General features: G+C 38.0%; 2 protein-coding genes and 3 pseudogenes across 2 annotated transcripts; 2 read left to right on the top strand and 3 right to left on the bottom strand.

Annotated features, from left to right (window-relative positions):
- Positions 1 to 49,349: 49,349 nt before the first annotated feature.
- LOC122278493 (pentatricopeptide repeat-containing protein At4g14050, mitochondrial-like) lies at positions 49,350 to 51,108 on the bottom strand. The gene is made up of 5 exons (XM_043088674.1): positions 50,674 to 51,108; positions 50,451 to 50,523; positions 50,302 to 50,355; positions 49,896 to 50,054; positions 49,350 to 49,657 (listed from the first exon to the last, which is right to left on the bottom strand). The coding sequence occupies exons 1-5, from the start codon at positions 51,106 to 51,108 to the stop codon at positions 49,350 to 49,352; spliced, it is 1,029 nt and encodes a 342-aa protein (XP_042944608.1).
- A 3,183-nt stretch (positions 51,109 to 54,291) lies between these two features.
- Positions 54,292 to 59,161, bottom strand: LOC122278492 (annotated as a pseudogene).
- Positions 59,162 to 65,240: 6,079 nt separating this feature from the next.
- LOC122278968 lies at positions 65,241 to 73,975 on the top strand. The gene is made up of 5 exons (XM_043089195.1): positions 65,241 to 65,573; positions 65,683 to 65,814; positions 65,948 to 66,149; positions 73,111 to 73,161; positions 73,653 to 73,975. Exons 1-5 carry the CDS (start codon positions 65,370 to 65,372, stop codon positions 73,670 to 73,672), a joined length of 609 nt encoding a protein of 202 aa, XP_042945129.1. The 5' UTR covers positions 65,241 to 65,369; the 3' UTR covers positions 73,673 to 73,975.
- Positions 73,976 to 83,405: 9,430 nt separating this feature from the next.
- LOC122278490 lies at positions 83,406 to 103,025 on the bottom strand (annotated as a pseudogene).
- A 115-nt stretch (positions 103,026 to 103,140) lies between these two features.
- On the top strand, positions 103,141 to 138,928 carry LOC122278489 (annotated as a pseudogene).
- The last annotated feature ends 5,251 nt before the right edge of the window (positions 138,929 to 144,179 follow it).

The raw sequence follows: 144,179 nt of genomic DNA, 5'->3' as shown, positions 1-144,179 counted from the left end.
AGAGCTTTGATGTAGCCTAGCACTGAACATAAAATTTATATTCCAAGTTATTCTGTTTTCAATATTTTCATGATTGAGTGTTTATTCCTTGCTCTTAATGCTTACAATTTTTTAGCTAACTATTGTTCAATCTTTCAGATTGCAATGAGACCGAGAGGTGATTTGTGATTAAAATTCTAGGATTAAACATCATTAGTTGAGCAAAAGCATAGATGCTTTACTGCGACTAGTGTAATTTTCAAGAACAATTCAAAAAACTTAACGAGTCTCCAATTAGTTAAATTCACATAGAGATATGGAGTTATTAGTTTGAGATATTTTTGGTATTGTTCAGGATAAAATATTGAATAGTTAAGGAATTTTTATAATCAACTTGGGATAATTGGGATTCTATAACAAGAAAGAATAAATTGTGTGGGATTTGCTACATGAAGTCAAATGCTCCAGATCTATTGTCATTATTTTTAAAATCTTAATTTTAATGTTCTTTTCTTCAGTTTAATTTAAATAAACCATTCTTCAAATTTCGGTTTTCCAACTAGTAATTAATTTAGTCAATTTCAATACTCAATAGAATAATTATTCCCTGTGGGTTCGATAACCGTTTTCTTTAAAACACTTTACTACTTGTTACGATTCTGTACACTTGCAGATTATATTTTTATAATTTGATAAAAATTTGATACTTCTCTCCTACCCTGTAGATTTCTAATTACCGCTTCTTGATGATCCATCATATCCCTCACTTCATCCAACACCAAGTTCAACTGCTCAAATTGTTGTTGCATGACTGGCAACACAAAGGATGAGTTATCTGCCATCCCCTTTGGTGATGAGTCAGTCCTATGAGACATAGTAATGTGCTACACAAAAAGAATGTTAGTGGAAAACCTCAAACACTCCCTTACGTGTTTACACTCAAATAATGGCACTCCACCCGTGTTTCACTCTTAATTGGCTTTTTTTTCCCAATAATAGTCTCACACTCTCTTACCTTTTACCTCAATAGTTTTCCCGCTCAAGTTCTTTAAGAATAGTTGAATTAAATCAAGACAATATAACCTTGTATTATTCCATCCAACAGTAGGTTCAAGAAACAAGAACAAGAAACAAGGAAGGAATAAAATGACCCGAGACTCAAGGAATTTATACGAGGGAAAGAGTAATTATAAAAACAAGATACCAACTAGAAAGATGTATTCAGCCCCCTTTGATGATAAAACTTAGTCAACAAATGTCTTCCTTTCTCTTTGTTGTAACTATGTAGCAACCTTTGAATATGCTACTTTTTCTTTTCTTTTCTTCTCTTTTCTTTTATTTTCCTTTCTTTTCTTTTCTTTTCTTTTCTCTAATTCAATCACAAACAGCAATATTCAACTGTGAAAATCAAGCAATTAAATTCAAACACACAAGAATTGACAATGAAGTAGAAGAGAATCAATGGAACGACACTCTAAGCAATTGAGAAACTTAGAGACGCGAGAAACCCTAGAATTTTGAAACCCTAGGTGATGCGAATTTCAACCAAATCAAAACCTTAAGAATTTCGGTAGCCTCATTTTCGTTTCCCTTTTTTTTTTTTTTTTTTTTGCAACCCTAGAACAATGAAGCCCTAGAATTAAATTTAAAGATGCAAGAATTAAAAGATAGAATACCTGATTCGAAACCTATCTTTGATACCAAATGATATGAACCCGTGGGAATGGAATCCCTTGAACCTACAATCAATTTGAAAACTCACCCAAGAATGCCTAAATCAAGCCAATGGAAAATTTAGACTCATTGAGGAATTTTTTTCAAGAACCTAGATTATATGAAAATCTAGAACAGCTAAAAACCTATCTCAAGAACCTAAATAATAAGGAAGAATGTCACAAATGTTGTGATTTGCTTTTGATTCAATAATAGGAGAAGATAAATTCAACTCGCAATGAATAAATTCATCAAATTTCATAAAACTGATGAACAACGACGTGATTACAGTAACTTATATATCCCTAAACTCATAGGTCACATAACTTATATAGCTAATGTGATTTTTATGTGAAAGCAAAGATGCTTTCAATATTGAACAAGTTTTATGCAAAAGCAGAGATGCTTTTTAACTTATATTTTATTTTCAATATTTGATAAGTGTTATTTTTATGTGATTTTTATCACTCTTTTATTTATGAAAAGTATAATTTTCCCTTCAATACTATTGATTTTATTTTATTTCTACATATTTTTATTTATTTTCTTGGATTTGAAGGAATGAGAAGATTTAGTGCTAAAGGAGAGCATTTTGGTACAAAAGAAGAGACTACGGATCCAGACCGATGGGAGGCAGCGAGGTCTGAAGAGTGCTAATGAGATTTGGCGACAAGGCTCTAGGCGGTTAGATTGGGTAACTAGTCTAAACAACCAACATAAAAGACCAACCTAAACGACATCGAGGGCAACAACTAGAAAAGGCAAGAGGAGTCTTTTATCCCGATCAGGAGTCTTTCCACTTGGTAGGCGAGAAGAGAGCCGTGTGGTCTTTGTGACCTCCACACCCGTTCATTTGTGACCTCCATGCCCTCCAATTATATTCAGCGCACATGGCATCTACCCGGTGGGATCCTTCTGATTTCCGCAATCAATCTATTGACAAAAAAATCCTCTCGAACTCCACAATTCAAGCCGCATATCATTGAATCTTCCATTAAAAATAATTTTGATATGCTTTTTATGTTAACATCTATCTTTAGAAACTATTTTCCAGACTTGTAGGCTAGATTGAAGCCGCATTTAATTTGTGGGATGAATAGGGGGTCTTTCTTTGGTTTTTGAGTTTTTAGTTTTAGTTTTAGTCTGAATTTGAGTTTAGAATTCTAGAATTTATTCTTGAACTGTTCTTAGGAGGAATTGAAGGGCAGAGGCGAGAGTCGCATGCTTCATCAACCGACTTCAATGAAGAACACCAGTTTTATTCTTTTTCTTTCCAATTCCATTATGAACTAATTCTACTTTCTAAAGCTTTGATGTAGCCTAGCATTGAACACACAGTGTTTATTTTCAATATTTCCATGATTGAGTGTTTATTCCTTGTTCTTAATGCTTACAATTTTCTAGCTAATTATGGTTTGATCTTTTGGATTGCAATGAGACCAAGAGGTGATTTGTGATTAAAGCTCTAGGATTAAACACCATTAGTTGAGCAAAAGCAAAGGTGCTGTACTGCGACTAGTGTGATTTTCAAGAAAAATCCAAAAAACTTAATGAGTCTCTAATTAGTTAAATTCACATAGAGATATGGAGTTACTAGTTGGAGATATTTTTGATATTGTTAAAGAGAAAATATTGAATCGTTAAGGGATTTTTATGATCAACTTGGGATAATTGGGATTCTATAACAATGAATAATAAATTGTGTGGGAATTGCTAGGTGAAGTCAAATACTCTAGATCTATTTTTATTATTTTTAAAATCTTAATTTTAATGTTTTTCTCTTCAGTTTAATTTAGATAAACCATTCTTCAAATTTTAGTTTTCCAACTAGTAATTAGTTTACTCAATTTCAATACTCAATAGCATAATTATTCCATGTGGGTTCGATAACCGTTTTCTTTAAAACACTTTACTACTTGTTACAATTCTGTGCACTTGCAGATTATATTTTTATGCGAACACTTCCACTCTAAAATATACTCTATATCCGTCCCTAATCCTCCCCTACCACAGTACTAATCCATAGCTACCTTCTCATTCTACTAGATATTTTATCCACCAACTCCTCATTTGAGCTTCTTGTCCTGTAATCCTCTTGTTCTCACTCCCCAAACTATCGATCTTTTCTATCGAATATCTCTAGCCTATTTTCTGGAAGTTATTTAGAAATTTTTGGTTATGGAAATGAGATGGAGCCTGTCCTGGAAGTCAATAGAGGAACATTTCAAATCTTAACCAGAGATTTTGTTGGGCATTAACCTTTGATTTCTATTACAAAGTGTTGGGCGTTAACCTTTTGAATTAATATATATTAGAAAGCGTCTGGTGTGTATAAAAAAGGAGATTGGTGAAGGCCTTGGTCTTGGGATATCACTCCTTTCAAGGTCGAAGGTTCAACACCTCATGGGTGCAAACAATCTTTTGGAGCTACACCCCCTGGTGAAAAGCCAACGATTTAACTAGTTTAATATAGGAAAACTTCTGAGGGTACGATGTATGAGACCGAGGTTTACTCTATAGGGGTGGGTCTAAAGGGCCCTGCCTTGAAGAGATTCCCCAACATTAAAAATAATAATCATAAAAATAAAATAAAATAGGAGATTGGTTACTGGTACTTTAATTTTTTTTGTTTAGCATTGTTTTGTTGTTGTGTCAACTCCGAGACTTTTTTTTTAGAAGTAAACAAATTTTTTTGATCAATGAATGGGCATAGCCCAATACAATACTAAAGAAGAAAATAAATGTTTGCCCTAACAAAGAAGGTGCAATAAAGACAAGAAAATAATGTAGGTCCATGCTATTGAAGTCAACAACAAAGGCCCAAGTACATAGAGTTCTATTAAATAAAGCTTTAAGCTCCCCTAACTTTGTAATTTAAGAGAAGCTATACATATTTTTGGTGTTGAGTTTGATTTTGATGAGTAATATTTAGTGTTGATTTTTATTTCTTTTATTTTTGATAAATTAGTGTTGATTTTATTTTATTCTTTATCTTTCTATTATTTCATGTACATTCTGGCAGTCATGGGAGACAATGGTTTTGGGAACGTCACAGTTGTAATGGTTAGTTAGTATTTTTATATTATATCACAGAAGCACGATTTGTTTGCTCAAATGCTAGTAATGATTTTCAATAATTGACTATTGCTTCTTATGTTGTTGCTGCAATTATATGCAATACTGAAAGCCTTTGTTGATAATTTATTTTGGATAGGAAGCTTTCCAAACTCTTTCTCTCCATACATGTGCACTTTTCTTCAGTTCTTACGTTCATGGAAGAATAGCATCAGGTTGATTTTACATCGTTGTAGGACATTATAGTTGTTAAGGATGGGGTATAGAAAGGCAATCCTCATAGAAATGAAGCTGTTTGAGATTGAGTTTGTAGGAAGCAACGCTCTACGCATCATTGAGAGGGGAAGAAAGGTAACAAAGAATTTGTTTATTAGTTTCACTGCTGCGAAATGGGTTGCACTGTCCCTTGAAGGAGGTGTTCGAGCGGATGTCAAGAAGGTCTTCATCAAAACTTTTAGTCATGGCAGTAGTGCCTATATTGCTCAGAGGTTCTCTAATGATTTTGGTAGACATTTGGCCTTTGTGGAATACAGAGGTGGTGGCAAGAGAAGCATCATCATTGTTCTAGAAGATGTTGCAGGACGAGGCTGGAAAAGGTTGGCTTTGGAGCTCCGTGAGATGTGTGGTGGTAGGGTGAATGCTGCAGGGGAGAAGTATGGGAGGGGTAAGGTCCCCAACCATCGACCTGTGCATACTACAACCACTGCTAAGTCATACACTGAGGCTATAGTTGGAGTTGCTCCAGCCATGGGAGAAGCTGTTGGTGGATCAGGTTTTGAATTGAAGGGTAGGGATGGTATTTTGAATGAGAAGGACATAGAAGAACGGTCAGTCAGAGGAGCTTACTCAAGAATGGATGGAGGCTCCCTAATCTAAGGGAGAGAAGCTAAGAAGATTTTATTACTTAGCATAAAGGAGGAACTTATAGCTAAGAGGGAAAGGCTTATGTGTTTGATAAATAGAACTGATTCGGATATGGGCCTGGATCAGGGAATAGAAGTGGATTGGGGTGCTCCTGAGGTAACGGGCCTGGGGCCGAAAAAGTTTGGGCCTAAGCCCTTGGGCCCAAAGAAGGCCATGGGGCAAGAATCAGAAAGTCTCAAGGGGTTTGCTAGGAAGGCTTGGGCAGGTCAAGCAGGTCCGATCCATTCTGGTCAGCAACACCCAGAAAGGCCTACTTGCAAGTAGGTTTGGCACTAGAGGGCCAAACTCTCAGGCCCATCCACGTTCGAGGTCAGATCCTCATCGAGAGTTGATTCACCCCACCGAGACCCACTGGATGTGGTCACCACAGATTTGGTCGATAGGGAAGGTAAGCTAGTGGCTAGTCTCTCGGATGAGGGGGGCCGGCAGAGCCGCCATCAGACTCAAGAGAAGTTGGGGTGGTTTTTTAGGCAGAAAAAGATGACTTTCCAGCTCAAAAAGTCATGGACTCACCCCAGATTGTGCCATCAGTGGAAATGGTGGTCCTCTCGAGTTGGGAGAAGGATCCTACAGAGGTGAGGAAAGTGTTTCTTAGCAAGCGATACTCCCTTTAGATTTCTTTGGGACTGAAGAAGAGTTAGACATTGTGAGGATGGCACATACAGCTCCTTTGGAGTGTGAAGGTGCCTGCTGCGAAGACCCATTTCAACTGCTATCCCTACACTCGTACAAGAACAGTAATGTCCAAGCCTCAAATTGAGTTCTGAATAAGGTAAAGGAGATGCAAGATAGTGTGGGAATTTAATGTGATGGTTTTAAGGACCAAGTTATTGCCCTTTTTGCAGCCATAGAAGGTGTCAAGTACAGTTCAGGATCACCCAGGGAGCTCACTTCAGCTAAGAGAACTCCAAAGGCTTGATTGCACAATGAATGATGGAGCAAGTGGAAAGAGGTCTAACTAGGGAAGAGTGAGGGAAAGGGCAATGGATGTGGTTTTATGAAACCAAAGATTGCTTCTTGGAATGTAAGGGGGTTGAATGAGAAGGATAAACGTCTTATAGTTAGAAATCAGCTCTGTAAATGGAAGGCTGAAATTGAATGTTTGCAAGGAACGAAACTGGCAGTTATTTCCCTTCATATCATTAGGAGTTTGTGTGGTTGTAGTCAAGTGGGAGGGCATTATTTATCATCCAATGGAGCATCTGGGGTCATACTAGTAATGTGGGACAAAAGAGTGGTGGAAAAAATGGAAGATTTTTTGGGGGATTACGTGGCGGCATGCTCATTTAAGAATGTCATGGATGGCTATCAATGGGCTTTTACATGTGTTTATGGGCCTAATCTTGATCGGTCTCGAAGCTTACTTTGGGATGAGTTGGCCGGTATTAGCAGCGTATGGGACCTACCTTTGTATATTTGAGTTGACTTCAACGTCACTCATTTTCTAAGTGAGAGATCGAGTGGTTCGAGCTTCAACCCACCCATGATAGATTTTTCTAACTTCATCTTTGAATAGAATTTACAGGATATTCCTCTTGCAAGTGGCTCCTTCACTTGGTTTAGCAACTGAGATCTTCCATCTTGGTCAAGGATAGACCAATTTCTAATCTCATCGATGGTAGGCACACTATCTGGACCTCATTCAGAAGAGACTACCCAGGTTGTGTTCAGATCACTTTCCCATTCTATTGAATTGTGGGGGCATTATTCGAAGAGGTCCAAGGTACTTCAAATTTGAGAACATGTGGTTGAAGTCTTTGAAAAAAGATGTACCATTTACATGGTAATTCTAGTTATATTCTGGACTGTAAATTAAAGTCTTTGAAAAAATACTTGAAGGAGTGGAATGAGCAAGAGTTTGGTAATATGGAAAGCTAGAAAAATGTTCTATTGGAGGTGCTTAAGCGCTTGGAGGGTGTGGAATAGGAGAGGGTACTTTCTAAAACCGAGTGGGCCCACAAAACCCAAGTGACTACAGACATTGAATGGATTTCTCTTTTGGAAGAAATATCTTGGCGACAAAAATCACGAGCATTATGGTTGGAGGAAGGGGATAGATGCACAAAGTGTTTCCACCAAGTGGCCAACTCACATAGGCGGAACAATGCTATAGATACTCTGATGATAGATGGGGCACCCTCATCCAACCAAACCAAGATCTCAGACCACATTGTCAATTAATATGATAAGTTGTTTTTGGAGCAGTTTGCGTGGAGGCCGAGACTCGATGGGCTGGTTTTTTATGTTCTTTACCCGCAGGCTTTGGAACCACTTGAAAGTCATTTTGAGGAGGTAGAGTTAGGCTAGTGGTTAAGAGTATGGCAGGCAATAAAGCTCTAGGCCTTGATGGCTTTTCCATGGCCTTTTTTTTAAGACTTGCTGGGATGTGCTAAAGATGGTATCATGGGGGGCATGAATTTCATGAAGCGGGCGGTTCGAGAAAAGTCTCAATGCAACCTTTTTAGCACTCATTCCAAAAAAGCCTGGTGTAGTAGAGGTGAGAGATTTTCATCCCATTAGCCTGGTTGGTGGGCTATACAAAATTTTATCCAAAGTATTGGCGAGCAGCTTGAGCAAGGTGATGGAAAGCTTGATTTTCAAAGCCTCAAAATGCATTTGTTCAAGGTAGGCAAATCCTTGACTTGGTACTTATAGCCAATGAATTTCTGGAGAGTCATATTAAATCGGGAGAGCCGAGACTCCTATGTAAGTTAGACATGGAGAAAGCTTATGATCACGTCAATTGGAGTTTCTTAATTTATATGCTTGAGAGATGCAGCTTTGGCACTAAATGGTGTTCTTGGATCCTACTTCCCCTTATTGGTGAATGGTACATCAAAAGGTTTTTCAAAAGCTCCCAAGGCTTGCGACAAGGGGACCCTCTTTCTCCACTTCTCTTTGTTTTTGTGATGGAAGCTTTTTTTAGCAAGATGATTTTAGGGGCCGTGGCGGGCGGGTTCCTATCAAGATTCTCAGTGGGAGAAGCAACTTCAGGTGCACTTTACATTTCTCATTTATTGTTTGTTGATGATACTCAAATCTTTTGTGAGGCCAGACATGAGCAAATTCAAGCATTGAGGGCTCTCTTATTATGCTTTGAAGCCATGTCAGGGTTGAAGGTCAATTTGGCTAAATCAAAGGTAGTGCCAGTGGGTTTGGCGTCCATCTTGGACTGTAAGATATCTCAGTTGCCCATGAAATATCTCGGCCCTCAGTTGGGCGCAACGTTCAAATTGAAATCCATGTGGGATGATGTGGCAGAAAAAATGGAGAGGAAATTAGCTGGTAAGAAGCGGATGTACTTATCCAAAGGGGGTTGGGTAACTCTCATCAAAAGCACTCTTTCTAACATACCAACATATTTCATCTCATTATTTCCACTCCTCACCAAGGTGGCTCATCACATGGACAAACTTCAACGTGATTTCTTTTGGGGAGGGATAAAGGATGAGTTTAAATTTCACTAGGTGAAATGGGCCACAATTTGCTTCCCCATCAAAGAAGGAGATTGGGTATTTGAAAATTTGAAATCTTTCAACAAAGCATTGCTTGGCAAATGCTTATGGAGATATCACCAAGAATGGGAGGCCTTGTGGCAAACCATCATTGCTTTGAAGCATGGGGAATCATGGGGAGGGTGGTGTTCCAATGAGGTGAGTGGGCCTCATGGAGTTGGGCTTTGGAAACATATTAGAAGAGGGTGGGACACTTATGCAACACATACTTGCTTCAAAGTAAGCAATGAGGTGAAGGTAAAATTTTGGCATGACTTATGGTGCGGTGATCGGGCACTCAAGGAAGTTTTTCCACAAGTCTATAGCTTAGCAAGAAGGTAAGAAGCATCAATAGTAGATTTAGTTATCATCTCCAATGGCCTTCCCCAATGGAACTTCACTTTCCTTAGAGATGCACAAGATTGGGAGATGGATGACTTTGTAGCGTTCTTTGACCTTCGATCAATTATCTATGTAGGTGGCAACTGGTTTCACGTGGGCTAGGCAGTGGAGCTATCACACAATGGTTTTAAGTGGAAGGAGAGCCCACAGAGTGAAGGTTGGTTTCGCAGCAGCTGGGTATGCTGCGACTTGCCATTGTGGTTGAGGCGTGAAGGATCACGGGTAGCTTAGGGTGGTGATGAGGTTGGCGTGGTTCATGCATTTCGGGCTGGGCTCATTCGTGGTTGTGGCAAGTGGTGCTGTTCCATGGTGGTCCTGTGGTTGACGCTAGGATGAGAGACAACAAGGAATGCGATGCCTGAGACGTGGTGGTATCTGTGATAGCTGTTAGTCTTGGTTATCCACAGTGCAACAACGTGGGAAAGGAGGCTTTAGTGGAGGTTTGTGGCAACCATTGCTTGGTAAACTATCACATGCAGGTATGTCTGTATATATATAGGCGATGGGAAACCCTAGAGAAGGAAAGGAAAGAGACGTGCATCATGCATGCCTTGGAAAACGGACGTTATGAAGCCATGTATGAAGAGGAGTCTGTGGGGGCTGCGTGAACTTATGTAACATGTGAATATACAATGTTGCAGTTTACCCTAGCAGAATGAAACATGCATGCAAAAGATATAGACATGCATGCCGTGGGGGGCGATACCAGATCTCATGGGCTTGGGCTTTTGGCCCATGTTTCGTAGTAAACAAAAAAATTAATAAATGGACTTCTCTGAGATTTGGGCATCGACTCATCCTAAAAGAAATTATACATGTTCCGTAAATTATTTCGGCTCATAAAAAGATTTTTCATCCGACCCAAAAATATTTAAGGAAAACACTAAAATAGCAAGCCCATTAATAAAAAATTCGATATTCGCAAAAAAAAAAGGACCCATAATCAATATAAAAAAAAAAATAATACTCAAAAATTAACTGGGCTCTTCATACGTATAAATTTAAAAAACAAAAACAATTAGAAAGCGGCTTGGCGCTGGACTCGGATATTACATGTTTAGAATCTTTAAAAGTTTTAATTATATACTTCCATTTTTCAGCATCCTGGTAATGGTTGTGAACCATTTGCTGAAGACATGTGGACAGAGATCTGGATAAATAATTTCACATTTCAAGGTGTGAAGCTATGCACCCGTTGTAACGTAAAGAGATATCTCTTTTCATGTTATATTTAATTTCTACAATAGTATCTACGTATTTCATGTTTTGTGCGAAAAACCTTTTTTCTTTTTCCAAAGAAACAAACGTGACTTAAAAATACCTAAGCTGAGCTATAGAGATAACATTTAATGGAATAGATGCTAGTACCACTTGTAGTTTAATTTGAAGATGAAGCATGAGTGCATTTTCAAGCTCAGAGGTAAACAAGTTTTATATATAATAATAATATAATAAACACTTCAACTTTTTCAAATTTTTAAAATAATAATAATAATAAATAATATTCTAATAATATTTTATTCAACTCATCTAAAACCATCTCAACTCATCTCAAATTCAAACGAGTGCTGATGATATTGATTGTAGATCCTAATGCAGATGCTTGAAAACTTGAATCTTATAATTAAGGTCGAAAATATAGAAATCCTAATTGACAGGGATATATACTTTTCCTACATCAATGTACCATTCTCATCATATGTTATTTAAGTTAAATCTACAAAATTCGATGATTAGAAAATACATAAATAAATCTACAAAATTCTAACACTTAGTGGTCCTCTTAAATGTACCTTGTATGCAAGAAATACATGTACATGTCAATGGGACTTAATTTTATTTCTGCGATATGATATCCTGTTTGCATCCATGAGTCTGCTATGTACATATGGGCTTCTCATAAGGTTGCTGTCGGCTGAACCTTTAAAAAAATTAAAAATCGTTGCTTTCCGATTGATTCTGTTATCTCCCTATTGTTTGCAAAGACACACTGTGTTTTTCTAGATTCTACGATCAATCAAGAGACTGGGATTGCAGGCCCGAGGTAGGTGAAAGTCTCAAGGCATTCCGGTCAGACACAGTCTTGTGTCCAACTCAAAAACGAAAGGGAAAGGTAACTCTAATTCCCAGACTTCCAACTATATTATTCCATCCTAGATGACTCACAAATAGCATCTTAAATGATTCTGCAGGTCTACTTGAGGCGAGGGAGGGTGCGAGTGCGAGTGCGAGTACGGCAATGACTAGGTTTGTCTTCGTGTTTCTCCAATTTTTGGGTTATCGCTTGAAGAGCAATAGAGACGGACGAAATGGGTCTTGTGGAATTGTTTGGTTACGACAAGCTGGAAAGAGAATTAATCCTCACCCAAAGAAATATTATTCACCTTCGCCACTACTTAACCAGCTAAATGATTACCGTGATGAGATGAAACCAGAGGAAGCCTATTCCTACAGGAAACAAGTTTTGAAGAGTGACGTGAGTCTTCCTATATTTGATCCGATCTTCTATTATCATTGTCTACGCTTACTCCAGCTTGACTACGACTATGATAGGTATAAACGGTATTCGCAGCTCGCAATTGACGAATACAATCGTCGGTTCAAGGTTTCCTTATTCTGTTATTATTATTATTATTCTAATCATCGTCATCATCATTATAAAAGTTTTTATCAGCATCATCTTTTTAAATTGAGAGTTGTGAAAATTCGTGATGGCTTTGGTTGGCGTGTAAATGCCAATAGTTTGTTAAGGTCTTGATCATGAAGGTACGTAATGGGTTAGGCTGCCAACGGAATCAGGTATCATATCACCTCCATGGCCAAGGATCTTGGCGATGGAGGTGAGATTTGGTTTGGTTTGGCAAGTAAGAATTTTCATCTCAATTTTAAAATTTTCATTTCATTATTATAATTTTTTCAAATTCCTATATAAAATATAATAAATAATTCAACTTTTTCTTAACCTTTTCAAATCCCAAAATAATAATAATATTAAAATATAATATTTTAATACTTCATCCTAAAACTCAAAATTCTCATCTCAAAATTCTCTACTACCAAACCGAACTCTTACGTATCAAGTTGTAGTATTAGATGGTGAAAAAGCAGTGGTTCTACATAGCACTACACCTAGAGGGGGGGTGAATAGGTGTAATCTAATTTTTATGGCCTTTTTAAAATTAATCAAACAAGCAGTTAATAAATAAATCAAATAACACAAATAATCAACACATGATTTTGTTCACGGAGTGGAAACTCATTTGAAGAACATCTTCAAAATCTAAAACCACTCCGGGTGTAAGACACCACCTCAAATCCACTATAGAAACTTTAGTTTGTTACAACCAATTTAGAGACACTCACAAAACCTTTGTAGTAGCTAAACTTGGCTTGCAACACCACGAGTGACCCACTCGATCTCTACACGCATGTAGTGTCGGAACTCCGACCTTCCTATAGCTTCCCACGAGAACCTCTCGATCTCTGCATCAACGGCAGCTCCAGACTCTTCCGGCCAACAAAAATGTCCACTTCAATGGACTCAAGTAAGAGTTGATTTTGTATGTGTTGTGATGGAGAAATATTTATCCAAGAAAGAATCAACCAAATGGGGGAGAGGTTGCTCTAAGAAGTTCTTGGAGGCCCTTAGGGTTTTTGCTCTGATTCTCCACACATAGAACAGAAGCTAACATGTTCTATTTATAGTTCCCATCAAATGAGGCGTTCAAAACCCTACATTGTAAGTGATCTGGAACATTGGCTCGAGCGAAGTGTCGAGCGAAGGTCGAGCGCCGAAATCTGCCTGAGTTCGCTCGAGCGCCATGTCGAGCGAGTATCGAGCGGTTGACTCTGCCTGAGTTCGCTCGAGCTCAGTGTCGAGCGAGGGTCAAGCGACACACTCTGCCTGGGTTCGCTCGAGCTCAGTGTCGAGCGAGGGTCGAGCGGTTGAATCTGCCTGAGTTCGCTCGAGCCGTATGTCGAGCAATGGTCGAGCGGTTGAATCTGCCTGAGTTCGCTCGAGCGCTCTGTCGAGCGAGGATCGAGCGAAGTCGCTTCTTTTGACCAATAATGAGCACACTTCAAGCCCACTTCAAGCCTTCCGCAACAACACTTGTTACAACACTATTTTACACAGGTTTTCACAAGAATATGCCAACACGCTCATTTTTCCCTCAACAATCTCCCCCTTTGGCATTTCTGTGACAAAACCTCTAACCTATACATATGACCTAATCCTAGCACACCCAATTAGATCCATATTCTTGAACATGTTGAAAAATTTCTGCACACGCTTAGCAAACGGTTAAACATACCCATTCACATATGCACAAAAACGTATTTGCAATTCTCAAATCATAATTCATGTCAAGTACAGGTTTTAGAAGAGAAATATTTCATTAAACAACAAATCATAGATTGAGTTCAAGAAACATTAGTCAAACAATCAGCAGCTAACAAGAGATATAAATCAACAGACATAACCAAAAGCTGCTGTTCCCCCAAAACAAAAAAGTTAGTACAAGTAACACTCCCCCTGAGTTAATACTGTACTACTCCCCCTCAACAATATCTCCCCCTCAACAATCAATCTCCCCCTTTTTGTCACAAGAGGCCAAGGGTCTCAATCATCACCATCGGCATCCTCATCATCCTCATTGAGCTGCCTCTCGATGTCATTGAAGCGTTGAGTCACAAGTTGTTGCAGGTTATCAACTTTCACCTCAAGGCTGTCGAACCGGGCGTCAAGACGAGCTAGATACTCAAGTACCTGCTGAAGACTGGGCTCCGACGAACCGGGGGCTGAGGAAGATGGCTGAGAGCTGGATGGGGCTGAGGTAGACGGCTGAGAGTTAGATGGTCGAGAGCTTGAAGGCTGAGAGGAGGGAGCGGGAGAGTGCTCAACACGGATAGGCTGTGGAGTTGTGTGAGCACGACTCAGCTGGACCGTCCTACGACCAATAGGAGCCTTAAGTGCAATTCTAGGCTCCTGAGGATGGAAAGCAACAGATTGGGAGAGAGCTAGTCGGGTGATTAAACATGGTAAGGGCAAACCAGTCCGTGTTTTGGAGGACCGATACGCCTCAACAATAACCCGACACAAAAGACTTCCTAGATCAATGGAGACACCATTGATCAAGGCATACAGCAGACGGGCACAGTCAAGACCCACATCACTATTATGACCAGTAGGATCTAAGTTCGTAAGAACAATCCTACTAAGAATGAGGTGATCGGGGGTAAAACGAACAGTTGAAATAGGGGTTGTCCCTTCCCAACTACTAGGTCGGCCACAAAGACAAGTAGCAATGACTTGTGGACTTGGAGGAGATGTCCGTGAGTAGGGAAACTCAGGATAGAGCTCATGAGGGGCATTTAGCAGAGTCGCTATCATGCCCGGAGTGACTCGGAAAACAACATTCCTGAGACTGACTTCAAATGAGTCATCAACAGATATGTCATGAATATTGGAGTAAAACTCCCTAACCAACTCCACAGAAGGAGTGGGATGACCAGTGGTCAATGCCTGCCACTGACGAGACTCAAAAATACGGGGAATTATAGTCTCGGTAAGCTCATCTAATGTCACTTCACGCTCGACTATGGGAGTACGATGCGAGAAGTTCTGAGAGTATAACTCTTGGGCTCGGGCACTAAGGAATTGGGCTTGAGCGGGTGCAGGGGGTTTTGGCGAGGACGAACACGTCGAGACATGGTTTCAGCTGTAGACAGAGTCAACGACGTTAGACAAGGCTAAGGCAATGCAAAGATGTGATGAATGCATGCATGCTGACACAACAATGCCAACCAACAATGTAGGACTTGGTGCATGCCCGATGTCACTCTTCATTTTTCAAAACAATAATACATGCCAACCATTTGCAAGCCAATTCATGTGCATGACTCATGTGCATGACACATATGCAATGACAACCCACATGTAAGCCAATGCCAACCCATGTGCATGACTCTTATGCAATGACAATGCCAAGCCATTTACAAGCCAATTCCAACCCATTGGCAAGCGAAAGCCAAACCTCATGCATGACCCATGTGCAAACCAATGCCAATTCTAAACCAAAACACCTTCAAAACATAATGCAATCCTAGTTAAACGATGTCTCAAACCTAGGATAGACATGAAATAGGTATGGGAATAATGCTATCCCAATGCATGACGAAAAAGAGAAAACCCAATTCATTTAGGCATTTTATCAAACACTTGGAGTGCATCCAAGTGTGAAACTCGGGCATAAGCCCATGGAATTTTCAAAAACTGCCTAAATACACTCAATCCCAACAATGGCTACACAAAAGCCTCAATAAACCAAAATAAATGGAAAACAATCGAAGAAAACTCTCAAACACCCAATCTGAAACCCATATGCATAACATTCAGACAAACACCCAAAAGAAATACACCAAATCATAAAGAAACTAAAGAGAAAGGGATTTACCTTGGTTTGGAGATGATTTCGGAAGGAAAGATCTCGATTAACCGAGGAAATTTGAGAAAAGAAGGAGGAAAATTGCACGAAGGGGAGAAAACGCACGAAACAGAGCAGTCTGCTCGAGCGGCTCGAGCGGCGCTCGAGTTTTATAACAGTCATTCGCTCGAGCGAACTTAAAACCCTCGAGCGGCTGTCGAGCGGGTTTCGCTCGAGCGGGGTCGAGCGAGGGTCGAGCGAGACCTCCAGAAAAACACATTTTGCCCAGTTTTGAAGCATACAACACTCACATGACTTGGACAAATACTGGGAATGTCAATTTTCACACCAAGAGTACATATCAAATGTAGAGAAGCATCATATTCCCATAAAATACGCAGTTTAAAACCAAGTATCACAAGTAATATAGACGTGCGTGTTTAAAGCGGTCCTTGCTCAATCAAGAAATTTCAACCGTAAGGCGTGAGTGGGGTTGGGCTGAACATGAAACCATAAGTGCTTGGGAAGCTCATTCAAGACACAGAAAGTCAAACCTAATGCTGCTAGGACCTGAATCTTTCTGTTTAAATATTTGTCTCAGTATGTTCAAGAAAACAGAAAACTTATTCTGTTTTTCACCCTCCTTTTTTTTTTTTTTTTTATATATATAATAACTTTACTTTTTCTTTTCTGTTTGAGATACCATATTTTTGCACAAGCGAACCATGATGAGATCATCTAGCCCGTGGTCAATTCTGTATGAAGATAGAGCTTCCTACCACTTTTGATTGCCTCCCCAATAAACTCACAAGTGGTGAAATGTCAATCGACCGAGTTTGGAGTGAAGTGTGTGATGCCAGTCACAGATTACACGAGATACTCATGTTCCAAACCTTTGTAAAATATAGATATATGATACAAATCTCAAAACACACATGCACTTAGATTTTAGAATTAACAACCCCACTATTATATAGCGCAATCATGAAGTGCATGTACGAGCAGCAAACAACGACAAAGAAACTAGACAACAACAAAAAAACAAACAACAACAAAATAAAACAAAAATGCATGTAATGTATGTAATGCATGTAATGCATACCTGTCAGTCTACAGCACCAAAATCATGTGTGGCTCGCGTCTTTCCCTTTTGGATGATCCACCTTGGTATCCATTTTCTTGATAAGGGCTTTTCAATTCTCTTGGTGTGCCTCTTAAGCTCAAAACAGTTTGGTCGGATGTGACCAATCTTACCACAATGATGACACACGGGGCTTGCTTTGTGAGCTCTTTGTCTCAAGAAGGTTGAGACATTCTTAGAGTCATTCATGTAATTCTTACCCCTTCCAGAAGGATAAGCAGTTCTACTATTAACAAATGCAGGAGCATGCACAAAATGACTCATTAATTTAAAACAGTTTGGTCTAATATGGCCTAGCTTCCCACAATGATGACATATGGGGCTCATGTTGCGAGCTCCTTGTCTTTTGGGAGGAGGAACAGACTTTTGCACTTGCACAGGCTTCTTGCCCTTTTCAGATGGATGAGCCTTCTTTTTCTCAGTCATTTCAGGAACAAACACTGTGGTTCTCATATTTTTACCGAAGGCTTTAGAGCTTGAAGGAGCATCAGGATTCTCTTCAAAATAGCCTAAACCACTTTTATCACTGGAAGACTTTCCTAAACTTAAGAGTTTGTCAAGCTGGTTTGTCCCAATGGAGAATTTCTGCAAATTAGTATTTAACAAAGTTAGCTCATTTTCATGAGTTGTCACTTTATCTTCCAAAATCACATTCCTCTTTTGCAACTCATCTGTTAGACCAATGGCTTCTCTTAGTTTACCCTGAAGTCCTTCATTTTCTCTTTTGCATAAATCTATTTCCTCAATATGTGCTTTATTGAGTTTCCTCAATTTCACACATTCCTTATATAACTTCTCATAGATTTCCTGCAAGTCATCTTCATCCCCGGATTCATTTTCAAAAACACTCTCAATTTCAACCACAGATTCACTGTTATGACTTTTTCCTGCAACAGAAGAAGTGAAAGCCATGTAGTTGAAATTTTTCTTCCTGGGAGAACTCTCTTGTGAGTCACTTGACTCAGACTCACTATCAGTCAAGGAAGCAGCATTAGCTTTCTCTTTGGCCTTTTTGTAATTCGCACACTCAAGTCGAATGTGACCAAAACCATGACATTCATGGCACTGAATATTGTCATTGACAGCTCTAGTTTCTCGCTTATACCTCCCTTCTCGGTTTTCTGAACTAGAACCTCCATTGATACCCTTAAACCTTCTCTTCTCTTGTCTTGGGTTTTTCTGGGCAAACATCTTCCTGAATTTTTTTGCATAAAATGCTATCTCCTTGTCACTCATGGCAAGTTCGTCAGAAGATTCACCAGACTCTTCTCTAATAGCTTTGAGGGCTATGGACTTGTTTTTCTTATCCATAGGAAGAGTATGTTCATAGGTTTGTAAGGAACCCACCAACTCTTCAATTCTCATGTTGTCCAAGTCTTTGCTTTCTTCTATAGCAGTGACTTTGGGACGAAACCTCTCAGGAAGAGATCTAAGGACTTTTCTCACAATTCTGTCCTCAGGAATTCTATCCCCTAAATTAAAACGAGAATTGACAATATCATTAAGTTTGCTATAGAAGACATCAAAAGTTTCATCATCCTTCATCCTAAGTTCTTCAAAGTTGGTGGTCAGCATTTGAAGTTTAGAATTTTTTACAGCCTTGGTACCTTCATGGGTAACCTCAAGAATGTCCCATGCCTCTTTGCAATTTTCACACATGGAGATTCTTTTGAACTCCTCCTGGGACACGGCCATGAATATCGCATTCAGGCCTCTGCTATTCCAACTACACTCGTTGACTTCATCCCTAGAGTAATTTTCCACACCCTTGGGGGTTTCGACTCCCTCAATGAATACAACCGGTTGTTTCCATCCCTTTGTTACAGAGGTCCACACTCGTTCATCCACAGACTTAAGGAAAGCTCTCATTCGAACCTTCCAATACATAGTTCCTTCCATCAAAAAATGGTGGAGATGTGAGTGATTGAGACCTATCCATATAAACCACTACAGCAGGATCACACTCAGGAACTAAATCCTAGCGGAGTGAACCCGCTCTGATACCAATTGAAAAAGCAGTGGTTCTACACAGCACTACACCTAGAGGGGGGTGAATAGGTGTAATCTAATTTTTATGGCCTTTTTAAAATTAATCAAACAAGCAGTTAATAAATAAATCAAATAACACAAATAATCAACACATGATTTTGTTCACGGAGTGGAAACTCATTTGAAGAACATCTTCAAAATCTAAAACCACTCCGGGTGTAAGACACCACCTCAAATCCACTATAGAAACTTTAGTTTGTTACAACCAATTTAGAGACACTCACAAAACCTTTGTAGTAGCAAAACTTGGCTTGCAACACCACGAGTGACCCACTCGATCTCTACACGCATGTAGTGTCGGAACTCCGACCTTCCTATAGCTTCCCACGAGAACCTCTCGATCTCTGCATCAACGGCAGCTCCAGACTCTTCCGGCCAACAAAAATGTCCACTTCAATGGACTCAAGTAAGAGTTGATTTTGTATGTGTTGTGATGGAGACATATTTATCCAAGAAAGAATCAACCAAATGGGGGAGAGGTTGCTCTAAGAAGTTCTTGGAGGCCCGTAGGGTTTTTGCTCTGATTCTCCACACATAGAACAGAAGCTAACATGTTCTATTTATAGTTCCCATCAAATGAGGCGTTCAAAACCCTACATTGTAAGTGATCTGGAACATTGGCTCGAGCGAAGTGTCGAGCAAAGGTCGAGCGCCGAAATCTGCCTGAGTTCGCTCGAGCGCCATGTCGAGCGAGTATCGAGCGGTTGACTCTGCCTGAGTTCGCTCGAGCTCAGTGTCGAGCGAGGGTCGAGCGACACACTCTGCCTGGGTTCGCTCGAGCTCAATGTCGAGCGAGGGTCGAGCGGTTGAATCTGCCTGAGTTCGCTCGAGCCGTATGTCGAGCAATGGTCGAGCGGTTGAATCTGCCTGAGTTCGCTCGAGCGCTCTGTCGAGTGAGGGTCGAGCGAAGTCACTTCTTTTGACCAATAATGAGCACACTTCAAGCCCACTTCAAGCCTTCCGCAACAACACTTGTTACAACACTATTTTACACAGGTTTTCACAAGAATATGCCAACACGCTCATTTTTCCCTCAACAGATGGGATAGACTCTACGACAGAAAAATCCTTTAGGCTAAAACCCGCCGAAGATGAGCAAGGTAAAGATAATTGATTCCATTGAATCTTGAAAGCTGAGCCACTGTTGTGGCGTTGTCGTTTTCGTATTTCTAATTAGTTCATTATTAGACAGATGACCTTCGGTGTGACTGTTGGACTAAAGCTTTACTGTCATTTGAAAAAATTAGTAAATCATCTGCATAGAGCAAATGACTTATTCTGGAGCCCCCACAGGAATTAAAAGGCTTAATCTATCCCAAGTTAAACTCCCTATTTAACATGCGCGAGAGAACTTCCTATGACAAAATAAACAAATACAGAGAGAAAGGGTCACCTTGGCGAAGCCCTTGTGAATTCTTGAAAAAAAAAACCCGAGAACATCCATTCAACATAACTGAAAAATAAGGAGAAGAGATACAATTGAAAATCATATTCCTCCATTCATCCGAGAAACTCAACCTCTTCAAAACCTCCAATAAAAACCGCCAATTCAACTTATCATACGCTTTTACCATATCAATTTTTAAAATAACATTTCCTCCTCTTATTTTCCGATTCATCCCTTGGACCAACTCTTGAGCAATCACAATATTATCAAAAATACTTCTTCCCTTAATAAACGCCGACAGCTCCTGAGAAATAATATTTTCAACAATGGCGCCAAACGTAAAACCATCACCTTTGACAAGATTTTATAAATCACCAAACACAGGCTAATAGGACAAAATTGTCCGCAACCCACATGATCATCCACCTTTGAAATGAGCACCAGATTTGTTGCACCAAAAAACGTTAATAACGGCTGCCCCTCAAAGAAGTCCACGGCCGCCTTCAGAATATCTAGCTTCACAATATCCCAAGCAAGAACAAAGAAACTTGCCAGAAACCCATCAAGTCCCAGGCTACCATCCAAAGGAATAGACCAAAGAGCAGATTTTACCTCTTCCATAAAAGGCTTTGCGATTAAGGCTTCATTTTCCATATCTGAAATCCCTGGCTCCAGCAGAGAAAGAAATTCTTCATGAAAGTTAATGTCCTCTGTAGCAAGTAATTCCTGGAAAAAAAAAAAAAAAAAAAGACAGCACCGTTATGAACCTCTTCCATAGAGTCAAGAACCTGTCCACTCTCCTGCTGCATCTTCTCCACCTTTTTATTCTTCTCTTAGTATGCATCATAGCATGGAAGAAAGTTGTATTGGAATCTCCCTCCACTAACCATTTAGCTGGTGATTTTTGACAACCCAAGATCTCTTCTCTATGCAACCATTGTAAATGTTGTTGTTTACAATTTAATAATTTGGCTTTAGTCTAAGAAGAGAAATAGCCACTACCACTTGTTCTAACTCCACTATACGATTTTCCAGCGGCCTTTAATTCCATCTCAACTCTTCCAAACACCTCAATATTCAATTTCCTCAATGCACATTTCACTGCTTTTAATTTCTTACTAATCCACACCATTGGACAGCCAACTATTTCTCTATCCCACACCTCCTTAACCAAGGGAAGAAACCCCTCATGCATACCCCACATACATTGAAAACGGAACGGCCTTGCAACCTCCCTTTGCTCACGAAGTAACTACACCAACATAGGGGCATGATCTGAAGAGGATCTCGAAAGATATTCCACCCGAGTCTCCCCCCATAAATTTAGAAAGGCCATATTCACCATACTCTATCTAACCTTGCCCAAATCCACCTCCTCCCAAGTCGCCCATTACACCATGACAAACGGTTTCCATCATAAGGTAAATCAAGCAAACCACAATGTTGAATACATTCATTAAACTCAGCTTTAGCACGAGGGGCCTGCATAATACAACCAACTTTCTCATCATCACTCCAAATAATATTAAAGTCGCCCCCAATGAACCACAGACAACTACCCGGGTCTTCAGCATCCAAAGCCTCCCAAAGCTCTAATCTCTTGTTACGGAAACAACTTACATACACAAACGTCGCAAGCACTCGCAAGTTGCCATGACTAAACCAACCACTTATGGCATGATCTGACATTTAGACCACATCAAACTCAAGTTCATCTTCCCAAAAAGGCCAAATTTTCCCCCAACCTCAGCATTGTTAACACAATTCTTCAACTTCATCCATCTCACCCAATGATGACGTTTATTCTCACTAAGAAAAGGTTCTAAAAGAGCCCCCACAAAAGGGCGACATTTATTTAATAAATGTCAAAGCCTACTTTTCAACGAAATGATACCCCTAATTTTCCACTTTAATATGTTCAACATCAATTAATGAATTTTTTTGAGCGAGTAAATTGCTCCAAAACCACGATAGATTTTTCCTTACTCACCCCTCGAAATTTCTTGAAAGGTATGTGTAGATCCGGATCAGAATCAAAACATTTCACTGCCAACTCATTCAATTCCTCCTCTGGGTCTACATATGACCTTGCTCCTCCATGCAAAAATAACTCATCTTCTCTACTCCCTTCCTCCCCTATGAAACCCCTATCAGCCATCCCTCCCAATTCAAATTCTAATGCCTCATTAATAAGCTTAACAGAGCTTCTAGGAGATGAACCAGAAACCACCCCAGTCCCATCCTTCCCATCAACATCCATTTTGGTTAACTCAAACCATCTAGCCCTCCTTGCCGGAGCTTCATCAATCAACTCTGACATCCCCTCCACTTGCTTCGATTTAATCTCCTCAAGATTCAAAACCACTACATCTGATTCCCTACAATCCGGTTGATTTTTTGACCAAACTTTCCATTTACAGAAATAAACAAAACCTCCTACAGCCCTGCATTCACCTCCTCTTTCCGCTTCATAACAGCATCCATAATTTCTTTTCAGTGTAACCCATTAAAACCAACCACGGCGTTAATTTCTTACTGCACCTTTGGTTTCTCCTACTCCTTCGAACTCTCAACTTTCCACATCTTCTTCAGCTTCTCCAATTTCCCCACGTTCGGCTTCATATTTCCCGCTCTATTTTGATTGCTCTCTTTCCGTTTACAACAATGCACAAAATGCCCTTGCTTCCGGCAATGTAAACAAAATGTAGGAATTGTTTCAAAGACCACCTCTTGATAATGGCTACTTTCCACCACTGAAGACCCCAACCAAAAAAAATGATGTAATGGTTTGGACACATCAACCTCAACACAAATTTGTGCTACTTCTAGCCGTGTCACACGCCGTCACATTGTCTTGTTTCAAGAATCAACCAAACCCACCTCCAATACTCCTCAAACTCAATTCGTGAAAAAAATTCGGAGGCAACCCTGGCCAAGGCAAGTCCTCCTCCTCGATAAAATTCGGCATCCAGTGAGAAATTTTGTAAGGGATCCCTGCTAATTTCGCATTTCCTCGAGCCATCACAGTAATAAAATCCTCCTTATTAGAAATCCGAACAAGCACATTCCGCGGATTGCGTAACTGCCCAACCACAGGAACAAATTGCAATCCCCGACGACTCTGGATAAATCAACACACATGATCCAGTGACGGCCTTCTACGCAAGAACCTGAAAGGCTCCATCAATTGGTTCATTTCATTCTTAGAGAACAGAAAGAACATCTCCTCCTCATAGAATCTGGGCTCCCGTAACGGTATCTTAACCTCAGGAAGCACTTGAGGCCTCGCGACGACCACATCTGCAAAAGTAGGGCCTGACGAAGCAGAAGGGCCATCAAACTTCAGAATCGCAGTCTACATTTTGTGATGGCTAGAACCACCCAAGGCACCCTGCCCTATCGTCCCAGACGAAGGGGTTGGCGCTGCGTTGACGGCAAGGGCCATCACCAAAACCCTAATCGCCCCTCCGTGTTTTATGGAAATGTTTTTTTTTTTTTTTTTTACTTAAACATTAAAAAAAAGTTTAAAAAAAATGATGATACCTTGCTTCCTTAAATTGTCCAGCATCATGGTTTTTCCAAGGGAAGTTGTGCAAACAAAAAAAGTCACCTTAGAAGGCATGTGAGACCTCCAACTACTCTTTCAAGGAAATGAAGGACTACCTTGAAAAGACAAAAGCTTATAATACAAGTGAACAATGAATTTTTTGTTCCCCTTCGCAGTCCATAACATTTTATCCATGGCATTACCATTAATCCTTAGTGAGTATAGATGACTGAAAAAAGCTGAAACTTCATCGATCTCCCAATCTTGAACTTCTTGAGTTAAACAAATATCCCACTGAATCACACCATTAGGGCAACAAAACAGATCTGAAACAGCAAAAAACTTATCAGAAGCCAATCTATAAATAGCTGGAAACATATTATAGAGAGCCAAGCCCACTCACCACACCAAATGTCAAACCATAAACGGATCCTAGCTCCCTCACCAGCAGCAAAATTCACATTACTAACAAAACTCTCACAACCCTTTCTAATGAACTTACAAAGCCCCACACCATAAGTCCCCTGAACAGCGTTAGAACACCAACCCCCCCTCCCTCCCCCCCCCCCCCCCCCCAATGCACTACCATACTTCGATCGATTATCTCTCTCCAAACTGACTCCCCTTCCAATTGATATCTCTATAGCCACTTACCCAATAACGAGCACCTAGCCCTCCAACCGAAATGGGAGTAGAAACTTTATTCCAACTAATGAGATGGAACTTAGTAGGTTCGCCCATACCATCCCAAAGAAAAGCCCAAAACAACTTCTAAATCCAGTTTACCACTCCTACAGGCTGTGGAAATAGGGATAGATAATTAAGTAAGAAGATGAGGGAGAGTACTTTTTAGAAAGGTGAGTCTACCCCTTAGATAAGTAAAGATGCTTCCAACCAACCAATCTTCTCTCAACTTTTTCAACGACCCCATAATATTTCATAGGAAGAGAGGCAATCTTACATCCCAACAATCTTGCCAAGCTATTGATGTTACGCACCTCCCCCACTGAAATGAACTCAGACTTGCCCAGATTCACCTTAAGTCTCGAAACAACTTTAAAGCATTATAGTACAGCCCTTAAGGCTTGAATATGCCAAAATCTGCATCACAAAAGATGATGGTGTCATCTGCAAAAAGAAGATGCAAAAGAGTAATAGGCCCATAAGTGTCATTACCAACTGAAAATCTAGATAGATATCCCTCCCTTACAGCAACCTACACCATACGACCCAATGCCTCCATGATAATGACAAAAAGGAAGTGAGATAAAGGGTCCCCTGTCTCAATCGATGCGAACTATGAAAGAAACTAGAAAAATTACCATTGACCAAAACCAAGAATTGGGGAGTAGAAACACAATGTCGAATCCATGAATACCACCTAGCCCCCAAGCTGCATCTCCCAATTCACATGATCGAAAGTCTTTTCCATATCATGTTTACAAAGGACATCGGGAGTGCCCTCTCTCAGCTAACTGTCAAGGAATTCATTAGCAATAAGCACCGAGTCAAGGATTTGTCTACCCCGAACAAAGGCATTTTGGGGCTTAGAGGTGATGTTTTCCATCACCTTGCTCATTAGATTAGCAAGCACCTTCAATACTAATAAGTCGAAAATACTTGAGGTCAGAGTACCTAGGTTTCTTAGGAATAAGTTCAATAAATATGGCATTAAGAGATTTTTCACACTTGTTAAAAGAGAAAAAAATTCCTAAAAAACCCGCATCACATCTTGCAAGAAGGCCACAGAAAAACCATCTGGTCCAAGAGCTCTATCTTTAACCATCCCACTAACCACCTAAAAAACCTTGTCTTCATCAACGGGTCTCTCCAACCAACTCACACTAAGTGGATCAAGAGATTCAAAAACCATCCCATCAAGCTTAGGCCTCCAAAAAATAGATTTGAACAGAAAATCTTCATAATAATGCACTATAATGTCCTAGATTTTAGGAGGAGAGGAGATTCACATCCATCAGAATGAAGCATCTCAATGGCATTGTTCCTATGATGTGGGTTGGCAATTTTATGAAAACATTATCCCCTTCTCTCAACCAAAGGGACCTAGACTTTTGCCTCCAAGAGATCTCCTCCATCAATAACACCCTTTCAAGGTTAGCCACCGCAGATTTTTTCCTCAAAAAAGCCTCATCAGAAAGGATCCTATCTTCTTCCCTAGACTCCAAAACCTGCAACTCCTCCAAAAGAGAATTTTGCTAGCCATTGATATTCCCAAAAATTGTCGTGTTCCACTCCGTTAAATTAAATTTCAAAGCTTTGAGATTACTAGCAAGAATGAAGCCAGGAGTACCTGTGAATTGTAAGATGCCCACTAGCTTCTAACCTGATCAGCAAAGCCATCAGTTTTCAACCACATACTTTCAAATTTAAAATACCTTCGACTCCCATGAATGCCACTACTGTCCAGTAAGATAGGAAAATGGTCTGAACACACCCAAGGCAATCTCTTTTGACATTAACTTTTGATAATGTGCCTCCCAAGAAGGGGAAACAAGAAAACAATCCAATCTCAACTAGCCATGACCATTGGACCAAGTAGTGACACTCCCCACAAGAGGAAGATCTAGAAGACCCAAATAAAAAATGAACTAAAAATATGTTTCATAGCTTAGGAAGAGCTAGAATTACCTGAACGTTCATTGGGGAACTGAGTAATGTTGAAATCACCACTCATACACCACGAAATGTCCCAAAGAGAGTACAAACATGCCAATTCATCCCATAATAGACTCATTTCTCTATCTAAATTTGGCCCATAGACGCTCGCATAGGTCCACTCCCATCCATCCTCAACATTTTTAAAAAAATATGCTATAGTAAAATTGCCAATGCATTCCTGCAAACTCTACCACCCTTGTGTCCCACATCAAGAGGACGCCTTCCGAAGCTCCCGAAGACGCCAAATAAGCCCAACTCACAAAGGGACAGCCCCACAAGCCAGGAATTAAGCAACTATCAATAAAGTGTAACTTCGTTTCTTGTAAGCAAAATATGTCAACTTAGACTTGATTCGAGAACGTTTATTAGGATCATTAAGACCCCTAACATTCCAAGTAAGAATCTTAGGCTTCATGAAAAAGGTGAGATCCCCTCCCTTTCAATTTTCCCCTTCCTTCACTCCCCTCCTTGATATCATAATTTATAGGACATTCTAGTCCCCTTATCTCCCATTCTTTTTGAGAATTAGGTTTTAAAACCGAGGAACGTCCAGATTCAACGGCTATAAGAAGTGCCTTGAATTGTTCTTCAAAGCCAACACTGGAAATCCCAACACAGGCCTGTAGCTCCTCTACTTTTATAAGAACCCAATCTGACACAGCACATGAGGGGGGAAGAGCACATATAGGAATTGGGTTCCCACCAGCACAATCACCTTCGCATAAAACCAATTGTAGGTTTGAAACACCAGAAGCCTCCCCATCTATGCCCTATTGCACCATTTTTGAATTAAGCATCACTTCTAGAGAGTCCCCAATTTCCTTCTTATATAAAATAAAGCCTCCACTGTCAATGGAGGTTGAATAACCAATGTAACAGTGTCTACCAAATTCAAACGCCTCACATATGGGATTAGAGACATTGACAGGGCAACTATTTGCTCCTCCACCACTATCCGAGACTCAAAACTCGACAGAAATTCCTCATTCAATTTCGGCGGCTTTTCTAGCACCATCGCACTCTCCGAGGGATCAACTAGCACCTTTGGCAAGGTCTGTGCCAACCCTGGTAGGTTGCAAGTCTACTGTAGGTGCTGCAGGTGGTGGTGAAGGCACGATGCCTTTTGGCCCCAAAACAAGTCCGATACGAGCTTCTCTCACAAAACACATAATGGGCTTTTAGCCAGGCCCGGCCCGCCCTAGTCATTTGCTTACCCTTCTCATCCTCGCCCAACTTGGGCCTATAGAGGCAGGCCCAACAGTGTAATCCAATTCCTACTTATCCATAACTCCAGGCTTTCAGCCCACTCCTTTCTTCTTCCAGCCCTGGCCCATTTTCACCCAACTTAACATAAATTCGATTTTACCCCTCATGTCCAATAATGTATTCTGCATGGACAAAAAAGACATACCCTCTCCAGCCCCTAACATGTCAACTTGGAAACCCAAGCATCATACTTGGGAGAATTGAAGTCCGTCTCCACCACCTTCCCACCATCCACCCCAAAGACAGCCCACTTACCCCTCAAGCAACCACAAGAATTAGAAGAAAAGGGTGGCTTCTTAACTACATCTGTGAAGGACTTCTTCATACCCAACACTGCTTGTGCTCAAGGAGACGAGGAGTTCCTTCGAAAACCTACCTTGTTTTCCACACCCGAAATAGAGGACTTGGAGCTAGCCTCTCTTAGCATTGTAGCAAAACGCCTCCATCCCTCACCCTTCAATCCTTCCGGGATGGCAATAAAACCACGCCTCACCTCTTTCCCATATTCATACATCGATACAAAATGTCCAAATTGGTTGTGGCAGCATCGGGCAATCAACACTTGATTCCCAATTCATCTGGACTTATAAAACACTACAGAGGCCAACCATTCCACAGCACAAACATCCATTGTAATAAACTTAGCAACCTTGCAACTTGTCTCAGTGATTTTCCACCACTTTTCATTTACACTATGAAAGAAGAAAGACTTGGAATCAATGAAAAAATTACTGAAAACCATTGCAAGATAAGGAAGAAGAGGAGGGAAAACAGTGAAGAGAAACAAAATGGGGCAAAAATAATAGCTATTTCCAGTGACGAGCGACGAAAAAAGGGAAACGATAGCTCAACATGCGAGAGAGAGAGAGAGAGAGAGAGAGAGAGAGAGAGAGAGAGAGAGAGAGAGAGAGAGAGAGAGAGAGAGAGAGAGAGCAATTTCTCATGAAGTAGTTGTAAAGACCTTCTAACTTCTTCTAACTTTGTTGATAATTTATGTTGGGTTAAATTTATTTAAAGATACACTAGATTACTGTCCTATTATCCTTTGTCGCTCATAGCACTGCTGGATGTTTCTTTTATTCTCAACTCTTTATTTCCCATCTTCTTGAGATAGGTATCCATTATATTGTACCATTCGTGTCTATCTTTTTCTATCTTTATTTCATTTCATGCCTATTTGTACTCTGTTAGATTATAATTGGGGAGAGAAGATCGGACATGTTGGGCCCCCTCCTAGAAATTGACATTTGAAGTGAAATCAATTTATCATAGCTTGACTCCTTGCGATAATTCTCATGTCCCACTAAAGATTACTGGGAGTCCTGCATTGGGGGAAATTCTTACATAAGATAATTTAAGGAGGAGATGGACGAAGGTGATAAATTGATAAATTGGTGCTTTATGTGGGGGAGGAACGGGGAAACAATGATTCATTTGATAATTGGTGCTTTTTTTTTTTTTTTTTCTGGAGCATTTTGATGATAATTCTATATGCATGGTTTTATGCAGATCGACCACTAACCTTTTTTTGTTTCCTTCAGGTGAAACATGTATTTGAAGATCTTTCAGAGGTGAAATCGTATGGAGTTAAACAATGCTGTTGGAATTCGGAAACATGAATTATACAAGTTCAATGGAAAGATAATGCTTCTAGTGTTTATTTAGACATTCTAAAGTTGGCCTGATGTTGCTTATTTAATTTTGTTTGCAAAACTCCTTTGCTTCAAGCCTCCAATGGTAACTTGCTTAAGTGAGATTATGCTGCATGCTTTTGTCAATGTAAATTGGTTGGCTTTTTTATTTTCCCTGTGTAGGAGAGGGAACTTCACTAGAAGAAAGAACATAATTTGGTAACGATGATTTTTTTTGTGCCCTCTCTCTCTCTCTCTCTCTCTCTCTCTCTCTCTCTCTCTCTCTCTCTCTCTCTCTCTCTCTCTCTCTCTCTCTCTCACGCATATGGTTAATTTTTTAGCCGAGATTTGTTTTTGAAAACTCGCTCATGTTCTTTTCTTGGATAATGGTTATTACTTAATCCAGTTTCTAATAATTTATGCATTTAATTTACTTAATAGAAAATTGAGAGATAATGCCACTTCTACAATTATAGAAGTGGTGCTACAAAATGACTTGACATATGTTAAAATTGTGCAATTTGAAATTTCACAAAGTAGATACTCCATGCAGACATGATTCGTCAGATAGTCTTATGGTAGATAAGCTATTTGACAATGTAACCATTTATCACCTTCAAGGATGCATCCAATCTAGAGCTATTTTTGGCCATTCTAATCTTTTCAATTTCCTTAGATTAAGAATGGAAAATTCTTGTATATATCATAAGACGTCGACAATGACATGAAACTCTGAGTTAAACTATATATCTCATAAGCAAATACATTAAAAGTTGGATATACATATTAATTTAGATGCTATAATTTAGGTACTATTGGGTAGCAGGTTCGAAAAATCAAGTTAGACTTGCCTTTTGGAAGACTAGACTTACGAGCAATTCTGCCATATCCGTGCACTCCCCAATCTTTGCCATAAGAGTTTTTTATGATCCAGTAATTTTTATCTTCTTTCTCGTCATAACCAAATCCAATTATAAGGATTGCATGTTGATAAGTTTCCTTTTTTCCTTGGAGAATTAAATCAAGTTCTTCGGATCCTTCATATATATCCTATCAAATAGTAACATAAAAAATGTTTAAGTAATAATCATTATATTATTGCTGGTATGTATGCCCAATTAAAAATTGATAATACTTACGCCTTTAAGTTCTCGGAATGCATTGGTCACCGTTAAACCACATGCTCTTGGTTGTTCTTTCACTCTCATAAGTAGCTCATTTTCATTATCATGATCTACCTTTTTTACGTCAACGATCTTCACAGCCAGAGTTTTCTACATGAAGTGCCACGATAAGAATAAATGAAGTAGATACACAAACATATATATATAGTGAGAGAGAGAGAGAGAGAGAGAGAGAGGAGAAATTTAAATTTATATAACCTGTTCTTCAGTCTTGTGTCTACAAGGACATTTATATCCTTTGAATGGGTAATCTTCCTCCTTCATAATCCCATAACTTCTAATCCATTCCAAAGCTTTTTTGGTGGAATATGTGTAACATTTTCTTTTTTCTTCCTTACAACAATCAAGCAACTCTTGGGAGGAAAGTTCGAGAAGATCTTTATCTGGATTTTTAGCTTTAAGACCTGCTGCAACAACCTCAGCAGCAACTATTGCCCAACACATATCTAAGCAGAAAATTATTAGTATATAATATTTCTTGACAATAATGAAATTATAAGGCTGCATCTTTTTGTTCACAAAAGTCTAAGAAATTATTAGTATCTAATATCTTTACATGCTAAGTTAAATATTATAGTTATATTTAGATAAGTGAAACAATCTTATTCCCAATGAGTACTAGCTATAGATACAAGAATCAATTATTTAATCATTAAAACTATTAGTAAGGGGACAAACAACCCTATACAAACAACAAGCCAACACCAAGAATGTGAATTGATTACAATACTTAAAGAACACCAATAAGCCTAAGATAATAATAAAAGGCATGTCAATGCTACTTAAAGAACACCAATAAGCCTAAGATAATAATAAAAGGCATGTCAATGCTACTCAAGGTACACCAATATATTCAAACAATAGGCCACAAATAACACATTTGCTGAGAGGTTTTTATTTTTTTCCCCCATCAGCCTGATCAAACAAACAACTATGATAAATACAGATTGGAGCATAGAGCAACCCTAGCATGTACATCAACAAATAATAATAATAATAATAATAATAATAATAATAATAATAATAATTAGGTGTAACTTAATGACCAATACTAATATTTCAAATATAATTTCATACATTACATGATATCAATCTGTAGCAAGAAAAACATGGGTTAAAGAGGACAAGGTCTTAAGGCTTGATAAACATGGGTTTAAATATGATTAAAGAAGTATCACTTACTGCATTCCTTTTGATCTTTAACTGGATTCAAGGTTCCACAATTGCGAATACGCCAGTCCCAAAAAGTGGGAAATTTTTTAGGCAATTGATCAATATCCTAATTACAAGTTAATTAAAATACATCAGTCAGAAGATCATATATATAGACGAAGGTGTCAAAAAAATATACAAACATATATTTTCAAATAATATTTTTTACACATTGCATTATTTATAAATCATTATGACAAAAAACATAGAAGAAGAATAAAGAAATATACGATAAATCTTGCAAAGTGTAAGTTCGCAGAAAATAAACCAAACATTTCTCTATAGAACTGTTTGGGCTTTGTATACTTCTATTTAGGCTCTGTTTTTCACAATTGAAATAGAGGGAATTAAACGACGTTTGATTTACAACTGTTTCTAAAGTGGAACTTAGACAGTGTGATTCTCTCATATACATACAACGGATTCCTTTATTTATTTATGTTTTTTTGGTTTTAGTTGGAGTAATTGACATGAATTGTAATGTAATTGGACTTGTTGTTAATTTTAGCTCGGATTTTTCTTTTTTAATTTTAGATCCTTGAATGCATAAAACTATATATCCCTCTCTCGTGCTGGTCTAGTTTATTACTGAAGATTTGTATAAACTAGAAGAGATTCCTAATTATATTCATAATATTGTACTCAATAAGTTGTTGTAAGCACTGTTATGAGCAATAAAGTATCCCTTTTTTCAAAATAAAAAAATAAAAAACATTAGGTAATACGTATCCCTTTCTAAAATATGTACACACGTTTTAAGCTTATATGTAAGTACACAGACCAAAATCCGTTATCTGTTACTTTTCCCCGTCCCATATCACAGATTCACAGTACTCATCTCCACCATTCTTAGCCACTGTCAATATTTTTGATTCACTAAGGTTCGACACAGCTAGAGCCTAGAGTTGCAGTCTTCGGCATAGTAAATATTTGTTTCATATACTGGAAAACGAAACGCAACTCATACAAATGGTTGTAGCTACACAGGGAAACCAACAAACACGGTTATGAAAGGGGATCATGTTTTTTGAAATGAAAAGCAACAGTGATTGAGTTTTGGTCTATTGTTTAAATCCTATTTTCTTTTAAAAAAACTACAATAAAATGTACGTACATTAACATATAGCATTTCTCTTTGAGGGATCACAAACCAAATGATTGTTCTAGAATGGCTATTCCTCACAATGGCTCCTTTGGTGGAACGTCCTGAACCATATATTGGATTACTCCAGTGCAGCACGAAGCCGTAGCTGTTATGCCGCTTGCTATGACCCTATCTCAAGGCGAAAGGATACTTAGGTTTTTCTCCCTTGTTCTAAGTCCCCAAAACCGGACGGGTGGTTTCACATTTTTACACCCGCCAATGACCGTAAGCCATATAGAGTTGCAGCTTATACATTTTACACCCGCATGTATGATCAGAAACATCATTAGAGAGATGTAAATAATGCTTCCCTCAAGCAACCATCTTTCCTCTTCCCCTTCTCTCACTAAAATTTGTTTCACTTCAACTGAACACATTTCCCTCCCTCGATCGCGCGATTTCCTCTCCCCATGATAGAATAGTTTGGTTTAATGTGTTTCCCAGTTCATTGTATAAAAAATTAATGACAGAATAATAGTTGGTTTCATGTGCTTCCCAGTTAATTGTGCTGTTTTTTGGTTGAAAATTTGTGTTTTTTTTGCACTGAGTTGTATTTTTTTTTTTTTTTTTGGCTTCCTGCTGGGTTGTTTATTTTGTAGTAGTCTTCTGTGCTCTTAATACTTGTCTGCCTTCACATCGAGCAAATACAAAAAATCAGCTGATTCAATAGCACTGAAGTTCACACCGTGGGATATATCATGTACGTTCCATTAAATATTATGATTTTTTAATATGGTGAACTTCTCTGAACCAGGCCATATGATATCTGAATACGGTGAATTTTGTATCATGAGAAGCTTAATTTTTTGTTTTTTTTTTTTTTCTTATAGCTTTTGTCTGACATTGCTGAAGAAAGGAAATAATCTATTCATGCTAAAGATTACAGAATAAACCTACAAGAAAGAGAAGGCACTGGGGAAAGCGAGAAGGGGGAGAGGAAATCGATTATGATTAGAGGAAGCAGGGAAATGTGTTCAGCTGATGTGAAAAAAAAAATTTTGCAGAGGGAAAGGAAGAGGAAAGATCGCTGCGCGAGGGAGGATTTTTGTGATGTTTCTGGTCACATTTTTATCATGCATGCGGATGTAGAATATCACAAGCTGCAACTCTTGTGAAAATCACACGTCCGGCCTGTAACTTCACTCTTTTCTTCCTTCTTCTAAATGGGATCTTCCTCACCAGCAAGTGCCCCTATTGGGCTGGAACTGGAAGGCGCTTCGCTCACCGGTTAGAAAAGACTAAGGGCACTTTTACTTTTTAAAATTTGATAGTAATAACTTACTAGAAGTAATAATGAATCAAAAGATAAAACCAGTTCAAATACACGGGGGCATACCCAGGCAGACGAAATAAAGAACACAGGGATAAACATGATGAAGATGAATATAGAGACAAGTTGAATCATAAAAGAGAGGAGATCGAAATACTAACCATAAGAGAGGAGAGGAAGGATCAAGCAAGCACAGATGAACATAAAATCAAGAATCAGGGCTGGTCATGCGTATATACGTTCATAGAATGAGAACGAGGGCTGCATGCTGGCCTCCTTTCCGTACGTAGGAAGGACCACAACCATTCGGACAACTGACACGATAGTGGAGCAGAGCAAGGACTGCGCGACGTTTTTATAAAAATGTTTATGCCAGCAGTATAGTGCTATTGTTAATGCTGTGGGTTGGCTGAGTAAAACAAAAAAACTGCTCTGTTTCAAGGTACTTAGAAGAGAGGAGGGGTGTTGGGGTGCAGGTCGTGAGTGGAAGCTTGCAGGTTGGTGTTGGGCCGTGCTGGGGTGGCGTGGGACTACGGTCGTGAAAGGCAGAGACTTAGTGGCAATGGCTGCTTCGTCGTGGAGGAGCAGTGGCTGCTTGTGCTCGGCGTCTCACGTGGTGATTCCACTGCGGCTTTTCGTGAAAAGGGAGGGTGATGGCGCGCGACGTGGTTTTGGCAGTGGGGCTATCCCAATGTGGTGCAGTGGCAGGCAAGTTGGTAGTGGCCGCGTACGGGAAGAAATGTCTAGCTGTTGACGTGGTTGCTGGTGGTGCGCATGCAGGGCAGCATGAAGTGAGGAGAGAAACGTGCATCATGGAGCCATGCATGGCGTGGGGTCTGAAGTATATAGACGTAAAATTATTTTCCTCGAGGGTAAATACTGGCAAGAATGTAAACGAGCGTGAAGGCTTTAGATGTGGATCTTATTAGCATAGAGGATACTGCTGCTGCAGCAGAGTACCACTCAAGAACCGTAGGCAATTTCGTTTGTTTCTTCTCTCAAGTGCTTGTAACTGTTTTTTATTCCCTTTTGATTCCTTAGCCTCTTGTAAAGTTGTGAATAAATACACTCAGAAATGCAATACAAACTGCACTGGAATTCAGACAAATATGCTTCTCTGATATGGATGATCATCTTAAGAAGGAAGAAGATGATCATCCAGAGATATCCCACATAGAATTACTGTTTTGATAGACTCCACATTATGCTCCCCTTAAGGAGGAAGAAGATGATCATCCAGCATATCTGTCAGAAATTTTCTATAATTTCTTTTCGTAAAGATAATGATACCGACACAATTATTTTACGTTCAATTTTACAATCGGTTGTAAAAGAAAAAAAGTTTTCTAAGAGTGCTTCAGTCTATATAATTAGGTTATATATAAATTGCTTAAGAAAATTTTATTAGCTGGTTTGCATTATTCATAGTGAATTTCTATGAAAATCTTAGCTATCAAAATTAAATAATCCAAAATCTCTCTCTTTCCATTCTCGTCGATTCTCTCCCCACCTGCCTCAAGCACGGCCCTGTGGCACATCCTTATCGGGGTTTATTGAGAGAGGCAAGAATTAAGGAAGCATTGGAGTTGAACGAGGCTTTGGGTTCGATTAAGGAAATTGGTGGCGATGAGGCTGTGAAGAATGTTGGGGAAAGTGCTGGATTACATGATTTCCATATGGACAAACTAGGGCAGGTAAGCCATTGAGTTGCATTATTGTAAAATTGTTAGCATGCTGAAGTTTAAATTTTCTTTGATTGGAAAAACTTCTCCTTTATTATTTGCACTAATAATTAATTATCCGATGGTCTTTTGCACTTTTCCAGTGTGAGAAGAAAGGAAATTAATTAAACTTTGTTTTTATAATGTCATGAAACTACCTCTGTTTGATGCTTGCACAAGCTCGTGTTAAAATGGAATTAATCGGACAAGACACAAGAGCCTCCACTCCATGACCCAAGTTTCGTTGAATATCTGTCTAAAAACCACAATAATACTTGACGGATCGGGTCATAGACCGAGCCGCCACAAACAAAACCAAGGCCCAACAACTCGTTATCTTCTTTTCTGTTTGCTTTGACATCGCTTTTGTTCTTGCTACCTTTGGTTAGCACCCTTCTTTCTTACAAAGCCATAGGTTGGATGGATGTTTCATACGGAGAAATGATCTGAATCATCTGATACTGTCAAGCTTTTGTATTTTTTTTTTTAATTTTCTGTAAGAATCTAATTTCCCTTTGGAGAAATAAATTCACGTCAAAACTCATGATACAAACCAATTAAGGGACAGACTTTTAAGAAGAATGGAAGAATATGTTACTTATCAAACCAAGAGTCACTCGACTTTGGTGAGAACTCCTGACCACAATCAAAAGATACCACTACTATAACCAACACCAAAAGTCATTTCATCCGAAACGGAATTGTTTGTGACAATTTGCCCATAAAAACTAAATTTCTACTCAAACATATCCAAAGACAACAAACAAAAACTTCACACTACAACAAAAAATAGATTTTGGGACGATTTTGGTTTGGGACGAAATGAAAATCGTCTCAAAAAGTTAGATTTTGGAACGAAATATGAATTTCATTCCCAAAAAATCATGACAGATGTCCAGACCATTCGAACGCATTCGAACGGTCTAGTTAGGGACGAAATATTTTGTCCTAAATTAGTTAAACGTTTGAACACTAAAGATATACCATTCAAACGTATAAATTTTACCATTCGAACGTAATTTTGGCGCGTTAAGTAAAATTTCTTTAAAGGGAAATTGATTCATCGTTCAAACGTTAAAGTTTAACCGTTCGAATGATACATCAGCACGGTTCAAACATGATTTGAAGGGGTCGAACGGTGACCAGGGGTTTTATTTTTTATTTTTTATTTTTTTTGCAGAATTATATTTATATTAACTAGTAAATATAAGAAATTGGTTAATTAAATAATAGGAATAATATAAATTAATAATTAGTTCAGAAAATATAAAATAATACTATTTCATAGTTAAATACTGAATTTACAAAATACAAAATATTGTCCATACTTAAAACAAAAACTAAATAAATAAAAAAAGATAGAAGGTACTAATTAAGACCCAATTCTTTGCACACTTCCTCAACTGCAGCTATACGTTCCTCTATTTGTGTCAGTCGAGTACTGATGGTGACCTGAGTCACAGACATGGCATCAATCTGTGTACGAAGCACAGACACAGCAGAATGGATCTCCATATGCACTGCATCAATCACCGTTGATGTCTGTTCGCTGATCGCTGCACGCACAATCTCGGCCATCTCCTTACAAGTAACATTGTTTACTGATGCCTCGGTCTGTGTGGATGTCCTAGCAGCTGATACTCCCTTATCTCCCGGCTCTGCATCTCTCTGAGGATCAACCGAATCTGGAACATGTTCACGAAGACGCAATCTTGAGTTTCCCGTGCTGCGTGAGAGGGTGGTGCTGTTTATCAGTCCCATCGGCTCTCGTTTACGCTCGGCAACATCAGGCACAACACCAGCAAACAGTAGAAATCGAGTGATCAGGATCCCGAATGACAGTATATCCATCAAAATGTACCGAGACTCTGATCGAATCCTATCGAATATATACCCCACCAAGTCGATAGGAATGTCACGAGCGACCTGTATCATAATTTCGTCCGATCAATGCCAACCTTTGTCTTGTGCTGCCGAGGGTCAATGTTGTTGGCAATTATCAAATTCAAAATCTAGAAGAAAGAGGATAAATCTGCCTATTTGATGCTCTTTATCTCGTCATACAGTGGAACATCTGGACCAACAACCAAATCCCTCACCTCATGATCAGCAAGAGTATCGACCTCATCAGTATAAACTGATGCCTCCTCCTCAGCTATCTCCGCCTCAGCTGAAGGGTCAGACTCTCTAGGCACCACATTCGGATATGCATCTGGCAACCTAGGAATACCGAGATGCTTAGCAAGTAGTACCCGTGAAAATACAACAGGTACTCTTCGGACGGAGATCCTATAGGCCCCTCCGTCATTGGGGCTGGCACTATCGAGCTCTCTATAGAACTCAGCAACAATATCAATATAGGAGACTGGCTCCCATGCTTCCTCCTGTGCGTCTAGGATAGGTCCCCAACCACGATCCCTGAAGACTACTGGCAGTGAATGACCCTCCCAGACAAGACTCTGGAAATCAAAAATCTTCACTGGTCGCTCCAGTGAAATAGTCCTCTCCCTGACCGGACCACTACTAGTCTCACTAGGATTGCATCGCTTACGTCCCACCCTAGAAGAAGACATTATAATCAACCTGAAATTTACAATTAAAAATTAGATACACAATATTAACAATAAAAATACATTAAATAACTATTCACAGTACACATCAAGAAATAGCAATTTAATAAAGTAAGACATTGTGAACAAAATAACTTTTAATAAATAATATCACTTTATTTAATATTAATGTGATTAATATTAATAGAAACATTAATATTAAATTTTATATTTTTAAATTATGGCATTAATTGTATTATAATATAGAAATTATTTTTAATCAAAATTGATTGGAACTATAATATGGAAAAAAAAACAATTAACAAATATTACTAAAATAGTTTATATCGTTCGAACTTCTAAAATAGTGATTGAACAGTAAAACTGTACATTTGAACGTGTAAAACAACGTTCGAATGTTTAACGTTTACCGTTCGAACACCCAACATAGAGATCGAATGATTTATCTAATGTTCGAACGTTTACATGAACGGTCGAACGGGTTACTACTTGGCCCAAACGTTTGAACGTCTAAAACAACATTCAAACATGTAAATACCGTTCGAACAGTATTTACATGAACGGTCGAACGGTTGCATTGTTTTAGGATGAATGTTTGAACGCCTAAACAAACGTTCAACCTGTTATGAGCGTTCGAACGGTATTCGAATCGATTTGGGCGTCCAGGCCGAGTCGACTCAGCCATTGAAATCCATGGAATCGTTCGATTCCATGGATTTTTCACCCAAATAAATCAAATACAAACCTAAATAAACATTCCTACAAAGGATTAAAGCAAATCTACGGTGAGTATTGATGGATAAATCGGTTTATCCTAATTCAAACAAATAATCTATCAAAACCTAAATCTAAACGGTAAAATGCTTTGAAAAAGAAGAATACCGGTGCCTAGATCGATTGGCTTCGAGTGGGTACTGTTTACGTCGGAGAAGATGGCGTTGAACGACAGAGATCGACGGTTAACGGCGGAGAACGTACGAAATGCACACGTTTGGCTTCCGTGAAAATGACGTCCGCAGCAACTTCTATATGCAATACCCTTCGAACGGTATTAACTGTAATTTCGGTTATTATTAAAAGATGATATTTTTATCATTATAATTTTTCTTGATTACTATATTTATTATTTATAATATAGTATATAGTATATTTTCATTTAGTAGATAATATTATATTATATTATATTAACTTATATATAGTATAAGTTATATGATATAGTATAATATAATATACTATATAGAGCTCTCTATATAATAATATTAGGTAACATATAATAGTGTTATGGCAAATGCATGTTATGACTTGTTTAGTATATTAAGCTAATTATATTTTAGTTATAAGCTAATTAACTAACACTCTCTATTCTAGCACTATAGATGACATTATATTATATGATAGTATATATATGTTATATATATTAGGATATATTAACATATATAGTAATATTTGATTATAATATATAATCAAGCATATGTTATAGCTATTGATGTCAAGTTGTTCATTAAATTAAACTAAACAATCATATGTCAATTGTTCTTTAAATCAAACTAAACAATCGTATGCCAAAGAGACTCTGCAGTGAAGTTCAGTCTCTGAGATAAGATATGCATTTTTTTAAGATAATTCTTAATCATTGTCTCCGATATAAGAAGCTTGTAAGCATTTCCTCCGTCTTATTTAGCAATTTAACATTATTATTTTACTTGACATCTCGAATTTGTAAAGCTAATCAGATAAAAAACAGTTCATTTTGATTACATAGAATGTCTTAGGTTTTGTACTCTCAGAAAGAAATGCACTTTAATTTGATTCAGTTTGGCTTGGAACTTTTATAGGATATCAGTAGCTATAATCTAGTGCAAATCCAATTTTTAATCGAATAAAAAAGTAAACTAAATCTGAGTTTGAACATCGTTCGAACGCTTACTATTATGCATTTGAACGTTTTTGTACCCGGGATCTTAACGTTCGAACGTAATATTTCACGTTCGAATGTTAAAATCACGGGGGAAAACTTTCCCACAAAATAATTTCATGTTCGAACGGTTAGTAAGTTACCATTAGAACGTAAATGTTCTACATTTAGACCACAGAACCTCATAATCTCGCGCTCGTCTCACCGCTCCCAGTGTCACTCCCAGTTCATTTCCCATATAACCAGCGCCATTCTCTCTCAATCCAGCCCCCAAATATTATTTGCTTTCATCTATCTCGTATATTTTCAGATTAAGAGGTTATTTTTACTTTTTTTGAAGAGCTTTTTCAAGGTTTTTGGCATTACGTGTACTCTTGCAATTTCATCTATCAAAATCAGGCATTTATGCTATCTTTGACTCATTTTAGTTTGAATATAAGTGTTTTCATTTGCTGCACAGAGTTTGTGATATTGTGTGATTTCGTTTGATGTAATGAGTAACATATATGTTGGGGTTTTCAGAGGTTGAAGAAGACTGGAATTTGTTCCAGACCCGTTCGAATGGTACACATTTACCGTTCGAACGTGCGTCATAAGTTCGAACGGTCAAGTTCACTATTTGAACGTTATGTTGGTCAGTGTTAAAATATTAATTACAAATTAGAATATCCAACTTAATCTTGAAATCTATCAATTTCAATATTAATTAAACTACAAATAATTAAAATTCAATAATACTTAAAAACTTAATCTTTAAATTAAGTATATGAATTTAGTTTAATTGTCAAATAATTAAGAGTTTATAATTGAACATATACTTAAAATTTAAATTAATCAACTGAATTTAAAAAAAATACAAATAATTAAGATTTAATAATACTTAAATACTTAATATTCTCCATTAATGAATTGAAGCTTAATTAAAATACAAATAGTTAAGAATTAATAATACTTAAATACAAATATTCTAGATTTAATAATACTTAAATACTAACTATTTAAATTAATAAAATTGAAGTTTGGAATTAAAATAAAAATAGTTAAGATTTAATAATATTTAAATACTAACTATTTAAATTAATAAAATTAAAAGTTTGGAATTAAATTACAAATAGTTAAGATTTAATAATATTTAAATACTAACTATTTAAATTAATAAATTTAAAGTTTGGAATTAAAATACAAATAGTTAAGATTTAATAATATTTAAATAGTAACTATTTAAATTAATAAAATTAAAGTTTGGAATTAAAATACAAATAGTTAAGATTTAATAATATTTGTTTACTAACTATTTAATTTAATCAATTGACTTTTAATTAGCATATCTTGCATTGTTTATATGATACATGTTAGTATATCTTGTATTGCTTGTTCATCAAAATAAACCTTAGACCCGTTCGAAAGTTATCAATCTGGATGAATTGAAAGATTGATAACTCTTGAATTGTCCAGAGTGGATAGTTTGGAATTGTAAGATCATTCTCACAAACTATCGATCTATATCTGTTATATGTCCAGCATTAAGATTTTGGTAGATTCATTCATCCCTTGTTTTCCAGATATGCATGATGGTGATGGTGTATGGACGTGTTAAACGTCGGTGCATACAACCAGACGAGCATATTTGGAGAACTATGGTGAGAGGCTGCTGAAATTTTGTTAGACGTGACAGATTATAGAGGATAGGTTTGCAACTATGATCTTACAATTCTGAATGGGATAGGACCAACTACCCAGTGTAAGGTGGCATACTCCTTGATTGATACATGATACATGATACATGATACATGTTTGTTTGTTGATGCACACGTGATTGTTTGTAATGAAGATAGTCGGCATAGATAAGAGTTGGATGCGAGTTAGCGATCGATTGGATCAGAATTACAACGTATATGCTGAAGGTGTTAAAAAATTCTTAGAGTTTGCATTGAGTACATGTGATAATGATGGGCGTATTAGATGCCCATGTAAAGAATGCAGGAATTTGCGCTCTCATAAGATAGACTTGGTGAGAGAGCATTTGTTTGTGAAATGTATTGACAAGGATTATACTGATTGGGTCTTACACGGCGAACCATATCCAACTTCATTCGATGTTCCACATGAGGAAGAAGAGATCGATGAAGATGTACAACCAGATGTTGTTGGAGATGAATATGATAAGGATATGAAGGAAATGTTAGGTGACATCGGTGTGGGAATGTTTATGAATGAAGGTGGCACTGACACATCAAGTTCAAATGATGGGGGTCATAATACTTTTGCACAATTGTGGAATGATTCACAACGTGAGCTATATCCAGGATGCAGAAGACACAGTAAGTTGTCATTTACCGTAAGATTGATTCACATAAAATCAATGTGCCAATTATCAATTAAAGCTGTCAATATGTTACTCGAGTTGTTTAAGGAGGCACTGCCATCAGATAATACTTTACCTCGTAACTTCTATGAAGCAAAAAAATTGAAACGAGGACTTGAATTTGATTACAACATAATACATGCATATAAGAATGACTGCATATTATTTTGGCAAGAGAATGAGCAGTTGAACGAATGTCCCATATGCCACGAATCAAGATGGACATCTGACAAACAAAATGTGCTGCAAAAGGTAGTACGCCACTTTCCATTGACACCTAGATTACAACGATTATATATGTCACGTGCAACGACTGCAAACATGATATGGCACTCATTAGCCAGAGTTAGAAACGATGATATTTTATCACATCCTGCTGACTCCCAGGTGTGGAAGGAATTTGATAAGGAACACCCATGATTTACATAAGAACCGCATAATGTGAGACTTGGGTTGGCAACAAATGGATTTAATCTGTTTGGGAACATGATTATTAGTTATAGTACTTGGCCAGTTGTACTTATGCTGTATAATCTACCACCGTGGAAGTGTATGAAAGATCCATATTTCATGATGAGTTTGCTCATTCCAGGTCCGAGATCACCGGGAAATGATATAGACATACAATTACAGCCATTGATTGCAGAATTGAAAGATTTGTGGGAGAATGGGGTTGTCACATTTGATTCATCAACAGGCAAGTCGTTCAAGATGTATATTGCCGTTTTATGGACAATAAATGATTTTCCAGCTTATGGAAACTTGTCAAGTTGGAGTACTAAGGAAAAAATGGCATGTCTAACTTGTAACAAACATACTAAATCTGAATGGCTCACTTATGGGAGGAAATTATGTTTCATGGGTCATCGTCGATTTCTACCTGATGACCATAGATGGCGGGGAAATTCACAAATGTTTGATGGTACTGTTGAATGGGGCCAACCTCCACCATATTTGTCTAGTGAAGATTTACTTGCACAATTTGTAGATGTTGGTTGTAATGAATTTGGTAAAAAACATCGAAAGAGAAAACAAGCTGCATCTGAGTTGAATTGGATTAAGAAGAGTATATTTTTCGATCTTCCATACTGGTCAAAGTTAAAATTACGGCATAGTCTTGATGTTATGCATATTGAAAAAAAGATATGTGAATCTGTATTGGGAACATTGATGTCAATTGAAGGAAAAATAAGGATACATTAAACTCAAGGAAGGATTTGAAGCGGTTGGGAATAAGACCGGAAATGCAATTGCAAGAAAATGGTTCGTCCGTTTACATGCCGATTGGGTGGTATACATTGTCAAGGAATGAAATGGCTACTTTTTGTGAGTGGATAATGAAAATTAAATTACCAAACGGTTATGCCTTGAATTTGACAGGGTGTGTGCGAACAAATGACTGGAAAATAACTAGGTTAAAAAGTCGTGATTGTCATGTCCTTTTGCAGCGTATCTTGCCTATTGGTATTCGTGGGTACTTGACTAGAGACGTGCGTGTGGCTTTGACTGAGTTGGGTTTATTTTTCAAAGACTTATGTGCTAGGACATTAAATGTAGAAGTTTGGATCGAATGGAACGGGAAATTCCCATAATATTGTGTAAGCTAGAAAGTATTTACCCACCGTCATTTTTCGATGTCATGGTTCACCTAGCCATCCATTTGCCACGTGAGGCTCGACTTGCAGGACCAGTTCAGTATAGATGGATATATCCCATTGAACGATTCCTTGGGAAGTTGAAACAAACAGTTGGTAACAAGGCTCGCCTAGAAGGATCAATTGCAGAAGCATATATTGATGATGAGTGGCATACCTTCTGTTCCAAATATTTCCACGGAGTTAACACTAGGTTTGATCGGCCAGAAAGAAACTTTGACATTGACAGACAAGACAACGAAATGTGTTTTCCGTGTTGTCCCAACAAGTATGTCCACTTGGTGTAGTGCGTGGTTATGACTTATGTGGAAGAGAGTTTGAGAAAACTCAGTGGTATGTGCTGAACAATTGCCCTGAGATAGAGAATTACTTGAAGTAAGTACTAATCTTTTCTTAATTTAATATTCGCTCATTTACTTTCGCAAAATTCTAAGAATATAAAATACATGTGGTAATCATCAATTTCATTGATCATATTAACATGCTCAAGGAACTAGGAGTAAATGATATAGACCAGAAACATGAAGAGGAGTTCCCAAGATGGTTTGAACAACGGGTAATGACATTACATATGCTTTACTCATCCAATAGTTTAGAAAATATTGATTGTTTTTTTATTGATATAATAGAAGCTTTACTCAATATGTATGTTGTACAAATGCATGCCAATAATCCAAACGATATATCAGATGAACTGAATGCATTAGCGCGTGACCCATCGAGACGCGCTACAAGATATTCTGCATGTATTTCTCGGGGAAGTAGGTATCACACAATAGATCGAGATTATTATAGGAAAACACAAAATAGTGGTGTCCTAGTTGAGGGAATTCATGATGGAGAAAATATTGATTTCTATGGAGTGATTGTTGATATAATTGGAATGAAATATTTGGAGGAGCTTGCAGTGTATCTGTTTAAGTGTGATTGGTGGGATTTAAGCAATCCTTGAACTGGAGTCTGTGATGATGAATATTTTTTGAGTATTAATACATTAAGAAAATGGTACGAGGATGATCCATTTATTTTAGCTTCTCAAGCATCTCAAGTATTCTACTTAGATGACCCGAAGTTAGGAAATCAATGGCGAGTAGTACAAAAATATTTTCCAAGAAATATATATGATGTTATCCCTCAGGCAGAAGGGCGAGATGAAGAAGAAGATGATGCCTCTACTCAAGAAGCATACCAAGAGAGTCAGCCCGTCTTTGATTTATTTGTCGATTTGAGCCAGTATGAGATGATTCCATTAAATAGAGAAGATATTGAAGCTGAAAGTGTTGATGCGACACTTGAGCAAAATGTTGATTCATCTAAAGTATCTACAGATGATGAGACTGAATTGTCAAATGATACTGATACAGATAGTGATTGACGAATTATGTTTTCACATTACGTGATGATGAGCACTATTTTACTTAATGAATATTGTATCAGTTTTCTAAAATTATGCCTCCGAAGAGAAAGGAAGTTCGCAACCCATCTCCACCTGTTCCTAGCTCTTCTTCAGACTCACCATTATAGATTGACTCTACAGAACAAGGTAAAATTCTAATAGTCATAAAAGTTATTAATTAAGGTTATAATAGAAAATTGATTACAATGTTATATATCATGATGACTTCATAGTAAAATCTCGTCAAGGTCGAGGCACTACTAGAGGCGTGACATTGGAAAAATATCGTAAGATGGGTAAAATCAAGGTTAACATTCTTGACGAACATACCGGAGGCGAAGGACAACCAGCAGCTTGGCTTGTATCGCATGTGGGTGCTCTTACACGAACTTATGCACCTCTGGCAACAAGTTCATGGAAGAAAGTCCCCCAAGATGTTAAAGAGCTTATCAAGAAGCATTGTTTGGTAATGTTTAAAACAGATAGTGAGTTGGTAAATTTTTTTATTTTACTTAAAGTTAGAATATTATAAATGATAATATGTTTGTCTAAATTTTTTTTTACAAGATGATTTTGAATTAAATTTTGGTCGGAGAGAGGAGCGTAAGACTGTGGAAGAGCTTATGAGTAATGCATTCTGCAAATATAAGGCGAGGTGTCATGAGCACTATAAGAAGTTCGAGAATATGGAAGATGCACGCCAACATCCTTTTCAAGATGTCAAACCTTCTGATTGGGAAAAACTTTGTGACATGTTTGAGGATCCCTCATATAAGGTATAATTATATTAATTATTTTAGTCATCCTATTTTTAATTTCGCTTTCTAATATTTTCAATTCCTATGTAGGAGCGAAGTTCTATAAACAAAACAAATAGATCGAAATTGAAGATTACTCATCATGCAGGTTCAAGATCTTTCCACCGCCTCTCTAAGAAATTGGTATTACTATTTTTTTTATTTGTATATAGTTAACTGACTATATGAATTCTAATGACTTTATATCTTAACAAATATTTATTATAGCAAGATTCAGATGCCAATTATGATCTGACAAAATTATATGCTGCATCACATACTAATCGTAATTGAGAGTGGAGTCATCCTGATGCCTGTGAGAATTATGTAAGTATTATAAATTGTTTTAAATAAATATATTAGAATATTTCTGATGATATTAACTATTTATCTTATGTGTAGGATAAAATGGTTGCCATACGTGCTGAATCTGCGTCAAATCAAAACTCCTCAACAAATGAAGTTGAGATTTTCACACAAGTTCTAGGTCAACGTTCAGGATATTTGAGGGGTTTGGGTCGCTGTGTAAAACCTTCTCCCTTTTCCTTTTCTTCCGGGTCTGCCTCTGCGGCCTCTATAGTGCAAGAGAATTTGAATCGCAGAATCGAAGAATTGGTTGCAAGGTAGCATGAGTTAGAGGCTCAATTGGCGAAACAAGGAGAGATGGAGACACGCCTCAAACAACATGAAGAACAACAAGAACAGTTCAGGAGAGAAATGCAACTCCAAATGTAGTAGCTTATGCAACAGTACAAGCCTCCAAGCAACTGATGGTTTTTTACGTATAGATTATGACATTATCTAATTATGTATGAACAATGTCAGTCTTGTGGTTATTTATTAGTTCGCACTTATTATAAAACTTTCGTGAGTACTAAATTGTTTCTAATGTATGTTTTTCAAATCTTATGAATGTCAAATTGGTTTTTTATTATTATGAGATTTTAATAAAATAGTTTTCGTTCGAACGACCATATAACGTTCGACCATTATTGATTCAGTCGTTTGAACGCAATTCATTAGCGTACCATTCTAACATAACTCAACACCGTTCAATCTTTTCTTTTAACGTTCGTACGGAATCTCTTTTATACCATTCAAACGTTATCAAAATGTGTGATCATTTGAACGTGTTTTCATAACCGTTCAACCAATTTAATTTCGTTTGAACACCCAATATATTACCATTCGAACGTCATTCTGGAATGAAATTGAACCGTGACAAAAAACTAATCCGTTCGAATGGTATCGAACGATCAATTTCAAAATCGTCCTTAAAGATATTTGCTGGGATGAAATGGTGATTTTCTTCCCAAAAAACCTTCTGGGACAGTGATGTTGGGACGACCTTGGGACGATTTTTTTTTCGTCCCAAAATATTTTCTGGGACAAAATCCCTACAATTTGGGACAAAATTTTTCATCCCAAAATAACGTTTCTGTTGTAGTGTCAAGAGAGTAATAAGAACCATGGATGGAGGCGTATGAGAACGTTTGCATGCATACCGCTTCATTCCTCTCATGTTCCACTTCCTACTGGCCTTTCTACTTCCTCTCTAAGTGATTTCATAAAGTGGAATCTGTACAATTTATGGAATCTCTCAAATCCCTATTGGAAAAGTAATAAATAAAATTCCTGGAATATCTCAAATCCAAGAAATCCATAAAACACCTACTGAAATTACAAACACATCTCGATTCTCTGCAATTACAAAAAGGTAGTTTGCAAGACATGGAAATTATATGGAAATTCTCCACTTGCTATTCTGCATGCTACATGGACTTTGTCACAGTTACATATGGTCTTGGCGATGTAAATCCCTATAGCACCATATAGGAATTGGGTAAGTCCCCACCCCTACTCTCTCTCTTAAAAAACTTGTCGCTTTTATGCAGACATTCAGGAGTGAAAGCTAGAACTGGAAGTTACCTGTGAGCCATAAAATGCATTGTAGCCATAAAAGCTCCTCATACCAATTATCATAGCTTGACATCTTCAAGAGTCTTTTGGAAATATGAAGACTTTAGAAGCTCAAAGGTTGAGGACGATGACTCACAACAAAATCAGAGAAGTGGTGATTAATAGTTGAAGACCAACTACTCCACTATATAAATTCCCTTATCAATAAATACACATATGAAATTTCAAGAAATTTCTACATGGTATAACTTATACAAACTAAATTTCAAAATCTGAAAACTAGTTGTCATGAACAGTACCAGACAGCATAGGAGTTTAAACAAATCTTGTTGGTTCTTTCAGAAGAGAAATTGCGTTCTGGCACTTGTCACCAGTAATCTCCATAGGAACAAGTTCCATTCCTAAAATGATGGAACCTCCTCACGTCTCTAACAATGATCTCCCTATCTACTATCTTTGAGATGAACTTAGTGGCAACATGGCAGTCATTACATACTCTTAAGGTTCTTGGCAACTCTAATTGTAGTTCCGGGATGGGTGTTAAGAATACCAAAAGTTATTGCCATTTTCTCACTGTGTCCACATGGTAAAGTTTCTTTCTCCTCTTCATCAACGTTGTGAAGCACACAAGAATTATCAAGCACATACCCCTCCTTTCTCATCCTCTTTGATAGGGTTTCAAGAAATCCATGGAGCTGCTCACTTTGTGAGTGTGATACATCCCCAACCAAAAACTTGTGAACCTCATCACCAAACTCGAACCAACTACATCCAGTTCTTTTCTTACTCCCATTTCCTGCATCAATTTACGGATCTTGTTGTGAAACGTGTAGCAATTGCTGATGAATTGTATGGAATGATCAAAAGAAGAAAAATAGAAATCGACACAGAGATTTAACGTGGTTCAGTGATGTGCCTACATCTATAAGGAGCAAGCGGTGCAAATTCACTATCAATCAATTAGGGTTACATAATGTGGATTTATATTGACCCTAGCTGTATGGACATATTTTAAAAGCAAATTACAAAATTACCCTCCGCTATGCTACGCTCCAGCATCTGCCTGCTTTCAGTGTATGAGCCATATACTTCAACAATCTCCACCTTGGCGAATATCCACCCCTTAGGAGAAAATAAAGCATATCCTGAAACTCCAACTGGGGCAATAGGTTGGGACGTCTCCCATCTAGTACCTGGAGACATTAATCAAGTCCAAGCAATGCTTGAACTTATCTGTGGTAAGAGGCTTTGTCAACATGTCTGCTGTATTCTCAGAAGTGTGAACTTTCTCAAGTAAAAGTTCACTAGAAGAAACCAATTTCCTGATCCTGTGAAACCTCACATCAATATGCTTGGTTCTCGCATGATACACCTGGTTCTTTTCCAAGTAAATGGCACTCTGACTATCACAATGCAAATGAACTCCACCTTGCTAAATACCTAGCTCCTTGACCAACCCTATAAGCCACAAAGCTTCCTTAGCAGCCTCAGGCACTGCCATATACTCTAACTCAGTAGTAGATAGTGCAACTAGAGACTAAATCATGGCCTCCAACAAATAGGCCCACCCACAAGAGTGAATACATAACTTGTGGTAGGCCTCCTATCATCCAAGTCCCCTGCATAGTCTGCATCCACATATCCGACAACTAAATGATCACCCTGTTGTCTACCAAACATGATGCCATTGTTTGTAGTACCCCTCAAGTATTTGAAAATCCACTTGAGTGCATCCCAATGATGTCGTCCCGGATTTGATAGAAAATTTCTCACCACACTGACAGCTTATGCCAAATCTGGTCTTGTACAAACCATAGCATACATCAAACACCTTACTGCACTGGCATATGGAACCTTTGACATGTCTTGAACTTCATCATCTGTTTTCGGGCACTGAGCAGTAGACAATTTGAAATGATTTGCCAAAGGTGTACTTACTGGTTTTGCAGTACCCATGCTGAACCTATCCAACACCTTCTCAACATAGTTATGTTGAGATAGCCATAATTTCCTAGAAGTTCTGTCCCTGTGAATCTCCATCCCAAGAATCTTCTTGGCTGCACCCAAATCCTTCATGTCAATTTTTTTGCTCAACAAAGTCTTTAACTTGTTGACATCACTCATACTCTTAACAACAATCAGCATATCATCCACATAAAGTAACAGAAAAATAGATGAATCATCATCAAGGCTCTTCATATAAACACAACAATCATACTCACATCGCTTGTAGCCAATCCGGATCATATAGGAGTCAAACTGCTTGTACCATTGCCTCAAAGACTGTTTTAGCCCATAAAGTGATTTTCTTAATTTATAGACCAAGCATTCCTATCCAGACTGACTTAACCCTTATGGCTATACCATGTAAATCTGCTCCTCTAAATCATTATGAAGAAAAGCTATCTTTACATCCATTTGCTCCAACTGCATATCAAAATGTGCTACCAAACCCAACACTGCCCTGATGGAAGTGTGTCTGACCACAGGAAAGAAGATCTCATCATACTCAACCCATTTTCTCTGTGAGTAGCCCTTTGCTACTAGACAAGCCCTGAACTTTTCTCCCTCTTTTCCTGATACTGTTTCTTTCTTCTTATACACCTATTTGCACCCTATCACTCTCTTCCTCTCTAGAAGCTCCACCAACTCCCATGTCTACTTCTTATGCAGAGACTCCATCTCTTCCACCATAGCGCCCATCAATCTACTTTTCTCTTAGCTGTGTACCGCCTCCCGAAAAGTAGTAGGATCCTGATTGAGAAGAAATATTGCATGTTTTAGTTATTTAAAACCAATGTATTTTAAATTCTGCGTGACACTATTATTGGTTTTAGATGAAAAAATGGTTAATAAGCATAAATACGAGTTGTGATTTTTAATTGATTGATATCATGTTTATACTTAATTTTATAGTCTATTTTTGATAATCTATTTTTCTTTTAATTTATTTTTGAGTGTTATTTCTTTTTTCTTATTTCCAGCTTAAATAAAATTCAAATGGGATCCGGTTGGAACTTTTTACCAAAAGTGCATATTAATTGAGAGGAATGAAGAGAAGGAAGGAAGTAGTGTACTTGGCAGTTGAAAAAAAGACACAAAATGAAGATGTCTTTTCGGTGGTGACTTTCTTACCTTGATTGTTCATAAACACATGCGATGAAGAAAATGGTTTGCGGTGGACAAATACATGCAAAGTCAAAGTCTAAAAAGGGGGCTGAAACCAAGTAGAGGCATGTTGAAAAGAAAAACAAGTAAAGGACATGGAGGTGGGTGATATGGATGTATACGGCAAAAGTGAAAAGAGAAAAAAGAAAAAGAAAAGAAGAAGTTGGGATTGAATTTTTGGTGGAGTGTGAACATAAGGCTTGAGGCAGCTTCTTGTTGTTTGGCTTGACATTTATGTGAAGGTCAAATATTTGATGTCGGCTAAAGTGGACTTGATTGTAAGTGCTTAATCCTCCAGTGCTAAAAATGTCTTGACTTGGATTGGTGAGAGTTGTACGAGAAAAGAAAAAAAGGTGGAAGGAAAAGTCGGTGCTGGGATTTTATTAAATCCTTTTGCTTGGAATTAACTGAAGGATTTTTTTTTTTTTTTTCTGGGAGGTGTAGGAACGTAAAGTTGGATTTTAGAGAAAGTAAGGAGTCGGTGGAAGGATTGTTTTTGGCTAAGTCGGTGAGGTCTTTGGAGGTCTGGAGGTTTTTTTTTTTTTTTTTTTTTTTTTTTTTTTTTTCAGTTGAGAGAAGATGTGGGGGGGTTTCGCTTCATCCAGATTTATTTGAGTGGAGACATCGGGTTGGTTCAGGCGTAGAATAGAGGAGCAGCTGGGTTCATTTCAATTTTCTGCAGTTCAACAACGGCGTGGATTTTATTCTCTCGACGTTGACTGGGTTCCAAATTTTATTATTTCTAAATTGTTGCCTAGTATTTCTTGTGTTTTATTTTAGTTTTCTAATGGAGAATATTTATGTGATTTCTATAGTTCTTGTAATGAATATGTTTGGCTAAATTTTCACACTAAGGTTAGAGGTGAAGTTTAATGATTTAAATATTATTTTCAGATCCACATAAAATTTATTTTGTGAGCTTGATCGATTGAAGGATTTTATTATTGGTTATTTTGATTATCTATATATTTATCTTGAGTCATTGTGATTTCTGGATACAGTGAATGCTTGAGGAATCCCTGTGATATTCAAATAGATTTGTGAATGTTTTAATCATCAATCGTTCACTCTCAATCATTAGCGACTACTTTTCTTGATCTTAAATGCTAAATCTTCCAATTAAACAGAATTATTATTCTAGTTTAATTGAAGTAAATCGATCGAAAACAATATCATAAATTATTAGACGGATCCTCGAAACCTTAATCTTTCTCCATATCAATTCATTTTATCATTTTAGTTTGATTTAGTTATTTTACAAATCTTCATCTCAGTAATTTTATTTTACATTCAATTGCACGTTTCTTTTAGTAATTTCATTTCACTGTTTGAATTTATTTTCTTTATCACAAAAGTCAATCCCTGTGTATTCGATCCTATAAGATACTAAAACACCTGTATACTTGCAGGTAAAACTGCACTAAATTTTTGGTTCATTAATTTGAGTCAAAGTTTAGACGTAAAGTTTAATGAAAAGTAGTAGGATCCCCGCTACTAGTAATGAGTGCATAAGAAACCAGATCCTTAAAGCCATAATTGGAAGGTGGCCTGACAGTGCGTATGGGCCTGTTTGTGGCTATATTGTGATGTTGTTGATCTCCTGAGCTAGAACTCTCTGCATTTTGAACATTGTTTTCTCCGCCCTAGTTTTCTAGCTTCACTTGCACCACATATTCATTGGTTCTGCAATTTTCTAGCACCTATTTCTCTTCATCTTGAGTACATTGTAACATAGATTTTTCATAAAAAACCACATCTCTACTGATCACCACCTTGTTTGCCTTTGGATCCTAAAGCTTGAAGCCTTTCACCCCTTTCTGATACCCCAGAAAGATACACTGTATAGAACTCATATCAAGCTTCGATCTCTTCTCACTAGAAACATGCACGTAGGCTGGACATGCGAACATTCTCAAACCAGCGTAGTCAACTGCACTGCCTGTCCACACCTCCTCTGCTACTTTTCCATCTAGTGCTGCCCTTGATAATCTGTTAATCAAGAAACATGCCATATTCACTACTTCTATCCATAAGTTCTTTGCAAGCCTCGCATTCAACCTGAGACGCCAAGCTCTCTCAGCTATTGTTCTGTTCATTCTTTCAGCCACACTGTTCTGCTCTGGTGTCTTGCGTACTATGAAGTGTCTCTCAATCCCATGCTGCTCACACAACTCCGTGAACTTTGAATCTATGTACTCAGTATGTCGCTCCGTTACACTAAACTCCGGCATATGTCTACTTTTAGTGTATGAGCCATATACTTCAACAGATCTCCATTGCCTTTTCCCAGTGTTCAACAGAAGAGTAGATATTGGACAGTAGAACATAGTGGCTATCTAAATCATCACCTTTGTTTTTTTCTTCAACTTTTTGCATGGAGTGTAACAGGTGGAGTGCATTTTCATGGCATCCACAATTGACATAGCTAGTGATCATCGTGTTCCAAGACACGATATCTCTTACTTCCATGCTATCAAATAAATATTTTGAGATTTCTATGTTCCCCATCCTGGAGTACATGTCCATAAGTGCATTCTGCACATACCTATCCTTCTCCAAACCCCTCTTTATTACATACCCATGCATACCTTCCTTGTCAGAGAACAGATCACATCAAACACAAGCTGGCAGCACTCTTGACATTGTCGTGCCATTTGGATAAATTCCATCAAGTGCTTCCATTTGAAAGAAGAGGCTCAAGGCCTCCTCATCATACTCATTTTGTGCATAGCCAGTGATCATAGCATTAAAAACTGGAATACCCACTTTGAGATACCATCAAAAACTCTGCAACCACTTTCAACTTGTCAACAATTGCAATACATGTCAACCAAAGCACTACCCACAAAAGAATTCTCAGGTAAATTAGTATTCTTCAAGACATAAGCATGAATTTCCTTGCCTCTATCTAACATTTCCAAATGAGAGTAGGCAGGAAGTACACTTGCAAAGGTGACCCCATCAGGTTTAATTTCGTCAAGAACCATGAGACGTAAGAAAAATAATGCTTCTAGAAAATGACTCTTTTGAGTGAAAGTACTTACCATGGTGTTCCATGAAATCATATCACGGTCCTTAAATAACTCAAATAAAGCTCGCGAATCGGCAACCCTTCCTATTTTAGCATACATTGCCAAGAAAGCATTGTTGGTAAACGTTCTCCAATTACCTGTTCTCAAACTATATGCATGCACTTGCTAACCAAGCTGTAAACCATCGTGCCTAGGAAAATTTGGACAAGCTAGCGCCACTATAAAAAAGGACAAAATTTTCGGCATTGGATATGCGCCAGTAACTGTCCCAAAAAATGCCGCTAATTAATTCGCGGCATTTTTCAACCTGCGTAACCGTCAGCCGTTACTGGAGGGTCGCTATTTCCCATGTTTCGACGTTTGCACAATCTCCGGTATTGATAAATCTCATTAGCGGTGTTTGTATACATATTAGTGGCATTTCGTGAAACGCCGCCATAGTATCCACATTAACAGTGTTTCTCAAATCGTCGCCATGTTATTGTTGTCATTCCCTGGCATATACTAGCGGTGTTACCATAAACGCCACTGCTACTACATTGCCGACGCATAATATAAATTGGCGACATTTATTTAAATGCCACTAATAGTACATTGGCGGCGGCATATTAAATTTTTTCAGGGTATTTTTCTGACCGCCGCCGCTTTTTAAAATAGCAGCGTTACGATAAATGCTGCTACTAATAATTTTCCGATGCATCATATAAATTGGTGGCATTTATTTAAATGTCACTAATAGTATATTGGTGGCGGCACCTTAAATAATTTAATGACGTTTATCTAAACGTTGCCAATGACCTAATTTAACGGCGATTAACTAAATGCCGCCACTAGTACGATGCCGACTCATCATACAATTTGGCGGCATTTATTTAAATGCCACTAATAGTATTTTGACAAATTTATTAACGGCATTTATCTAAACGACGATATTTTTTAAAATAGCGGCATTAATATAAACGTCGCCACATTATGTTGCCAGCACATCATACAAATTAGCAGCTTTTATTTAAATGTCACTAATGGTACATTGGCGACACCTTGAATTTATTAACGGCGTTTATCTAAACGTCACCATGAGTTTTTTTTTCTGCATGCAGCTTATTGTAAACACTGCCACTAATTTATTGCCAGCATATTTTTTTAAATTAACAACATTAATATAAACACTGCAATAAATATATTGCTGGCGCATTGCATTAATTAACGGTATTTACTAACGCACCAATAATATGATACCCCACAATAAAAAAATATAATATATCAATTAATAATAAATATGAAATAATGGGTCATTATTCATATAATAAAAAAAATTACAAATCAAAGCACATTAAAGTTCTTCATGAATAATTCTTCGTCTTCACATTGTGTTTGTCATTAGCTTTAAGACTATTTCTTTCATGGGTTCTTCTTCTTCACATTTATTCAATAGTTTTTTGGAAAATGTTATGCAATCTTTGAGCCTGGAAAAGATTAAAAAAAAATTTATACTAAATTAATAAAGAGTAACCATAAATCAATAGCTGAAACTTCTAATCGATAACCAAAAAAGTTATGCAATCGTTGAGCTTGCAAAATGTTTCTTTGGGTCATATTCAATATCATACAATCCTCAAGCTGGAGAGCTTCTAATCTAGTAGCTGAAAGCATAATAGTCCAGATTCAAACAATGGGTAAGTTTAAAATGATCTGCTCGTTTATAAATCATACTCAAAATACCAAAAAACAGAGTATTCCTTGGGCACGACATCTAAAAAATGATCTACACGGAATCTGAAAAATGTAAATCTTGTTAAGTACATAGAATTAGATCCTTTTTAACAATATCCCATGCCATCATGAAGAAACTTGCAATAAAACCATCTGGACCCGGGCTACTGTCTGCTGGTATCGACCATAAAGCTTCCTTCACCTCCTTCAAAGAAGGCTCAGCACATAACCTCTCATTTTTGGTCATGGAAACAATCGGCTCAAGTAATTCCAAGTCAACCGACTCACTCCTCACAATTGACACCGTAAGAAGCTCCTAGAAAAATCGTACAGCCCCATCTTGTACTGCTTCCGAAGACTCTAACAAAGTACCGTCTGCCAACCTCATTTTTTCAATACGCTTACTTTTCTTTTTTAACCGCATTGTAGCTTGAAAGAATTTAGTATTAGAATCACCCTCTGCCATCCATTTAATCCAGGACTTTTGGCACGCCAAAATCTCCTCCCTATGAACCCATTGTATATGCTCTTGTTTACACTACAACAATTCATTTTCAACTTGCCCCGAGTAATTATTTGTTACTTCAATTTCCAATTCAATAATACGATCTTCCAACCTTTTAAGTTCATCCTCTACTCGACCAAAAGTGTCTTTATTCCAATTCCGTAGAGCACCTTTAAGCCATTTTAATTTCCTACTAATCCATACTATAGCACATCAATTAATACTAGAGTTCCACACTTCCTGCACAAGAGGAATAAACCCCTCATGCGAACCCCACATATGAACGAATTTGAAAGGCTGAATCATACCCTCCCGTTCTCAATTAATCTTCACCAACATCGGTGCGTGGTCAGATGAAGACCGCGGCAAATAAGACACCTGTATATCACCAAATAAATTAAAAAATTGCAAGTTTACCAGCACACGATCCAATCTTGCCCATATTCTTCTACCTCCTAACATTCCGTTGCACCACGATAATTTGTTACCATTACAAGGGAGATCCATTAACACATAATCATGAATACAATCATTAAATTCTCTTTTTGCACGAGAAGCCTGTAAAAGTCCACCCACCTTTTCATTATCACAACGAATAATATTAAAATCTCCCCCAACAAACCAAGGACTACCACCATAATTTTGCCCTCTCAAAAAATCCCAAAGCTCCACTCTCTTAGCCCGAAAACAGCTCGCTAAACAAACTTAACCAGAATCCGAGAGTTTCCTTTGACAAACCACCCACTAATTGCTTGATCTAGGGCTGAAAACCTAAGGTTCGGCGTCGGTTTCGGTGGCAAACCGACACCCACCGACACCTTAAATCTCCAAACATCTTGACCGAAACCGATCGACAGGGAAGAAGAGAACCAGCCGGAGTTTGATCGGTCGGCATCGATCGGTTCGACCGTTTGGGGATCGGTTTCCCCTTTCCTTTAGTGTAGCGGGACTTCAACGGTCAGGGAGGAGGAGGTGGTGGCTCATGCCCGCGTGCGAGGTTGTGGTCTCACCAATTACAATAGAGAAGAGAGTTTGAGAGAGAGAGAGAGAGAGAGAGAGCAAAGGTCAGGTGATGGCGAACTGGTGAAGGAAGAAAAGAGAATAAGGGGGGTGTATCATCTGGCTAACCTTAGACTAAACGGCGCCATTTGGTGAGACCAAACGGCGCCGTTGCATTTATTTTTTTGTATCATGCATCATCGAAACGACGTCGTTTCACTTAAGTGAAGTAAAACGGCGTCGTTTCATTTACACAGATTTGAAAAAAATAAGAGATATATGATGTCGGCCGGTTCAGCGGTTTTTCCCTAGTCGAACCGCGAACCGAACTGGCCGACATCGGTTTAGCTTAAATCCTACCGCCGACCGACCGGTTCTTTGACGGTTTCTGCAGGTTCCCTACTCCGGCGGCCAGTCTCGATTTTCTATACAGCCCTAGCTTGATCCAACATCACTATGAGTTCAAATTCAAACTCATCCTCCCAAAAAATCCAAGTTTTACCTCCTACCCCTGCATTATTAATAAATGACGGCAACTTCATCCATCTTGCCCATCGACTGCATTTATTCGAATGTACAAATGGTTCTAAAATGGCCACCACTGAAGAGGGAATTTTATTCAAAATACGCCGAAGCCTACTTTTCGATGAAAGAATTCCTATAATATTCCAAGTAAGCATATGCATCAAAACTATATAAATTTTTTTGAGAGAGTACGCCACTCAAGCACCACTATAGATTTCTCTTTTCTAACCCCCTTCAATTTTTTCAAAGGTACTTGCATATCAGGTTCAGATTCAAAACATTTTCCCGCCAATTCATTCAGCCCATCCTCAGAATCCCTATCAGAAACTGCTCTGTTCAATACATCCTCCTTCTCCATGGCGTCCCCATCCACAAAGAATTCTCGATCACCCACCTCACCTAACTAGAACTCCAGCGCCTCATCCACCAAACGAAGTGAGCTTCTTGGTTCTAATTGCACATTCATTTCCTGATTCTCCTCATCAGACTCTTGCTCTGTTAATTCAAACCAGTTCCCTCCCTGTTGTTGTTGCTGATTTTTCCGAAGTACAACTTCCTGTATCATCTCGCCACTAGTGAGATCACCTCCAGTTCTAGGCTGAAACTCTCCATCTTCAACACACAATGTAGGTGATATTTCTTCACTTTGAATATCCAAACATTTATCATATATTTCACCCCCATGTGTCATGAACCACACTTTCGGTGTATCCACAACACTTCCTTCTTTACGCACACGGATTGATTCAAGGATAACATCACGTCTAGCTTTCGATGGTTCCCCCACCTCCTTATCAACCCCAGAATTATTACTCCCCCTATTACCCACCATTTTCCACATGTTCTTTCCAGAATTTTTCTTACCCTCATCAAATGTAACAATCTGTTTATCCTTTCTATCAAGCACTGGACATTCACGCCTCAAACATTTCGCCTCCAGATGCCCCTGCTTTTTACAAAAAGCACAGAACTGCGGAAGAGATTCATATATTACCTCCTAGTACCGACTGGTTAGGAAACATCCACTTCTACACATATTCGTGCAGCCTCTAGCGGAGTCACACACGCCGTGGCATTATCTCGCTTCAAATACCGACCAAAGTCATTCCTAATACTCCGCAAAATCGATTCTTGGAAAAAATTAGGAGGCAATCTCGGTAGCGTAAGCCAAACAGGAACCCATGGTGAATCGACTTCTTCCTTAAAATTAGGAGCCCAATGAGACACTCGAAACGGCTCCCCATGGATCTCAGAATTCCCTCTTGCCATCACACTAATAAAATCCTCTTCTTTCGCCATCCAAACCAGCACATTCCGCTGATTTCGTAATTGTCCAATAACCAGTATGGATTTCAATCCCTATCGAGTCTTGATAAAACCGCGAATGTGATCCAGTGAAGGCCTACGTCTAAGGAATTTTAGCACCACAGAGAACCAAAACGACTTTGCGGATTGTTGAATCTCAGCCTTCGAAAAATGGAAAAACATTTCACCATCTTGAAAATGAGGTTCACGTAAAGGTAGGTTCACATCGGGAAGAAAATTGTGGATTCGCAGCCACCACCTCCGCAAAACCCAGTATAGGAGAACCTCCCACACTGCGCGCAGATTTCCCCCCATGTTCCTCATGAAGCAAAGGTCCCTCTCCACCTCCCTGCCCTGCCGGTAGCGGCAAGGAACAGGGATGAGAGAAAAAGCATGCAACCCTAGTCGCCCAACCAGACTTTGAGAGAAAAAACTCTCGTGCCACGTCAACTTTTCACCACAACTCCATATCTTACCGTTTTATCTTCCCCATAATTAACATGGCTAGGGTTACCGCCACACAATTCTCTCATGCATTACGTTCCCACACAGCAACGCCTCAACAGAATGTCCCTTCACATCGCCCGGCCTAATCACATCTCATCCTCCACACAACAACATCCCCACATGGAAATATTCTACCCACCAACCTTTCTCTGTCACAGCGTCCACCGATTGATAGAAGAGACAAGCTTTGTTTTGCAGCCTCAAAACAGAGCACTCCATATTAGTAATATCGATAGCCAAGGTACACGGTAATACAGATGCTATAGTAGAGGGCGCCATAGGCGTACAGGTAATATTAACTTTAGTCCCATTTTATTTAGAAGTTGATGGTTTCTCAACACAGTTGATGGTTTCCCATTTTATTTACAAGTTCCCTAGCTACAAACTATTATCACTGATATCAATTTTAGTATGTTTGGTAGATTTTCTTTTGTTTGGTTTCCATGAAAATAGAGGAACAGAACGAGTAAAAATGCCGATTTGGTAGTAGTCATGGTTTAAGGGCCAAACTTTTCAGTCGCTTTGTTTTTTGCGTGGAAGATAATGGTTTAAGGGCCAAACTTCTCATCATTAAACAAACATCTTCATAACCAAAACTTAAATAACTAACAAAGAGCATCCCTATGTACCTACTACTGATTACAAAAGCTACTAGAAACACAATTTAATTGCTCCAGGCACTAATATTCAAATTCATGTGGCTATTGATCATCAATAAGCTACTGAACCCTTATGTAGCGTTGTTTTGTGTTTCCTTTTAATTTGTCAGATGATCGTATAAATTTTTGTTGGATGATCATCAATAAGCTATGCCCCAAAGATCATGATGGGTTCAGAAGATGGATTAGGAAATAAAAATGCTGAAGTTTAAAAAAATATATATCTTAGTTGTCAAAAAAAAAAAATATATATATATATATATATTTTAAAACCGTTATCAAATAATTGAATGCCTTTCTCAAACCCCTTTAGCCTGAACTAATTTTTTGATTGAACAAGCTTGAAATTTTCAATTTTTTTATTCACATTCCATGCCAAAGTATGTCATTATTTTTATCATTATTTTTAATCACCAAAGAATTACTATGCGACAGCTATAATGGCTCACAAATCGGCCTCCCACCATTTTCTGATAAAGAATCAACCTTTTGGATGCTGCACGTAAGGCCAAATTCTATAAAAATCCTTTTTAAAAATCATTAAAGAAATATACATTTTTAGATATATTTATTTTTCGAAGAAAACACAAATCTAACTCCATATATATGCTACCCAAAACATGAAATTTTCTTAAAATGTGAAAACATATTATATAGTAAAAGCTAATTACTTCTAATCTTTTCGATCTATTCTTCATAATTGATTGATGCCCTTCAAGAATTTTATGATTTTCTTCATTTTCCCTATCGGTCATTAATCTGAACATTCTTTTTTGTAGTTAAAGTTGAATGTGATTCTTAATTTCTGTTAAAGAATGAAAACTCTTATGATCTATCGGCTTTAATTGCTATAAAATTGGGTATATATATTCCTATATTGATAGATATATTAATGATATTATCTCAAATTATGTTTATAATATTCTGTTCTTAATACAGTAGAACATTAACACATGTTGAGGGAGAAATCTTTGTCTCTCAAATTGTTAACTTTCGGTGCTTGTTAATTTGTTTGCTGTCGGCTCCATGTAGTTCACCTTACTTCTAGAAGGAAATTATTGTGTATATATATATATTCCTCCTATGTAGGCCTGTTCATCCGGGTTCCGACCCGGAAATCTGGGTGTACCCGGACCGGAACCCGGATGTTAAATCTGGGTCGGAACCCGCACCGGGTTAACCCGGTTATAATACGGGCCGGAATCCGGATAAATCCGGGTTTTTCAAAACCCGGATTCCGGGTTCCGGATAGAACCCGGGTGTGTGTGTGTGTTGTTTTCCAGAAACAGAACCACCCCATCGTCAACAAGAAAGAGTAGATCTAGCAAAAAAAAAACCCTTGTTCGACTACTGATAGCATATAAACACATCCCATAAAAATACTCAAAACATTCTCATCAAAACAAACCTAAAATCAACAAAGAGAAAACAATACAAACAGAGAAAACAAATACCCAAAACCGAATAGAACCCAAAAATAAAATAGCAGATAAAAGAGATGAAGACCATTCGGCGATAAAAATCAACTAGGTCTCGGCACTAGACAGGGGCTTCCGAGTTTCGGCGATGAGAGAGATGAAGACGATTCGGCGATAAAAGAGATGAAGATGACTCAGCGATGGGGTCACGATGATGGGTCACGTCGTCACGGGGTTCAGTGGGCACGGCGAATGAGGCTAGGGTTTGAAGTTTTTTCTGAGCTCGTAACGAGAGAGAGAGAGAGAGAGAGAGAGAGAGAGAGAGAGAGAGAGAGAGAGAGAGAGAGAGAGAGAGAGAGAGAGCGCGACGACAGCAGATGAACGAGAGAAAGAGAGAGAGAGCGCGACGGCAGCAGATGAACGAGAGAGAGAGAGAGGGGGGGTAGACGGGTTAGGTTTTTTTTTCTTTGCAATTTATACAAACCCGGTTACACCGGGTTACTAATACGGAACCCGGATTCGAAACCCGGGTTCGGACTGGATAAATCTGGTTTGTCCCATGATGGTTCCAACCCGGATAAAATCCGGGCCGAAACCCATAACCGGAACCCCGGTTATCCGGGTTCCAGGCCGGGCTGGATTTAATCCGGCCCGTTTGAACAGCCCTACTCCTATATAACCAGCCAAATGTTCTCCCAATCTGTATCTCAACATGTATTATAATTTATTCTATTTATAATCGAAGTTTAAAATTATTGATGATCTTGCATTCTGATTCTATTCTGTTTTCATATTTAAAATATAGTTAACCTATGGACAAAAGTTAGATGAAAAAACCTCAACATACAAAAGAGTATGTCGATGGTGTCAATGACTTTTTGAAGTTTGCATGCGAGAATTGTGCTACAGAGTTGCCTATTTGTTGCCCATGTAAAAAATGTGGATTACATAAGATGTTCATACCCAACATGGTATATGATCATTTGATTAGCTATGGAATTTCTCAAGGTTACACCATTTGGCATGCTCATGGGGAGAAAATAGGGGAGTCATCTTACCATGCTACTGATACCCAAAATAATAATGAGCAAATAAATGAAGGCTCTAGTGGGATGATAACTATGTTGCATGACGTTTTCCCTATGTTTGATCCTGAAATAGTTGAGGATGGGCCTGAAATAGGTGTGGATGCTGGAGAAGCTGGAGTGCAAAATGAAAATCGACAAGGTTCTAGCGAAAAAGTTAATAAATTTTACAATATGTTGAAAGATGCTGATGAGCCATTATATGAAGGGTGCACAAAACATACTAAGTTTAGTCATATCGGACGTCCCTGGAATATGATACAAATGCCGAGAAAAACTACTAATTTCCTGGCGGATCGTTACTATATTGGCGACGTTGATACAAACGCCGCCAATGCTATATATTATTACCGACGTAAAAATTTAACCGTCAGGAATCTCAATAATTTACTAGCGAAAAAATTAAGCGCCAGTAAATTTATATATCTACCGGCGCGTAAACAAATGCCGCGCCTATAAACGCCACCAATTTAGCCTTTTTTTGTAGTGATCACTTCAACATTCAAAGTTCAACTTTAGCCCCCTTCCCTCGATCTCTTCTAAGAAACCCTAGGTCCCCCATCCTGCTGGCATCCTCTCTCTCTCTCTCTCTCAAGTAAGCTTTTCTCTCTCTTCTATCAGTAGTGCCTCTTCCATCACTTTCGCGACCTCACTCTCTCATCGCTGTCCCTCTGTGTTCCCCTACTCTTCACCTTTGCCATAAATGCTCCTTGCTGCCCTAATCCTTCTCTTAAGTCCCTCACCCTCTGCCTCTCAATCTCTGTCTCTCATAAGTCCCTTACTCTAGATCTCCATCTTCTTATCTGTGTCAATTTGTTGGGTTTGTGATTTTAATGATTTTGCTTGTGATTTGGGTGAATCGGTAATTTTTGCTTCCAGATTTTGCTTCTTGTAGTTTTTGGGTGATTTTGTTTGTTGTGATTTTTGGGGGATTTTGCTTGTTGTGATTTGGGTATTTTTGTATGCTTGTGGTTTCAAATCCGCTCTTATTGAGTCTACTACGATCGGAGTCAGAGTTTGAATTCAAACTCAAAGTTAGAGTAGAGTTGGAAATAGGGCATTCTATTCCAGTTTGACCTATGACTTGATAATATAAACTCTTGCAAATGCTGAGCATTTTGTTCCATTTATAATCCCAATTTATATATAGAAAATGATTTACCAACAACATTTTTACAATTATATTATAATTCTATATGAAATTAAAGTCAGTTTTATATTTTAATGAAGTGATATGCTTGTACTGGCTAAATGTAAAATAATTATAGATGTATTATTACCCATTATGCTTACTAAATTGCATGAGCATTATCATAAAATATTAAACGTTGAAAACAAGCATTTGTTAGAAGTAAACTCTCTTGTAATTATTTTTTAGTATTCTCAATTTTTAGTTTTTTTAGTTTTTTTTTTTTTTAATTTTTTAAAGATGTTTGATTTATTTTTTGTTAATGTGGAGAGATGTTTCTAAATTAACGAGAGAGACATTCCCGTGCCTGTTTAGGTCACTGAGGCGAGAGAGAGCGCGATAGAGGCAGCGGCTAGGTTTGTCTTCGTGTTTCTCCAATTGTTGGGTTATCGCTTGAAGAGCAATGGAGACGGACGAAGACATGGGTACGGACGACGAGATGGGTCTTGTGGAATTGTTTGGTTACGACAAGCTGGAAAGAGAATTAATCCTCCGCCAAAATAATTTTTCTTCACCTTCGCCGCTATATGACGCACTAAATGATGACCGTGATGAGATGACACCAGAGGAAGCCTACTCCTATAGCGAACAAGTTTTGAAGAGTGACGTGAGTCTGACTATAGTTGATCCGATCTTCTATTATCATTGTCTTCGCCTACTCCAGCTTTAAGTTTTTGCTTAATTCCTCCATCTTTTCGGTTCATTGGTTGGTTTAGGGCTTTGATGTTTCTGACATCCCTGGCGTCAATTGTTTCCACCAAATTCAACCGTGCAACATAGACTACGATTATGACATGTATAAACGGTATTCGCAGCTCGCAATCGACGAATACAATCGTCGGTTCAAGGTTTCTTTTTTCTTTTTCCTCTGTTATTATTATTATGATCATCATCATCATCATCATTATAAAAATTATTATCAGCATTTTCTTTTTAAATAGAAAGTTGTGAAAATTCGTGATGGCTTTGTTTGGTGTGTAGGATGATAATGCAGAGTTGGAGTTTGTTAAGGTCTTGAAGGCAATGGGTCAGGCTGCCAGGGGAATCAGGTATTATATAACCTTCATGGCCAAGGATCTTGGCGATGGAGGTGAGATTAGGACGTATCAAGCTGTGGTATTAGATGGGCTAGACTCTGAGACAGCGGATTCCTTTAGGCTAAAGCCCCCCGAGGATGAGCGAGGTAAAGCAAATTGATTCGCAAATTGATGCTTGATAGCTTTGAGCCACTGTTATGGCATTGTCGTTTTTCGTATTTCTAATTAATTCATTGGTAGATAGATGAATCTGTTAATTATCTTGTAGATATATTTAGCTGACCTTCCATGAGACTGTAACAAATATCTCATCTAATTGGACTAGGCCACTGGATCCTCTTATGCCAGTTATAAATTTTAGGGCCATGATTGGTTATGATCTCTGAGGAGGTGATTTTTTTTTTTTTTTTTTTAATTTTTCTCTCTCTGTAAAACTCAGTCCGTGCATTTTTCTTGTTCTCATGCATATTCGTAATCTCATCACCGGCGTTTCTTGCTGGGTGTGAGCTCCTCGTTCTACAATGCTTCTCGTCGGGAACTTCTTTCACTTCGTAATCTCATTATTGGTGTTTCTCACCGGGTGTGAGCCCCTCGTTCCACAACACTTCTCGTCGAGAACTTTTCCCATTTTCTTTCTATTTTCGTTTTCAGTTTGGTTTGTAGTGTTGGTTGGTCGCAATGGGGTTGCGCAAAAAGGTTCTTATTGATCAGAAGCTATTTACGTTTAAGAAGGAAAACGAGTGGTGGTGTAGAATCACGGAGAGCAGTCGTCGTGTGGTGAAACACATTTCAAGTGAGAGAAACATAGTTGGTGGCAGAGAGAGAGGCACATCACAGGTGTTTCCTACACATTTGACGGCAGACGGCTCACAGACGTACAACGAGGTGACCCAAGCCCAGAGGGAACTACCTCGAGCCGTGAAGCATGCAGCATTGCTAGAAGTGACCATTTCAGAGGGTGCTCAAAGAGGGAGAAGGAGATGGCAACGTGATGTTGGTTGCAAATGAGGAAATAATGTTAAAGGTGTTGGTCAATATGGAGGAAAGTGTGGGGGTATTGTTGGAAGAAATAAACTGTCTTAAACGCTGTGTTAAGGGGAAGCATATTTAGTAGACGAGCCTGGGTAGAGATTTGGGCCCTCAGAGGAAACTATACACGGGTCAGGTTGGGCCTTCTAAGGGCCCTGGGCTGGGCAAGGGGTCAGGCCCAAAGCAGGTGTGGAGAGCATCTCGAGTCTCGGCCGATATTTCGGTCCAGGGCTTGAGCCACCCTCCCTCGGCGTTAACACGGGTCATGCTAGACCCGACAAGGGTGGAAGGAAAGTTGGTAGAGGAACGGGCAGAGGATGGGGAGGTGTTGGATGAAGAGTTTAGGCTACCCTTAGTGCGTTTAAGTCATCCAGTCGGGGAGGCTCCATCAAGGGAGCTTGTTCCATGGATGGGTGAAATGGTTGACGGCGGAGGTGGCGAGAGTGGCACAGGGAAATCAACAGATGTGCTGAATGGGGTGTGTGAGTTGGCTCTTTCAATAGGGGCAAGTCCGTTAGAAGATTCATTCAAGGGGGCTGAGAAGGGTGGTGGAGCTATGGGGAAGGTGGGGACAGATGGACTTGCAGTAGTGTTAGGCAATTGTGGGGGAAAGGAACTGAAGGAGTTGGGTTGCCCCACCCTTCTTTGTGCTATCCCACCTATTCTAGTTCCTAAGTCATCGGATTGGGTGCTGGAAAAAGTGGTGGAATTACAGCAATGGGTAGGGATTTCGTGTGAAGGTTAGGAGAAGCAATTTAAGGCTCTTTTAGTGGCTATCGAGGCAAGTACATCAACAGCCATGAAGTCAGCAGTTAAAAAAGATAAAGAGCTGAAAAGATTGGTGTGCACTATCAATTATGATAATAAGGAGGGCAGTGTTGGGCAGGAAAGGGTGAATGGGCAGGGGAGTTGTTTATCTTATGAAGCCTAAAATTTTATGGTGGAATGTTAGGGGGATCAACGACATCAATAAGTGACTTCGCATCCAATCCCTCCTCTAGTTAGAAAGTTGATATCATTGTCTTCAAGAGACCAAGCTGCATTATGTTGGCAGAAATATCATTCATAGTTTATGGGGCTGGTCATTTGTGGGGTGGAGATATTTGGGAGTGTTGTTGATGTGGGATAGGAGAGTGGTGGAACTAGTTAAAGTTTGTAGTGGGTATTATTCTGAGGAGAACTCTGAGGAAGGTTGAGGGGGTGACGGAGATAGAGAAGGTTTTGTTATCGGAAGAAATCTCTTGGAGACAAAAATCTAGGATGATATGGTTGGAGGAGGGAGACAAGTGTATTAAGTTGTAACACCCCGTTCCCGTAGGATAGAGATGTTACTAACGTACATACATATATTGCCCGGTAAAGAGATTCATATCCTGGAATACTGTAATTATTGAAAACATTAAAAACTGAACATAACTATTTAGTTGAAAACTTAAAAACTGAAAATGTAACATAAAAACATAAACTAACCCTACGCGAGACTTTTTATCATAAAACATAAAAGAACTAAGTCCTTGCACTAGGTCTACTCCTGGTCCTCCAGCTTTACGTCCTTACAATCATCATCTGTAACATTTAAACATAGAAGAGAACAAACAAACAAAGAAACAAACAAAATGAGTCGAATACTCAGTAAATAGTACATCATACTGTAAAATATAACTTAACAAGACTTAATTTTTGAAAGACTCTTCAAACAAACATTTATCATTCACAGATTCTCATAGCATGTCTATTTATTATCAACATGAGCGGAAACATACATGATCATGGTGAACATATAAACGTAAATGCATAATTTACTTATTTATCTTGTCTTTCACTTATTATATGGTGAACCACTTTTGGGTCCGTGGCACCCCATAACTTGTCATGACATGGAGTGAAACACGCTTGAGTCCATGTTTCACTTTACATAAGGTAAACCATGCTTGAGTCCATGGCAACGCATAACATAATTTGTGGTGAACAAGCTTAGGTCCGTGTCACCCTTAACATAACTTGTGATGAACACGCTTAGGTCCGTGTCACCCTTAACGTAACTTGTGATGAACACGCTTAGGTCCGTGTCACCCTTAACGTAACTTGTGATGAACACACTTAGGTCTGTGTCATCCTTAACATAACTTGTGATGAACACGCTTAGGTCCGTGTCATCCTTAACGTAACTTGAAGTGAAATACGCTTAAGTCCGTGGCACCGTCTTAACATAACTTGTGGTGGACACGCTTAGGTCCGTGTCACCCTTAAACATCTTATCTTTCTTAATGCATGAGAACTTATTTAATATCATGAACTTTTCTAGCATGGCATATACTTGTAAATGGCATAGCATAACATGGCATATCCTTGTACATGGCACAATGTGATCTAAACATAAACATTCCATGGCATACATGATCTGAGATCTATATGAACTTTACATAACATACTTGATCTAATTGACATTACATAGCATAAATGATCTATCACTACATGAACATGGCATACATGATCTAGGTACTACATGAGCATGGCATACATAATCTAGCTACTTTATTATATGGCATACTTGACTTAATGAACATCTCATGGCTTCCATATGATTTTAGAATTATTTACTCTATCACACAACAATTCATTCATACAAGCATAATGTCATAATTCATCAAAGATCATAAAAAGGAATCTAACCTCGACTTAGCTCGTAGCATAGCATAGACAAACATTACATTTTCACATACTATTAGAGAATTTACAGTATACATGCAGTTGTATGATCATACTAATTACCTCTCAGCGCTACTTCCAAAATCTTATGTCGTAGCTTGTGACCTATACGAGACACTAATCGTCACTAACATTTCTAGAAAAACGTGTCGTAGCATTCTAGATACTTAAAATAAAACCAAAGAGATAATTTAATAACTATTCTATTATACAAAGACTACATAAGATAGTATTTTTCAAAACTCATAACATATTCGTTGGTTTTCTAATTAAAGTATAGCCTAATAAGTTCACTAAAATCTGATCTAAATAGACAATGGGAATATTAACTAAAATAAAAGGCTCAATAGTATATATTAAAATATGCTTTAAAACATACTTTAAATCACTTAAATAGTTTCTAATAAAAACAAGTTGTAAAAACTTGGTCTGACTTAACTTTCAGTCCAGCCTCAAATAAAGAAAACAACCCATTTAAGCTGCTAAAATAGTTTCTGTAAACACAACCAGTCCACTTTAAAACAATATACTAATTTGTGAAAACAGCTTCTTTAGAAGATAGGAAGGCCCAAGGCTTGTGGGAAAAAAAACAGTCCTTTTAAGGATTAACCAGGCATCTGGCCGAATGGGCTTAAGGCCCAAGGGCCCATTAAGAAATTAAAGGGTGGCTACCTTTCTGGAGAACACACAGGTCAGAGAGTAATGAAGGAAAACAGTGATGCGATGCAAATGGGAACTCACCGAGAGAAGGAGAATCAAGGTGCTGGTGGGTCTTGGGACTGGTCACAGAGGCACAAGCAGGTCGACAGTTTCGGAAGGGAGTGTGTTTGACGGGATTGGGCTGGTCGGCGCTTTCTGTGGCTGTTTCCCGCGAGTTGGTTGGCTGTGAGGGTGGTTTTTCTTGGTTGCAGAGGCGGTTACACTGGGCTGGTGTGTAAAGTGTTTTCTGTTTTTTCCTTCTGAGGGTCTTGTGGATTTTATAGAGAGGAAAAGGATGAGGTGCACGAGTGATCTGGAGATAAAGATAAAGTTTGAATTTGAAGTGTTGGTTCTAATCTAAGAATATATTCAAACTGGAAATTGAGATAACTAAAGTGATAAGGAGACTCCCAACAGAAATACAACCCTCTAAAACAGATCCACTGACAATAAACGGAAGTAATAAAAATAATAAAAATAAATAAATCAAAATAATGAAAATAAATAAATAGGGCATATTTTTAGGATCGGATGTTACATAAGTTCTTCCACAAAATGGCAAACTCACATAGGCGAAACAATGTAATTGAGGGTATTCAATCGAGATATGATGTGCCAAGCTCTGGAGGATGTTCAAGATCATATAGTGAGCTATTATGAGGAACTTCTCAAAGAGACGGCGGGATGGTGCCCTAAATTGGATGTTTTGTTTTTCGACCAGCTGGATGATAGTGTTGCTATTTCAGATGTGCTGTGTCAATCTAATGGCATAATGCATTGGAATCTGTCTTTTTCCAAAAATGTGCAGGATTGGGAAGTGGAGTAGTTAGTAGGTTTTTACAGTTTTCTTTACTCCACGAAGATGGGAGGAAATGGGAGACATAGAATGCTGTGGAAACACTTACAGAACAAAAAACTTTCTGTGAAATCCTTTTATAAGGTGTTGCAAGACCACCAGTATTATGTTCCCTTGGAAGAGCATATGGAGAGTTCCCGTGCCACCTAAAGTTGCATTTTTTGCCTGGACTGCAGCTTTAGATAAGATTTTGATGGCTGATAATTTAAGGAAAAGAGGGATAATTGTGTTGGAGTGGTGCTACCTGTGTAAAAAGAATGTTGAAATGACTGATCATATTTTTTTCTGCACTGTGAAGTGGCGAGGGAGCTTTGGGATGGCATTATAAGTAGGGCTGGGTTGATTTCGGTCATGCCCAAGAGCATGGTGGATCTTTTAGCATGTTGGATGAGGCATCATCAAATCTCACAGCTGGTTGAGATGTGGAGGATGATTTCTGTGTTTACTGTGGTGTCTTTGGATGGAAAGAAATGAGAGATGCTTCAATAAAGTTGCATTCGTTCAATAAAGTTTATTACTTATTGGGGAAAAAAAAAATGATCTCTGAGGAGATTCATATACTATATTAGAAAATAGCTCAATGGAGCTACTCATTTTTTCATGTCTTCAGAAAATCAAAGACTCGTTAGGATGAAATTGATACTCATGCGCAATCTCCATGATATTGGGTAAGAAAGATTCTTATCTGACAAAGTGACAGCAATAAAAAATGAGGTTGTTCACATTGTGAAGGAGACTACACTCGTGGATGAGATGAGCTGGCTGTGTAGGAAGAGCAGGGCTTAAAAGTGACGTGGCCAGAGCACTTTGGTACTCCATTTTCAAATGTCTTGGGATTGCTTGGGTTATACCCTTGGGAAAAGGTGGAGCTTATGGCATGCTGAAAGGGAAAATAGTAATCTTTGTCACCTAGATGTGCAGTGAATGATTCCATTATGCTTAAGTGTCTCTAAGTTCGGACAGTGGCATATGATATGCTTAGCTTTACTGCTTTTAGATTTAATGCCACCATAAAATCTCTATTACCCATTAAAAAAAAAAAAACCAAAGACATGGTATTGCTTCCACTCTGAAATATACTCTATACCCCTCCCTAATCCTCCCCTGCCGCTGTACTAATCCATAGCTACCTTCTCATTCTACTAGATATTTTATCCACCAACTCATTTTAGCTTCTTGTCCTGTAATCCTCTTGTTCTCACTCCCCAAACTTTCGATCTTTTCTAGCCATTATCTCTAGCCTATTTTCTGTAAGTTATTCAGAAACTTTTGGTTATGGAAATGAGATGGAGCCTGTCCTGTAAGTCAATAGAGTAACATTTCAAATCTTAACCAGAGATTTTGTTGGGCATTAACCTCTGATTGCTATTACAAAGTGTTGGGCTTTAAACTTTTGAATTAATATATATTAGAAAGTGTCCGATGTGTATAAAATAGGAGATTGGTTACCAGAACTTTAATTTTTTGTTTAGCACTGTTCTGTTGTTGTGTCGACTTCGAGACTTTTTCTTTTAGAAGTAAAAAACTTTTATTGATCAATGAATGGGCATATTGCCCAGTACGATACTCAAGAAGAAAATAACTGTTTGCCCTAACTAAGAAGGAGCAATAAAGACAAGAAAATCATGTAGGTCTATGCCGTTGAAGTCAACAGCAATGACCCCCAACTTCGTAATTTAAGAGAAGCTATATATATTTTCGGTGTTAAGTTTGATTTTGATGAGTAATATTTAGTGTTGATTTTTATTTCTTTTATTTTTGATAAATTAGTGTTGATTTTTATTTATTCTTTATCTTTGTATTATTTCATGTAGATTCTGGCAGTCATGGGAGACAGTGGTTTTGGAAAAAGAACCTTTGCAATGGTTAGTATTTTTATATTATATCACGGAAGCACAATGTGTTTACTCAAATGCTAGTAATGATTTCAGTAATTTGACTGTTGCTTCTTATGCTGTTAATGGTGCAATGATATGCAATACTGAAAGCCTTTGTTGATAATTTAGGTTCGGTTACCTATCAAAAAAAAAAAAAAATTTAGGTTCTGTTAAATTTTAACGATACAGTAGATTACTGTCCTATTATCCTTTGTTGCTCAGACCAGTGCTGGGTGTCTCTTTTATTCTCAACTCTTTCTTTCCCATCTTCTGGAGATAGGTATCCATTATTTTGTACCCTTCGTGTCTATCTTTTTCTATCTGTATTTCATTTTTTGCCTAGTTATACTCAGTTAGATTATAGTTGGAAGATGTTTGTCTCAAACCTCCTGATTTAGCAACTTCAATGGATTTTTTTTTTTGGCAATTCTACATGCATGGTTTTATGCACACCACTGACCTTTCTTGGTTTCCTTCAGATGAAACATGTTGTATTTGAAGATCTTTCAGAGGTGAAATGCGTATGGAGTTTAACAATGCTGTTGGAATTGGGAAACATGAATTATACAAGTTAAATGGAAAGATAGTGCTTCTAGTGTTTATTTAGACATTCTAAAGTTGACCTGATGTTGCTTATTTAATTTTGTTTGCAAAACTCCTTTGCTTCAAGCCTTCAATGGTACTTCGCTTAAGTGAGATTATGCTGCGTGCTTTTGTCAATGTGAATTGGGTGGCTTTTTTATTTTCCTTGTGTAGGAGTGGGAACTTCACTTAAAAAAAGAACATAATTTGGTAACGATAACTTTTTTGTGCCTTCTCTCTCTCTCTCTCTCTCTCTCTCTCTCTCATATGGTTTTTTTTTTTCGCCGAGATTCGTTTCTGAAAACTTCCGTCATGTTATTTTCCTGGATAATAGTTATTACTTGATCCAGTTTCTAATAATTTATGCATTTAATTTACTTAATTGAAAATTGAGAGATAATGCACTTCTACAATTATAGATGTGATGTTACAAAATGACTTGACATATGTTAAATTGTGCAATTTGAAATTTCACAAAGTAGATAGTCCACGAAGACATATTTTCAGATAGGTTTATGGTAGATAAGCTATTTGCCAATCTAGAGCTATTTTTAGCCATTCTAATCTTTTCAGTTTCAATGAAAAATTCTTGTATCATGAGAGGACGACAATGGTATGAATTTCTGAATTAAATGATCTCATTTGCAAAATACATAAAAAGTTGGATATACATATTAATTTAAATGCTATAATTTAGTACTATTGGGTAGCAGGTTCGGAAGATCAAGTTAGACTTGCCTTTTAGAAGACTAGACTTACGAGCAACTCTACCATATCCATGGACTCCCCAATCTTTGCCATAAGAGTTTTTTATAATCCAGTAATTTTTATCTTCTTTCTCATCATAACCAAATCCAACTATAAGGATTGCATGTCAATAAGCTTTCTTTTTTCCTTGGAGAATTAAATCGAGTTCCTCAGATCCTTCATATATACCCTATCAAACAGTAACAAAAAAAAATAGTAAGTAATAATCATTATATTATTAATGGTATGTATGCCTAATTAAAAATTGATAATACTTACTCCTTTAAGCTCTCGGAATGCATTGGTCACTATTAAACCACATGCTATTGGTTGTTCTTTTACTCTCATAAGAAGCTCATTTTCATTATCATGATCTACCTTTTTGACGTCAGCAATCTTCACGGCAAGAGTTTTCTACATGAAGAGCCAATATAAGAATAAATTAACTAGATACAAAAACATATATATATAGTGAGAGAGAGAGAGAGAGGACAACTTCAAATTTATATAACTTGTTCTTCAGTCTTGTGTCGACAAGGACATTTACGTGCTTTGAATGGGTATTCTTCATTTTTCCTAATTCCATAACTTTTAATCCATTCCAAAGCTCTTTTGATAGAATATGTATAACATTTTCTTTCTTCTTCTTTACAACAATCAAGCAACTCTTGAGCAGAAAGTTCAAGAAGATCTTTATCTGGATTTTTAGCTTTAAGACCTGCTGCAACAGCCTCAGCAGCTACTATAGCCGAACACATACCTAAGCAAAACAATATATACTTAATTTCTTGATAATAATAGAATTATAATACTACATCTTATAGTTTACAAAAGTCTAAAAAATTATTAGTATCTAATATCTTACATGCTAAGTTAAATAATATAGTTATATTTAAATAAGTGAAACAATCTTATTTCCAATTAGTGCTAGATACAATAATTAATAGCTTTTAATCATTAAAACTACTAGTAAGCGGACAAAACAACCTTGTACAAACAAGCCAACACCAAAAGGTGAATTGATTACAATATTTAAAGAACACCAATAAGCCTAAGATAACAATACAATGCATGTTAATGCTACTCAAGGGACATCAATATATTCAAACAATATGCCGCAAATAACACATTTATTGAGAGGATTTTATTTTTCCCCATCAGTCTCAAACAAGCAACTATAATAAAAATAGACAAGAGCATAGAGCAACTCCATGCACATCAACAAATAATAATAATAAGAGTAACTCAATGACCAATACTAATATTTCAAATATAATTTCATACATTACATGATATCAATCTTTAACAAGAAAAACAGGGGTTTAAAGATGCCAAGGTCTTAAGGACATGATAAATAGAAATAGTGATAAATGATATATGATTAGAGAATTTTGTATCACTTACAGCAATCCTTTTGATCTTTAACTGGATTCAAGGTTCCACAATTGCGAATACGCCAATCCCAAAAAGTGGGAAATTTTTTAGGCAATTGATCAATATCCTAATTACGAGTTAATTAAAATACGTCAGTCAGAAGATATATATAGACAAAGGTGTCAAAAAATATATATATACAAACATATATTTTCAAATAATATTGTTTACACATTGCATTATTTATAAATCATTATGGCAAAAAAACATAGAAGAAGAATAAAGAAATATACGATAAATCATGCAAAGTGTAAGTTCGCAGAAAATAAAGCAAACATTTCTCTATAGAACTGTTTAGGCTTTGTATACTTCTATTTAGGCTTTGTTTTTCACAATTGAAATAGAGGGAATTAAACCACGTTTGATTTACAACTGTACGTTTCTAAAGTGGAACTTAGACAGTGTGATTCTCTCATATACATACAACGGGTTCCTTTATTTATTTATGTTTTTTTGGTTTTAGTTGGAGTAATTGACATGAATTGTAATGTAATTGGACTTGTTGTGAATTTTAGCTCGGATTTTTCTTTTTTAATTTTCGATCCTTAAATGCATAAAACTATATATCCCTCTCTCGTGCTGGTCTAGTTTATTACTGAAGATTTGTATAAACTAGAAGAGATTCCTAATTATATTCATAATATTGTACTCAATAAGTTGTTGTAAGCACTGTTATGAGCAGTAAAGTATCCCTTTTTTTAAAATAAAAAAATAAAAAACATTAGGCAATACGTATCCCTTTCTAAAATATGTAAACACGTTTTAAGCTTATATATAAGTACACAGAAAATTTTTGGAGGAGTTGGTGGTTGAAGACCCAACTCTTTGAATAGCCCCATGAGCCATGCAAGCTCGGAAGTGGTGGTGGCAAGTGAACGGTATTCTGCTTCGGTGGAGGAACGAGCAACGACACGTTGCTTTTTGGTGCACCATGAGATAGGGTTGTTGCCTAAGAAGATTACGTAGGCGCTGGTTGAAGTGCGATCATCAGCATTTCGTGCCCAATCGGCATCAGCGAAGGCAGAGACTCGGAGATTGGAGGAGCGATGAAACTGCAACCCAAAATTGATTGTCCCTTTCAGATACTGTAGGAGACGTTTGAGAGCAATCCAGTGCGTTTGGGTGGGTTTATGCATAAATTGAGCTAGCTTATTCACCGGATAAGCCACATTTGGTCTGGTAAACGAAAGGTATTGGAGAGCGCCAATAAGTTGTCGATAGATGGTATTGTCCACGGCTGGAGTGCCATCATTCAGTTGGAGTCTTTCCGAGGTGGAGAGTGGCATCTGCACAGCTTTTGCTCCATCAAGGTGATGCTTGGTTAAGAGATCCCGAATGTATTTTTGTTGAGTAAGAAACAGACCAGTTGCTGTGAGAATGACTTCAACACCCAGAAAGTAATGAAGGGAGCCAAGATCTTTGAGTGAAAAATGTTGGCCGAGTTGATGAATAACCTGCTTATCAAACAAAGAAGAGTTGTTGGTTAAGATAAGATCATCAACATAGATCAATAAATATGCCTGAACCGAATCTTTGTGGTAGATAAACAGAGAGGGATCGGCTTTAGACTGAGAGAAGCCCATTCGAGTGAGATAAGTGCTGAATGCCGTGTACCATGCACGGGGAGCCTGTTTTAACCCATATAGGGACTGTCGAAGCTTGCAAATATGTGTTGGAAACTGAGGATCAACAAATCCAATGGGTTGTTTCATGTAGACGTCTTCCGTGAGGGTGTCGTGGAGAAACGCATTATTAACGTCAAGTTGCCGTAGAGACCACCCTTTGTTTAATGCTTGTGAAAGAATTGTCTGTATGGTGACTGGTTTGACCACGGGAGAGAACGTCTCTTTATAATCGAGTCCATATTGTTGATGAAAGCCTTTAGCCACCAAGCGGGCTTTGTAACGATCAATACTCCGTCAGGCTTATGTTTGACTCGAAAGATCCATTTGCAGCCAACAGGTTGAATGTGAGTGGACAGAGGAACTAACTCCCATGTGTTGTGGCGTAGCAAAGCCGTGAACTCCTCACTCATGGCCCGTCGCCACTGAGGATCCTTGAGAGCTTGAGTGACATTTTGAGGCTCTAGAGATGCTGGAAGTGGATGCTTGGTGACCATGTAGATCTGTTTGGGCTTGTGAATGTTATTCATGGCTCGAGTTGTCATGTTGTGAGTCCTGCCAGAGAGTGGAGCAACAGACGGACCGGGGTGTTCACTGGTAGTGACCGGAGGCGCAGGGACTTCTGGAGGACGTTGTGAGATCGGGCGAGAGTTATTGTTGATGGTAGGAGAGGAAGGAGGTGAATTCGGTGGGTCCAAGAGTAAGGGTGGAGGACTGGGAGAACATACTAAGTGAAGAGGAGGCTGAGTATGTGTCTCGGTCTGGGTGGGAAGGGCTGAAGCTGCAGAGTGATCATGAAAAGGAAAGTGACTTTCATCAAACGTAACATGACGAGATACATAGGTTCTGTTAGTGGGAATATGGAGGCACTTATAAGCATGTTGAGAGGTGGAGTACCTGGTAAAAACACACGCAGAAGATTTTGGTTGAAGTTTGTGGGAATTGTATGGTTTAAGCCAAGGAAAACACAAACAACCGAAGGTCCGTAATTTAAGATAATTGGGCGAGGTGCCAAATAATTTCTCAAAGCGGGATTGATGTTGTAAAATGGGAGTGGGAAGCCGATTCATAAGGTACACGGCTGTTTGAAATGCAAGATGCCAATATTTTGTGGGCATATGGGATTGAGTGAGTAGAGTCATGCCAGTTTCGACGATTTGACGATGTCGTCATTCAAAAAGTCCATTTAATTGTGGAGTGTGAGGAGGAGTGGTGAGATGGCCGATGCCATGGGAGGTGAGATATGATCGAAGTTTAACGTATTCGCCTCCATTGTCAGTGTATAAATTTTTTATGGGACAGCCAAATTGTTTTTCTAAGATAGAACGAAGTTGAGGAAAAATGGTTGATACATCAAATTTGTTATGCATGGGAAACAACCAGCAATATCGTGTGACATAGTAGTGATGGCCATCAGTGGAGAAAATTTGCGTGGGACCCCAAACATCGGAAAAAATATATTCAAGTGGTGAGTTGCTTGTAAAAGAGCTGGTACCAAATGGAAGTTGATGGCTTTTATTAGAATGACAAGAAGAACAAATGGAGACTAATCGTGAGCTAGAAACAGGTAAATGAAATATGGAAATAATATGAGAAACAATTTATTGTTGGGATGGCCAAGCCGACTGTGCCAAATAGATCCAGTTGTACATTCACCAACATTGGCAACAATGGATTGAGAGGTGTAGGATGCGGGAGGAAGAGGATAGACCCCGTTTTCACATCGTCCTCGAAGAAGTAGCGCCCCCGTTGTCCGATCCTTCACAAGATAAAAAGTTGGGTGAAATTCAAGTATCACATTGTTCTGTTTTGTAAAATGATGGACAGAGACTAAATTCTTATGTATGGCAGGAACACATAAAGTATCATGCATGTTAAAAACACGATGCGGCGATTGAAAAGTGAAGGAGCCGATGTGTGTAACCGGCAAACCTGTGCCATCGCCAATAACTACTTCATCAGTTCCATCATACTCTGAGTTGATGGTTAAGTTGGAAAAATCAGAGGTGATATGGTGAGACGCCCCAGAGTCGACAAGCCATTTGGAGGACTGAGGTTGATTGGTGCCGACACAATTGGCAGCAGCAGTTTTGGGTTGAACAGAGTGTTTGGGGTAGAAGCGAGCTGAGTGACCAACTTCACCACACAACTGACATTTGCCTTTGTATTTGGAGCGGAACCCATTGGGTTTGTGGTGTGGAACAGGCCAAGACGAGTCAGAACGTTGCTCAGGAGGGGAGGGTTTGTTCCAAGGTCGACGGTTGGTGGGATTGGCTGTTGCAACAAGGTGCTGAGTTGCCTGGTTGAGCCGCTGCAGATAGCTTTCATGGGATGTTAGAAGATCATGCAATTCCTCAAATGTGAGTGGGGTCTCACGCATGCGGATAGGTGCAACCAGATCAAGGTAGTCGGGACCAAGGCCAAGAAGAACATGAAGTGTGATGTCGTCGGAGGACAGAGGAGTATCGATGATGGCGAGTTCATCGGTGGTGCTTTTGACATCTCGAAGGTATGCAGCAATTGGTCGATCACCTCGTTGAAGAAGGGTGAGGTGCTCCTTGAGTTGCATCACGCGGGATCGAGACTTGTTTGCATATAAACGATTGAGTCAAATCCAAGCATCGCGGGAAGTCTTGGCTGAGGCGATGAGTGGCGTGATAGATTCAGCAACAAAGGCAAGTATGCCATTGAGAAGGAGTTGATCTTGTCGAAACCAGGTGGAGTAGGCAACAATGTCTGCATCTTCAGTAGGATGAGTGGGTTGAGGAGGGCAGGAATGAGTTCCATCCAGAAATCCCATAAGGTCATAGCCGAGAAGTAAAGAGGAAAGGGTTGCACTCCATGAAGGAAAATTGGGACCAGTTAATTTCTGGGGAAGTTGGCCTGCAGTGTTGATGGAGATTGGGGTGTGTGTGGAAGTTTTTGCAAGGGAAGCCATAGAAACAGAGTTGGTCTCAGTGGAGAGAAATGGCTCGTGATACCATATAAGAGTTTACACTCAGTATGGAAATGGTTTCTCCTCTATATTATTCATGACATGTTTGTACATTATATAAGCTATACAAGGACGTAAATGAAGGAGATAATAACGCTAGACATTAAGCTGACAGATACGTAAAGAATATCTACATTCCATACAAGATACAAGTCCTGGAATTAAGGAGATTATTTTGGATGATTTCCTTGATCCGTTACACGTGAAAGGCAGAGGCTTAGTTAGTGGCCCTGGCTGCTTCGTCGTGGAGGAGCAGTGGCTGCTTGTGCTCGGCGTCTCACGTGGTGATTCCACTGCGGCTTTTCGTGAAAAGGGAGGGTGATGGCGCGCGACGTGGTTTTGGCAGTGGGGCTATCCCACGGTGGTGCAGTGGCAGGCAAGTTGGTAGTGGCCGCGTACGGGAAGAAATGTCTAGCTGTTGATGTGGTTGCTGGTGGTGCGCATGCAGGGCAGCATGAAAGTGAGGTGAGAAACGTGCATCATGGAGCCATGCATGGCGTGGGGTCTAAAGTATATAGATGTAAAATTATTTTCCTCGAGGGTAAATACTGTCAAGACTGTAAACGAGCGTGAAGGCTTTAGATGTGGATCTTATTAGCATAGAGGAGACTGCTGCTGCAGCAGAGTACCACTCAAGAGCAACCGTAGGCAATTTCGTTTGTTTCTTCTCTCAAGTGCTTGTAACTGTTTTTTATTCCATTTTGATTCCTTAGCCTCTTGTAAAGTTGTGAATAAATACACTCAGAAATGCAATACAAACTGCACTGGAATTCTGATATGGATGATCATCTTAAGAAGGAAGCAGATGATCATCCAGAGATATCCCACATAGAATTATTGTTTTGATAGACTCCACATTATGCTCCCCTTAAGGAGGAAGAAGATGATCATCCAGCATATCTGTCAGAAATTTTCTATAATTTCTTTTCGTAAAGATAATGATACCGACACAATTAGTTTACGTTCAATTTTACAATCGGTTGTAAAAGAAAAAAAGTTATCAAAATTAAATAATCCAAAATCTCTCTCTTTCCATTCTCGTCGATTTTCTCCCCAGCCGCCTCAAGCACAGCCCTGTGGCACATCCTTATCGGGGTTTATTGAGAGAGAGGCAAGAATTAAGGAAGCATTGGAGTTGAACGAGGCTTTGGGTTCGATTACGGAAATTGGTGGCGATGAGGCTGTGTAGAATGTTGGGGAAAGTGCTGGATTACATGATTTCCATATGGACAAACTAGGGCAGGTAAGCCATTGAGTTGTATTATTGTAAAATTGTTAGCATGCTGAAGTTTAAATTTTCTTTGATCGGAAAAACTTCTCCTTTATTATTTGCACTAATAATTAATTATCCGATGGTCTTTTGCACTTTTCCAGTGTGAGAAGAAAGGAAATTAATTAAACTTTGTTTTTATAATGTCATGAAACTACTTGTGTTTGATGCTTGAACAAGCTCGTGTTAAAATGGAATTAATCGGACACGGCACTAGAGCCTCCACTCCATGACCCAAGTTTCGTTGAATATCAGTCTAAAAACCACAATAATACTTGACGAATCGGGTCATAGACCGAGCCGCCACAAACAAAACCAAGGCCCAACAACTCGTTATCTTCTTTTCTGTTTGCTTTGACATCGCTTTTGTTCTTGCTACCTTTGGTTAGCACCCTTCTTTCTTACACAGCCATAGGTTGGATGGATGTTTCATACGGAGAAATGATCTGAATCATTTGACACTGTCAAGCTTTTGTATATTTTTTTTAATTTTCTGTAAGAATCTAATTTCCCTTTGGAGAAATAAATTCACGTCAAAGCTCATGATACAAACCAATTAAGAGACAGACTTTTAAGAAGAAAGGAAGAATATGTTACTTATCAAACCAAGAGTCACTCGACTTTGGTGAGATCGAACTCCTGACCACAATCAAAAGATACCACTACTATAACCAACACCAAAAGTCATTTCATCCAAAACGGAATTGTTTGTGACAATTTGCCCATAAAAACTAAATTTCTACTCAAACATATCCAAAGACAACAAAAAAAAACTTCAAGAGAGTAATAAGAACCATGGATGGAGGCGTATGGGAACGTTTGCATGCATACCGCTTCATTCCTCTCATGGTCCACTTCCTACTGGCCTTTCTACTTCCTCTCTAAGTGATTTCATAAAGTGGAATCTGTACAATTTATGGAATCTCTCAAATCCCTATTGGAAAAGTAATAAAAAAAACACCTACTAAAATTACAAAAACATCTCGATTCTCTGCAATTACAAAACAGTACTTTGCAAAACACGGAAACTATATGGAAATTCCCCACTTGCTATTCTGCATGCTACATGGACTTTGTCACAGTTACATAGGGTCTTGGCGATGTAAATCCCTATAGCACCATATACGAATTGGGTAAGTCCCCACCCCTACTCTCTCTCTCTTCAAAAACTTGTCGCTTTTATGCAGACATTCAGCAGTGAAAGCTAGAACTGGAAGTTACCTGTGAGCCATAAAATGCACTGTAGCCATAAAGCTCCTCATACCAATTATCATAGCTTGACATCTTCAAGAGTCTTGTGGAAATATGAAGACTTTAGAAGCTCAAAGGTTGAGGACGATGACTCACAACAAAATCAGAGACGTGGTGATTAATAGTTGAAGACCAACTACTCTACTATATAAATTCCCTTATCAATGAATACACATATATGAAATTTCAAGAAATTTCTACATGGTATAACTTAGTTACAAACTAAATTTCAAAATCTGAAAACTAGTTGTCATGAACAGTACCAGACAGCATAGGAGTTTAAACAAATCTTGTTGATTCTTTCAGAAAAGAAATTGTGTTCCGGCACTTGTCACCAGTAATCTCGACAAGAACAAATTCCATTCCTAAAATGATAGAACCTCCTCACATCTCTAACAATGATCTCCCTGTCTACTATCTTTGAGATGAACTTAGTGGCAACATGGCAGTCATTACATACTCTAAGGTTCTTGGCAGCTATACTAGTAGTTCCGGGATGGGTGTTAAGAATACCAAAAGCTATTGCCATTTTCTCAATGTGTCCACATAGTAAAGTTTCTTTCTCCTCTTCATCAAAGTTGTGAAGCACACAAGAAGTATTAGGCAAATACCCCTCCTTTCCCATCCTCTCTGATAGGGTTTCAAGAATTCCATGGAACTGCTCACTTTGTGGGTGTGATACATCCCCAGCCATAAACTTGTGAACCTCATCACCAAACTCGAACCAACTATACCCAGGATCTTTTCTTACTCCCATTTCTTGCATCAATTTACGGATCTCCATTGCCTTTTCCAGTGTCCAGTAGAAGAGTAGATATTGGACAGTAGAACATAGTGGCTAGCTACATTTGGTTCCAATTGGAAGAGATTCTGAGCTGCAATCTCCCCAATGTCTACATTCCAATGAATTCGACAAGCACCCAGCAAGCTACTCCAGGCATCCCTTTTGTCAAATTCAGCAGGCATCATCTTGATAAATTCATATGCATCTTCCAATTGGCCAGCTCGGCCGAGCAAGTCCACCACACAAGGATAATGGTCTGGTGCAGGTTCAACCCCATAGTCCTCTTTCATTCTATGGAATAGGTTTAGGCCTTCACTTACCATCCCAGAGTGACTACATGCAGCAAATATTGCAATAAATGTAACTTCATTAGGCCTTAAAATGCCCTTCTTGTCTCCCTCTGCTGCCATATACTTAAATAGTTCGAGGGCTTCCTCCCCTCTCCCATGCATCCCATAAGCCATGACGATCAAACACTCCCCTACATAAATTCAAGCAGCCACATTTTGCATACATGTCAACAAGTGCACTACCCACTGCAACATCTGATGCTAGAAAATGTCTGGTGGCATAAGCATGGATCTCTTTATTGGAAATTTGGACCTCCCAAATTCACCCCCCCAAAGATCTACCATTTGCAGGAATAACAAGAAAAGTAGAGAAATAATAACAACACAAGAAATTTACGTGAAAACTCCAAAACAGGAGAAAAATCACTAGACCCAGAGAAGAAAATTTACTATGTGAAAAATTATTACAATCACACCATTTTTCTCCTTACCCCAAACACACCCACAAAGCTACCCCACTAATAAAACTTTAACTATACGCCTCTTTCCCTTTTACAAAAGGCTAATAGAGGAATTTAACTAAAGTCAAAAGTGACTAGATAAGCTTTTTAACTGGTGCACTTAAACTAAGAGGCTAAGCCTCTTATTTATAACTCATGGCCTATGCATATTTCTTTAATCTCACCGATGTGGGACTAAAAATAAGCAATAAGTCAACAATCTCCACCTTGTGACTTTAACTGGTCCCACATCCAAGCTCCACCTCAATGACGATCTTCATAGTTTCCGCTATCATACTTCACCATAAAAGCATACCCACTCAGAATAAATCAATTCCAAGCATTTCACTTCGGCCCATGTCGAAAGACAACCTTGCTGAAAATTATGGTGTAACTTCCACATTTGGCTTTCTTGGAAGTTCATGAGCCATCAACATAAATTTCCACCACACACCTTGCATTAATGCCAAATCAATGCCTGTGTGCAAACTTGTGGACCCACTAATATTAACACATCCTCTATCATGGCAACTTTGGGTATTAGCGACATGCCATGAGGATGTACATGTCTCCTTTTAAAGATCAAAATCTTCCATGGAGAGAGACACAACATTAGTATCATTTCTAGTATCTTCATTTACTGACTTGGAGCCACTTGCCGAACCTGCTCCAGCTCTTGGACAATTTTTCTTGACGTGCCCAGATTGTCCACACTCCCAGCAGACTACTTTCTTCTTCATGGAGTTCTTCATCTTCCCAGTTCCAGCTGCTACCATTACTAAATTCTCAAGTGGAACATTACTTCCACTACCTAATCTTCTCTCTTCATGAAGATTTTACTGGTAACCTCTGAAAAAATTATTTTCTCCTTCCCATGTATCAAAATAGGCTTCATATGCTCATAGGAAGGTGGAAGAGACCAGATGAGTCTCAAGGCTTGATCTTCATCATCAATTTTAACTCCAATAGCTTCTAGCTCAGCGACAATGCCATTGAGAACGCTTAAATGATCTGAAATAGTTGTACCTTCACTCATCCGCAGTGTATGAAACTGCTCCTTCAGGTACACACAATTTGAGACGCCCTTCGTCTGATACAACTCTTCAAGTTTTTCCCAGAGTTCCTTTGCCGCAGATATTCCATGCACATTTGCAAGAACATTTTTGGCCAAGCACAAACGTATCGCATTTGCTGTTCTCAAATCTAGATCCTCCCAATCTTCATCGCTTATTTTAGATCTGCTCATTTCACCAGTCACACTAGTACCAGTGCTAACTTCAGGTGTTGGTCTGTCCTTCAATGCCTTGTGTAATAGTAACGCCCGTCCTTGTGGTGGGTCCTTTTTCATATCGATTTTGATAAAAACCGACGGGAATTACGATTCCTTTTCAATCTCTTTTCCGTACATACCAGGATACAAAAGACTCCATGTTATAAATAAAATCTCATTTTTTTCTTGATTAAAACTTTCAGCGGAAAACATTACGTTACATAATTAAAGCTTTTAATGTGAAATCTCTTGCCTAGGCCTTCGTGCTCTTCCCCTTGGGCTGTGCCTGTTCTGACCTGTCATGCTCATTTTATGCCTGGGAGGACACACATAAAAACTAAAATGAGTCGATGACTCGTAAGCATTACTTCATACAGTCAAAATATAATAACATAGTTTTTCAGTCATGCAGTTATCATTCCATACATACATATCTTACGTAGCATGCATACGTCTTTCTTTTCGTTTGAAAACGTTTCGAGGTGGGGTTTTTATTTAAAACATGATTTCTTCTTTAAAACAGATCCCCACGCATCGCTGCCTTCGTTACTTAAAGAATCTTTTCATGCATTTATATTTCTACGTACATTCATGCATACATACGTTCATTAAATCATCTTTTCTTACTTACGTACATTCATGCATTCGGTCCATTCATTCATACATACATACATGCATCCATTCTTAACATGCATTCGTTCATTCTTATCGCTTTCATGTGGCCGTTGCACACTGTTACGCCCCGTGCGCTGGGGTTAGCGGTCTTTTGGACCTGATTCCGCCCGTGGCTGCGGGTTGGGAATCCATTCAGTCAGGGTGCAGCACTGGGTGCACTACCAGTACTACTTACCCGGCATTGCAATCTGCCCATTTCTTTGATATCATTTCCAGTCCAGTCCATGTGGCCATTACGTATTTTCATACATCATACATTCAATCCGTTCATTTCTTTACAGTCCTTTCCTTTTCATTCGTATCGTTTGAAGCATAATTTTCTTTATTTTTCATAAAAGTTGCTTTAAGAGAAGTTTCTTTAAGAGGAAACTGATTTTCTTTCTTTTCCATTAAAGTTGTTTTAAAAAGAGTTATTTTATTTTAGAAAAGATAGTTTTCTCTCTTTATCAAACCTTACAGTCCTTAACAGTTCTAACGTCTTTTAAAGCTTCATTTCGTTTCTCTTCATCAATATACATACAATACGTATTACTTATAGCATCCATTCACATGCATACACGTACATACTTTGGGTGCATAAAAAGGGGCTGCCAAGGAAGGCCGTTACGTACTTATACTTGAAAACTTACGTTTTATTTTCCTTTTTACAGAAAAGCTTTCGTCTTATTCTTCATTTTTATACAGAAAACTCTATAAGAGTATGAACGTAACACTTACCTGGACTTCATGCCATACTCAATTCATGCAGTCCATTCATGTGCGTGTCAGATGGCAACCTACATGCATACACATAACTTTATGTCATCCTCTATCTAATGCATAAGTAACTATTCTAGAAAATAGAACTATGCTTTGCTTGAAACATTCTCTATCCATCCCTGGGCTCTTACGTACTATTTACTATGCTAAAACTTTCGGGGTCTTATTCCTTAAAGTGAACCTCTGTGATTCACCTTAGGTTAAGACACTAAGATCTCTGTCTCGTTCTTCTATTTACACAATCCAACGCATGATTCTGACATACAGAGCCATGCGTCCCAACCTTAAACTATATACTCTTCACTACTTTCACGTATCCTAGCCCACGCTACATCCTTATTTCCATTCATTCAGGCTACATGAAGTCAGCCAATTCTCTGGCTAAAATACCATGTAACCATGATCAGGACAGATTACTCATTACATATGATAAATCTGTCTGATACACTTGTCTTGCCAGAGACACATGTATCTCATCCCCTTTTATCACCTAAGAGCAACTTATAATTCCAATAAACGCCTGTTTGTATAAACAAGCTCCAAACTCCAATACCAACTGGTTAAGACCCGGTCGATAGGACCCTTCCTACTTCCCGGCCCTTTATAAGTTCATCCCAACACTTAATGGGAGAGGATTGCATCCATAAATGCACCTCTGTCACGTCACGTAATTCGAGATAAATCCTAAGTCACATCACGATACCCATCATGCTTCCGCTGCACGCTCTGATACTTCTCCATCACTTCCTTATACTCTTAGTCACAAGTCAGTCTCAAGGCAATACCCGTTACCTTGGACTACAGGACACATCACTACTGCTTCGGGACACTGTTACACAGTTCCCGCCACTTGACAAGAGGACTGCATCCACAAATGTGCCTCTGTCACATTATGCAGCTCAAGACAGAATCTCGAGTTACAATACGAGGCCCATTGTGCTTCTGTTGCACTCTCTGATACCTTTTCACCACTTCCATATACCTTTAGCCATAGTCAACCACAAGGCAATACCCATGACCTTGGACTACAGCCACATCACCACTGTTTCGGGACACTGTTACACAGTTCCCAACACTAGACCATACACTCCACACTTCTCTGCTACGTCATCCAACCTTTCGTGACACACCATCCAGTGTATCACGACCTCGTATAGAGTACACTCACGTGAACTCTCTTCCATCCACACTATGACAACATCACTACGATACACGCCTCACGGTGCATCGCTACACGACACGGAGTACGCACCACGCGTACTCCTTTCGTTACAACACTCATCATCACGATGCACATCACACGGTGCATCGCCATACAACACGGAGTACACTCCATGTGCACTCCCTTTCTTCTACGCCACACATCACTACAGCACACGTCACACGACGCGTCGCTGTATTACACAGAGTACGCTTCACGCGTACTCTCTTCACACTACACGCCGTATCACATCTGTGGCATCTATCTCACGCCCATACTTCACAACATAATCCACAATGCTACACAATCAAGCCCAACACTTCACAACTACACTTCGCTTCACAACTACGCAACGAACTCCACAAATACTAACTACACAGTCTACGATCCAACCAATCAACTACTTTAAACATAAATAACTAGAGATAGAAGGTTATACCATCGACGGGCTAACCCGTGCGTCGCTCGCTGCGCGTCACGATTAAGCGTCGGAGGAGCGTACGCGGCGGTAACACCACTTACGGTGGCTGTCCACCACATAAAGTGGTAGTTTGAGCTTGAGAAAAGCTAGGCGTGGCCTTGGAAGGCTCATGGTGGCCTCGTGGTGGTCGAAGGTGGCGGAGCACGGCGGCATCATGCCGTGAACAGTAAATCCGAATGGTGGGTGTTTGCTTGAGGTGGTGGAAGACCATAGAACTTCATGGGAAGCTAGGGAAAGGTAGAGGAACATGTGGTGGAGCTGTGGTGGCAAGGTGGTGGCCATACGGTGGCTCACGGCGGCGGATCGGCCTTTTGAAGCCATTTTCGGCCTTGGAGAGTGAGGGAGAGTGAGAGCTCTACATAGCTCCGTTGGCCATGAAATTTCTTGGGGAAGTTCGTGGTGATGAGAGGAACAAGGTGGTGGTGGTGAAACACCATGGGTGGCCGTGTACGGTGGTGCACGGCGGTGCAACCGAACGTGTGTGTGTGAAGACCTATCGGAGAAAAAGTGAGAGTTAGGGGAAAAGAAGGACATGGGGAGGAAGCTCTTGACATGGTGGTTCCATTGGTGGTGCTTGGTGGCCGTTTCAACCGTGTATGGTGGTCCAAAGAGGTGAAAAAAGGTTGAAGACCCATTTCTTTCAAGGGAGATAGAGAGAGACTCGGTGGCCGGAAAAACACACCACCGGTGCAGTTGTGGTCGCCGGTGAGAGAGGGTCACGCCGGTGTGGGAGGTGAGGCACGGTGGCCGGAGGTGGCGCCGGTTGGGAGGCTTGGACCGAACGGGCATGGAGGAAGTCCATGCACAGTGATCGGCTGGACATGCACGAGGGAGAGAGAAAAGAGAGAAAGAAAAAAAAGAAAAAAAGAGAAAAAGACTGAAGGGAAAGGGTAGGGGTCTGGGTATTTATCTTCTATCCTACGCTACGGGATCCTCAAAAGGATCTAACGATGAATTAAAACACTGATTTGAAAACGCGTAAGTATTTTATTTTAAATAAAACACTTTAATAAAACACTAAGAGAAATTAAGATAGAATATTATTTTATAAACTAAGGTTTATAAAATAATATTTTCTTCATCATTATATAAAATGATAAAGTATCATTAATTAATCAAAGTGCATAAAACACTTAAACAAAACACTGAGAGGAATTAAGATAGAATATTATTTTATAAACTAAAGTTTATAAAATAATATTTCTTCATCATTATCTAAAATGATAAAGTATCATTAATTAATCAAAGTGCATAAAACACTTAAACAAAACACTGAGAGGAATTAAGATAGAATATTATTTTATAAACTAATGTTTATAAAATAATATTTTCTTCATCATTATATAAAATGATAAAGTATCATTAATCACTCAAAGAGGATAAAACCATTTAATTTAAATAAGAATGTTCAACGTAAAATTAAACATCTTAATACTTTAAAACAACTAAAATATCTAATATAAGATATTATCCACAATTATAATATTTTCAGAGCTTATTAAAATATTATAATTGTGCTACATTAAAACAAGCTAATCTAATAATACTGAAAATATCTTCTATAGATATTTTCTATAGATATCTTCCATAGATATTTTCTATAGATATTTTCTATAGATATTTTCATAATATTAAAATATCCATAAACTTTAAAATATCTATCTTACTTTGAAATTCGCATAATAACTTTCAGAACACGCCATTGAGATACAACACGTGGAATAAGGCTCAGCACGTAGATCGAAACTCGGCACGTAGACCAAAACTTGACACGTGGAACGAGGCTCGGCATATTGACTGAAGTCTGACACGTAGATCGAGGCTCGTATGTAAAGAAGAAGAAAGGAGCGGATATCATAGTAATCCTGATTGAATCAAGACATCCTTGATTTGTACTTGCCACAAGCCAAAATTGATTCTCCCATCAAATTTCTCCACCTCAAATTTGACAAGATTTGAAGCCCTACTTCCTGACATTGCTTTGATGAATTTACTATAGAAATGAATAGTACCTCACTAAGTCAGTTCCCAGGAAAGATTGGAGGGTCACAATGGACACACTTCAAATTTCCAATCTCCTAGATAGAACCTCCTTAGACTATACGTATTCACACTACCACACCAAAACTCCACCCCACAAAAAGAACCTAGTGGCTCTGATACCAATTGTTGGGAATTTGGACCTCCCAAATTCACCCCCTTAGGATCTACCCTTTGCAGGAATAACAAGAAAAGTAGAGAAATAATAACAATACAAGAAATTTACGTAGAAACTCCAAAATAGGAGAAAAACCACCAGACCTAGAGAAGAAAATTCACTATGTGAAAAATTGTTACAATCACACAATTTTTCTTCTCACTCCAAACACACCTACAAAGCTACCCCACTAGTAAAACTTTAACTTTACACATGTTTCCCTTTTACAAAAAGCTAATAAAGGAATTTAACTAAAGTCAAAAGTTACTAGATAAGCTTTCAACTGGTGCACTTAAACTAAGAGGTTAAGCCTCTTATTTATAACTCATGGCCTATGCATATTTCTTTAATCTCACCGATGTGGGACTAAAAATAGGCAATAAGTCAACACTCTTTACCCTTTGCTAGTGCTGAAAGGGCGGCACAACATGGCAGAACTGTCATGAGCATTACTGAATTTGGCTTAGGAGAAACCTTGTTCACATCCTCAAAATCATCTTCTGTGTTTTTTTCTTCAACTTTTTGCATGGAGTGTAACAGGTGGAGTGCATTTTCATGGCATCCACAATTGACATAGCCAGTGATCATCATGTTCCAAGACACAATATCTCTTACTTCCATGCTATCAAATAAACATTGAGATTTCTACATTCCCCATCTTGGAGTACATGTCCATAAGTGCATTATGCACATACCTATCCTTCTCCAAACCCCTCTTTATTACATACCCATGCATACCTTCCTTGTCAGAGAACAGATCACATCGAACACAAGCTGGCAGCACACTTGACATTGTCGTGGCATTTGGATAAATTCCATCAAGTGCTTCCATTTGAAAGAAGAGGCTCAAGGCCTCCTCGTCATACTCATTTTGTGCATAGCCAGTGATCATAGCATTAAAAAGTGGAATAGCCCGCTTTGAGATACCATCAAAAACTCTGCAACCACTTTCAACTTGTTGACAGTTGCAATACATGTCAACCAAAGCACTACCCACAAAAGAATTCTTAGGTAAATTAGTATTCTTCAAGACATAGGCATGAATTTCCTTGCCTCTATCTAACATTTACAAATGAGAGCAGGCAGGAAGTATGCTTGCAAGGGTGACCCCATCAGGTTTAATTCCGTCGAGAACCATGAGACGTAAGAAAAATAATGCTTCTAGAAAATGATCGTTTTGAGTGAAAGTACTTACCATGGTGCTCCATGAAATCATATCACGGTCCTCAAATAACTCAAATAAAGCTCGCGAATCGGCAACCCTTCCTAATTTAGCATACATTGCCAAGAAAGCATTGTTGGTAAACGTTCTTCAATTACCTGTTCTCAAACTATGTGCATGCACCTGCTGACCAAGCTGTAAACCATCATGCCTAGGAAAATTTGAACAAGCTAGCGCCATGCTCACCAACGTAAATGAGCTAGGTGCCATATTATCAAACAACATTAATTGTAACGCTTCCAAAGCAAGCTCCCACTCCTGAAACCGACACAGTGAAGCAATGATGGAGTTCCAAGAAACTCGGTCTCCATCAGTCATTCTGTTAAACACCTTGTACACGTCCCCTATATCTCCACATTTCCGATACATATGAACGAGGGTATTAGCCACTGTAACAGATGAGGAAGTGTATCCAAATTTGAAAATGTGGGCATGAATCTGTTTCCCAAGATTCAAGTCTTGAAGGGTGGCCGCGGCCTTCAGGACAGTTGGGAAAGTAAAGTTGTCGGGTGAAATATCAGCGAGGGTTAACATTTGCACGTACGTTAATATGGCTTCCCGGAAGAGATTGGACCGGGCTTGGAAGCGAGGGAATTCTACCCATGAGTCGAGTATGGTTGTAACTGGTCCAGTCCGATCTGGTTTTGAATAAAATTTACGATCAAATCGATATGTACCGATTTTTCATTTTTCAAAACCGATTACGCACCAATTAATCTCCTAAATCGGTACTCCGGTTTTACCGGTTTCTCATCCAGCTCTCTGGTTTTAATATATTATATTATATATATTGTAATATATAATATAGTATATTATACTATAGTGATAATATATTGTAGAATATTATAATATATATTATAATTGTTTTATAGACTATAGTGATATATTATAGTATATTATAATATATAATGATATAGTATTAATATAACTATTAATATGCACTAATAATATTAGTATAACTATTAATATGATAAACTATAGTGCTATAAGATTTTAAAATTTAATATTATATTAATTAGTAATTTATCATATAATACAAAATTATTTTATATATAATTATATATTATATATAAAAATTATATACAATATAAAAAATTAAAATATATATATGAATCGGTTTGGTCCGGTTTTAGAAAAGAAAAAGCTAGAATCAAACTGATTTTAACCGATTTAAAAAGTAAAAAATAAAACCGGTATTGGTCCAGTCCTGTCCAGTTTAGCGGTTTTTTTTACACCTTTAGTCCTTAGACAAGGGTTGTGGAGAGGAAGTGGTAGCGGTGGTGGATGTGAGCTTGGGACTGGTAATGGGGGTGGCGGTGGCGGTGGCAGCAACACTGGCAAGGGGAAGAGAATGATAGTGTTCGTGAAGAAGTGAGGGGTGGTGGTGGTCGGTCTGGAGGGAAGAAAATGTGCGGGAAGAGAAGGACAGTGTAAGGAAGAGGAGAAAATGGTTGGATGTAGCAGGACATCTGGTAGTGTTAATGTTGTTCTTTTCTATTTTCTTTTTTGTAATAAGCAGAATAGATACATGGGAAGGAAAGGGCCCAACAATTCAGAAAATAAATAAAGACTTTTTTCTTTAAAAAAAAAACAGAAATAAATATAAACTTAAAATAATGGTATCTGGTATTCCGTCGTATTACTTGATCACTAAAAAAGCAGTTGTTTTACTAATAAAGAACTCTTCTTTTATTAAAAAAAAATAAAATTGTATGACGTTTACAGACCCGTGACTATATCTAACATTAGGAATTCAAAGATCTTAAGGAAAGAAATAAAATAAAAATTCAAAGAGAACTATTTTTATAGATATATCAAAATCAGGTTGACTTCAAAAGAAGGAGAAGATTGGTGGCATATATATGCGGTGCATGGTGATCAGTGTGTCGATATATAGTGGCACATGAAAAATCAAAATAGTAAAAGTTAACTAAATAATAGAAAAAACATAAAAAGAAAAAAAAAAGAAAAAACAAGGAAAAGAAAGGAGGGAGTAACAATCACAAGCCACCTCTGTAGTCTTTGACAAGTAACAATCAAAGGCATTAGAGAAAAGAAAAATAAATTAAACAAATTGCTACTATTGCACTATGAGATTATCTTTCGTCAATGCAGGTGTTGGGGACGACTTTAGAGACTGTAAGCTAATTTAGAGGTATCTATATCACACATGATAATAACACTAGAAGGACAGGTAAAATGCAAGTCCTGCCACTTTTTCTTCGAAATCTTACTTATCGTACTCTCATCTCTCTCGTATCACTTTCATCTCGACAAAGTTGTATTATCCATCAATCTTTGATTTTTTTAAATAAAGAATAATTTAAGAGTGACGAAAGTGCCATATGTGATTTAAGTTCCACAATTTCAAATTGACATGTGCTAGAGGTGCTCCTATGCTACCTTGAATGACTCAGTTACTTTGCTAATTGGCAATTGCTAAGGTTTCTTTGTTTTTTTTTTTTTTTCTTCTTTTATTGATATCCGTGGATGTCTAGGCCAATTTGCGCACGCCTTGATTAATTTCACGAAATCTTGAAGTTAACGGCCAGGCAAACCTCCAGTAGCTGTAAAGGGACTTAAACTGATGATCATTGGAGAGCAAACTTAAAACCTGACCAACTGAACTACCCATCAGGAATTTGACAATTGCTAAGTTAAAATATTGTTGTTTTAAAAAACAAATAGTGAAGTTTATTTAAATGTGGACCGGCATGCTTGCTTTGTGAATAGATTTTCTTAACGTTTAGCGGCCGCAAACCCTTTTTTATTTCTATTTTATTTAATTCAGGGATTTTATTATTTTTTTATAAATAAAATAATAATTTTATAACTATTTTATAATTAATTTACAACTCTACATAAAATTGAAGGTAATTTTATAATATTAAAATTTATTTTAACAGAGTAACATGATTTTATTAATCGTTTGAAAATAAATCATAAAATAATTATAAATATATCATCACAATTTTTACACTGCACTCAACCGAGTTAATTGTCAAAGCCTTAATTCCATTTATCATGATAACCGCTGCTCCTATTTGATTTTTGAGTCTTGATTGGTCCAGGTTTTTATTCAGGACAATGCTATAGGATCTAGGACTATTTATCTGGTTCCAGACCGGATATCTAGGTTTACCTAGCCTGGAATCCAGGTTCTAAATATGAGCCAGAACCCAGTTTTGATTAATCTAGATATACCCGGGCCAATACTCGGATGAATCCGAATTTCAAAAATCCAAAAATCCGGGTACTAGGTTATACCCAGTTTTTTTTTTTAATTTTTTTTCCATTATCTTCCTCTTGTGAAACCAAATACTACACCATGGTCATGGAGAAAATTGACAGTTGAGAGAGAACCTCCGACGATGAGAAGAAAGCCCTGCATGCTTTAGAATTTATTTTTTCTCCTACTGTGAGTCTGTGACCCAAACCGGAGTTGGAACAAAATCCAATTAAAAAAACTAACCACTGCCAAATCTTAAAGTGCTGACAATGACGAACTTTTAGGGAGGAAAAAGAAAGGAAAAAAAAAAAAAAAGACCCAAAAACATAATCAAATTCAAATGTCAAGAATAATACCTGACGAAAGAGAGCTACTGAGCTGGTTACAGCAAACTAAAATTTGTGGTTGCATGAACTATATTCATTACCCAAACGGGCAAAGATTAAAAGCTACAGCATACAGATTATAGATCTCGACCAGACTGTATATTCTCAAACGGGCTTAGGAGAGAGCATACAGAATACAGATCTTGACCAGTCTGTATATTCTCAAATGGGCTTAAGAGAGAGAGAGAGAGAGGGAGAGAGAGAGAGAGAGAAGGGGGAGGGGGATGGCAGACACCCTATCAAAGATGAGAATCATCACGCAGGGTGGGGAGGTTAAAACTTAAGAATTTTTTTTTTAATATATATAAATCCGGAACTCGGATTCTTATACCCAGACCCGGATCATGAAGGTTCGGGTCTTGCAATGCTGGTTCTGGCCCAGATCACATCCACGTCGAAACTCGTAACCAAAACCCGGTTATCTAGGTTTCGGACCAGGCCAGAAAAAAGAATCCAACCCGGATGAACAGTCCTAATAGGATCTAGAAAGGTGTCCCTCCATTGTATCTAGAAGTACAAATGTATTTTTTAAATACTTTCAAATATTTTTTTTAAAAATAATAAATTTTTTAAAAATAAATTCCCTAATTATTAAATAAAAAAAAACACACTTTCGAACATCATTCACCACCAAGCATTTTGCTTTTACTTTTTCACTTGGATTGGTTGGCACTGGCTACTCTCTGAGTTAGGGGTGTAACCGGTCTGGTCCGGTTTTAGATAAAATTTAAGACTGAACTGGTATGCACCAGTTTTACAATTTTCAAAACCGATTACACACCAGTTATTCCTATAAACCGGTACTCCAATTTTTCAATTTTAATGTACTATATATAATATAGTATATTATAGTATATAATACTATAATGATAATATATTGTAGTATATTATAGTATATTATAATATATAGCGATATAGTATTAGTATAACTATTAATACAATAAACAAAATGATATAAGATTTTAAAATTTAATATTATATTAATTATTAATTTATCATATAATACAAAACTATTTTCTATATAATTAAATATTATATATAAATTATATACAATAGAAAAAATTAAAAAATATATAAACCGGTCCGGTTCGGTCCGGTCCGATTTTAGAAAAAGAAAAATCGGAATCGGACCGATTTTGACCGGTTTTAAGAAAAATATAACCGGTATTGCATTGATCCAAACTCGGGACCGAACCAATCCCATCGGTTTGGTCCGGTCCGGTCCAGTTTATAGGTTGACCTTTTTTTTTACACCCCTACTGACTCACTCAAAAATGAGTAGTACTAATGCTATCCCAAGTGCAAGAGGATATCGTGTAATATTTAGGAATAAATTCCTAGATCGTCTCCTCAGGGAAAGTTACTTAAAATTAAACTCGTTGAAAAATGTGAAAAACTTCACAAAGAGAAGACAAGAGGATGATTTATGCAATGGATGGAAAATGGTACTAGTCATGGACTAGATTCATGTCTTTAGATTTTGATTGTCGGATTGGAATGTAAAGGACTAATAGATTAAACTCAGAAATTAATAAAACTAAATTAAGCATTAAACTAAATTAGAAAGTAATTGACAAAACATGAACTGAAAATTGAAAATGCCCAAAACTAAGATTCTAGAATTCATCTTTGTATTTAAATCACAAATTCTCAAATTAACACATAACAATTGTAATCACTATTAAATGAAAGCTTAAAGAAATGAGAAAAATAAATAACACGAAATAAGTAAACAGGAAATAAATTACCCAAACTTCTAAGCCAAAAAAATCTCAAAAGTATTCCATAAACTTTAAACTGAAGTTAAAATAAAAAATAGAGAACGAAAAGTCTAGACGAAAACTCCCCTTCACCATTCAATTGAAATCTAAAGCAAAAAGGAACAACTTCTCATGTATCACTCTTGAAAATTAATCTCCAAACCTTTAATGAAAACTCTAGAACAATTCCTTTACTCCCCACGTATGATGTTTCAGAAAAATCAAAAACAAAAACAAAAGCTTACAACCAAACATTTCTTGCAATAAATTAAGGTAACAAACTTAATGAGAACTCCTAGAACAATTCTTTTGTTGTATGGAACCAACTAGCCTATTTAATTAAAACTTCTAAAATAATTCTTTTGTTGCATAAAACCAACTAGCATATTTAATTAAAACTTCTAAAACAATTCTTTTGTTGCATGAAACAAACTAGTAATGAAACAAACTAGCAATGAAACAAACTAGCACACTTAATAGAAATTAAGGTATTACACTTAATGAAATAAATTCTAGAACAATTCTTAATACACTTAATAAAAATTCTAATACAACAAAGCATTGAAGCCAAAAGGAAAAACTGTCGAACACAAGAAGGAGCCAACTCTTTCAAAAACATAACAAAGAAATAACAAAGCAGAAAATTGTCTAATGTAAGTTCGGACTGCACCCCTTTTATAGCCGAATAACTTGGCTAGTTGCCTCTCACATTCACACTTCATTTGCATTCACACTTCATTTGCATTCACACCTAATTTTGGCCGCCTCTTGCATTCACATTCAATTGCATTCACACTCCACTTGAATTCACACTCAATCTTGCATTCACACTTCACTTTTGCATTCACACTTCACTTTAAGAATAATTCCAGCCGACTCTTGCTTTATACAAGTCAAGCATGGCTCTCCTCTAATCATGCATCGACTTTGCTCTTCACTCCTTTTTCTCAATTAATTCCAGCACAACACTCACATGCACCGAATTTGCTTTCTTTCCTTTTTTATTTTTCAGTTTCAGCACAACACTCACATGCCTCTCTCTATTCTCTTCTCATTGCCGTAAACATTGACCCAACTTGCATGTATTGTCTTGCTTTTTCATGCTTTCCATGTGATGCTTTGTTCTTTTAAAATTCAAAGCAATATGTACAGCCATGATGCCATGCTTCCACCGTGTCCCTCCATGTGCTGAAACCGAATTAATCAATTTATTTTCCAGCTATCTTTCTTCTCCAACAGCTCTTGTCCAATTCGGTGGAAAGGCAGCAGCCTTTGATGACTTTTTCAATGTATAATTTCGGTGGACAGCAGCTCAAATAGACCATCTTTTTCTTCATTTAATAATCGGACCTCTTTCTAGCTTTTCACCTGTTTATGTAGTTCAAATGCACCGGTTCTCTTCACTTTAATGGGATCATGTTTCAGCCAACAACTTCCCTTTAATCATGCCGATTTCTCAGCTTCCAACCTTGCACATGTTTCAGCCAATTCATATGCATCAACTTCCTCTTCACTTGGATCACCATGCACCGAACACCAATCACGACATCACCCCTTTCACACCTTTATTCAACCGTCCAGCCACACACACACACACACACACACACACATATATATATAGATGGTTGAATTCAAGTTGGTGCTACCAAACTCCTTCCTCCAAGTCAAGCATGGCACGGCATGCTCTTCCATATTTATTTGTTTTTCTTTTCAACATGCCTCTTCTTGGTTTTAGCCTCCTTTTTGGACTTGGGTTGAGTTGGTGGGATGAAGTGCATATGGCACTCTTCAATCTAGAAGTGGTCATCAATTTAATATGTCTTTCTATGCCATGTGTATAGGATCTACAAGCCAAAATTCATTGTTTTGAGTCATGCATGCGTTAATGACTTCCAATCTATTAAAAAAATTTTAACATATGGATCACACACAAAATTTATCTCATACCAAGCTTTCTAAATAAAATATGCATATGAATAAACATTATCCAATTAAATCTCAAGTTATAAAATTAAGCACAAACTCATGCTATTAATCAATTTAAATCACAACTTATATTTATTCTTATTAACCATTTTTCCATTTAAAACCAATAATAATGTCATGATGAATTTAAAATACATTGGTTTTAAATAGCTAAAATATACAATATCTCAGCTCAATCACCTACTCAGAGTTGTCAGACTCTTTTAATAGGTAATTGTGTCATCTAGCCTATTCCTTGGATTGAGAGGAAAAAGGAAAAATTCCCAAAATATTGGTATACTATACAACTTCCAATATCAATACTCAGATCTGGCCATTATGCTCCATAAATGACTAGCATGATAAACATGTTAATTTAAAAGACATAATTGATGCATATTAGATAGATAAACAAGAATGAAAAAAATCTATTCATCATCTATTTTCTTATCATCCTCTCATCATCACATGATGTGGCATTAGATGATAGGTTCACAAGTAAAATATAATAAATAATTTCCATTCATCTAATTCCACATCATAAGATGATAAGAGAATGATGAGAATTGGGATGATGAGTTGCATTGCTCAACAAAAATTTAACTAGCGGTTGTGTATGTAGACGTGGGAAATGCATATCCTGACTGTTCGGACTCCATGGTTTTTTAAAGGAACAACTTTATTCATCAATAAGCTTATAACAAAGTTGCATTACATGAAGGGACATCCTCCATATCAATAAGAACATCATCAATGATGAGGCTATTTTTGGCAAGACAATGAGCCAAATGATTAAACTTTCTAGGCATGTAAGAAACATACTAGCCTTCAAAATGTTGCAAAACAAACCTGGTGTCTTCTAATATCAACCCAGAGTGGCCCCAGTTAACCTTGCTAGCTTTGAGACCATTCACAACATTCAGAGCATCACCCTCTAAAACAATGTGCTTTAGACCAAGGTTCTGTGCTAGGATAGCAGACTGCAATGCACCATAAGTTTCAGCCAAATATGGATCAGGAAAAAGTTGCCTACGCATACACATTGAAGCCATCACATTACCTTCCCAGTCACGAATAATTGTTCCAATCCCTACCTTGTACCTCTGTTTATCCACAGCTGAGTCCCAATTCACTTTGTAGCAGTTAAGAGGAGGAGGAAGCCACTAGTGCACCAGATCTGAGACAAGCACAGTAGGAATTGATGAACTTGACTGATAAGCCACATTAATGTCCTTAATGTTCTGATTCACTTGCTTTAATAATGTCTGAGGACTAATAAAAACCTTATTGAAAACCATTTTATTCCTTCTTTTCCAAAGTCTCCAAGCAAGAATAGCTAACTCCACTAATGTTTCTTCATTAAGTTCCTCAAGCATATGAAGCAGGAATTCTTTGAAAATAGACTGCAGTATACTTTGCTTTTAAAGCTGAATGGAACAAGAACTCCACACATCTCTTGCTGCAATTCATTCTCATAGTGCATGCTCAACAGTTTCTTCAAACTATAGACATATTGGACACCGAGGATCAAACACTATTATCCTTCTGAACAAGTTTCTTTTAGTAGCAAGACCATTGTTGCAAGCCTTTCATAAAAACAGTTTTTCAAGATTAGGAACCTTCAGCCTCCACAGTTTATTCCAGAGGTCCTTCAATGCAATTGGAGTAGATGATTGCCCCTTGCTTCTGTTTTGGAGCTCAAGTTGAAGGTGGTAAGCACTCCTTATAGAAAAAATCCCATTTTTGGTGCATCTCCATTAGATTCTATCTAGACCATTGTAGCTACTAATAGGCATCTGACTAATCACTGCTACTTCAGAAAAAGAGAAGATCTGGTTAATAAGTGGCATATTCCATAAATTAGTATTAGGACAAATCAAAGCAACCACTTTTTCATTTGGAGCTAAAAGATTCACTTAACTTTGGACATGATAAGAACTTGGAATTGGTAACCATTTGTCAAACCGGATCCTTGTACTGCAGCCATTCCCAATGTGCCAGAAAAGACCCTCAGCTAGAAGTGGTTTTGCAGACATTATACTTCTCCAAATCTAAGAATGGTTTCTTGTCATACTTGCATCCAAGAAATCACCATTTGGGAAATACTTAGCAGAAAGCACTCTAGCTGCCAGCGAATTAGGAGATTGGATAAGTCTCCAACCTTGCTTGGCAAGCATGGCAAGGTTGAAACTCTCAAGATCCCTAAAACCAAGTCCAACATGCTTTAGCTTGAGCCATTTTATCCCAAGAAATCTAGTTGATCTTATTCTCCTCAGCTTTTTGCCCCTACCAAAACTGTTTCATCAATCTGTTGAGTTCCCTCAAGATGCTTTTGGGAATTTTAAAACCCCCATGCTATAAGTTGGAATAGACTTGATCACAGCCTTGATCAAGATCTCTTTACCTGCTTGTGATAGATGTTTCAGCTTCCAACTGCTCAATCTGCTTCAAACCTTATCTAGAATAGTTTTGAAGCTTTTTGTCTTGGACCAACCAATCAAAGAAGGCAATCCCAAATACTTCTCATAAGGATGAGTATACTGGAAGCCTACGACCTGCAAGATCAAATCTCTTGCTTCCCCTCCTGTATTCTTGCTAATACTGATTGAAGTCTTTTCCTTATTAAGTTTTTGTCCACTGGCCAGCTCATACACCTCAAGCAAATAACATAACCTGCTCCACTCCAAGGAGTTTGCCTTGCAAAACAATAAACAGTCATCTACAAAAAATAAATGACTAACATGCAAATGATTCCTCCCCAAAGGCACCCCTATGATAGCTTCAGTAGCTACTCCATGTTGTATTAAATTGCTAAGGGCCTCAAAACACATGATGAAGAGATAGGGGGATAGGGGACCCCCTGTCTAATCTCTCGAGTTGGCTTAAAAGAATCTTGGGGAGAACATTTATTATAACAAAATATGTGACAGTGGCAACACATCTCATGATAATTCCAATCCATTTTGTATCAAATCTCATTTTCACCATGTCAGCCTTTAGAAAATCCCATTCAATCCTGTCATATGCCTTACTTATGTCGAGTTTCAAACCACATAACATTCTCTTCCCTTCAACTGAATGTGCATGGAGTGCAAAGCTACAAAAGCCACTATAATGTTGTCAGTAATCAACCTTCCAGGAACAAATGCACTTTGTGTTGGAAAGATGATTCTAGGCAAAAAAAATTTCAATATGTTGACTAGAACCTTAGCAAGAATCTTATAGAGGACATTATAGAGACTTATTAGTCTGAACTCAGTGATTTATTGGTCTAAGCACAATCAAATCCGCATGAGTCGACTTTTCTGCTAGTAATATCACTCGCTAAAAACACACGACTCTCACATATGACGGTCAGGATCTCATTGATTTTCATATACCCAATAAAGTCGTGTCGTGGAATCTCACTTCTCCAAGCAACGATTACTGCCACCGGTAAGGCCAATATGACTCTCTTCTTCAATTTGTTTTTTCTTGTTCTTTTCTCGTGGTTTCTCTAACAATTTGACAGTGCTGAAATCCCCCCAAGTATGCATACCTGCATGTGTAGCCATCGAAATTCCTTTGTTGTATTAGGACACCCAAGTCTCTTGCAGCAATTTATGGCCATAAATTATTGCACCGATTCTCTTGGTCAACAAATGTAAGTGCTTGTCCTCTGAAGCTTCTCCTATAAAAGGAGAGCCCATTTGTGTAAAACGGTGTGGGCAAAAATCAGAGAAAGAGAGGACGTGAAAGAGAAATTATTGAGTGTTTGTAATCTCATACAAACTCAGTGAATTTTGGCTTCAGTGGACATAGGCAAGTTGCTGAACCGCTTAAATATCATCTTGAGTGGTTTTGGACAGGCCAGAGGCGCAACAATTGGTATTAGAGCTTTGGTTTGCTCTGTCCAGAAATCAAGTGGATCGAAATCAATTTTTGATAACTCTAGGGTGTTCCTCGCGTCAAGATGAATCCGTTGCCGTAAACAGAATTGAAAACGGAGGTTAGAGAAGCTCACACACACCCTGAGAAGCCGGAGAGTGAGTCCACGTGCCTCACTCGCAGCTAGAGGTTGAAGACGACTGAAACGCACGGTCCCACACACCCCCACGTGCAGCCACGCACCTCCACGTGCCAAGAGGTTGAAGACGCGTGAAGGACACGCTCCCTATGCGCCCCCACGCGCCCTAAAGGCTCTCAGCGTGTGTACTCCACGCTCCCATGCGCCCCCAGTCACCCTGCTACAGCGTGTACATCTCACGGGCTAGACAATCAGGACCGTTCATTTTTTCAGATCCCTTTTGGGCTTGATCTAAGCCATTTGGAGTCTGATTTCAATGATCAAATAGTGCTTTCCAACTATTTGGATCATTCCAGACTCATCCATATGGTTAGAATTTTGAAATTTGTTGTCTAAATTTTCTAAATTTATATGAAAGGTTCTGGAAGAGATAGGTACTCTAGAAACACCAGTAGCTCTGGGCTTCAGTCCACAGTGTCAAATGTCAAGTTTGAAGTTGAGAAGTTCGATGGAACAAGTAACTTCGGCATGTGGAAATGTGAAGTTATGGACGTTTTGATCCAACAAGAGTTGGATATTGCATTAGAAGAAAAGCCAGATGATATGACTGAAAAGGATTGGACGAATCTTAATACCCAAGCTTGTAGTACAATCCGGTTATGCCTTACCAAAGAGAAGAAGTACCTTGTCATGAGTGAGACAAATGCAAAGGAACTTTGGTAGAAATTGGAAGATAAGTTCATGAAGAAGAGCATTGAGAGCCGTTTGCACTTGAAGAAAAAGCTCTTCAGATTTCAATTTCGTGAAGGTATTTCTATGTCTGAATATCTGAATAGTTACAATCAAATTTTTGCTAATTTATTAAATTTTGATGTTGAAATCCAAGATGAAGATAAGGCTTTACTTTTATTAAATTCCTTGCCTGATACATATGAGCATTTAATTACTGCACTACTGTATGAGAAGGAAAAGATTAGTTTTGACGATGTATCTAGTTCTTTAATTAGCAATGAGTACCGCAGAAAAGATAACCAAGTATAGCTAAATACATCAAGTGAAGCGTTAACAGCAAGGGGGAGACCACAGTCAAGATATCATGGAAAGAAGAAAGGTTTTCAACCAAAAACCTGGGCCACATCACGTGGTTCATCAGTCGGAAGAAAACTCGCCAGAGACAAGTGTTCCTTTTGTCGCAACAAATGACACTTGAAGAAGGATTGTCCCAAGCTGAAAGGACAACAGCAGAATCAACCCACTACAGCTAATGTCGTAGACATAAATGATGATTCAGATTTTTTCTTGACAAGTTCATCATCCATTTGTCATTCCGATGAATGGATTATGGGTTCTGGATGTACCTATCACATGTGTCCCAATCAGGACTGATTTATTGACTTCACAAAGATTGAGGGTGGAGCAGTACTTATAGGCAACGACAGTGCTTGTAAGACTCAGGGAATAGGTAGCATTTAGTTAAAGCTACACGATAACAGCATCAAGACTCTGACAGAAGTTAGGTACGTTCCAGACTTGAGGAAGAATCTCATCTCACTTGGATCTCTAGATTCAAAAGGATTCAGAATCGCCATTGAAGACAGAACTCTCAAAGTAGTAATGGGAGTTCAGGTGGATATGAATGGTTTGAGGTGAGGAAACTTGTACTTCTTGCAAGGAAGTACTGTTAATGGAAGAGCTTCCACATGCTGTGAGAAGCTAGATGAGACTAATACTGACACTACCAGTCTTTGGCATATGCGTATGGGACACACTGGAGAAAAAACTTTGCAAACACTAGTAAAGTAAGGCTTACTCAAAGGTGCCAAGACTGGTAAATTATTTTTCTGTGAGCACTGTGTATTAGGGAAGTAGAGGCAGATTAAGTTTGGAATCACTGTACACAATACACAGGGGATACTTGACTATGTACACTCCGATATTTGGGGACCTACCTAAAATACATCTTTGGGAGGTAAGCATTGGTTTGTAATTTTTGTAGATGATTATTCTCGTCGTGTGTGGGTGTATACGATGAAGAATAAAGATGAAGTGCTGAAATCTTCCTTGATTGGAAGAAAATGATTAAGACTCAGACTGGCAGAAAAATCAAGCAGCTCAGATCTGATAATGGAGGTGAGTACACTTCAGAACCCTTCATGGAAGTATGCCGGAGAAAGGAAATTGTCAGACACTTCACGGTACAAGGTACACTGCAGCAGAATGGATGAACTGTACTTTACTAGAGAAAGTGCAATGTATGTTACTAGATGCTGGATTCAATAAACAATTTTGGGCTGAAGCTGTGACATATGCCTGCCACCTCATCAACTGACTACCCACAACTGCCAATGATGGGAAGACACCCATTGAAATGTGGAAAGATACACATGATACTGATTATGACTCTTTACACGTTTTTGGATGTCCTACTTACTATCATGCTAAAGAAAATAAGCTTGATCCCAGAGCCAAGAAAGCAAAATTCTTAGGCTTTAGTACTGGTGTAAAAGGGTATAGACTCTGGTGCATAGAGTCTAAAAAGGTAATTATCAGTAGAGATGTTACATTCCACGAATCTGAGATGCTTAAGTCACATAAGCATAAAGATTCCAATGAAGGCAGCCATGATGGCGAAACACCAGATGATTCACAGAATGTAAAGTTTATTACTTCAAAGGATTCGGGAGAGCATGGACAAGATAAGGTTGATAGTCTAGTCACAGTACCTCCACGTCAACCCAAATCAATAGCAACCAACAGGCCGAGACGAGAGAAACGTGTACCGACACGTTTTGTAGACTATGTGACATATACATTACCAGCTGAAGGGGGTGAGATCCCAACCACTTACAGAGAAGCCATACAGTCTAGTGAACAAGTTGAATAGACAAAGGCAATGAATGAAGAGATGCAGTCTCTTTACCAGAACCAGACTTGGGAGATTGTGCCGCTTCCACAAGGAATTAAGTCAATTGGCTATAAGTGGATCTTTAATCAGAAAGATGATCAAGCTGCTAAAAATGGAGTACGATACAAAGCTAGATTAGTAGCCAAGGGCTATGCTCAAACATAGGGAATTGACTACAGTGAAGTATTCTCTCCTGTTGTGAAGCATTCATCCATTCGGATATTGCTAGCTTTGGTTGCACAATATGATCTTGAGTTAGCACAGCTTGACGTAAAGACAGCTTTCTTACATGGTGATCTGGAAGAGGAGATTTATCTATCTCAACCAGAAGGTTTTAAAGTAGTTAGAAAAGAAAATTGGGTCTGCAGTCTGAAGAAGTCAATCTATGGCTTGAAGTAGTTACCTTGGCAATGGTATAAGTGGTTTGACCGCTTTATGATGGACTTGAAATACACTCGTTGTCAATACGATCACTGTGTGTATTTCAGAAAACTTGCAAATAGATCTTTCATTTATTTGCTTTTATATGTAGATGATATGTTAATTGCATGTAAAAGCAATGGGGAGATAAATCTTTTAAAAAATCAGTTAAGTCATGAGTTTGAAATGAAAGATCTAGGAGAAGCACGAAGAATATTGAGGATGGAGATCAATAGAGATAGGGTGAAAGGTACAGTTCACCTTACTCAGAAGCAATATCTGAAGAGAATACTGTAACACTTCAACATGGACTCAAAGACGAATAATGTGAGTACTCAAATGGCCCCATATTTCAAACTCAGTGCATTGCAGTCTCCTAAAGATGATGAAGAGTGGGATTACATAAGGAATGTCTCATATGCAAGTAATGTTGGAAGCTTAATGTATGCCATGGTGTGTACACGACCTGATATCTCCCAGGCCTATAGCTTAGTTAGTCGCTATATGCATAATCCTGAAAGGCTCATTGGCATGCGGCTAAATGGATTCTACAGTATATTTTAGGGACTGTAGATATTGGTTTGAAGTTCGAGAAGAGTGAAGATAGTCTAGTAACTGGATATGTTGACTCAGACTATGCAAGTGATCTTGACAGACACCGATCGACAACTGGATATGTGTTCACTATGACTGGAGGACCAATTAGTTGGCGATCAACTTTGCAGTCTACAATTGCACTATCATCCACTGAGGCTGAATACATGGCTATAACAGAAGCAATGAAAGAAGTCATTTGGTTACACAGACTGGTAACAGACTTGGGCTTTAAGCAGCAAGAGGTTACCGTTTATTGTGACAATCAAAGTGCAATTCATTTGGCCAAGAATCAAGTGTATCACTCTTGAAAAAAACACATAGATGTCCAATTTTACTTTGTAAGTGAAATATTAGAAGAAGATGACATCAAACTTCAGAAGATTAGCACTGAAGATAATCCAATAGATATGTTGACGAAAGTCGTCACAGGGAGCAAGTTCCAATACTGTTTGGACTTGATCAATATTGTACACTATTGAGCACCCTCGGGTGCATTGGAGCGCATTTGATAGCGAAAGTCTCTCATGTCAAAGAAGGAGGTGCATTCATCTAAAGAATGAATCAATTTGTAAGCAGCCTAATATGGCATACTTGGGTGGAGGGGGTAATTGTTGAAATCCCCCCAAGTATGCATACCCACATATGTAGCCACCGAAAATCCTTTGTTGTATTAGGACACCCAAGTCTCTTGTAGCAATTTATGGTGATAAATTGCTGCACCGATTCTCTTGGTCAACAAATGTAGGTGCTTATCCTCTGAAGCTTCTCCTATAAAATGAGAGCTCATTTGTGTAAAACGGTGTGGGCAAAAATTAGAGAAAGAGAGGACGTGAGAGAGAAATTATTGAGTGTTTGTAATCTCATACAAACTTTGTGAATTTTGGCTCCAGTTGACGTAAGCAAGTTGCTGAACCACTTAAATATCGTCTTGTGTGATTTTGGACAGGTCAGAGGCGCAATAGACTGTTCTCTGGGATGATTTTATTTCACCAGTGCATGCGTATCTCTTTATTTTAGTTCATGGATTTTCTTTCTAATTTGAAGTTAAGGGGAGGATAAGTACTTTGAGGTTGGGTGAAACTGTATACTTTCTTATTGATCACCTATGTTCTTGTAACGTGAAGTTAGTAAGTGTATGTTAAAAATTTTGAGTATTTGTTAGTATTTTGAAAACAGTGGGAGCTTCTTCGGAATCTTGAAATTGGTTGAGAGAAAACATAAAGAAGATTTTGATGGAATGCATGATATATATTTATGTGGATTTCTTAAGTTTAAAATCATAGCAAGAATCTGTGTTCGGAAATCACAAGCAAGCATCATATATAAAACTATACGTGAGAGCAGAAAAAAAGAGTATACGTAAAATGTTATTCAATGGATTGGTGCTGATAATTCTAAGGAAGATTATATTAACCCATCTAAAGGTCGACCCAAGAAATGAACAGACGACACATCGATTCCTCTATTTTCCATTCTCAAAATAGAGATTTTGTTTTGTTAACTTCATGCAGAAAACTAGAGAAATTGAGACAGCCATACCTGTTTTCACCCACCATATAATGATAAAACTCCTTATTCCGCAATCACTATGAAACGACCATAGTAGTTCGTGCACCTTCGTGCCACAAAAGTAGTTTGCAATCTCTTATCGTTTTGTAGAACTCCTTACAATTACCAGCTTTGATGCAAGCCTCTATCGCAACCACTAGCCACTCCACCATATCCCCTTTGAGAGGAATAAACTTGCTGAATCCCTTGCTCCTCTCCGTTAATCTAAGAGACCTGTCATTCTCTTTGGAGAAGATGAAAATTTTCTAGTCCATCAACAACCTCTTCAAGAAACCCATCATGAAATAATGAGATAAAAAAACAATAAAAACTCAGAAAGAGAAGGGAAAATCCAGAGGAAAGCGCCTAGATTAAAGGATTTGAGAATTAACTAGGTTGGGGGCACCGTGCACTATTTTGTGGTAGGTGATGGCTCAAACCTTGATTTTGGCACGATCCATGCTGCGGTGGTAGGCTTCTTATCAAGTGTTGTTTTCATTCCTTTTCTGTATTAATCAGAATCCGGATGCTAGCTAAGGTTTTGTGTGATCAACTGCTCCTTTTCTGTCGATTGATCACGAGTTTCGTTCTACATATTAAACCTCTAAGGCTTGTTTTAAAATTAGCAAGTGATTTTTAGGGCAAGCCCAATGTTTTAAAGCCCTCGAATATTTTAAGTACCCGAGAAATATTTTAAATTGGGTATTTCTAGTATTATTGAACCAAGCCTAATTTTAAGTAAGACAATTATAATATTTTTGGAAGCTTCAAATATTATAATTGTGCTTCCAAAAATATTATAATTGTAGAAAATCATATTATCTAAATGATTTTATTTAATTAAGAATATTATGAGACTTAAGTTATGTTGAAAACTCTAATTATTTAGATGGTTTTATTCACTTGAAGATATTTAGTAAAACTTCGTCATTTATTTAATGATGAAAGAATATTATTTTATAAACTAAATTTGAGTTTGAATTAATGATATACTATTTCTATCTTGATTCCTCTCAGTTTACTTAGTTTAAACCAGTGTTTAAATCCCTGCCATTAGATTAGATCTGAAGATCCCAAGATGAAGGGCCTAAATTAAAACCCTAGCCCCTTATCTTTTCCCCCACTTTCCCTCTCTCTTCTTTCCTCCCCCAATCGATAGCCCATATCCCCTCTCCCACTACATTTTCTCTTGGCTCCTCCCAGCCACAGTAGCATCACCGCCGCACGAGCTCCCCTTTCTACCCGCGATCACCCCTCACAAACCCAGCCCATGCTTCAACTCCTTCCCCTCTCCTCCTCCCGAAATCGAGCTTCTCTCACAAGGTTTCTCCCTCTCGCCGTTGCCAGCACCATCGTCGTAGCCTAGCTGCACCACCGCATCTAGCCCTTCATTGACGTAAGCTTCTCCCCCTAGCCACCGAAGCCCTTCTCTCTCTCTCTCTCTCTCTCTCTCTGAGCAGCACCTCTTTCTCTCTCGGTTCCTCTCTATTATGGTCCAGATCCACCGCTGTAGGGCCGACCACCGCTGTAACACACCTCTAGTAACTTAAGAACAAATATACTAAAATTGCTCACTTCGAGGGGAGCACCTCCATAGAAGAATGAAGAAGATGAGAAAGATAAGGACAATAGACTTTCCATTTAGTTTCTGGATGATTGAACCCTCAAGCCCTTGGCTCGTATATAAAGGAGATGACCCCTACATGGGCCCAAGCTAACACACTAAAAACATACAAGAAAATAAATATAAGGCCCAAGGCCCACTAGCTATCTTGTAGTCCAAATACATGTTGAATTTGAAATTGTAAATTAAATTAAATTGGCCCAAGGCCAATAGCCCATGTCCTTCATTCGGGGACTGTGACAAACCATCCCCCATTGAAGCACCTTGTCCACAAGGTGCGGTTTGGATGCCACGCTTCCTTTGTAACTGGAAATTATTAACTTCCAGCTCATCATTAGTGATCCAATAAAAATTTCCATCTTCTACACCATGTCCTGCAAGGCCCATGCAAATAGCCTTGAAGGAAACAACATAAGGGGAGGACATTTGGTCAAAACCCTCTTTTGCAGGCTCATCCTTGCCATCTTCCACAAACCTTGTAGCCGTATCTACTTCTTGAAGCATTCCAACATCATTTGCTAACAACTTCTCAACTTCCTTTAGAATTATCTCAACTTCCTTTAGATAAAACCATCACTGTTCCAATTCTCTGTAGCATTGTGATGCCAGAGGGTTTTCCAGTGAAAGCTCTTGCCATAGGCACAAAGATGTGGTCATATATGGGAATAAAGAGAACAATGGCAAGGCTGATAAAGGATTGAAGAGAAGCAACCAATACATCAAAGCCTAGCACAACCTTTCTATTCATAGTTGCCCTTGCTTGGTAAAGAAAGTTGATGAATGTGCAATCACAATAGCATATACCTAAAGATGTTTTGAGAAATACTATCTCATGAGTTGAGATAGAGAGTGTGCTTTTATACATATAAATAGTAACATGTACAAGTTGATCTATGTATGGAAAGTGTACAAAGAATAGAAAGAATGCTATACCAAATACACAGCTAACAGCTAGTATAATTGATTTTCTTCCTAAGATTAGGCATTTGTTGACTTTGAGAAGATTGCTAAGATGTCTTGGGAGGATTGCTGAGATCGTGTGATGTACAGCTTGATTGTTGCTTGACTACTTGAATGTTGGTTTCATTCCTTATATTCCCCCTCAAACATGGTTGTGGAAGAGAACAAAGGCCAAGTTTGTCACGCAGCTGTTTGAATGGATTCTTAAACAAGGATTTTGTGAAGATATCTGCAAATTGATCAAAAGATGTAACAAATTTGGTTTCCAAGGAGCCAAGTTCTATGTGCTTTGTTCTAGCATGTAGAATAGGATTCACTGTCATAAATAATGCACTCATGTTGTCACAATGTAGAGAGGGTGTTTTGAGTAATGCCACTCCAAGATCTTGAAGTAGAGTTGAAATACATGTTAATTCAATTGCAATGGATGCCATTGCCCTATACTCTGCTTCAGCACTGGATCTTGCAACTGTTGGTTGTTTCTTTGCGCTCCAAGAGATGCAATTGCTTCTAAGAAATGTGCAATAGCCTTTGGTGGATCTCCTTGTTGTTTGGAAACCTTCCCAATCTGCATCAGAAAACCCATATAGATCAAGTGTGTTGCTTGATATGATACGGATGCCTAGTTGGGATATGCCTTGCAAGTATCTAAGTATCCTCTTTACGAGCTAGAAATGAATCACTGTAGGAGCTTGCAAGAATTGACAAACATAATTCACACTGAATGAAAAATCTGGTCTAGTAAAAGTGAGGTACTGTAGGCCACCAACAATGCTTTTGTAGGTTGTTGGATCAGGAAATAATTCTGCAGAAGCGTAAGGTTGTTGACCTTTAGTGTTGACAAGGGCTTGCATTCATGCATATTAGCTCGAGTTAATAAGTCCATGATGTACCTGTGCTGAGATAAGAATAGGTCAAAACCAACTCTATAGACTTCTATGCCTAAAAAATGATGTAGAAAACATAGGTCTTTGAGGGAGAATTGAGTGCTAAGCTGAGAGATCAACCATTGAATTCTCTGTGGATTATCACCTATTACTACCATGTCATCAACATAGAGTAAAAGAATGAGTACCCCATGGTCTGAGTGGCAAATAAAAAGACTTGGATCAGCTAAGCTTGAGTAGAAACCAAGTTGTGAAAGAAAGTCACTCAGCCTATCAAACCAAGCTCAAGGAGCTTGTTTGAGGTCATACAAGACACGGTTTAACTTGCACACATGCTTAGGCTGATTTGGATCAACATAGTTAGGTGGCTACTGCATGCAAATAGTAGTATTAAGAAAACCATATAAGAAAGCATTTTTAACATCTAGTTGGTGAAGTTCCCAGTGTTTAATAGTAGCAAGTGTAAGGACAATTCTAATAGTTGCTGGTTTCACAACAGGTGAAAAAGTTTATGAAAAATCCACCCCATCAACTTGATTGAACCCTTTAGCAACTAGTCTGGCTTTAAGTCTCTCAAGAGTACCATCTTCCCTTAACTTAGCTTTATACACTCACTTGCAACCAACTATATTCATACCATCAGATTTTGGAACCAGTTCCCAAGTATTGTTTTGAGCAAGTGCATCTAGTTCTTCCTTCATTGCAGTAGACCAACCAGGATATTTTCTTGCAGATATGATGGACTTTGGTTCAACATGAATTGGAACCAGGTTGTGCAAGTTTGCATACCAAGGGTTAGGTTTGTGAATGCCACACCTAGACCTAGTTTGCATAGGATATGGAGGTGGGGTTGACTGCACAGCAAGTTGGACAAACAAGGGTGGTGATGGTTCTGGAGAGGAAGTAGAAACCAGAGAAAGTGAGGAGGAAATTACCTCATTTGGACTTAAGGATGAGGAAGGAGGAGCATAAGCATAAGGTAGTGGCTACTTTGAAGTTACCTTATAGAGATCCTGATATCATTCCGTGAAGGTGGAAAGTTCCCCCTCAACAGTTGGAGAGTCATAGAGCATGGTTGGTTGAGAGTAAGGAAGGACAAACTCATCAAACACAACATGTCTTGATGTAAAAATACAACCAGTGGGTGGATAAAGACATTTATAGCCTTTATGTTCATTGCTGTAGCAAATGAAGACACAAGGCAATGACTTGGGTTCAAGCTTTTTGGACCTATACTCTCCAAGGTATGGAAAACATCTAGACCAAAAGGTGCGAAGTATGCTATAGTCAGGATGTTTTGCATATAGTCTGAAAAAGGGAGAGTCCATGTTAAGTACAAGAGTTGGCAATCTGTTTAAAAAGAAAATAGCAGTAGAGAAACAATCTAACCAGAACCTAAGTGGGAGTTTGGCATGAAACATCATGGTCAAACCAAGGTTTGTGATACTTCTGTGTCTCCTCTCTACTTTACCATTTTGTTCAGGTGTCTTGGGACGAGCAACTTGGTGAATAATGTCATGGTTTTGAAGATAATCAAGAAGTTTTGTGTCATTAAACTCACCTCCTTCATCAGTTTGAAAAACATGAATTTTGGCATCAAATTGACATTGGACAAGAATATGAAACTGAACAAAAGTTGAATGAAGATCAGATTTATGCTTAAGGGGAATCAACCATATAAAGCTTGTAGCTTCATCAACAAAAATGGCATAGAATTTTTATTTTTCTCAACACATAGTAGGAGCTAGTCCCCAAAAATCACAATGGATTTTAGCAAAAGGAACAGTAACAGTACTGTCTCTAGAAAGAAAAGGCAACTTGCAAGCTTTCCCTAGTTGACAACTTGTACAGATTTGAGAAGAAAGTTATTTTGACTCAAGATTAATAAACTTTTTTCTTACAAAGAAAGTCTAGAATTCTTGAGTTTGGATGTCCAAGCCTTTGGTGCCAATGCTCTTTATTGGTGGATCGAAATCTAAAGGAGTGGAAGCTCTCTTTATTTTGAAACTTCAAGGCAGCATCAAAAGTGTATAGGCCCTTTTGCTTCCTACCTATTGCCACAGTATTCTGTATTACCCTATCTTTTATCACAAAACCATGTCCATCATACTCAAATTTCAAAGGGTAATCTGTGGTTAACTTGCTAAGAGACAATAAATCCTTCTTTATTGCAGGTACTATAAGCACTTCACATTTAACAAAATTTGTGATTTAGGAGAGCCAACCATGGTCTAACCAATATGAGTGATAGGTAAGATCTTTCCATTACCTACCATTATACCATCATGACCTTTGTATGGAGTCAGTGAGTAAAGAATACCTTCATTTGTAGTCATGTGATCAGTGGCCCCAGTGTTAGGATGCCATGAAGCATTCTCAGAACTGTCCTCCATTTTGATTGCTACAAAACTTTAAGGGAGACTATCATGTGTAAAAGAGTGATTAAACTTGTTAAAACACCTTAAAGCAGTGTGATTTCTTTTGTTACAGAGCTAACATGTGACTTCTTTATTTGCATATTTGAAATTGGATGAGGAACCATGAGAGTGACTACTGTTGAAATTTGGTGCTTGAGGTGGAGCATTGGTTTTGGATCCAATGGATTGGCATTGGACAAAACCATGGTCTTTGGATGTAAAGGATAAGCACATGGAGTAGAATGATGTGTCTGGTAAGAAAATGTCATACAATTTCACAAGCTATGACACGGCTTAAATCTTTATATATATCATTTATTTTATATAGTTAATGAAATAAATGAAATATGGTGAAGAATATCTAGAGCAGAAGAGTGTTGGTACAATAACAAAGCTACAACTATAATACAAGTTTGTAACACCCAAATCCAGCACCAACCTGCTTTCTAAATATGTTTGGGTTAGATGTAAGAAAATCCCAGTTGAATTTTTGAGTTTTTTTTCAGGCCTTGTGCCCAATACTTTAGTTTGGTGGATTATGATTTTTCATTAAGTTGATAATTAGGTTAACATTATTTTATGGACCGAGAAATTTATGAAACAAGTATATATATATATATAACCCGCTGTCTAAGATTTTTGGATTTGCACGTACAAAAGACCCGCTTGGGATTGACGAGTATTTTCTTTTTATATATGGACTTATATGTATGAAAAAACTAGTTGAGTTTTCAAGTTTTTTGTTTTTTTAAATATAGGTTATAGGTCTAATTTATTTTTCAAGAATCCGACCTATGATTTATTTTTTTAGGAAAAGTCTAGTTGCAAGCACACTTGTGCACTAATATGTGTACCAATTTATTGTGATTGGTCAAAAAGTAGATTTTATTGAAAACAATTCTAATTTAAATTTTAAGTATGAAAGAATCAGTATTGGTACGCAAATTAGTATGCGACTTTGCTTGTATGTAGCAAAATTCCTTTTTTTAATGTTTGTTATTTTTTTTCAAACGAACTCTAGAGTCCTTTTCCCATTAAAATTCTAGAACCACTCTCGTAGCCCATGCATGCATGTCTCTATACCATTAGGGTTTACAACAGTTGGTATATATATATACACATATGAGTTTGGACGTTCATCATAACCTCATTTTTTCCAATCTAGGGTTGTCGTGCACCTCTACCAAACTACCTATCGGTTTCTTTTGCTACCAATCGCAGCAGTTTTGCTACCAATCACAGCCGTTTTTCCTTAAGCCTCACCCATGCAACAAGACCACTAGTTTTTTTCTTTTCTTTTCTTCCCACCACTACATGACGCGAACCCCTCCAATTCTCGCAAGACCACCATCACCGAAACCCTGACCAAATGCATGCATGTCACACCATCTTTGGGACAGTTGCCAACCACTGTCCGTCGCTATCCCTGTACAACTCAGCCACTGTTGCAGGGGATGTCACAAGCCTTCTCTAATAGTGCAAGAATGTAACTGAAAAGGAAGAGGTTATAGAGAGAGAGAGAGAGAGAGAGAGAGAGAGAGAGAGAGAGAGAGAGAGAGAAAGAGAAAGAGGAAGAGAATTCGGAATTGAACTGTAATACTTCAGATGCCTTTATTGATGATTTACACCCTGTATTTATACACGTAATTCATATGCTAAAGTACTCTTAAATCCTTGTATTCCTAATGGGCTTTTATTATGAGAACTTATACACAGCCGACGTACTCTTCTCTGGTCCAGCTCTGGCCCGGCCCATTGAGCCCATTTCATCACTTATACTCCAGCTGCTGTCGAACCCTAACCTTCAACATATGACAAGGGACCAATGCGCACTGCTGCTACGTCGAAAGCCACCAAGCCACACTTGAACCTCCACTGCTCTGCCCTGCACCACTGTACCCCACACTTAGCCGCCCAACGTAGAAGCTCTGCCGCACGCATCATCGAAACATCCCTGTTTTTGCGCACCCAAAACAGAGGAAGTGTTCCTCCTACCTTGAACCACTGCAACCACCCTCCACCGAGAGTTCCATCACGTTTAGGCCCCACAGAAACCGTTGGCAAAGTCTTTCAGTCACCCCAGGTCCGCAGCACGCCACCTCAGCCTCGTTGCATCACACTGAGTCACCGCTGTAGACAACCGCCCAGCTTACCACCCGTCGTGCTCTCCATCTCTCGGTGGGCCTCTGCCTCGTGAACTATCGTTTCACGTAACATGAAATTGTTTTCACTAACAAATTATTCTAAGAAAAATTTAATTGCAATCATAATTACGTGCTAATATATGCACCAATCTAATATAATTGGTCAAAAAGTAGATTTTATTAAAAATAATGCTAATTTAAATTTTGAATACGAAAAAATCAGTATTGGTATACAGATTAGTACGCGACTTTGCCTGTACGTAACAAAACTCTTTTTTCTAATGAAGCTTAGGTAATGCGTAGATTTATTAAATGAAATTACATTTTTTTACCCTTTGAGCTACAAGTTGTGTTAATGAGTTTTGAAAACTTTAAATATGCGTTAGTAAACTCTAATTTATTTATGTTAGCAGAAATCATTTAAGTAATTTAAATTGGTACTAAGTAAGGGTTTCTTTCAAAAGTAAACGATAATGTTGTAATTTTATTATGATCTAGTTTATTAGATAATTGTTGTTGTATAATTTAAAATATTTTGGTATAATTAGAGTATTTAGTATTAAATTTTATAGTTTGATTTTTCAATAGTAAATAAGACGTTAGATTTTAATATTTTAGTCAGAGATCAAGTTGAATATTGAGAAATTTGGGAAGTGATGATATTATTAGGGATTGAAAATTTATGTTTTTGAGGAATTAAAATAGGTTAAAAATAGGTTATTTTAGCATTTTAAGCTTAAATATTGAAATATGTGTTCAATTGGAAATTTATGGGAATTACATGATTATTTTATAGGTGACGATCAATATTCATTCGGCATTGTTAAGGAAATTTTTGAAAGGCTAAGAAGTTCAGGTAATCTGGGTTCCTATGTTAGATTTTGCATAAAATAAAATGAAACGCGATTGATTTTGAAAATACACATGTTTGTTTTGAAAAAAAATATGAAAACAACCTTAAATATGTGTTCTGTATATGCATGAAAGCTATACAAAGAGAGAATTTTCTATCATGACTGGTGTAGACATGAGATAATTTTGTGCATTCTGTTTCTAATCTATGCAAAAAGAGCAAATACGAAATCTATGAAAATTTGTGCATGTGATGTGAAAATGTTCTGAAACTGTTTTTGAATATGTTAAAAGACTTGAAATGCTCAGTACTCTATTTGGATATGTTGTGGCATCTGAAAACCTTGGCTTGAGATTCTGATTCTGTATCCTGATTAAGTATGGTTATGATGTTCTATTCGATTTTCATTACGACCCAACCACAGGTGATAATAGTTGATACGGCCAAACCATAGGTGATAATAGGGGATGCAGCCCTTCCACAAGTTATAATGATGGGTTATAATGGTGGTTTATAACCGTACCATGGGAGTTAAACATGGTATACGGCCCAACCACGGGTGATAAAAATGGTATACGACCCTTCCATGGGTTATAATGGTAGTTTATAACCCTACCCTTGGTGTTAAACATGGTATATGGCCTAACTACAGGTGATAATCGTGGATACGACCCTTACAGGGGTTATAATTGTGGTTATAATCCTATCATGGGGTTTAAATATTGTATTTGTCCCGATGTGATCTTCTGATTGATGAAGATGTCTTAGATTTTGATATAACAAAGGAGTTTTGAATAAGAATGTTTTCTGAAAGTTTCATTCTAATATTTTTGGTAATATGTTTTGATTCTGCATTCTGAAAGTAAATATTTTGTTCTACATTTTGAATTCTGAAAATGCTCATGTGTACACACTTTAAATATGTCCTTTGCTTACTAAGTTATTGATAACTCACCCCTTATCTTCAAACATTTTTCAGATAATTTTGATGGTTCAGCTAGAGAACAAGAGTATGAATTTTTAGCAAGGTGTGATGATCGTAGAGAAATAAGTGTCCGAGAGTACAAATATTTATTTGAGAGTTATAGTTAGCAAATTGATTATTTTCAAATATTTTGATGTGTTGAGTTAATGATACTTTTGAGTCTTTGGGAGTTTTTAATTTATTTCATTGAGGTATTAATTTGGTGTCTTGATGGATTTTTGGTTTGAATAAATGGATTTGTATTTTGGTGGAGAATTTAGAGTATACAAATACACTATGGGAGATAATTTAGGTTCCATGAGCTAACTCCACTCTTTGGACCTCCGGGAACAGGGAAATACAAACCAGCTCTCTAGGTGAGCTTGAGATTTTTCTCCTTGCCGCTAGCCACCGCCACGAGAAATCGGGATCTCCCTGCCAAGCTCCTCCACGAAATCTCTTGCAGCATAGCGCCACTGCCCCAGCCCCACGTGAAAACCGATAGCCACTTGGACTCACTTCCATAAACGGTAGCCACCCACTCACACGACAACGCCACCACTAGCCGCCAGCCCCATTTGTTGATCCTCACTCAGCCATTCAAAACAGAGATGCAGCCTCACCAATGCCGAAGGACCTCTATTTTTCCTTCCCGAAATAGAGCAGTCATGGCTCAACCAACCCACTACCCTTAAGCCACCACCCACGCTGGTTGCCTCAGCTGCCAAGGACGACACTTCCGCCCCTCCCAGCCACTTTGTTGTTGCTTCATCGTTACCCACACGGTGAGTCCCTGTCATGCTGCTCCCTTTTTCTCTCGCGCACTCAATCTTCACTCTCTCTCTCTCTCTCTCTCTCTCTCTCTCTCTCTCTCTCTCTCTCTCTCTCTCTCTCTCTCTCTCTCTCTCTCTCTCTCTCTCTCTCTCTCTCTCTCTCTCAGTGCTGATCTACTGCAGGTAAGGGTGTAAAACAAATCGGTGAACCTGGCCGAACGGGACCAAACCGGTGGGATCGGTCCGTTACCGGAGTTTGATTCGGTCCGGTACCGGTTTTATTTTTCTTAAAATCGGTCAAAATCGATCTGGTTTTGATTTTTTTTTCTAAAATCGAACCAGACCGGTTTATATATATTTTTTTAATTTTTTTATTATATATAACATTTATATATAATATATAATTATATATAAAATAGTTTTGTATTATATGATAAATTACTAATTAATATAATATTAAATTTTAAAATCTTGTTTCATTTTGTTTGTTGTATTAATAGTTATACTAATACTATATCACTATATATTATAATATACTATAATATATCATTATATTATATATTATAGTATATCATTATAGTCTATAATACAATTATAATATATATTATAATATACTACAATATATTATCACTATAGTATTATATACTATAATACACTATATTATAAATATTATATAATATATAATATAGTACATTAAAACTGGAAAATTAGACCGAACCGGACCGGAAACTGGAGTATCGGTTTAGGAGATTAACCAGTGTATAATCGGTTTTAAAAAATGTAAAACCGGTGCATACCGGTTCGATCCTAAATTTTGTCCAAAATTGGACCGAACGGAACTGGTTACACCCCTAACCACAGGCTCACCACGTTCGACCTTAGCCCAAACACCCTTTTGTCGCCCTCCATCCGAGTTCCTCGGTGAGTCCTCCATAGCAGCCCCTATTTTGTAGTTACAAATTCAAAAAGGGTGGCTTTTGCGTAAAGCCCTTGCATACTTGGTTCCAATAAAATGTTTCCCTGCATATATAGGTGTTTTGTTCTTTTATGTAAAGTTAGGGAAGATTACATCTAGGATATTACGACCATACCCTTGAGTTATAATCCAAAACAGATTTGTAGTTTTTGGACGTGAATTGTACCGTGGGTCTCAACGGTTTTCAGAAAGTTTGTAATTATATTCTTTTAAACTAGGTCTAGTTTTGCTTTATATTGGTAAAAAAATTGTATTTTTACATAAATGTTTTAGAATTAATGTATAAGTTGGAAGTGTTAATTGATATCGAGGTAATTTGGAAAGTGCTTATATTTTAGGGTTGTAAGAATTGTAGATTGTTTCTTTTAAGGGAAATTAGGTTATGTAGTATTTCATTTTTAAGCATTAATATACGTTTTTTATTAGAAATTTATGGGAGTACGCGACTATTTTATAGGTGACAATTGATTTTTGTTCAGTACTGTTGCATGTGGACAAATTTTGTTAAGTTAATAAATTTAGGTAAGCGGGGTTCCTATGTTAGACTTTGCATAAAAACAAAATTGGTTGAGGTTGATTTTTGAAAAATATGCATATTTTTTTATGAAAAGAAATTTGAAACAATTTCAGTATTTTTTTTGCATTACTCATGAAATTCTGTATAAGAATAAAGTATTTTCTAACATGACTAGTGTAGACATGAGCTTAGTTTTGGCATTTTATTTATGAACTGTGCAAAAAGAGCGAATATAAAACTTATGAAATTTTGTGCATAAATTTGTTTTTGTGATCTAATTATGTTTTGTTCTGATTTTGTTCAGTGCTCTGATTTGATAACATGTGATTTCTAAAACCCTTTGGCATGACTATTTGACTCTGTATCAGATTTTGTTTATGCTTTGTTTAGTTAGAGACCCTACCACAGGGGTTTTACATGGCTTCTGTTCTGATATGATAGGGCCTTGCCAATAGAAAAAAAAGTGGTATTCTGTTTCAGTTTTGATATGCATCTACTTGGTTATCCGCAGATGCACAACCCTACCATGGGGGTTAAACATGGCCCCTGTTCTGTAATGCCACTCTGATATGATGATGATGATGATGATGAATCAGACATGTTATGCCAAAATACTTTGGACGATTTATATTCTGTTTCTGCTTGGTTGGCCGTCGGGATTTGCATAACCCTATCACGGGAGTTAAACATGGTCTTTATTCTGATATGATAAGATAAAATGTGATGTTTCAGTTTATGTTATGCCAAAGGGATTTTGATTATGAATATTTTGAACTTTTGCTTTAATATTTTGATAACATGTTTTGACTCTGCATTTTGAAAGTAAATATTCTGATTCTGCATTTTGAAAGAAAATGTTTTGTTCTATATTATGAAAGAAAGTATTTTGTTTTGCATGTGTCTTAGCTTGAGAGTGACTACTGTTGCTAGGACAGGTCACAAGCTAAGAGCTAAGAAAAAGGAAACGTGATAAAGGAAATCGTAGAAGATAGGGATAGAAGGAAGAGTATGTCTAACTAAAGTATAGTCTGTGTTTTATAGTTAGTTGCTTATGCACTAGATAGAGAATGACGCTAAGGTTATGTGTATGTATGTAGGCTGTCATCTGACACGCACAATGAATGGACTACATAAAATGAGTATGGTATGGAGTCCAGGTATATTATATCCATAATCTTCTAGAGTTTTCTAAATGATATGATATGAAAATGAAATGATTTTCCTTTACAATGCTTTATGAAATGAATGATGTTTTATGAAAGTATGCCAAGTATAATGTTTAAAGGTATATGTATGTAAAGGCCTTCCTTGGCAACCCCTTTTTAAGCACCTCAAAGTATTAATTGTATGCATGTGAATGAATATTACAAGAGTATGTATTATATGTGTTTTCATGAAATGAAATGTGAGGTTTATGCCTGATGTTTTACATGAACTTTGGACTGATGTTTTAAATGATGCGATGAACTGAGATTTTAAAAGGATGCCATTAACTAATGTTTTAAATGATGTGATGAACTGAGATTTTAAAAGGATGCCATTAACTAATGTTTTAAATGATGTCTTGAAAGATGATGTTTAAGCCTGTGATTTTAAATGACATTTATGAATGAATGGACTGATAATTGAAAGAATGAAAGAAAGGATTGAATGAATGAATGCTTTAATGTATGAAACTACGCAACGACCAAGAAGAATGAATGAATGATAGTACCAATGAATGGGTAGATTGCAACGCTAGGTAAGTAGTACTGGCAGTACACCCAGTACTGCCCCCTGACTGAAAGGGATTCCCAATCTGTGACCATGGGCGGAGTTCAGGTCCAAAAGATGACTGCTAACCCTCACACACAGGGCATAACAGTGTATACCAGTCCAAGGAAAGTGATAAGATGAATGAATGTAAGTATGCTTTAGTTTCCTTATGAATGAAAAGACAAGGTGTGGGAACGTTTTACTAAATGAAAACCCTTTTAAGGAAAACCCCACCTCGTAATGTTTTAAACGAATATATGTCTTATATATAGTATGTATGGAGTGATGAATGCATGACTGAAAACATATTTTAGTATAGTTTTACTCTATGAAGTAATGCTTACTGATAAATAGTCAATTATGCAGTATTAATACTCTTAAATATCTTGGGTTAAAAGAGCTTTATGTGTTAAAATAAGAGTATTAATTTGATAATGTGAATTAACTTTGTTTGGAAAGTGAAATAATATTTTACCCCTAATTAAATATAGATGCATTATGTAATGGGGCTGACTAACATTTAAGTAAAACTTACATTTGAATCTTGGCCTGTGTCTAGGAGTGAAGCCCATTGCCTACATAGTTGAAAAATCTGGGAAGAAATAAAATAGAGGCCAGCACCCATGACTCAAGGCCACGTCCATAGCCTTGCTGAAAGAGTGAAACCATGCTTTGCTCTCAGATGAAGCTATGGCATGATTTTTTTTTTTTGGGGGGGGGGGGGGGGGGGGGGGGGGGGGGGGGGGGGAGGACCACAAACACAGCAAAGGATGAAGCTACAAATGCAAGGCACAAGAGCACGCCTCAAAGTTTTGAATACCATACCGGAGGCTGTACCAGTCAAGGTACTGGAACGAAATATTTCGGTACCAATACCATTTTGTAATAGTCAATATATAAATAAATTATATTCCAAAATAATAGTCTATATATGAATAAATTATATGTAAATACATATATATATAAATTATAAATAGCTTAGTCTAAATTGAGGGTCAAAAGATGAGCTTGCAATTTGAAGAAATGAAAAAAAAAAAAAGTAAAGGCCAAAATATCGGCCGGTACGGCCGAGATTCAGACCGGTATGAAACAATGGTCTTCTCTGTACCAGCTAAGCCATGGAAATGAAATATTTCAGCCGTACCGGCCGGTACAGTATGAAATTTAAAACAATGGCACGCTTACATACTAAAGGTTGGGATGCAACACAGAAAGGCAGAGGGAACAGGTGTGGATGCACGAAAGGCGTGAAGGAGAGGAACAATCTAACACAAAAAATAAATAAATAAATAAATAAGAGCACTAGAGAATAAAACGTATTCTCACGGATGACGCTGGGGGCTCTTCAATTTATTTTTTTGTTTTTATGCTTTGCTGGAGGGAGTTCGTCTTTTCTTTTTTCTTTAGGAGCATTATTTTTCCGTTTGATCTTTTTCCTTAAGACTTTTCTTTTTAGTTTTCTTTTCTTTAGTTGTGGCTTCGTTTTATTTCCTGGGTCTTATTTTTCCTGTGTTGTGGCGTTCTTCTTCTTCTTTTTTCTTAGTTTTAGTTTTCCTATGCTGCAACGTTTCTTTTCATTTTCATTTTTTTCTTTGGGCTACGGTTTCTTCTTCAGTTTCATTTGTTTGATCTTGCATTTTATTTTTCCTTTCACCTAGACGACGGCTGCTTCTTGAGTTCAAGTGAGTTAATTTTTGAGTTCTTTTCCTATTCAATTCTTGCATATTTCAGAGGCTACTGTTTTGCACTCTAGGGTATATCACATTTGGATTTCTTTTGCTCTCGGATTTTGTGATGGCTTTACTTAGATTAATTTTTACTGCTAGAAATATTATGTGTAGCTAATTTCTGAAACTTGAGTTGTGGAATGAGACTCGATTTGTTTTGGGCTCTAGTTTAATGCAATATTTTGTTGATAAATATCAATTTCACTATATTACTAGTCGGATTCGAATTGAAAATAGATTGCAGCTCTTGTTCTTGATTTGTTGTTGACATAAGGCACAACAAAAACTTGAAAATTATCAAGGCTTCTCTTAGTTGATTGTTAATATATGTTTGGCTAGTAAAGTAGTGAATCCCTTAAGAAAATATTACAAAAACCTAAGCATAACTTTTTTATCTTCCGTTTATCAATGCCTTGACTGGATTGTTGATCGAGAAAATTATCTAGGACCTTAAAGAAAGAGAGTCTCATACCCAACCCAAGTGTTTTCTAATTTTCCTTTTAGACATAAACTTTAATTTCCCCTCTGACTTAATTTTACTAAAATTAATTTCACACTTTTTCTTCCAAATCCATTTTCAAAAATCTGTTTTGGTTTTGCATATTCTTTTTTTTATACAACCATAAAAAGCATAAAAAGATCTCTCAAATTGCATTTCATTTTGTTTTTCATCCCTCATAGTCAACATGTTTTTTTTTACAATAAAGTTTACAAATGCTTTGATAATCCACTGTCCTTGTGGAATACGATATTAGACTTATCCTTGATACAACTTAACACTTCTACACTTGAAAGCACATTTGAGATCACGTCACTTACTCAGTATTCGACTCATTGTGTTTTAATGAATGTCCCTCCTCCCTCAGGAGCAAAATGAGTAGAAGGCGTTAGGATAGAAATGGCCAATGAGAAAGAGCATGGAAGCCTAGGCATGTAGTTTTATGTATGAGAGGCCTTTTTATTTAACTTTATATTTTTCCACTGTAACTCTATTTTAATCTTAAAGCGTGTTTTACTTTAAAACGTAGGGTCTTTTATATCCTAGGTAGGAAAGGAAAAAGTTTTAAATGGAACGGTAACTCCTGTCTCTTTTCTTAAAACTATTTTCTAAGTCCTACCACAAGGACGGGGTGTTACATTAGGTGTTCTAGTGGTTAATCCCACTGGAATATCCGCTTTATTAGAACTATGAATGATTAAGAAATGGACGAAGCTTTTGATTTTTTTGGCTTATTGTACACTAAACAGTTTGGTCGGGCTGCGAGGGATATGATGATCTGAATTCATACTAGTTATAAAATAAGGAGTTTTCAGTTTTTTCATGTACAAGATGTTGTCTTGCTCGAATGTGTACACTCTTTTCTGTGAAAGAGTAAGGTGCCTTCAAAGATTGCATTCTTTGGTTGATGTGCTTTAATTCTTTAGGAGAAATTTGGACACGAGAGACAATCTTAGGAAGCATGGATTTGTTATGGATTGGTGTTTCTTATGTAAAAAATCTAGAAAATCGGTAGCTAATTTGTTACTTTATTATAAGGTGGTGGCAAGAATTTTATGGTATGAGGTGTTTAATAGGATTGGAGAGGCTTGGTTGATGCCTAGAAGAGTCATGAATCTTTTTGCCTGTTAGAAAGGCTTAAGGTGTAACTCTCAAATTGTCGTTTGAAATATTAGTCTTCTATGTCTTCTGTGGTGTATTTGCATTGAGAAGAATGGTCGATACTTTGAAACTACATAGCGTTCAATGGTCATACTCTGTGTGCTTCGACCATTGTCTTCAACAGGTACTAATATCCATAATTTTCTTGTTTATTTTTCTAGCTCCTGACTTGTAACTAGGTTTCAATATTTATATATTTCCTCGAATTACTTGGACTTTTCCTTGCTACTTGTCTTAATAAAATTTCTTGTTCATAAAAAAATATTAACCCTTCTCAAGTATCACCATTTTACAAAAGTGAAATTCAAACTTTCAATTTTAATTTTTAACACTTGATTTACGACTTTAGTTCAAGTTTGGGTTGTTCATGATTCAAAGAAATCTGAGCCAACCCATGTACACTTCTTTTTTTCGATAACCTACCCATGTACGCTTCTACGGTAACTATGTATTCTACTCTTTTGTACATAAAATAATTGCTATGTGAAACTTCTCATCAACTAGGTGTAACCAAGACTAGAGACATGTGGTCCTCTCCTCTCTGGGTGAGGTTTCTCTCTACTATAGAGTGAGTCTCTTGAACTAGTCCCTACTGGTTCGAAGAGTCAGTGATGGAGGAAGATTTAGCAAGACAATGGGAGGGACTTTGTCTTACTGAGAAGGAGAAAGAAGGGCTGGTTCTACCAGGAGAAGTATTGCACAGTGCACTGCATTATGGCAAGTACTGCCTATTAGCAATGATAGTGGCAGAGAAGTTTATAAACAAAGAAGCATTCAAAGTCACTATGACTAAAATCTGGAAATGTGATAGCTGGGTCCAATTTACAGAAGTTGGATCCAACAAGTTCCTGATTGAGTTTAATTTGGAGGAAGACATGAGAAGAGTAACCGCTGGAAGACCCTGGTCCTTTGATAGATGGCTGATATGCCTGCAGTCCCTTGATAGCAGCAAGTCAATTGGAGAAACCACCTTCACTAAAGAGGAGTTCTGCATCCAAGTTTTCAACATGCCCTTTGGTTGTATGACACGGGAGATTGGAATGCAGGTGGGCAATAATGTAGGAAAGGTGCTAAAAGTTCATGTTGACCAACGAGGCATTGGATGGGGGAAGTTCCTAACGATAAGAGTTGAAATGGACATAACAAAGCCTCTTCTCAGGGGGATGTTCATATCAGTGGAAGGGAAGCAAACTTGGATCCAGTTGAGGTATGAGAGACTACCATCCTTTTGCTTTAACTGTGGCACAATCAAGCACACAACACAGGGGTGCATTTCTAGTAGAAATGAAGAAAAGCAGCAGTATGGAGCATGGTTAAGGGCAGCTGCTCCTAGAGAGAGTGACTTGCTGTTCAAAAAGTATGGCAATGACATGAACCCAGAAGCTGAACCAGAGAGGCAGTCATGGAGGAAAGAAGAGGAGGTTAGGGATGAAGTCCAATCGAGGCAACACAGAAGTCAGAAGGTAGATCAGAAACTGACCAGGGAAGTCCAAGACCCACTTTTGGCTACTGCTACACCTACAGCCAAAGTACCAGAGCAGAGTAGACAGCAGAATGACAGGCTTCTGACCTCTCCAAAAGCAATCATCAAAAAGGAAAGTCTGACACCACCTTTCCAAGAGAGGCTGTCCACTACCAAAATAGTGAAAGAACAGAACCAAATGTTACTGCCACAGACAGTTGAAATGAAAAGCAAAAAGGCTGACTCAGCACCCTTTGTTGCTGTAACCTCGATGGATCTTAAGGCCCAAGCAGAAGCACTGAACCAGCTTATGACTGAACAAATTAAGGAGTTGGAACAAACTACAAAAAAAACCCAGCTGGAAAAGAAGAGCTCGAGATAACTGTTTTGTAGGCCTCAAGTTAAGCCCAACAAAGATACAAGCAGGCATCCCAAACCACAAGAAAAGGCCCATCAAATTGTTCCAAGGAAGACAAACTAGATCCATAGCCAAGAGAGCAAGAGGGGAGGAGAAGGTGCCAACGGAAATACAACAATTAGATATGGTGGAGGCTGTTTTACAGCCCCACCAAGAGTTATGAAGTGCCTAAGCTGGAACTGTCTTGGGCTTGGGAACCCACTGACAGTTCAACACTTGCACCAATTTTTGTGCAAACAAAGATCCCAACTTTTGTTTTCTTGATGGAAACAAAGGCTAGAAGGAGCAGTGTTGAAAGGCTCCAGAGGCAATTGCAATTTTCCAGCAGTTTTATAGTTGAAAGTATGGGACTTAGTGGAGGTCTGGCCCTTTTCTGGAGTGAGGATGTGGTTGCTGAAGTTTTGTCATGCTCACAGCACCATATATCTTTATTGATTCATGGGGACTCAGGTAGTAGAGAGTGGACCCTTACAGGATTCTATGGAAATCCTGACACAGCAAAGAGAAGGGAGAGCTGGCAGCTACTACAAGCCCTCAAGCCTAACACGGAGATGGGATGGTTGTGTGTTGGTGATTTTAATGAGGTACTTAGCTCAGGAGACAAGAGTGGAGGTAGACAAAGACCTTTCAACCAGGTGGAAGCCTTCAGAGCAGCAATTGAGTCATGCTCTCTTTTTGATATGGGGTATGTTGGTAATAAGTTTACATGGACAAATGGCAGGTCAGGACAAGCTTTCATCAAAGAAAGGATTTATAGAGCTTTGTGTAATGTGGCATGGTCTGAACTATTCCCTTTCTCTAAGGTCTACAACCTTCCAATTTTAAGTTCAGATCACTGCCCCATCCTCATTTCTATGGAACAGTTTGAACTTGATTCAACCAGAAAAGCCAGACCTTTTAGGTATGAGGCTAGCTGGGCCTTGAAGGAAGATTTCTATGAAGTTCTGGAGAAAGCATGGAATACACCGAGAAGGGTTGATGGCAAGTTATGCCAAGTCATAGAAGGACTAAACCAGTGCAGATTGGAATTGGTAAGGTGGCACAAGCAGTATACTGGAAATTACAGAGTTTAACTAAGGAAACTTTGGGATCAGGTGTCTGAAATACAAAGGGATAATGAAGGCCACCTAACAGAAGAAATAAAGCAAGTGCAAAGTAAGATAGAGAAACTGCTTGAAGAATATCACATCAGGTGGAAACAAAGGGCCAAACAAAAGTGGTTGAAAGAAGGGGATAGAAATACAAAGTTTTTTCATCAATGTGCCACACAAAGAAAGAAAGTAAACCAAATCAAAAGGCTAATCGATGATAGTGGGCAAGAAATCACATCAACAACAGGGATATCTAATCTATTCCAAGAATATTATCAAGATTTGTTCTCCTCTTCTAACCCTATAAATATTGCAGATTGCCTAGAACCAGTGGAGGCCACTGTCACAGAAGAACAAAATAGAATGCTGATGAGGCCTTACACTCAGCTGGAGGTAAAAGCTGCTCTCTTTCAGATGGAAGGGCTTAGTTCACCTGGCCCTGATGGGTATCCTACAAACTTTTACCAAAAGCATTGGAACCTAGTGGGTGACCAACTCAGCACTGCAATACTGCATGTCCTAAATGAAAATGGAAGCCTATCTGAAATAAACAGCACCTACATTACTCTTATTCCCAAGAAGAAAAACCCTGCCAAAGTCTCTGAATTCAGACCCATCTCACTGTGCAATGTCTTAGACAAGTTGATCTCCAAAATCCTAGCCAATAGACTCGAAAAAATACTCCCCTCCGTGGTGTCACCATCTCAATCAGCCTTTGTACCAAACAGACTAATCACAGATAATGTTATTGTTGCCTTTGAGGCTCTACACACAATGAAGGCTAAGATGACAGGAAGGGAGGGTTATATGGCCTTAAAACTCGACATGAGTAAGGCATATGATAGAATAGAGTGGGAATTCCTTAGAAAAATCATGCATAAGATGGGCTTTTGTCATCAATGGGTGGACCTAGTAATGAAGTGCATAGAAACTGTCTCTTATTCCATTTTGGTAAATGGAATACCACAAGAAGCCTTTCAACCTTCAAGAGGGATTAGGCAAGGTGACCCCATCTCACCATACCTTTTTATCCTATGTGCAGAAGCACTTAGTAAGCTTATTGGCAGAGCTGAGGCAACTGGTGCAGTTCATGGAGTACCAATAGCAAGAGGCCCCCTTCGAGTGTCTCACCTCTTTTTTGCTGACGATAGTCTCTTGTTTTGCAAGGCCAATGCTTTTGAGTGGGGAAGGTTGATTAACCTACTGAGAGTCTATGAAGAAGCTTCAGGGCAAAGGCTAAATATGGACAAGACATCCATAATGTTCAGCAGGAACACCTTTAGATTAACCCAGCACTACATCCTCTCTGTTGCAAGAATGAGGACCTCTGTGACCTATGAAAAGTATCTCGGTTTGCCATCTATTGTGGGGAGAAGCAAAGCTAGTTCTTTCAAAAACATTCTGGATGCAGTCAGAAGAAGGGTTAGTGGATACAAAGTGAAAAGTCTATCTCAAGATGGGAAAGAAGTATTCATCAAAGCAGTGGTCCAAGCCCTTCCCACCTACACAATGAGTGTCTTCAAGTTGCCCAAGACCTTGCTACAATCCGTCAACAGTGTCATCAATAATTTTTGGTGGGGCCAAAGGGAAAGGGAACACAAAATCCATTGGATTTCATGGAAAAATATGGGAAAAGCAAAATCTAAAGGGGGCATGGGTTTTAGGGACCTCGAGTGTTTTAATATGGCAATGTTGTCTAAACAATGCTGGAGGATTCTACAGGAGCCTGACTCACTTGCAGCAAAAGTTCTGAAAGCTAAGTATTTTCAAAATAGCTCTTTCATGTCAGCCAAACTGGGGTCAAAACCATCCTTTCTGTGGAGAAGCTTCATGGCAGCAAGACAGGTGGTGAAAGCAGGAACTTGTTGGAGGATTGGCAATGGAAAAGAGGTCCAAATTTGGCAGGAAAGGTGGCTTGGCCATCCAGTGCCCAAGAAGGTTACAAGTCCAGTAGCATTGCTTGACAACAAGGCAATGGTCTCTGAACTAATTGACCAATCCTCAGCTCAGTGGAAGGAAACACTTGTGAGGGAGGTCTTTGAGGAGAGGGAAGCAGATTTAATACTACAAACCCCTCTAAGTTCAATGAATGCTAGGGATAGAGTAAGCTGGCAAGGGACAAAGGATGGCAGGTTTTCAGTGAGGAGTGCTTATCACATGGAAAAGGCACGGGAGCAAGAAGAGAAGGGTCAAGCATCTTGTAGCAACAGTCTCAGACAAGTGTGGAAGCAACTGTGGAAGCTAAGGGTACAACCAAGTGACAAGGTTTTTATGTGGAGGGCATGCCTCGAGGCTCTCCCAACTCGAACCAACTTACAGAAGAAAAGGGTAGTGGATCACCCACTATGCCCTGTGTGCCATTAGGAGGAAGAGACAGTGGTACATGCAGTTTGGAGTTGTGTCTCAGCTAGAGGTGTCTGGAGCCTAGCCTCTAAGAAGCTTCAAAAAAGGGGTATGTCCCCTGCTTTGTTTGTGGATCTCTTTGAATCTCTCTTGCAAGTGTTGGATGAGGTCTCTATTCAAGAGTTTGTTGTAGTGGCTAGGAGGGTTTGGTGGAGGAGAAACTGTTTTATCTTCAATAATGATTTCAAACACCCCAAGTCAGTGATAAGAGAAGCTCATACTACTTTGGCCCTGCTACATGGAGAGAACAACAACATAACCACCAATCCCTCTCCGACCTGCTTGTCTCCTGCTGTCTGGACTCATCCTCCACCACATTGGTACAAAATCAACTGGGACAGCTCAGTGAATAAGTAGAAAAGCCAAGTAGGAGTGGGAGTGATTGTAAAAGATTGTAAGGGACATGTCATGGCAACCATGAGACACAACAAGCAAATGTTCCCTGACCCTTTACTTGCTGAGTCGTATGGAGCTCTTCAGGCTGCTAAGTTTGGGGTGGATTTAGGCTTGAGACAGATCATCTTTGAGGGTGACTCTGCAGGTGATAAACACCCTTCTTGAAGATAGGGAAGGCTTTAGTAGTGCATTAATGTTCTTGTATGAAACAAAAGTCTTGCTGAAACAGTTTGCTAAATGGGAAATTTCTCATGTTAGGAGAAATGGCAATGTGTTAGCCCGTGTTTTAACAAAAGATTCTCTTTCCATTTCTGATTTAGTTGTAACAGTGGAGGATGTTCCTCAATGTATCTTCCAGTTGATTCAATGAAATGGTACAAGAGTTTTCCTTTAAAAAAAAAAAAAAAAAGACTATAGACATGTGTATTCTTAGTTAAGAAAATTTTTATAGGAAAATGAGAGAGAAAATTTTAAAAAATAGTTTTTAAATAAGTTTTTTATTGAAATTTGTAAATGGCTAAGGGAGGGCATGCACTCTGTGAAGCTAATATGGTCACTGCATCAAATAACAGCTCAACCTCGTCACAGCACCAATCGGATACTGATGCCACATAACAGAAATGCTCAACACTTCATGTGATATATATTCTTGAAACAAACTGTAGCCTTTTTAGTCTAGAATATTCTTTGTACAAAGTTGTTAGGTGAACATACACCTATAAAAAGGCACTCGTTGTAATATAGAATTAAAAAAGAAAAATATACAAAAAGTAATTTTTGTAACATGGTATCAAAGCACGCATAGGACAAACATCCATGGTTGCCTCGTCTTCTTCTTTGTCTCCCTCCCATGTTCTTCCTCACCCAAATCTCTCCCACTTTATCATAGTCAAGCTCACACTTGAGAATTATCTTCTCTGGAAGGTACAGTTGGTGTCGTTTCTTCGTGGGCAATGCCTCTACAAATATGTAGATGGCTCATGTCCCTCACCCAAACCTGAACTCCCTGATTCTACCCCAAATCCCAAATATGATATCTAGCTTGAACATGATCAAATGGATGACATGTCTGCCCTTATTTCCTCCCTCTCAGAACCCCTTATTGCCCAACTAGTCGGTTGCCAAACTGCTCGAGCTGTTTGGCTCTCCCTTGAATCTTCCTTTGCTTCGGCTTCTTAGGCTCATGTAGTTTAAACCCAGCTACAACTTGCCTCATTGAAGAAAGGATCAGACTCAATTTCTACCTATTATTGCTGAGCAAGAACTTTGGCTGATACTATGGCAACTTTAGGTCGCCCCCTTCCGAGTTTGTGCCATACTTGCTCATTGGTCTCAGCATTGAATATGATGCCATTGTTTCATCTGTTACCACTCGTCTAGACCCTACCTCCCTTGAAGAATTACTTGGCCACCTTTTAGCCCATGAAGCTTGACTACTTCATCATTCAAACAATCATCTCTTCATAATGAAACCTCCGCAAATTTCACTGGCAAATCCTATCCAGCTCAACGTGGCTATGGACCACGTGGAGGTTGTAATAATCAACATGGCTAAGGTGGCGGTCGTTACAACAATCAACGTGGTCGCGAGTCCTTCTCAGGTAACAGTGGGAATAATTTTTCCCCTTCTACTAATAGCTCTCTAGTCTGTCAGGTTTGCAACCACCAAGGCAATTCTGCATTATTAGGCCTCTATCATTTCAACCAGGCTTACACAGCCCCACCATCTACCGCAGCTAATTTCAGCTCTCTACCTTATACAAATTGGTACCTGAACACTGCAACAACAAATCATATTACTAGTGATATAGCAAAGTTGAACATGCATACTTCTAAGTATCATGGTGATGAATAGCTCCAAGTTGGTGATGGCACACCTATCCCTATATCTCACACTAGTTCTACCTTTTTTTACTTTTCCAACCTCCACATTTATTCTCTACAAAATTTTGTGTGTCCCTTCGTTCCAGAAAAATTTGATTTTCATCCGACAACTCTGTGCTGATAATCACGTCTCATTTGAATTTTTTCTTTTTTTGACTCTTTTTGCATTAAGGACTGCAACTCAGGCACAATCCTCCTTCAAGGGAAAACCCATAACAGACTCTACTCCTTCACTACATCCACATCTCCATCATCTCAGAAAATCACTCTTTCAGTTCCTCTTTGGCACTCTCATCTAGGCCACCCATCTATCAAGCTCGTCCAATTAATACTTCGTCAACACAATTTACAATATGATCCTTCCATGCTACCTTTGTTTTGTGATGCATGTGCAATGGCAAAATCTCATAGAGTTCCAGCTCACTCACGACTTACACGCTCCACTACACCTTTTCATCTTATTTTCTCTGATTTATTGGGTCCCTCACCACATGTATCTCATGATGGCTTCAAATTTTATATAAGTTTTGTTGATGAATTTTCTCGACATACCTAGTTATTTCCCCTACAAAATAAGTCCCCAAGCGTTTGATGCATTTGTTAAATTTAAATCTCAAGTAGAACTTTAATTCCATAACAAAATTAAACAATTACAATTCGATTGGGGGGAGCGAGTTTAGGCCTTTCTCTAATTATTTAGCCTCGTGTGGTATAAAGCATCGTATTACATTAGAGAGAAAGCATCATCACATAGTCGATACCGGATTAGCACTTCTAGCTCATGCTTCAATACCTCTCAAATTTTGGACTTAAGCCTTTACTCATGTTGTACATCTTATTAATCTTTTACCCTCAACTTCTCTCAACAATCTCTCTCCTTACTTCCTTCTACATAATAAACATCTGGATTACACTGATTTAAGGATTTTTGGTTCAGAATGCTGGCCATTAACCACCCATTATAACTCAAACAAGTTTGCATATCATTCTATGTCATGCGTTTTCCTTGGGCTCAGTCCAAAACATAAAGGCTTTTTGTGCTATAACATTAACCTGGGCCGCATATATATTTCCAAAGATGTAAATTTTAATGAACAAAAATTTCCTTTTGCCTATGCCCCTTAGCCCAAGCCCATTTCATTACCCGCACATGTAGCCTTACCCATATTTCATTACCAGAGCCCATCGCCCCCTTCCTCCACATCTATACTAGGCCCCCCCACCTTCTTCTTCCTCGATACCTCTTGGCTCTTCTCCTCCATTACCAACCTCACCGAGTTCTTCTCAAATTGATCCTCAGTAGCATGCACATTCAATTATGACTAGATCACAAACCAACTCCTCACGGCCCTGAAAGTTTACCGACGACACTGTCAAATTGCCTTTTCCTCGTGCAAATGTTTTTGACCTTGACTTTGATCCTGAGACACCCACATGCTATACAGTTGCACAGAAATATTTGGAGTGGCGCGAAGCAATGGTGAAAGAATTTAATGCTCTTCTGACCAATCATACTTGGTCTCTTATTCCTGCATCTCAAGCTACAAACACTGTAACTTGTAAATGGGTCTTCCGAACGAAACAGTTCACTGATGGCTCTATTGAGAAAAGAAAATCCCATCTTGTTGCTAAAGGTTTTCTTCAACAATCTGGCATAGACTTTGAAGAAACTTTCAGTCCAATAGTAAAGGCCACAATAGTTTGCATGGTGCTTGCTTTGGCAATTTCCAAACACTAGCCCATCAGGCAATATGACCTGCAAAACGCCTTTTTGCATGGTCCACTCACTAAACCATCTTCATGACTCAGCCACCTGAGTTCTCTAATCCACAATTTCCATCTCATGTATGCAGGTTACACAAAGCCATTTGTGGCCTTCGTCAGTCCCCTCGAGCTTGGTTTTCACGGCTGTGTTGCAGCCTTGTGGATCTCGGCTTTACAATTTCTGTAGCAAACCCTTCACTATTTCTACACACAATTGGCTCCACCACTACATTTATGCTAGTCTATGTAGATGATCTCTTGATCACAGGCTCTACACTTCAATGTATTTCTGACTTGGTTGTTGCACTGTGCAATGAATTTCCTATAACTGACCTTGACAGCTTAAAATTTTTCCTAGGCATATAAGCCACCTTTAACTCTCACAGATTACTTCTCACTCAGCAGAAGTATATCACTGATCTACTTCATAAAACAAACATGCACTTGGCCAAGCCTGTGCAGTTGCCTATGGCCACATCTGATAAAATGAGTGCTTTCGCTAGAAACTTGTTTGAGGACCCAACATTGTATCGCAGCACAATTGGCTCGTTGCAATATTTGTCCTTTACACGGTCCAACCTTGCATTCACTATAAGCAAGGTCTGTCAATTTATGCATGCCCCTCAGGTACCTCATTGGATGGCTGTTAAGTGCATCCTACACTATCTCAAGCACATGTCCACTCTCGGCTTGCAGCTTTCACCCTCATACAGCTTCAATATTACAGCATTTTTAGATGCCGATCGAGCTGGGTGCCCCGAGAATAGATGCTCAACTAGTGTGTCTTGTATTTTCCTTGGCACTGACTTGAACTCTTGGTCTTCAAAGAAACAACCCACCGCCGCCAGATCTTCCACTAAGGTTGAGTTTAAAGCAATTGTTAACACCATTGGAGAGGTTATTTTGTTGCATAATTTATGCAAGGATCTCGGCTTGATACTCACCACTACCCCATTGCTCTATTGTGACAATCTAAGGGCTACTTACCTATCATCCAATCCTATTTTTCATGCAAGAACAAAGCACATTGAGATCGACTTTCACTTTGTTAGAGATTGGGTCCTCAACAAATCGTTGAATGTGGCTTTCATTTCCGACAAAGATCAACTTGTTAACATACTTACTAAACCTTTATCTACAGCATGCTTCCAGCAACTGTGTTCAAGTCTTCGTCTCCAGCATCTGCAGCTTGACTTGAGGTGGGATGTCAAGGCTAATATGGTCATTGCATCAAATAATAGCTCAAGCTCATCACAACACCAATCGGATACTACTGTCACATAATAGAAATGCTCAACACGTCATGTGATATATATTCTTGTAACAAATCGTAGCCCTTTTAGTCTAGAATATTCTCTATACAAAGTTGTTATGTAAACATATGGCTATAAAAGGCACTCGTTGTAATACATAATTGAAAAAGAGAAATATACAAAAAGCAATTTTTTTAACACACTCAAAGAGTTAAACCAAAACTTGCTTTAATTGTAGTGGAATTGCCAACTGAAGCTTTTATAGAGGGTTAGGAACCTATTGAGAGCTCATATATGGGTAAATTATTTATTCCTTTTTTATGACCCAAATTGCAACCCATATTTCATGTTGGAGGCTAAACAACAACCTTGATAGTATGGAGGTTATATTGCAAGTGGGGGAGGGGGGATTTGTCTGCTGAGCTTATTTCTCCTTTTATTCCACATGAAACATGCAAGATACTCTATTTTATGGATCTTAATTATTATTTATCACCTAGTTTTCTTTATAGTCTTAAAAGCACCTGGGATGAATGTGCTTAAGGTTTCTTTAAGTAAACCACACGAAATAGCAGATGGTGTCTCAGTCTGGGAATGTTCTGGCTTTGCATTGGATGAAGGAGATGAAACAGCACAATGATTTTTAGATTTCCTTGGGAAGCCCTACCGGCTAATTTGTTTTAATACTGGTAGAGCTTGATCAAAGGAATTTTAGAACATTATGACAATGAAAACTAAAAGAAGAAAAACATTAGGACTTTTTGTCCAATAGTTGTTGTACCCATGGAAAGCTAGCAAAATTTATTTGTCTAGGGCATTAGTGGAAAATAAAAACTCTCTTGAATCTAAGGCTAAATGTGCACGTACAGGGAGGCACATGCTTTGACATTCCAAGCTTGTGAGCCTTCATTGATGGTTTCCAGTCATTATAGGCCTATGAGCTTGTTTATTCTTTTATATATATTTCTTATATTTATTTCCCTTTATCATGGATTCAATTATTTCTTAATACAGCATCAGAAACTAGGCCTGTGGATCCTAAATATGCTCCTAGACACAAACAATTCACTAGTATTCATAAACTGTTCACCATTATTTACAGATAATTTGAGATCATAATAGCATCCAAACGTAGCCTAAATTTTCTTTACTTTCACATAGAATCTTAAATGTCTATCTCAATATATCTTTTGCAGGGATCACTGAATGCACTGAATGAGATTCTTAACAATCCAGTACCAGTTAATCGTTTTAGATTCAAGTATCCACTCTTATCAATTCTCTTTACTTCATGATCCTTAAGCATCAATGGACTCTGCGCTACTTATATTTAGAGGCATTTACTACTATAAAAGTCAATTTTGACAACTAATCTTGACCAAATGTCATTGAATCTGTGTCAATAACACTTGTTCTAGAATCTTTAAAAGTTTTAATTACTTCCATTTTTCAGCATCTTGGTAGATGGTTGTGAACCATTTGTTGAAGACCTATGGATAGAGATTAGGATAAACATTTTCACATTTTAAGGTGTGAAGCTATGTACCCGTTGTAAGGTAAAGAGCTACCTCTATTCATGTTATATTTTCTATAATAATATATGCGTATTTAATGTTTTTTTGTGAAAGCCTTTTTTTCCAAAGAACCAAACTAATGTGACTTAAAAATATCTTAGATGAGCTATAGAGAAAACATTTATTGGAACAGATACTAGTTCTACTTGCAATGTAATTTGAAGATGAGGCATGAGTGCATTTTCAAGCACAAAGGTAAACAAGTTGAACATATTTAGTGCTGATGATATCGATTGCAAGTCCTAGCGCAGATGCTTGGAAACTCGAATCTTATAATTAAGGCTGAAGATATAGAAATCCTAATTGATGGGGGCACTTGTCCTACATTGATGTACCACTCTCACCACATGTTATTTAAGTTAAAGCTACAAAACTTTAACATTTCATGGTCCTCTTAAATGTACCTTGTATGCAAGAAATACATGTACATGTCAATGGGACTTTCGATTTTTGGGATATGATATCCTGTTTGCATCCATGAGTCTACTATGTACATTTTAGCTTCTCGTAAAGTAGGTTGGTGTCGTCTGAACCTTCTAAAAACCATTGCTTCCCAATTGATTATGTGATAGTGTGGATAAGTACTGTCTAAAGAGGTTTTGTCTAGGAGATTAGAATTTAAGTGGGACCATTGTGACCCTCCAATCTTTTCTGGGAACTTAATTAGTGAGTACTATTCATTTCTATGGTAAAAATTCATCATTAATGCAATGTTAGGAAGTAGGGCTTCAAATCCTATCAGATTTGAGATGAAGAAATTTGATGGGTGAATCAATTTTGGCTTGTGGCAAGTGCATGTCAAGGATGCGTTGATTCAATTAGGATTACACAAGGCGTTGAAAGGCAGACCAACCCCTGAAGTCAACAGTGATACTAGTGACTGGTGAAACAGCTAGTATGAGGAGCAGGTTCGGCAAGTGGTACCAAGTCAATAAATGAAAATACTGGTCCACAAGTTTGTACATAGGCATTGGCTTGGCATTGATACAGGGTGTGTGGTGGAAATTCATGTCGATAGCTGATGAACTTTCAGGAAAGCCAAACATAGAAGTTACACCATAATTTGCAGTAAGGTTGTTTTTCGACATAGGTCAAAGTGAAATGCTTGAAATTGGTTTATTCTGAGTGTGTATGCTTTTATGTTAGAGCATGGTAGCAGAAGTTATGAAGATCTTCATTGAGGCAGAATGTGACGCCCTGAGATTTTGCTTGGGATCGAATGGACATCTAAAGCGTCGGGATATGCAACACAAGGTTACCTGCCCCCGTTCATAACATATAAGATGCAATATTCCTAACATGCATCTAACATTATGCAATATTCACAGCGGAGAATTTTGTTTTGAGCAATACTATGCACAAAACTTATAATATTCTAAATAGTTAAATCGTAATCCAAGCATATTTAACAAAATAAACATCCATGATTTTAGTACGAGTCTCATAAGACTGTAATCTCAAAAACATGGAAAACCAGACTCCATATTTACATTACCAAAATACATTATTGAGGAAGTTCGTCGAGTAATTCGTGTAACTCGACTAACAAGGCCAGAATATTATCCAAAAACTAACTATGGAAGCTGTAAGCTCCGCGTCGTATCTGCAGCATCTAGTCAACCTCCTCCAGTCTATCAGTGTCCTCTCCCTACTCTGATTCTGACACATTGCCTACTATTCGGGGGGAATGGTAGTTGGGACTACCACCGTAAGATTTGATTACAAATCTCAGTAATTAGCAGGAAACTCCCACATAGGTTAATGATGCATGCATTGCAGTAAAATCATAAATGCATAATTAAAGTCATAAGCAAGCATAATATAACTTGACATATAGCATGGCATAACTGACATAACCTGAACTGAAACGTGAACTGAACTTGACTTGACACGACATGAACTTGAACTTAAAACATAACATGGACTAGCAACATAACATGAACGTAAACTTGAAACATAACATAGACTTGAAACATAGCATGAACATGAACTTAAACTTAACATAAACCTGAGCATAACATGACATAAACATAAACTTGAGACATAATGTGAACGTGAACATAATATAACATGAACGTAAACTTGAAACATAACGTAAACATGAACATAACATAACATGAACGTGACCTTGAACTTAACATAAACGTGAACATAACATGATATGAAAATGAATTTGAAACTTAACGTGAACATGAATATAACATAAACGTGAATATAACATGATATAAATATGAACTTGAAACTTAACGTGAATATGAACATAACATAACATGAATGTGAGTTTGAACATAACATAAACATGAACATAATATGATATGAATATAAACTTGAAACTTAATGTGAATGTGAACATAATATAACATAATGGTAGATTATACTCCTTCACCGTAGTACTCGGCAGCGCATAGCCTTGACCGCAGTACCAGGCAACGTGTATCATTCTTCTGTAGTATGACATATTATACTCATTTACCATAGTACTTGGCAGCGCATAACCTTGACCGTAGTACTAGGAAACGCATATTATCCTTGACCGTAACATAACTTAACATAATGGTAGATTATACTCCTTCACCATAGCATTCGGCAGCACATAGCTTTGACCGTAGTACCAGGTAGTGCATATTATCCTTAACCGTAACATAACTTAACTGATTTAATCATCTGTAGTATGGTAGATTATACTCCTTCATCTTAGTACTCGGCAGCGTATAGCCTTGACCGCAATACTAGGCAGCGCGTATCATCCTTGACCGTAGTACAAATTAATTGATAACTAAAACTTAACTGTTCTCAAAATATACAATTGTATTCGAGATGGAACGTGACTGGGATACAGAAAAATAGAAGTCTTGACGTCACATAACATGACTTGAACATAACTTGAGAGACATGACTTACTTGAGATAGAAACTTTTTGTAGTATGACATAACATTTAACAGACAACATTTCATAACATGACATAACATGTAACAGTGAATATAACGTGACATGACATACATGTAATAGTGAATATTAGGTGACATGGCATACATGTAACAGATGACATAACGTAATATGACATACTTGTAACATATAGCAATATGTGACCGAATAGATTGTGTAATAGATAAGCATTCGTGACAGAATAAATCATGCGTAACAGATAAACATGTAATGACATGGCATATAAGATAATATAAATACATAAATTGTAGTTCATTTACTCATCAGACATACACAGTAAACTGATAGTAAGTTAGAAGCTAACTTATCTCGATCATCGCATTCTATGATAATAAAATGCGAAACATGAGGAACTGTAAGAAGGTATTCTAAAAGTTAGAAATTTAATTATTAACAATTAGAAACATGAAAACAAGTTAACTTAGAGTAACTCCAACATAAAGATTTCACATCCTCACATAAAGATAGTAAGTTAGAGTAACTCCAAAAATGACCATTTTACCCCTAACATAAAGATTTCACATCCTAACTCCAAAAATTTCTACAATTTACATTTCTCACATAAATTTTGTCCTAAACTCAAATATCAAATCAGAAAAATTTAGAACAAATCACAACTATGAAAAACACACTATGGTTGAAACATCTATAGGTCATTTCTCTTTATTTTTGTTGCAATTCCTTCCAACTTCAAAACTCATGCTTAAACCAAAATTTTGCAACAAAGATCTTCCTATCCTAAGTTTAAAATCATACTTAAAACATCTATTTAGAAAACCCTAATCATCAACACCAAACTTTTTGTAAAAAGATCCAAACTTTTTAACAAATAGCAAACCCTTGAATCACAAGCTTTGACCCAAAATCAAAACATCTCCAAGAATTCTAAAAAATTAAATCTTATTTCTAACATATTCATAACATCATCCTAAGATCAACCATGCTTTAAATAACCAAACAAAAGTCACCAAAAACCACAAAATAACACTTGGAGTTTTTGGTTTTACACTTAGTCCAAAAATATAAACTTTTTTCTTAACTAGTTTTAAATAAGAGACATGGTTTAAAAATGTGTCCTAAATAAGATACAACCATAAGAATTAAAATCATATGGCTAAAAGTCAATAAAACATGGATCTAACCTAAAAACATCAAATCTTAGGCCTAATCAAAATCATCTTGCATAAAAAAATCATATCTTTGAAAATAATACTAAATATTTTCAAAATAATATCCTAACATGAACATAAGAGACTTAGGATTGTCATATAAAAATATCAAAGCCTTTAGAGTAAGATCAAACCACGAAATATTCAAACTTTCTCCAAATAAAAACTGTTTTTCCACTTACAGTTTTCAAGTTTCTAGATCTAAGAAAATCTATCATCAAAAACTGTAGTCATGCAACAAAACCTCAATGAAAACTCATAAACACATACTAACAACACTACATAAAAGTTTCTGATCAAGATACGTCCATTAGCTTGGTCAAAAATTTCAAAACATGACATACTCTCCAGTTTCACACTCAGAATGACCTTTTCATTGTTAAAAATACTTTTGACCGATGAAATGATCATGGAATGAGACGAATAATATATCCACAAAAATTATACTCAAAGAAACAACTTTTATGAAGGAGAAATTGTGTGAAAATAGATACAAAGTCTAAAAAATCTCCAAGCAAAAAGACCCAGAAATTTGCCCAAAAGAGCTCTTTTAGGTTTCTCTCTAAGAATAGGGTGAAAAAGTGATGAAAGGGAGTGAAATGTGTCTTGCACGACTCTAGACTTCTGGAGAGGGGAGATATGGGCTTTAATGACCCTTGATTGGAGATGGCTATGTGACATAAAGTGGAGAATAGTGAGGGGCAAAGGTCTGCTTGCAGCAGCTGTGAGGTATGGAGGTTGAAGAGGTGGATTTCTCATTCACATCAAGGCACTATTGGGTGCAGCCAAGGGCAGTGGATGATCTGCCATGTGGGGGAGGAAGCTTCTTCAATAAGCTTGGCCAAGGTGGCCAAATTTGGGCCTTGGTGGGCCTCAATCAAGTGAACTTCAATTTGGGGTTTATAGGGGGTTTGGTTAAGATTTGAGATGCTATCAAGCCCAAATCTAATTTTTCTTGGCCCAATCAGATTTCCAAGGTTTAAAAGATTGGATAATGATGTCATAACAAGGGTTTTATGAATTAATAGTATGTGAAAGTGATTTAATTAAATGGTTAGACACGATGCTAAAAATCGGATCAAAAGGGGTATGGATGCCAACTTTAGGGTTTAGGGAAACCGTTTAGGGTTTTGGTTTTCAACCAAATTTTGGGAGTTTCAATTGGATTCCAACCATTTAAGCTCTTGTTAGGGTTGAAACCCTCTTTATTCTGGCACAATTTAGTTGATCAGATGAAAAAAAGTTTTGCTTAGGTGGCATGATCTCACACATTGATTTCCTTCACAAATCCA

Source organism: Carya illinoinensis, chromosome 10, assembly GCF_018687715.1.
Source record: "Carya illinoinensis cultivar Pawnee chromosome 10, C.illinoinensisPawnee_v1, whole genome shotgun sequence".
NCBI classification, from domain to species: domain Eukaryota; kingdom Viridiplantae; phylum Streptophyta; class Magnoliopsida; order Fagales; family Juglandaceae; genus Carya; species Carya illinoinensis.
Note: the sequence above shows the minus strand (reverse complement) of the source record. Positions and strands in the feature narration are given on the sequence as shown.

What these genes read in the sequence shown, in the direction of transcription:
- LOC122278968 (XM_043089195.1), top strand. Translation starts at nt 65,370, where the DNA reads ATGGAGACGGACGAAGACATGGGTACGGACGACGAGATGGGTCTTGTG. An exon ending in AACAAGTTTTGAAGAGTGAC is followed by an intron (nt 65,574 to 65,682) that starts GTGAGTCTGACT and finishes TGGTTGGTTTAG; the next exon opens with GGCTTTGATGTTTCTGACAT. An exon ending in AATACAATCGTCGGTTCAAG is followed by an intron (nt 65,815 to 65,947) that starts GTTTCTTTTTTC and finishes TTTGGTGTGTAG; the next exon opens with GATGATAATGCAGAGTTGGA.
- LOC122278493 (XM_043088674.1), bottom strand. Translation starts at nt 51,108, where the DNA reads ATGATCCGGATTGGCTACAAGCGATGTGAGTATGATTGTTGTGTTTAT. An exon ending in TGATAGGAGGCCTACCACAA is followed by an intron (nt 50,356 to 50,450) that starts GTTATGTATTCA and finishes AGTATATGGCAG; the next exon opens with TGCCTGAGGCTGCTAAGGAA. An exon ending in AGGGTTGGTCAAGGAGCTAG is followed by an intron (nt 50,055 to 50,301) that starts GTATTTAGCAAG and finishes TAATGTCTCCAG; the next exon opens with GTACTAGATGGGAGACGTCC.